Source organism: Lates calcarifer, linkage group LG23, assembly GCF_001640805.2.
Source record: "Lates calcarifer isolate ASB-BC8 linkage group LG23, TLL_Latcal_v3, whole genome shotgun sequence".
Lineage (NCBI taxonomy): Eukaryota > Metazoa > Chordata > Actinopteri > Centropomidae > Lates > Lates calcarifer.
The window spans coordinates 10,665,402-10,804,923 of NC_066855.1; the positions used below are offsets into that span (position 1 = coordinate 10,665,402).

Genomic DNA, 139,522 nt, shown 5'->3' on the forward strand with positions numbered 1-139,522 from the left:
TTTTGAGCAATTTTCATTCCTTACTACACTATGACATTTTTTGATGATTTTTGACGCCATACTATACTATGACATTTTTCGATGATTTTGAAGCCACACTGTACTATGACATTTTTTGATGATTTTTGAGCCTTATTATACTATGACATTTTTTGCCATTTTCATTCCTTACTATACTAAGACATTTTTTGAACAATTTGGAAGCCTTACTATAGTATGACATTTTTTGACCATTGTTGACGCCATACTTTACTACAAACATTTTTTGATGATTTTTGAAGCCATACTATACTATGACATTTTTTGATGATTCTTGAAGCCATAGTATACTATGACATTTTTTGAGCAATTTACATGCCTTACTATACTGTAACATTTTTTGAGCAATTTTGAAGCCTTACTATACTATGACATTTTTTGACGATTTTTGACGCCTTACTAAACAGTGCTCTGTGTTGGACAGTTGATGTAAAGCCGTTTGTGAATTACCTGGAGGTCTCTGTCTTGGTCTGAAAGAACTTCTTCACTGTATGAAGACTCTCTGTGATTGTGGACGATGTCTCTGAGATCATAGACGGTGTCTCTGTGGTCATCAACAATGTCTCTGATCACGGACAACGTCTCCCTCATCCTCAACAATGTCTCTCCGATCATGGACCATGTCTCTGCGATTGTGGACGATGTCATGGACAAAGTGGTGACACCTGGAAAAAAACATACAAAGGAAAATGGTCAATACACAACTACCTGTTCCTCATCAACCGTTTAACTATGAAAACACAGGCAAATATTCAACATTACAGCTGGACCAGAACATTTAACAAACATTAGAGGGCTGTCATACTATACTATGACATTTTTACATTTTTTGACGCCATACTGTACTATGACATTGTTTGATGGTTTTTGACAACATATTATGACAAACGATGACCTGCCAGCAGTCGCCGATATCAAAAATGGTGATGTCAACTTTTTCAAAGAATTCACTCAAAACCTGTCCAAATCCACTTCAAATGTAATAAAACATGCTCCTGAGTCATTTTCACATGTCCCTGAGTCATTTTTAGCTGAAAAATCTGGACCTGAAATTTTGACATTTTTCACTCCAAACGATGACCCGCCGCCTGTCGCCGATATCAAAAATGGTGATGTCAACTTTTTCAAAGAATTCACTCAAAACCTGTCCAAATCCACTTCAAATGTCATAAAACATGCCCCTGAGTCATTTTTAGCTGAAAAATCTGGACCTGAAATTTTGACATTTTTCACTCCAAACGATGACCCGCCGCCTGTCGCCGATATCAAAAATGGTGATGTCAACTTTTTCAAAGAATTCACTCAAAACCTGTCCAAATCCACTTCAAATGTAATAAAACATGCTCCTGAGTCATTTTTAGCTGAAAAATCTGGACCTGAAATTTTGACATTTTTCACTCCAAACGATGACCCGCCGCCTGTCGCCGATATCAAAAATGGTGATGTCAACTTTTTCAAAGAATTCACTCAAAACCTGTCCAAATCCACTTCAAATGTAATAAAACATGTCCCTGAGTCATTTTTAGCTGAAAAATCTGGACCTGAAATTTTTTCAGGCCTTAGTATAGTGTGACTTTTTTTGACCAGTTTTGAAGCCATACTAGAGTATGACTTTTTTTTTTACTGTTTTTGACGCCTTACTATGACATTTTTTGACCATTTATCATGCCTTCCTATACATTTTTTGACCAGTTTTGAAGCCATACTGTACTATAACTTTTTTGACCAATTTTCATGCCTTAGTATACCAGGACTTTTTTGACTGTTTTAGAAGCCTTACTATGACTTTTTTTTGACCAGTTTCCATTTTCATAAAGTAACAGATTACTTTAACTATTACATTTGATATTTCTAATTACTTATGTCTATTAATACTAATTATTTCTACATTATCTTTATACTACAGATTACTTCTACTATTACACTTTTCTGATACACTGAATACTGAACATAAACAGTTTAATGTCAGTGCTCTGTGTTGGACAATTTATGTAAAATTGTTTGTGAATTACCTGGAGGCCTCTGTCCTGGTCTCAAAGAACTTCTTCATTGTACAAAGACTCTCTGTGATCATGGACTACGTCTCTGTGATCGCGGACAATGTCTCTGAGATTATGGACAAAGTCTCTGTGATCATGGCCAATGTCTTTGCGATCATGGACGATGTCTCTGAGATCATAGACGCCGTCTCTGTGAGCTTCAACAATGTCTCCATGATCGCGGGCAATGCCGTCAAATCGGTGACCCCCGTCTCCGCCGATTCTATCGCAAGGTCTCTATGAAGCATGGGACAATGTCTCCGATCACAGACAACATCTCTCTCATCTTTGACAAGGTCTCTGTGATCGTGGACAATGTCTCTGATCGAGGACGATGTCTCCCTCATCCTCAACAATGTCTCTCCGATCATGGACCATGTCTCTGCGATCGTGGACGAAGTCGTGGACGAAGTCGTGACACCTGGAGGAAATCACAGAGAAATATTCAAAGGAAAATGATCAATACACTACTACCTATTCCTCATCAACAGTTTAACCATGAAAACGCTAATAAATATTCAACACTACAGCTGAACCACAACATTTAACAAACATTTAGAGGGCTGTGTCAGAAAATGAACAGTTGACTATCATCACCTCCTGAAGAACCAAAAGTTAAAATGACTCGTGAACAACTATACTTGATACAAAACATAAACAATTTAATGTCAGTGCACTGTGTTGGACAATTTATGTAAAATTGTTTGTGAATTACCTGGAGGCCTCTGTCCTGGTCTCAAAGAACTTCTTCATTGTACAAAGACTCTCTGTGATCATGGACTACGTCTCTGTGATCGCGGACAATGTCTCTGAGATTATGGACAAAGTCTCTGTGATCATGGCCAATGTCTTTGCGATCATGGACGATGTCTCTGAGATCATAGACGCCGTCTCTGTGAGCTTCAACAATGTCTCCATGATCGCGGGCAATGCCGTCAAATCGGTGACCCCCGTCTCCGCCGATTCTATCGCAAGGTCTCTACGAAGCATGGGACAATGTCTCCGATCACAGACAACATCTCTCTCATCTTTGACAAGGTCTCTGTGATCGTGGACAATGTCTCTGATCGAGGACGATGTCTCCCTCATCCTCAACAATGTCTCTCCGATCATGGACCATGTCTCTGCGATCGTGGACGAAGTCGTGGACGAAGTCGTGACACCTGGAGGAAATCACAGAGAAATATTCAAAGGAAAATGATCAATACACTACTACCTATTCCTCATCAACAGTTTAACCATGAAAACGCTAATAAATATTCAACACTACAGCTGAACCACAACATTTAACAAACATTTAGAGGGCTGTGTCAGAAAATGAACAGTTGACTATCATCACCTCCTGAAGAACCAAAAGTTAAAATGACTCGTGAACAACTATACTTGATACAAAACATAAACAATTTAATGTCAGTGCACTGTGTTGGACAATTTATGTAAAATTGTTTGTGAATTACCTGGAGGCCTCTGTCCTGGTCTCAAAGAACTTCTTCATTGTACAAAGACTCTCTGTGATCATGGACTACGTCTCTGTGATCGCGGACAATGTCTCTGAGATTATGGACAAAGTCTCTGTGATCATGGCCAATGTCTTTGCGATCATGGACGATGTCTCTGAGATCATAGACGCCGTCTCTGTGAGCTTCAACAATGTCTCCATGATCGCGGGCAATGCCGTCAAATCGGTGACCCCCGTCTCCGCCGATTCTATCGCAAGGTCTCTACGAAGCATGGGACAATGTCTCCGATCACAGACAACATCTCTCTCATCTTTGACAAGGTCTCTGTGATCGTGGACAATGTCTCTGATCGAGGACGATGTCTCCCTCATCCTCAACAATGTCTCTCCGATCATGGACCATGTCTCTGCGATCGTGGACGAAGTCGTGGACGAAGTCGTGACACCTGGAGGAAATCACAGAGAAATATTCAAAGGAAAATGATCAATACACTACTACCTATTCCTCATCAACAGTTTAACCATGAAAACACTAATAAATATTCAACACTACAGCTGAACCACAACATTTAACAAACATTTAGAGGGCTGTGTCAGAAAATGAACAGTTGACTATCATCACCTCCTGAAGAACCAAAAGTTAAAATGACTCGTGAACAACTATACTTGATACAAAACATAAACAATTTAATGTCAGTGCACTGTGTTGGACAATTTATGTAAAATTGTTTGTGAATTACCTGGAGGCCTCTGTCCTGGTCTCAAAGAACTTCTTCATTGTACAAAGACTCTCTGTGATCATGGACTACGTCTCTGTGATCGCGGACAATGTCTCTGAGATTATGGACAAAGTCTCTGTGATCATGGCCAATGTCTTTGCGATCATGGACGATGTCTCTGAGATCATAGACGCCGTCTCTGTGAGCTTCAACAATGTCTCCATGATCGCGGGCAATGCCGTCAAATCGGTGACCCCCGTCTCCGCCGATTCTATCGCAAGGTCTCTACGAAGCATGGGACAATGTCTCTGATCACAGACAACATCTCTCTCATCTTTGACAAGGTCTCTGTGATCGTGGACAATGTCTCTGATCGAGGACGATGTCTCCCTCATCCTCAACAATGTCTCTCCGATCATGGACCATGTCTCTGCGATCGTGGACGAAGTCGTGGACGAAGTCGTGACACCTGGAGGAAATCACAGAGAAATATTCAAAGGAAAATGATCAATACACTACTACCTATTCCTCATCAACAGTTTAACCATGAAAACACTAATAAATATTCAACACTACAGCTGAACCACAACATTTAACAAACATTTAGAGGGCTGTGTCAGAAAATGAACAGTTGACTATCATCACCTCCTGAAGAACCAACAACAATATTTAGGAACAAGTTAAATGATTAGTAATTGCGTGTCTATCAACTAATCACTGAAGCATGCATATGTTACTGTGAACTGCACAACAATAACAAACACTATCAGTTAAGCCAATTTCTGAATATAGGATTTTAACTTGTGATGTTTATTATACTTCAGTAAATAGTCCGAGTATTTCTTCCACCACAGACGGACACATACAGAATCATTATTTCATATTTCAATCTTCTTATTAACACATATCTAAAATGTCTTTGTTTTATGTTGTTTTTGTTTAATGAACCAACCAAACTTACATAGGTCTTAACAGCAGCTTATGTGAAAATTTTTAAATAAATAAGTGTAGAACTGGTTGCTACACACTGTAAAGGTATTTCTGAAATCATCCTGTGACCAACAGTTAAAATGACTCGTGAACAACTATACTTGATACAGAACATAAACAATTTAATGTCAGTGCACTGTGTTGGACAATTTATGTAAAATTGTTTGTGAATTACTTGGAGGCCTCTGTCCTGGTCTCAAAGAATTTCTTCATTGTACGAAGACTCTCTGTGATCATGGACAATGTCTCTGTGATGGTGGACAATCTCTGTGATCACTGACAATATCTGAGATTATGGAAAAAGTCTCTGTGATCATCGACAGTGTCTCTCTGATCGTGGACAAAGCCTTCAAATCGGGGAACTCCGTTACTGTGATTTTTGCACACGTCTTTGCAAGTCATGGACAATGTCTCTACGATCATGGACCACATCTCTGCGATCGTGGACGACAACTAAGCGATGGTGGACAATGCCGTGAACGAAGTGGTGACACCTGGAAGGAAAATGATCAATACACTACTACCTATTCCTCATCAACCGTTGAACATGAAAACACAGAAAAACTTTCACCATTACAACTGAAACAGAACATTTGACAAAACATTTTTGTGCCTAACTGTAGTATGGCATTTTTTTTACATTTTTATGCCTTACTAGACTATGACATTTTTGACATTTTAGACCACAAACTATACTGTAACATTTTTGATGTCTTACAATAAAGTGACATTTTTGACACACTTTTATTTTGGATTACTATTACTTCTGCAATGCTTTTATATTACGGCTTACTTTTACTTACTGTTATCTCTAATATAAGATTACTTTTACCATTACATATCACTTTTGTTATTAGGGTCCGAGCATAGAAGCAGCCCTTTTGGAATTATTATTATCAGCCAAAATGAATCGCCTTTTTGTAGGCCTACAATTGCTCAGGAACTCTCGCAACTTTGCAAATGCGTCAGGCCTTCTCAAGCATGGGTAGTGCAAAATGGCTTTACAAAGTGATCCCCCATTGGGCTTACTTTATTGTAGGTGGACGAAATCCGGACCACATACACCAAGCCATAACATTAAAGCCATTGACAACTGAAATGAATAACATCATCATCTTGTTACAATATTACAATTCAATGTTCTGTTGAGGAACCACGGGTTCTTCATTCATCTGGATGTCACTTTGACACATACCACCCACCTAAACATTGTTTTAGACCAAGCAACCCCCCCAACGCTAGCCGCTAACGCTAGCCGCTAGCTAGTTAGCTCCTTAGCCTTACCTTTGCGTCGCAGGTGTGTTCAGCATGTCTCACTCGTGTTCGACAAAAAAGCAGCTTCAAAGCTTGTTTTACCATCCAGGCTTCTTTAGTCATTAACTTTTCTCACAGTACTGACAAACCGAGGTAACGGCTCAAATGTTTGTTTTAATCTGACTTTCTGACTGGTTTCTCCCCCTCTCTGAGCTCCTCCTACAAGGTCATGACTGATGACGACTCACGCAAGCCAACAGCGGCAGAAAAACGCCAATATGGCTTTCTGATTCTGTTCCGCTTAGCAACCGCCTCTGATTGCTTTTATAACACATCCACGGGGAGAGTATGGATAATCTATTAAAATGTGTTTTCTTAATTTCTATTTTTTTTTTTTTTCACTTCACTTCACTTTGGGGGGGGGGGGGGGGGGGGTTGTTTTGTTTTTTTGACGGGGGGGCCTGTGCCCCTGTGTAAAGCCCCACTCTACAGGTTCCTGTAGTTGTAAGAAAAGAGTGAGGTCATTCTTGCCTAAACTTCACGGCATTAATGAAAAAGCTGAGACTCTTAAGGCTCTCGGGCCACTTTACGGCTCTGAGAGTCTGATTCAGAGAGGCGGACCTCTATGTTCCCTGCAGCTGTGCACAGCGGTGCTGAGGGGTCAAGTCGCGCTGAGCAGCAGGCGAGGCTTCTTTTCAAAATAAAAGTGCAACGTAGACGATTTTGAAAGACGGAGGTACTTGGTCATATGAATCAAACTCAAAACCCATAGGCCTATATCTTAGACACATTGTGGGGTAGAGGTAACAAGTAATGAGTTCAGCCCCAAAACAAGACTGTTTTGAATGCGTGTTGTATTATACAAACAATAAGGACCCGTTTTAATTTTCTTCCTTTTTCCTCCTCCACCTTTGCAACATGTTGAAACTGAATTAATAACGTGTTTGTTCATTGTGATCATTTTAAACGGAAGTAGTGCTCATTTCTTATTGTGGTGACTTTGAAAGAGGCGCTTCCCATTCTCTAGTTCAGACATTCCTCCCCTCTGGTAAAACTTCTACACAGCAACCTGGAGATTGTCCACGTTTACAGCCTTCAGACGTCCGCTGCTCTGCTCCACATCTACAGCCTCGGCCTCCCCACATTTATTGGTTTTATCACTATTGTCTTGTTTTTGATCCTTCTTAGTTATTTAGCGTGACTCTGTAAAGATGTTTTCCTGCTGCGTTGTCCTTTTTCTCCTCACTACGTGGTCTTCCGCGGGGTGTAATCCCAGTCCGGTGTTAGGAGATGTAGTCGTGGACAGATACTTCATCCCAAAAGTCTGTGCCAGAGAAGCGAAAGAGGGAGATTATGTTCGCTATCACTACAACGCCACGTTTATCGACGGGAAAACATTCGATTCGAGGTAAGTTCATTCCCTTTACATGTAAAATTCTTAATGCATTTATTTTAGTTTTGTTTCATCTGCTCGCAAAGTTGATAATTGCACCGCACAGGCCTTAAGACCAGATTTAAAGTCCGGCTGCAGCAGCAGTGTCGTTTAGAGATATGTAGATGCTGAGGTGATGATCTACACTTTAAAACAAGTTTGCAGTTAACCACTTGGAAATGCATGCCCTGCAGATGTAGTTTTGTTTCCTCCAGACGAAGTTGTCCCACCTCTGACATTCTCTTTGTCTTTGACATCCTCTTGTGTTTTTTCACAGCCATCAGAGAGGAGCCGCAAAGGTCGGTCTGTTGGGTGAGGGTCGACTCATCGCCGGCATTGACAAAGGTCTGCAGGGCATGTGTGTGAACGAGCGCAGGACAATCACCATCCCGCCTCACCTGGCCTATGGAAGCACCGGTGCAGGTAAGGAAAAAAAATTATTTTGAACTACTCTTCAGGATTTGGAAGGTCTGTAGTAACAACAGGTTTCAAAGGCCCATTTCAAAAAGTTTAGATGGTATTATAGATAAGATTTTCTATTGTGATCAACAGCTCATATTCGAGAGTATGAGCTGGATTACTTACCAGGGAAATGTGGGCAACTCTCTGAGGCTCCAGAATGTTGTGTGTACTTTGAGGAAGTCAACGTTTTAATGCCTACCTGCAAAGGAATAATTTCACATTTGGGGGAAAGTGCTGATTTGTTTTCTGGCAGAGAATTAGACAAAAAAAAAATTAAACTATTCCTCCAACTCTAAAGTGTACAGAATCACATTAGAGGTGAAATATGGGTTGGGTTAAGTATGTTAGGGGCTCATTCGGGGCCCACAGCTCATTTCTGCCCTGGGGCCACCTAGTGGGTTTACTCAGCCCTGCTTTTCAGAATTTATTTTGCTGTTTGGGTGACCATTGATAGCATTTTCAAGTTTTAGTGCTACATGGAATGGAAAATAACTGCTAAAAATTACCAGAATATTGATGTTATATCTGCTTGTACACATATATTAATGTGTAATAAATTAACTTGCTGGAAAAAAAAAATGTGCATCTTAAGTGGTAAAACAGGAAGTAAAAGTAAAATTAAGGTATAGAGCACTTTTATAGACCACATCACAAAACCAACTTGATCTGTTTTCAGGTGAAGTGGTTCCTCCAGACACCACCCTGGTGTTCGACATCCATCTGTTGGATCTGTGGAACAAAGCCGACCTGGTCATCACCAAAACCATCACCACTCCCAAAGACTGCAAACGCTCCGTGATGCGCACTGACTTCGTGCGTTACCATTTCAACGGCACCCTGCTCGATGGCACCCTCTTCGAATCCAGGTGAATTCTGGCTTGGCTAATTGTTGGTGTTTGGTGGAGAGGTCGGCCAGCCAAAATGAGATGTTTACTGAATGATCAAACATAATGCTGACTGGACTGACTGTGCTTCAGGCTCTGAAACAAATCCCTGTCCGAATGACAGCTCTTGTGTGTTCTGTACTGTGTCATCCAGGTATGTTTTCTGTGTGAAGTTGTGTGTTTGACTTTGCGCTTGTATGAGCCCTACGCAGCTACACCAGGAAGCAGACCCAAAACTCCTTAGTGGGTGAGGGTTGGCTGGTCAAGGGCATGGATGAGGGCCTGTTGGGCATGTGCGTGGGAGAGATCAGAAATATTGTCATCCCACCATTTAAGGCCTACGGAGAGAAGGGATCAGGTGAGTACAAAAGACAGAACATGAGAAAGAAAACAACTTGGCTATTAACACAAGAATAGAGTCAACAAGTACATGATAGCGTGATATAAAACTGTAATTGTTAGTAGGTGTAAAGTTATAAATTCTCCATGTTGTACTCACCAGGTAAAGAGATTCCCCCTCAGGCGACCCTGGTGTATGACGTCCTGTTGGTGGACATTCATAACCCGAAGGATAACGTCACCATTGAAGACCAGGTGGTGTCAGAGTCGTGTACTCGCAGGTCTGTTGCCGGGGATTACATTCGGTACCACTACAACGGCACCTTCCTGAACGGAGTCACATTTGACACCAGGTGAGCTCAGGTCACACTGACCATCAAACGTGGGCAGATTTATCATGTTTTGACAAAAAAAGGATATGAAATGTAAATGTAAATTTTGATACATGAATTTCTAATAAAACCAACCCATTTTGACATATATCTGTCCCTGTCTGTGACTGCCTATAGCTACCAGAGGAACAGCACATACAACACCTACATCGGGATGGGGTATGTGATTTCAGGCATGGACCAGGCCCTGCTGGGAGTCTGCACTGGGGAGAGGAGGAGGGTCATCATCCCTCCACACCTGGCGTATGGAGAGCAAGGAGCAGGTGAGTTGCTGTATCTTTTCCTGCAGCTTGAAACAAACTCTCATGAGGAGAACTACCCCAAATTGACTTTTAATAGATTACTGTTCATTTGACACATCTGCATTCACACAAACCTGGTAAAATCTTGGATTTAATAATTTTCTGTGTTTTTTCCAGGTGACATCATCCCCCCTTCAGCTGTGCTCGTCTTCGACCTCCACATCATCGACTTCCACAACCCCAGTGACACAGTGGACATCCAGATCACCTACAGGCCTGAAGTGTGTAATGACACCACCGCTGTGAACGACCTCGTCCGCTATCACTACAACTGCACCCTGGTGGACGGCACACTGCTCTTTTCCTCGTGAGTCACCCAGATACATACACACTCATCCCATCTCATTGTAATTCTAGATCAACCTAAACTTAAATACGTACTCAACATTGTCCACAGACATGACTACGAGAACCTGCAGGACGCAGTGCTGGGGGCAGACAAAGTGATCGACGGGCTGGACGAGGGTTTGCGGGGCATGTGTGTGGGAGAGAAGAGGCTGGTGACAGTGCCTCCTCATTTGGGCCACGGAGAAAAAGGAGGTAAGACTTCTGTTAGCACTTATAACCACCATTTATCAAAGTCCAATCATCCAAAACATCTGAAGCAGTTGTTTGTTTGTTGAAGGTCTTTCATTTCATAGTTTCATATTAAGATTTTAATGTCTAAGAGTCTAAATGTGCTAGCACAAATAATGATTTGATAGCAACATCAGTATTTTCTATGGACAGCAACATCAGTATTTTCTATGGACTCTATGTTGAACAAACTTAAAGAGTGTCTTTCTTGCTTTCTGTCCATCAGCCACTGGTGTGCCGAGCAGCGCTGTGTTGGTCTTTGACATTGAGCTGGTGAGCTTTGAGAAGGGAGTACCCCCTGGTTACCTGTTTGTGTGGCTCATGGACACTCCTGAAAACCTGTTTGAAGCCCTGGACATCAACAAAAACCAAGAGGTTTCACAGGAGGAGGTAGGTTGCTGCTGACCACCTTCATCATCAACAAAGAGCTTTGTAACATTCAGCTGAATTTTGTGAAATCTCTATTCACTCTTGTCCCCCTGTTATTCAAACAGTTAGTTGACAATTTTACATGTTTTTAGGCACTGTCACTGAGACAGCTGCTGTTACTTTACACCACTGGTTACCAAAGAGCACAATAGTCATAAAACTCCAACATCAATTGGTGATTAAATCCCCTAGGATTTATAAATGTCTTACTCTGGCACCATCTGGTGGTGCAAACAACAATCTACAAGCTTCTGCAATTTTTGAAGCTGCTTTTTCTCACTAAATTGATGAAGAACTCTGACCGCATTACACTGTTATTAATCAGTAATATTCTTCTTTGACCTTTTGTAGTTTGGGGAGTTCATCAAGCTGCAGGTGGCAGAGGGCAAAGGTCGCATAAAGCCCGGCCTGACTATGGAGCAGGTTGTTACAGACATGTTCCAAAACCAGGACCGAAATAAAGACGGAGTGATTACAGCCAATGAGCTCAAACTGAAGGTGGATGAGGACAAGGAGAGGGAACAACTGAGGCACGAGGAGTTGTGATGAGGACAAATGTTTTCATTCTCTCTCAGGGATAAACCCCCAACATCTTAAAAACAAGCAACGAGAGACTTTTCCCATACAGTGTCATTTTTAATAATGGACAGTTTTTAAATGACAAGAAAATAGTGCAAAGGATCTTTTTGTGGAGTTTTGTGTTGTTTGAGTGTTTGAGTTTGATAGTTGTGTTTCAGAAAACCAAACAAGCACCTTTATTTGTCCCTGAAAGTCACATTAATTAAAATGTTTCTAAGAAAATGAACATAGTTTCAGTTTTTCTACAACTTGTATCACATAGGATGAGGTGCATAGGAAATCATCTGACATCTGCAATGACTACATATGACAAAAACAGAGATGCACCTATGACTAGGTAAAGTGTTGGTAGCTGCTGACATTAAGGTTTTTTTAAGCTGCACATAAAAAAATACACCCAACACTGATATCTGAAATAACTAAAATAAATAAACTGTTGGTAGAAGCTAATACTATCTTATATGGCATATTCAGGATTTTCCCCAGTGAAGGTGATCACAAAGACAGATGTCTACCAATGGTGTGACTTTAAGAAATGTTGCAAGTCTGCATCCTGGAGATCAGAAGCAGCATTTTAAATGATGCATATCTCTGTAATTGTGTCCTAACAGTATTCAGTTTAAGATTCAATTAGTAACAGACCAAAAGCATTATTTTGAAAGTATTAATATTGATGCATTTCTAATAAAAGAATTAAAAAATAATAACATGATTCATGGCCATTAACGTAATGACCATGTCATGGACATAAGACTGCAACGCAGAAATATTAGTGACATCAAGAGATAATTTAAAGGCATAGTTCACTTTTTTTTTCCAACTTCTGTGGAATTAATGTTAAAGATCATTATTAATAGCACTAAAGGAATTCAGGGGGCAGTCATTATTAAAACTTTGCTCTTTTTTCCTGGTACAAAAACACCAACTTAAAATAAATAAAATGGCTTTTTAAAAAAAAATAAAATAAAAAATTGTGAACTCTACCTTTCGCTGGGAAGATCACACTTTCAGACTAACCCATATTCATGTTTTCTTCTACACAAGTATTAGACCTATAGTGAAGTGCAACTAGCCCAATGTTAAGTCTGTCTATATAGCAGCCACAGTGTCTCAGACTACACTTGTTAAGAACACACACATCCCAGATTGTATATTCTCCTGCTGGACTTTAGCTTTCTGATTGATGCTGATATTACTATGTTTACCTTTACTGTCTAGGTTAGAAAAACTTACCTACTGCCTGTATATTAATTCCCTATATGTACAGTACAGTATATGTAGTCTGGAGCATTAAGTACACAGAGGTAATACACAAAACACACCAGAGCAGCAATGTCAATATGAAGCAGAGGACTTGGCAGATAAAGAGACAGCTACAAAATGTTACACCTTTGCTTGTATGTGAGCACACTGTAAATCCTCATACAGTTAAACATCAAAGTAAAAATTAGAAAGTATTTTGTGCTACAGAAAATTAGAAATACACTGCATAGTTTCAAGAGGTTGCTGATTTGTTTTCAAAAGGAGGGCTACTAGTAAACACTATGTATTTGAAACAATACAATATAAGTTCTTCTTTCACTGAGTTATGTTAAGGTGGCATGTTGCATTCTGGTGCTACTGTTTCTACCCTGACAGTCAGGAAAATGATTACCTTGTAGCCAACACAACAATAAAAATCTACTTGGCTGACATAAATCACAAATTTTACAAAACTTAAGTTGCAAATAAATGACCTAATTTAGATCTTTTAAACCTCTGGACAAGTCAAAACACTGTAAGTGTAAAAATAAAAAAGAGTTCCAAGGACAGATTGTGAGAGATTTGCACCATTAACCCGCTTCAGTGGACACAGGTTAAAAAAGTTTCAAAATCTGGTCTGAGGTAAGTGATGATGTGCGATTGTCCAGTATGCAACACTGTATGGCGTGAACAAGTCCACTTGTGTGTCTTACTCGTCTCTTGAAGAGGTGATGTATCTGAGGATAGCATTCGGTACGTCCAGCGTCTCGTCTTTCACCAGCACGACATCAAAGGAGTTGATGTACGATTCCTTCCTCTCTTCCACCTGAGAGACACAAAACACAGACAATAAGAATCCACTGTGATGATACCAGAAATTCCAGCACCTAAACACCAGACATTTCTCCACTCAACGAGCGTGTCCCTCACTGCGGTCCGACCTGGTCATTCAGGAAGCCGATGGTCAGGACATTCTGAGGCTCCGACACCCCATCAGCCATGGTCAGATCTCCCAGAGAGTCTCCCATTAGCACCACGTTGGGTCGACCCTGCAGCTCCCTGAGGCCAGCTGCATGTGACAGAGCACCTTCCCTCTTATTGAAAGTGTGGATCAGTTGACCTTTGAAGGCTTGCAGGACCCCCTTATCAACGAGACAACGTTCAACAGAGATCAAACAGAGACTTCCTGATGAAAGATAATATTGTGACGGGAAATTTTGAAGGATGTTCATGTCAGAAAAGAGATTTTTAGTTCAGCAGACCCCTTGAATGTCAGATTTGTTGTCTGTACTCTCTGTTGTTCAATGAACTATTTTTTATATACCAGTAAAGTTGGTTGAATATCTCTTGCCCTTTAAGAGCTTGCAGGTCATTTTATATAATTTTGAATATGATAATGTGTGCATGTAAAGGTGGCTGTGGTCCAACTCACAGTTTGGTCAAAGTCCATGTAGTTGGAGATGATGTGGATGTTGGGATGGAAGACGTGGTTCTGTCGGATCACTTCCTCCAGGACGTCTCCAACACCAGCCGAGAAGATCAACAGAGGAACCTGGTGCTCAGCGAGACATTCAAAAAACACTTTGTAGCCGTCCCTAAAGAAATACACACACCTCTCATTAGATTGGACACATGAACCAAAGACAATGTGAGCCAAGAGATTTGCAGTAATTGTGACTGTTGCATTAATGTCTAAAGTCAAAAAAAATAATGGATGTTATCCCCCACTCTTTTTATTGTAGGTCTTACTGGCTAACTATTTTTTCTCTATAGAGCCAGAGAATTGGTTACTATGGCATTTAAGCTGTGTGTACCTGAGCATAGCACTGGATTCCTTGACAGCATGGGCGAGCATGTCCCTTCTGATCTTCTGCTCAATTAGCAGCTCATGAACTTTGGTCCACCTGTAGAAAGCACCACAAGACAATGTAAGGATGTAAACCATTCTCAACTACAATTCCCTTTTCTTTAATGCATAGGAAATTGAGTTTTTCCAAAATTCCAAACAGCCTACTTAGTCTTTTAGAAAAGTTAGATGTGTTCACCTTAGGCAACTTGATGAGTTTTAAAAGTCCAACACAAAGTCAAAAACATACAAATTATGTCTTTATTGTATCTGGCCCAGCGGCTCAAGTAAAGAGTGAGCACTGTCCAGATTTAACAGAAACAGAAATGCTATTATTTTGACAAATCTGTTTCTTACCACTCCACCATGAGAGGCAGCTTCTCCTCAGCACTCCGGCTTGCATCAATCTCTATGGGATAGTAGGTGTTCAACAGCTCCCTCATCTACAGTGGACCAACACAAAATTCTGAACAATAGATTACAATTTAATCGAAGAAAGACGCACATGCACCAGCACAGCACAAGTGTAAATGCTCACAATGGTATAGGCCACTTTCATAGGCTACAGCATAGGTTTTGTGTTGATCCTATGCAGACGTATAAACCATCAACCACACTAATTAACGTCCTTATGACAGTGGCACATTTACCTTTCTAGTGCAGTCTTCATTAATCAACAACCGGTTATCCAGGATGTCTAAAAAAGAAAACAGGGTTATAACATTTTCAGAAAGGCACAAGAAACCTGGACAAACGAGTCAACACAGGTGCAGCACAAAGTCAAAGTAAAGCATGCACAAATACAAACTGAGAGAATTAATAAATCCTTCAGATCAAACTGTACCATATCATAAGGGCATTATATGGCCATTATGCAGATGATCTTTGTGGCCTGTGTGCTTACTGTGGGTGGTGGGCACTCTCTTGCCATTGTGAGCGAATCTGGTCAGCGTCATGTCAAAGTCTGAGATTACCTGAGAAAACATGGCTGCTTAGAAAAATATGCTACTCAACAAGCAACCAAATTTGTAATTCAGTCAAACATACAGTACCATTTCCTTGAGTTCAAACCATGCAGGCAAAGTCTACATTTGCATATTTGTATTTATTCATAAAGGCTAAAATAATATTGAGCTGAGGTTATGTTATTTTTGATCAGTCTGATTAAGAGTCTTTACCATAAAGTACTGTCTCTGGTCTTCACATAAGGGGCATGGAGTTAACCTAAGCTTTCCCAGCATGAGTACCTGAGAATTTTTTGAGTCAATATTCATCGCTTTATAGCCGTTTAGGAATAATTTGCTGTATTTGACTCAGAGGACATTCCCATTCCTAATGAAATGTATGGCAGTACTCTTGAAAGAGCGCTGACTCACATTTCCAGGTCAGTCAAACTCCTTAAAAGGACATCTCCAAACATGCATGATTAGACTGTGGCCTCCACTCAGTGCTCTCACCTGCAGACTACCTGCACCTGCTCGCTGCATGGCGTGGATCGTCTCCTCCACTCTGCTGCGCTCCCTCATCAGTACAGAGCACTTGGCCAGCTCTGGCATCTGCATAGGAAAAACGTGTCCCCATGGAAAGAGAGAGAGAGAAGAGAACAAGGTGAGGGATAAGAGCAAAAGAAGACTTTATACTGGGATATGTTACATACTTTTGTTAATATCAAGTTCAGACACACTCAAAACAGAAATATGTTTTCTTAGCTATGTAAAAATTCTGAAATGAAACTTCCATTATCTTTGTTCAGTGGAGCTTCCTTACCTCGGTCTTGGTCAGCTGGTGCCAGATGGCCAGGACAGTCCGCACTGGTGTGTAGATCCAGGGAATATGGTATACCTTCAAGTCCAACAAGGAAATTCCCAAATTAGCTCCAGTTCCCATATATGTTTCACAATTTTTCCAACATAACCCCTTTTATTAGGCCTAATATAAAAGCACCTTACTGTTCAGTTTAATAAGGTTACAGTTAGTGTATGTTTTACCCGCTATACAAAACTACCCTATATTTACCTGAAAGCATTTTACTATTCCTCATTTTACCATCAAAAATCTTAAATATTTTAAAGTTTACTAACATGTTTGACTACGGCTGCAGTGATTACATAACAGGCTGACCGTTACAACTTACCATTTTCAAATGGAGAAATGACGAGTCAGCCGCAAGGTGTCAACCGCCGTCAACCGTTAAAAATACATTACATACATAAACGACAAGTTGTTTGTATCTAAAAGCATTTAGTAAATGATGAAATAATGTATCATTTCACAGTCGACTGTAGGTTTGAGTGATTTGTTTACATTCTCAGTGCGTGTCACACCCGCAGCGTTCCCACTCATCTGCGTATTAAACTTACATGGTTCCGCCGCATATTGGTTCCTACCTCCTCAGGGTAGTAAGAACAAATATGTGTAAAATAATAACGGAAAACAACAACACTTCGGAACAGAGGTGTTTTTTACCTGACATATTTTGACTGCCAAGCCTGCAGTCTTCATCAGAGGTGTTCCTGAAGCTTCGTCAGTTGATTAACGTGGTCGTCCTTCCTGTTACCACAGAAATTAAATGAATTAGATATGAGCTGGGGTGAAAAACACAAATTGAAAAAATCAGCTAAGCTTCTAAAGTTCTCACATGGCTTAATAAATAATAATAATAATAATGATCAAAAACAAAAAATCAAGGATTAGAGAAAAATATCCACAAACTGGAAACAGATTTTTGAATCAGAGCTTAGTTTTTTCTTCTGTCCTTTCTCATTAATCATTTCACAACCCTTCAGATTTATCTGGTGAAATTGAAAATGCACTAAACTCCAATAAAATAAGGTGTATGTTAATCATTTTTACTTTAATACCTAAACCACATTTTGCTGCTTATATTAATGTACTTTTACTGAAGTAGGATTTTTCATGCAAGACTCTTAATGATTTTTACATTGCTGCATTGGAACTTGTAGTGATCTGAATCCCTCATCCACCAGTGTAAGCCTAATTCAGAGTTGACATACATTATTTGTTGTCAGAATCACATCTTCCTTATCCAGCTGTGAAATACTGGATACCCCAAGATATAATTAAACACTTAATACAGTTCATTTACCGTGTTGATTGTGAAACATCTCAGTGATGTCTTCTGGCTCTGGGTTTTCTGCTGACTCAGTGAGATCCAGTGAGGCCTCTGCACTATCTGTGTGTCTTTGCTGATTAGGAATCACAATGAATCAGTTTGATAGTAAAGAAATCATAAAAACCTCATGATTTTCAGGCAAGCTGTGAAGTGTTCCAGATTCTGTCCCAGTACATTTTCTCATAATAAGAAAGTCTCTGCTTTTTGCCTTCAGTAACATCAAACTGTCAATATACTGGAAAAGCTGCTCTGAATTCTGAATTAAAAGTGTGTTTCATCACCAGGACAGCATGATGTTTGAACAGCAGCTACAACAAATTAATAATAATGATTAATTCTGATTTCCTGAGGTGTACTATGACCTATAGTAGAACTGTTACTGTTTTCTCTCATGATTAAAAAAAATCTAAACAAGATATATAGATGGGTGATTGGATTAACGTGCACCTTTTTTCAGAGATGACAAACTGCAGTTCAGTGCATTAACTTTTATTGCAGTGTCTGTACACTACTCTGTACATCTGAGTGTGTAGCACTGGCAAATCACATTTTATCCAAAACCAACTCTTTTATCAAACTGGCACAAAAATCAGAGCTTGAAATCCAGCCACAAGCATTACAGTGATGCACTACTGCAAATGGTTAACATCTAGATATGTCTTTATCTGCTCGGTTGCATTCAGCAGTGGTCCTGGTAACTGGCTTAAAACGCATTTTTGAAAAATCAAAACCTCCACAAACACAACTGAATGCAATCATTCATCAATCAGCATTGTTCACTTTATGTACAGTTTGTTTGGCTGACCAAACCTAATTAGATCATGTTTATAGACAGCTTGGCTGGAGATACCGTCAACACTAGCAAATTCAATAGTAATAGAGAAAGATACTGAATTCAGCAAAAGGTCCACTCAACACTAAGTGTGTCACAGGATTGGAGTAAAAAAACAAACAAACAAACAAAACAAAAAACCAAAAAACAACAACAACCAACAAACAAATTCAGTGGTGTCTGGAAATACAGTTAATTTAACAGTATTAATACATTTCAATATATTTCAGTGCAGTGTCCATGTGTGAACATGGGGTTTTACTCAATCAGAGTAAGATGCAGAGTAAATTCTGCACAAAGCACGAAGGCAGATTAAACCATTAAATGGGAAACCAGAATTTAAATTTATATAAGAAACAGAGGTCTTAATCCACCATTATTATGGTGGTATTTGGTCCTGGGAAATAATATAAAGCAATTTTTGGCCGGTTGAAAGATTTAATATGTAAATCATACACACCCATTGGAATGACAAAACAGTATTTTGAAATCAGTAAAAATAGCTTTAGTGCACATATTTTAGTGCAAAAATGTATTACACTGGCTTATTTTTAATGAGGGGAAACATGTTACCACAAAACACCCTCTTCCCCAATATGTGCTTTGCTCAAGACTTGCTATTTCTTGCTATAAAAAAAGACACACAAAACATGCTTAATACAATCAACTAGATATCTGAACCATTACAGTGCAAAAAGGTCAAACCATGGTGTAAACTAGAGGTAGAAATTAGATGAAGGTAGCAAGAGCAGTAAAAAGTTGAAGGGTTTCTTTTCTCAGCTGGTTCTTACGGTATTTTCATCACTACCACACCAAAAATAAAAGTGCCATTCAATACTAACCTAAATCACAATAAATGTAGACATCATTTAATTTGTCAAGTTGACTTCTCAACACTGAACCAAATTTCACAGAGAAGCGTCACTGATAACTGTCAGTTTTGGTTTAACTTTCATGACAAGGAAAGCTGACATCATTTACTCTTAGGTGTTAAAACAGAGCACATATAAAAAGCAAAGCTGAGTTGTTTAGCAGTGAAATCAACTACGTTCTCATAAAATGTCACAGCAATCACAGTGTCAATTGCTAGCAGAGTAAAAGTAAGGCGTAAGCTAATGATGTAAGGCCAGAATGATTATGCAAGATTGATAACTTAGCAGCCTGTCCAGCTAATTTCTTTTTTTTCCTGCAATATGAACAGTGTATTGTTACGCCCTAGGTAAATCCATGCAGAAATTTCACTTCAATAAAGGCAAAAAACAAGACATAAGTCTTGGAATAACAAAAAAGGCATTTATCAGCAGATGAAGTGCTAACCAGACAAGGCAGAATATCAGATTCAAACTCAACATTCGATCTGAGACTGCAGCTGTCTCCGCAGAGTGAGGGTGCGTCGATGGAGCTGCTGCATCTGCTGCATTCGGTCTCGCTGGCGAACCAGGTTCTGGGGCACGGGGTAACGCTGGCAGCCGTAAAGATACTGGTACGGGATGCGAATGTGGCAGGCCGCGGCCCGGCAGCGAGGCTGAGGTAAGGGCGGCAGCAGCATCCAACGCTTCCTCTCGGCACAGTAACGGTAGACCTCCTTGCGGTACTGCTTGTCCAGATTGTTGCTGTTCCTCCACCCGCCGATGATGAATACATCCTCACCCAGATAGCAGATGGCAGCGCCTTCCATGCCGAGGACCTCTGCAGGGAGACTGTCGAGGATGTCTTCCGGGATGTCCCTGCTAATTTTCTGTTGAGCGGCCTCAAACGTTACCTTGTAGTTCTTTGGGCAACAGGAAGCTGTGTGGTAGAAGTTGGTGGATCCAACAGCCATTTGAAAACTACAGTAGTTATCAATCAGCGGTAATGAGTCCACTTCCTGCCACTTGTGACTCTCTGTATCATAGCAAATAGTCACAGTGTTCAGTCCATCATCGCTGTCCATGTCTACAGGGGTCCTGGCCATCACATACACATACCGGTCCTCCACACTCACCGTTTTTACATCTCGTAGTATTTTTGGGGCCGGCTCGAGATTGTGCCACTCGTCCTGCTCAGGCTCGTAGACAGTAATGTCCTTAAAGCCTGGACTGAAGTTGCCGTGACCACCGATGCTGTAGAGTATGTCTTTGACACAAGTGAGGCCAAAGGAGTGCTTGCGGGAGGTCAGGCCACTGACCTGCTCCCAGCTGTTGAGGTTGGGGTTGTAGCGCTCCACCATTTTGGCAAAGCCCGGCTCCATGGAGCCTGCCACGTAAACATGGCTGTCGGTGACTGCGATGGCATGTCCATCGAGGTGGTTGTGAATGTGCGGCAGGTTGACCCAACGGTCCTCAGCAACAAAAGTAGCCTACGCACCCACTCAGATACTCTCCACCTTCTGTAACACACCACCCACTACCATGATTACATCCATGTTCTGGCCAAAACGTGGCTGAACTGCTGCCACGTAGGAGGTGCAGAGCTCTAAATCAGCTGACTTGAGGCTCTCAGAGCGAACAGCGTGGACCTCAAGGGTGTCAGACACTAGCTTCTGACAAGATGCATTGTTCACCACCAAGGGCTCCTTTCTCACCACCCGTGTCAGGATGGTAGGAGCAATCTGTGGCAGCCTTAAAAGCCTGAAAAGCTCCTCAAAATACTTCTCTCGCTCCTCTGTGTTTTGGTTCACCCATTTTACAATGGTCTCAAACAACTCCTGTTCAGAATCCACTGTGATTTCAGAGTCTGAAAGCCAGTCTCGCACCAGGTGAAACGGCAGTGTGTAGAACTCCTCGTTGCGGATGACTTTGTGGAAGTTTTTTCTGATCATGTCTGCAGCTCCCAGGACCAGCTGGTCCAGGGTGTACATGTGGGCGAGGCTGTGCACGGCCACGCAGTTGGACAAGCTCAACTTCTTCATCAGAAACTCTCCACAGAAGTTTTTAAGTTGTGCCAACAGGAACCTAACAGCATGAATAAGTCAGAATTATCAGACCACTCACATGTAGATGTGGAACTTACAGTGATACCTGTGAGACAAGTAAAACGTGTCATGGACTACAAACAGGTTTTATTTCTAACTAAAGATTCCAGCAAGTGATTTCTACAATCAGTGAAAATGGATAGAATAAAAACTAGCATATACTACACTAAAACATTAGATATCCACTGACATCTAACTAAAACTCATGATCTGTCGAAGTCTATCTCTACTTCTAAAACAATATTTTGGGTATTTAATGGTTTTAGTTTTGACTGACCAGACCTCTGCCTGGGCTGAAGCTGAAAGTAGCAACGATAATAATTACACGAGGTCACTAATGTCCATGTACTAACAAAAATGGCAAAGATGTCAACTTCAACTGTCCTGCCCTAACAGGTGCAGCAGCACAGGAGGATAAGGGAGCTGTCAGTTCAGCACATTGTTTACACCCTAAACAACAACTGAAAATAGCTCTAGTCAGGTAAAAAATGAAAATAACTGTGCTGGTATACACATAATACAATACTTAATGCACAAGGTGCAAATATGAACATCATCTATTTCATTGTAGAGCTGAAACAAGCAGATGATTTGTCAATTAATGTTAAAGTTGTGTCGGTTGCTTTTAACAATTTTTTGACATTTCAGAAATTCTGCATTTAATCAATCAAAAAAAATAACTAATATAACCAAAAATAACTGACATTCATTTGTTAGTTACAGCTCTAGAATAATTGCATGAATGGGTAACTGAATGGGCCTAAGGGTTCAGAGGACCCCTGGTCTTCACTTACAAAATATTCCAGAGAGGCACAAAAAGACAAAAAATGGGATGCAAAAATGACCACAAAGAGACGCTAAACAACAACAAGCAAAAGAACAACAAAAGACACAAAACATTTACAAATTCATGCAAAATGTCCTAGAAGAGATGGAAAAGATCTGCAAAACGACACAAACAACATCAAACAGATGCAAAGGAAATGGAAAGAGATGCAAAAAGACTGAAAACAGATGCAAAACGTCCACAATGAGACACAAAACAACTACAAAGAGAAGAAAAATGTTCAGAGACACAAGACAATGCAAAGCCACCTCTAAAAGATGCAGAACGCCTTTAAAGAGTTGTAAAATGACCACAAGGAGACACAAAATGACAGATATGACCTGGCTGCAATTTGTGGTCATTTTGTGTCTGAGTGTGGGTAGCTTGGTCCTGTGTTGGAGGTGTGGTGGAATTTTTACATGTCTGTGACCAGGGAGCCTGTTGTGTCAGAATCTGTCCATGATTAATTGATAATGAAAAATATTGTCATTTGCAGCACTAGTTCATACAGGTTATTGGTAAAGACTTGCATCTTACCAAATATGGCGGTAATCGACCATATCTTGCACATGCACTTTGAAGAAGTACTGTTCTTATAATCAAAGCCTGAGAACTTTATGCAATGAGAGTACCAGGTTCCACAGGTGTGCTCACTGCTATCTGAGTCACACCTGCTGTTACAATGAGGGCTCAGCATTTAACACGAGAAACAAAGGCCTGTAGCAGCTGTCCCACACTTCCGTGTATAAGAAAGTGGAAAATTCTTATTCTCGTTTAGATTAAATTGATGGTTGAAAAAAATCACCTGTCAGCAAGTTCCAGCACTTCAGTGCACATTTGCAGTGGTTACTCTGATTTCTCCAGTGTACATGAACTGAATGACGCTCCTCACGGTCTCTGGGTCTGGTCCGGTTTCCGAGCTCCACTCTTTGAGCTCCACTCGCCCCGACAGAGACTCTGAGAACTGTCCGCCCAGCAGCAGCGTGAAGTACTGCGACGCCGCGGACAAAACCGAGCGGTGGGCGGACATGGTTTGGACCTTTTCCCCGGACACCCCTCCGGAGATGAAGACCAGCGTCACATCGCAGAACAGCCCCGCCTTCCTCTGCTCGTTCTGCCGCCGGGAGAGCTCCGAGCAGTAGGCCGGGCAGGTGAACTCCTCGGCCTCCTCAGGTTCCCCGTCACCTGTTAGCGCTCCCTGCGCTTCCGCTGCCGCCGCCGCTCCGGCTGCCGTCCTCCGGCCCTTCTACCGCCGCTGCCATACCGCAGGAGGAGGCTAGTCTCTGAGGCAAATGAAAGCTCGGACTAATCTTCGGGAATAACTCGTACGCATATATAACACACGTAAATAAACACTCAAACACTGACATGCATGCGAAGCGTCCAGAGCCTTGATTGGAAAACTGAGGCGCTCACTTCCGTCTTCAAGAATATTCCTGTTTTTTTTTTTTTTTGCAGGAGTGTCAGCGGTAGGCTCTGATATCTCTGTTCACAGGAGAGACCTGCACACCTGACGCAAATACAGAGTCCCAGATGTTATCGATTTTTTGATGCAGTTATGACGCACTAACACGTCTTTATTTGAGCGAAATCTAACTTTGTTTGAGGGATGCGCCGTTTTCGCGCATGCGTGTTGTGAATTATCTAACCGCTGGTGAGTTGTTGCATCCTACCATTTAGTGTCTATTATTAATTAGGGCCCGAGCAACGAGTTGCGTGGGCCCAACGGGGTTGCAACAAGTGTGAGGAAATTAATTGGTATCATTTTCTGATTAGCCATCATTTATAAAGGGAAATAAGCCCTGAGATGAGAACAACTTTTGGGTTGCCAGGTTGTTGAATAGATTAATAAACAACCGTTTATTAATGCTTTATTAAAATTTGTAGTTAGCTGACTAATTTTTGCTGATGGCTGATAAGAAACTGAAAAACCCATGACCCTGTATTAACAACATTCATAACAAACATGACTAATTCGAAAGTATAAAATCCTACCTGGGTATTAACACTTTACAATCATCTATAACTACATCATTACTGAATAGAAACACACAGCTTAGAGAGTCTATTTAAACAACAGAAAGGGAACTTCAGATTTGCCTTTTGTTGGAGTAGTTTCAATGTTCATTAGCAATTATTTTCCCTATAACATTTCCCACCAAAGATCTATGAAATCAGTGTTTTGATTATTAAGTATCAAGCACTATAGATACCCGTTACAGAATTTGTTTCAGACTTTTCTTCACCTACAACAGATTTTAATATGAACACTTCAGTCAAACTGAAAAGTAAAATAATAAGTTCTTTATTATTATACTACTATATGACAGCATATTACAAAAACAAAGCATTTTTTCACAGTTAAATAAAAACAGCGAAACAAAGATCAAACACAGCAGGCCGAACAGTGGGCAGTTACAAAGCATTTTGAGTTGGTGTCAAGTCTTTCATGAACTATTTGACATCCATATTATGTGCAGTCATTTCCCCAAATAAAGCAAACTGCTTTCATGGTCCCTCGCCAAAGGATGCTTTCAAGACTCACTGGGCTCATTCATGAAGCATTTTGTTTGTCTCCCCTTTCAATGCTTCCATACTTTTCCTGACACAGTTTTTCAGAATATCAACACAGGTAGTTCAATTTTGTATTTGGTGTTAAAGACTTAAAACACCTCAAAACTGCACCTAATTTACAGTAGCTGATGAATCGCAACCACTTGTCTACAACCAGGGCTGTAAACAAGGGTTGCTGTAGTAAAGGCAATGATGGAGTAACAGTTAAATCATCACGTTTGTTTAGTTCCTTTATGCCTTCACGATGCCCCTTCCCAAAACATTAAGATCTAGATAAGCTCTGTAATAGTCTACCACCGGACCCTGTTTTTTTCCTTTTGACAAAGACAACAGATTCCCAGAAATAACTTTGGTTTATTTTGTGATGACAAAGACTTTATAAGTGGGAGTGAAACTTTAAGAGGAATTTAAAAACTGAAATCAGATCTAGATTTTCTAGTTGTTTAAACTAAGGTGCAATACTTAGAAAACCACAGAGCATGCCTAAGCACACTTTCCTGTGGCATTAAACAGGCAAAGGCTGATTAAAATAAATATGGTTAATTTTTTTAAGTAGTATAAAAAAGACATTACTGTATTGCTGAGCTTGAACAAATTTCACATCAGCAGCTCTTACTGCGGTTTAACCAGTCAGACTCCACACAGGATTGAATAGCACTCTGAATCCTGCCTTTGAACCAACCATTGTTAAGCTAATGTTAAGGTTTCTTAACATTTATTTTTACGTACCAATTGGTTTTGTGCTCCTGCAACTTCTGTTGTTTGCATTGGTTTCGCTCTTTGTTCAAAACTGAATAAGTTGCATCTCAGACTTTTTAAATAATTTGTCAAAAACTAAATCTAAAAATATACTTCCCCTTTTTCTCCGTAAAAACTAGATCGAAAACTTCTACCCAGATCCCTCAGCCAGACAGTATTTTTTTTCCAGAGTCATCCTGCCCTTTTTTCCCCAAAGGCAGCTGTTGTCAAAACCGGAGTGTACATACGTATACGTTAAGTGAGAAGGATCGCATCAAGAACTGTGTCCCACTCAGTGATGTGGGGGGATTACATGGACATATGTTCAGGAAGCACATAGGAGATGTCGTCCCAGGGGTGCCGGTACAGACCCTGTTTCAGCCTCTTCTGGTCCAGGTAATGGCCTAATGTGAAACAGACATAAGTCAGACATCTTGCATTTAATACATGGACAGTTGGTGTCATGGCTCAGTGTGAATTGGACTCACCAATAAAGCCCATACTCCGGCCGAGGACAAAGATCCCATTTAGTGCTCCGATCTCCACAAACTCATCCGCCTCATCTCTGGAACCAGTTCAACATTCATGTGAGAGACAATACTGGGCAGTGTGCTATCAGTGCCGAGAACAACTATACAGACAATGCACTTTTGAAATCTGAAATATTTCCACAAAGTACTTATGAATAATCTATTTTGTTAACACTTTAATACAGGGTTTATAATATAAAAACATTAAAATGCAGTCATAACCAGATAAATCCTTATTAATGTACTGTCAACAACTACACGACAGATAATGAATGGAAACGTGGTAAAATTGTTGTGATAATATAAAAATGTCTTTATAGGAGAAGAAAAATATTGTACATTTATAAAGATTTTAAAATGTCCTCATGTTTGCTTGTAGCTACATTTATTGAATGTGTATGTAGTGCTTATAAATGCTAAATTGAGTCGGTGGTGAAGTTAAAGCACCTACATCTTTTGTGCATCACATCAGAATCTGACTTAAAAAGCAATGGCATACCCTCTGCATATTATCTACAGAAAACTGTCTTTAAAAATATATACAATAAAGTGAGTGGCTAATAGCTTAACAAATTTGCATTGGTGACTAAATGCATCCCTTTGAAGCACTTGTAGAGCAAATCTACCAGAAACCCATGTTGCTTGATTTACAGGCCTCACTAGTCTCACCGTGGCATAGCAGATTGATATTCTTACCGTGTGAAGCCACCACATGTCCTGAGCAGGTCCACAAAGGAAACACCAATAAAACCGTCTACATTGAGGATCAGGTTGGGTTTCTGAAAACAGGTATGAGAAATGAATTTATCTACATTTCAGAAGAATATCAGTGAGCTGGTCAACCGGTGCTCAACTTAACATAAAAAGAAGGAAAGGTTCTGCACACTGTCCAAAGGTATCGAGACTGAAATGTTGTGTTTGCCATAAAAATGTTCCAGTTCTGAGATTTGATATGTAGTATTTGCTCTGATGGTAATTTTCTGACACACCTGTCCTTCAGGACCATTTGACTGTAGCAGTGTTTTTGCTTCTTGAAAATGATCACATGCCTCTCCTCCCTCCTGCTAATTAAACCGACAAATACCTTTGAGGTGGTGATCTTCTCTACGTCAAGGGCGTAGTCAAGTAGCTGGGTGGAGGGGAAATGCTGCTTAACAAAGTCCTTCAAAATCTGCACCCGCATGTCTGGGTTGTTGATCTGAAAACAAAGACGAGCTATGTTTTAACTCAAAAGAACTGTAACTTTTTAATCTGAAACTGTGAGAAGTTGAGTGCTGTTTACCGATTTGACCCTGTGGCCAATGCCCATGATCAGCTTCCCATCCTTCTTCATCTTGTTGACAAACTCCATGGGGAGCATGCCGCTGTCAAATGCCTTGCTGAACTGCTTCGCAGCTGCATCCAGAGCGCCTCCAAAACGGTCTCCCTGGAATAAACAAATAAACCATATTTTAGTACAGAAACATGGTGGTCAGTTTTAACCATTTTTAAAATCAAAATGTGGCCCTAGTGGCTTCTAAAAGATCAATAGATTGATCAATAACTGCCTTGGACCAGTCTCACATTATATACTGCTTCCAGTGTGTTTAAGCCAAATAAAACTGATGTGAGAAGCAACACACTCTTCATCAGACCTCAGGTGGTAAACAGATTCTTCTGACAAGTATCTGGGATTTTTGTGTTTTCATTGCTGTTATTTTTGATGGTGGTGCAGTGTTATTGTGTAAGTGTTCGTGTTGTCATCACTACTGACGATGGTGAGCAGGCCAGAGGTGAGGCTGGAGATGAAGGTCTTTGCCAGCACGAGCACAGACAATGGTGTTGTGTGCACCAGAGACAGCAGGCCCGTGGTCCGCAGTCACCATCAGGCACATTTCAATGAACTGGCAGGCGTAGCGCGGCAACCTAAACAAAAAGGACAACAGAGATAATTCCACTGAAAATATACTTGTGAAAAAGTAAATGAGCAAACACTTTTTATCTCATTAAGTGATGAACGTCAGCATCTCTAGTTGTCACACCTACCTGCGTTGGAACCAGAGCAAGCCCAGCACTCCTCCTAAACCCATCTCCTCTTTAAAGACCTCAGTGATTGGCATGCCAGCGTAGATGAGCTCCTGGCCTCGCTCGTCGCAGATGCTCGTCATGAATGAGGCTGGCTTTCGGATCAGTCCCAGCTCCTGGAGGAAATCCAGTAGAGAGTAAAACAATCATAAGAGGGGTTCAAACACAGTGTGAAAATGTTTGTTTAGTGTGATGCAAAGACCAGTAGCAGTGATATATATCAGCTGGCAAGTAACGAGAAATTGCAGTGAAGAGATGCCACCAGCATCAGTGGTGTTATTATATATTTTGTCCATTAGAGAGCACCAACAACTTTATATTTCAACAGTAAAATGTCCCTCTCACAGCATACCAAGGTCACAAATTTTAAATAAAAAAACTGGAGGTATCCTTATTATAGATGTTTACGTTAAGTGTCTATATAAAACAAAGAATACTGGTCAATCTAGATCGTTACCAGCCTAAAGAATATCCATCATCCCCTAGTTTTTAATACTCAAAACAAGCCACTAATATCACACATTTTAAAAAGTAAAAATGGAAAATAAACACTAAATGGTTATTTCATGTGATCACCAAGGTTCTTACCCTAGCCCAAGAGTAATCCATTGGTACTGTTGGGGGAGGAACCTCCTGGGCAGGAATGATGGTACCACTGGCCACCAGTTCATCATAAACAGTCCTGTTTCAAATATATACACAATATTAAAACCCTAAACCCTAAAAACAAATCAGTGGTAAACTGAATCATGTGATAAACCTCTCACCTGATGACATCCCCCAGCTCATCAAAGCTCTTGGGTACATAAGCTCCAGCGTATCTCAGAGCCTGGTTCTTGGCTACCGCTGTTTCTGAGGCCTGGTTGGCGCAGGCCCCTGCGTGGCCAAACTGAACCTGAAGGCGATGGCATGACAAGCTCAGCTCAAAAACTCTGAATCCTCAACCGTACAACAAAATCCAAAGCTAATTCTTTCCAACAGACCTCTGAAGCAAACATGGTGGCACAGGTCCCAATACACCAGCACACCACAGGCTTGGTTATCCTGCCCTCTCTGATGCCTTGACAGATCTTGTACTCCTCTGTGCCTCCAATCTGGGTTGATGAAAGAGTGAGTGAAAGGGGAGAAATGAGAAATGGCTTTGTCCACAGATTATTTTCATTAAATACGTATAAATTCAAATGGAACACAACATCTGAAGCTATGAACATTCGCAGAACTACTCCCACCTCTCCCAGCACCACTATCATCTTGATCCCTGGAGTGTCCTGGTAGCGAAGCACGTGGTCCATGAAGGTGGAGCCTGGATATCTGGGCAAAGAGGAACAAAATATAATGACTAACAGCTTCAGATTCAGTAACAGTTTCAAAACAAGCTTTGACAGGACAACTGCCTCTCACTACTAAGCAAATAATGTGCAAATATGTTCTTGTACCTGTCTCCTCCAATGGCCACACCCTCATAGACTCCGTCTGTGGTGCGGGAGATGATGTTATTCAGCTCGTTGGACATGCCCCCAGAGCGTGACACATACGCCACGCTGCCAGGACGGTAGAGTTTGGAAGCCAGAATGTTGTCCAGCATACCGCCTGTGTTGCCAATCTTAAAACAGCCGGGCTTGATGCCACCAACCTGGGAGGCAGAGAATAATAGATATCAAATGAACTTGTGTTGCCACTTAAAAGGTTTAATTTTCTGCTAACATGCACTGATGACTGAAACACACCATACACTCATAAACAGAGACAATGGCTAACAACATTCACAGTCGATTGTAGCACTTGAAAGAGATCCTCTTTTAATAGTCCTCCATAGGTGTGATATGACTGCATACCGTGGCAGGGCCGATGATTGTGACACCTTTCTCATCAGCCATCTTGATCATCTTCCTCGTCTGTGCTTCAGGGATACCCTCGGCTATGATGGCGATCGTGTGAATCTGGAAACACAATGAGATGAAATAGCTGATTTTCTCGTCAGAGTGAAACTCACATGTTTATGCTGTGAAACAATGTAGATCTGACAGAATATCTTTCTACCTGTGGGTACTGCATGGCCTCTACTGTGCTGTCAAAGGCTGAGCGCAGTGAAGCAAAGCTGATCAAGACGTCCACCTCCGGGTGTTTCTTTGTGGCGTCGGCCATGTTTTTATAGACTGGCAGCAGGATTTCTTTGTGACCCCAATAGAACTTCTGCTTGTGATCCCCACTGGGCAACACAGGAGCATAAAGAGGACGTAAATGAATAAAGCAAAATCTAATTACAGAAAAACATCATAGGAGCATTTTACCTCAAATCTACCAACCTGGATATCCCTATTATTCCAGTTTTCCCCTCTAGAAATCTATAGCAACTGTAAAATTATTACTTTACAAAGATGTGAGCAGGATAGCTTTTCCATGAAAAACATTGCCTTCAGATCTTTTAGCGATTGGTTTTCGACTAAAAGTAAGACATCTGAGCTGAGTTTATCATTTGTCAGAATACATATACTCAAAGATGAACACATTTTATCAAGATGAAATATGACTTGATAAAAGATGTGGCTTAATATCTTAAAAGCAGGAAATAGGGATAAAAAATATCACAACTACAAGTTAAAAAATGCTGATAACATCTGGAACTGCCAAAGTCATTTCATGTTGGTTACATCACCCTGCTTTGTTTGTGAAAAACATGTTTCCTCATCTCAGTACAGTCTTAAAATTATTTAAACCCTGACAGAGGAAAACCATGTGATTTCTGCAGTAAACCCTATTCAGAACAATTTGTTCTAACAACGTGGAAATTTCCTTAAATGGGTAGCGTATCAACCCTTGTAGTTTCACTGAGGCAATCATTAGATTTTGGGGAACCTACGTGAAAGGATAGACCATGGCTGCCACAGAGGGTTCCTCCCGGGAGCACACGTAGTCAAAGTCCAGCATGCCTTGCACGGCACGTGTCTGCATGCCCCAGACAATGGCTTTGGTTTGTTTTCTGAAGAGTGTGGTGGCTTTGGCTGATGAAACGAGAAGGCAGAGAAAGAGAGAGAGAGAGAGAGAGAGAGAGAGAGAGAGAGAGAGAGAGAAGGGGGGAGAGAGATTTAAGTCAGAGCTGGATGGAGAAATAAAAATAATACAGAAGAGAAGGCGGTCTGGCTCAGGAAAACAGCAGGAATGGGAATGGTAACGAGCAGAGTACAGAGAGAACTCATTCTCATGACAGAGATACAGGAGGTAGAGAAAATAACTATGATTAAAGACTTTGTTGTGACAGAATCACCACTGCAAACACAATAGCTCATGATTTTTCACACAATTCCCTCATGACGTACTATCAGGTTTTTTTTCCATATATCGTTTTTTGTTGACAAATGTGGCTAATTCAATCATCATTCAATCTAATATACTTCACACTTGTTAGTACAATCAGGATACTCAGTCCATTATTTTGTCCACCCCCTCTGAGTCACACTGTTAAAATGATTAATTTGGGGCCCCACAATGTTAAAATTAGAACTTGGACAGGGGACACTTTGAGCCACACTGTCTGATGTCAGATTAAAAACATTTTCACATGCTAATAACAACTCTCAGTCCTGCACACGGCCTGTGCAGTTGCATTGTCTGAGAATAGACCGCTTCCATCTTTATTTCCTTGGCCTTTTCACTAGAGGCCTTTTCTACTGTACGTTTTTAAAAGATACTGTGTGCTCTCAGAGATGTTATCCCACCTCCCCGTCACCAAGCTTGAATACCATGTAAGTTTGTCTGAGAGACATAACCCTTGAGTGCTGACACAGCTGTCTACTGGTAATTGAATTACTACATTTCAAGGTTCAGATACCGCAGCCACCCAGCAGTAATTCAAGCCCATATGTTCAGTGTAAAAAATACCCCTGAAAACCTCAAAGTTGTTAATGTCTGTGGCCAGACTGAGCTGAGGTACAGTAAGAAGGATCCTACTGTGCAGCAGATCTTAAGACAATGTTGTGTTTTGAAAGTGTCAGTGTACAGTCTGGCTTGAAGCATTTGTTGTTTAGTTCATCACCATGTTTTCACACATTTCTTCCAGTCTTCCCAAGTCTCCCCTCCTCTCTGCCCAGGCTCACTGCCTTCTGCTGTTGCATCTGATCTACACTCATTTGTGCACACAGCTATCAAGTGTCCAGCACCATCACTGGACCTTTAACACAAACCTGAGTGAGGAGTAATGCTTTAGGATGAAGCTAGTCTTATAGAAACTACACACCTCTGAGCAATTTCTACCAACCATGATTGCTCTTGGTTTTGTCTTTAGGTACTGCTACAACTTAATTCTGATCATGTTAAAAATATTGCCATGGTTACATTTTACAGCACTTCTGGGGCCAGCCAGACGAATTCACAATGACTCAACAATCTGGAAAAGAATGCCCGCTCAATCAGTTTTAGCTCAGTGATATAAAACAGCACCCCTGGAGAAGAGTAAGCCACCATAAGAATGCGAAAAAGAGGGAGAGGCTGCTGAGGAACATCAGAGATCAGACAGAACTGGGAAGGCAGAGGAAAGTGGACAAAGGACGGAGAGGGCAGGAAGACAGGTTTTTCACACCCTTCCATACCTCCGCTGCAGCCTGAAGAGGCTTGTGCTTCTGTGACCCCCCACGGGACGGAAACACAAAATATGACAAAATGAGCACAGAAACAAAGAGAAAAGAATGAGTTCATCTTTACTGTATCTTATTCATTGAACAGACTTAAGTGCATTGTGGCAACTGTGCATCATCTCTGAAAACACTCCATGAAAAGCACAGCAGAGGAAAGAGCATGCAAAGCTCAGCTGCTACAGAGCATGCCTTTACTGTGCTCCTGTTAAAAGCAATCTAGAAAGTATAGTCAAACCACAATTAAAATCTAATTTCCATATAGCCTGTGATATTCTTCTGATTTCTAACAGTACAATTAAAATTAATCCCACACAACAACACACAAATCTATTCAAAATGCTCTTATCATTGAATCCCAGTTTTAGAAAACTGATGATATTCTTCTTTCTTATTTGTGGATTACCTACAAACATCTTAATGCTGAAGAATATGTTTTATCTGTAAAACTACTGTGGTACTGAAATGATGCAAACATGTACGTGTCACACACAGACACACTCCTTTCTACCAATATTAGGAGGGTGATGGGTAAAAGGGAAGAAGGGGCGAACCAGTGCAGAGTGCTTGGGCAGCCAAACGCAGGGTGAGCATGGCACACCTACCACTTACCTTTCCAATCACCTGTGACCACATTCTTCAGAGGCCACAGTATAGAATGAAGAGAGTCTTAGAAACACAAGCATGAAAAATATGAGGGTGAGTGGACAGTTTGTGCAGCAAGACGAGAAGAAGAGAAGGAAGAGGAGGGAGAAACAGAGAGCAAATTAAATTACAGAATAGCAGTGACGGCATTTGGGGTGGAGGGATGGAGAAATACAGGAAAGAAGGGTAAGAGAGATGAAAAAGCACAAGTGTATGAGTACACGTGGCGTCTTGCTGATAAGAAGCAGTGGAGAGGTGAGTGTCGAGGTGTAAGTTACCTGCCGGAAGACCTGCTTTAGACTTTTTCGCCGGGGTGGCGTCATTAGACGTCCTGGTTTCAGAGAATGAAGCTGTCCTTGTGGCAGCTGGAGTCTGGAGCAGAGAAGAGAGAAATAATATTTTCCAGTGAGAAGTGGTGACATGGTACTAACCATGTCCCTAATTCAGTGAGAGAAATAATATATGTAATATCTTAATTAATACTGCCTAGACCAGCATGCATCTAGTGAAGAAAATAGTACTTAAATTATATGCTAATTAACTGTCTCTTTCTTTCGCAAGTTTGGTTCCAAGATAAAGAAAGAGGAAAAAAGGCTAACCACCAATGGTGATTGCAAATAAGCTAGGAGTGGCTTTTCATTAGCCCAAGTTCAAAACAAGTTTGCACTTTATTGCTTTAGATTTTCAAAGAAACCTTGAATGATGTCTAGCTAACAGGCAGGACCACAGCTAACAAGCAGAGAGGCTAAAGAGCACACAGACTATATGAAAAGAAAATCCTATAACACTTTACAGCTGCTCAACAAGTTCCAAAGTCCATGTCTGTCAAAACTTCAACACTGTTTAAACATGCATGACTGAACTGTATCATTGTTTAAGTAAGTGACGTCACTTAACATGCAAGTAGTGTGAACAGAACCTGCATCTATGGCATGCATCTTAAGATGGTTAATAACTCTTAGAACCAGTAGTAGTGATGTGGATTTACATTAAGGCCAATTAACTATTTAACATTTCATTAACTCAGTGGACAGTACATGAAATAACCATGCATTTCTCAAACAATGCGACATCTATACTCTGCTGTGAGAAAGTGCAACAAATGACTTGTAGAAAATCATTTTTTTCCCAGCAAGTTACTGAATGAAAATACCATTGCGCTGTTGCTGGCATTGAGGAGGAAGTTGGCGGTGTGTGCGTCCATCGGGGGCTGATTAGGGATTGGTCGGTGGCCCAGAGCCATTCCAACAATGGCTGTCATATGGGTTTCAGTACCAAACACATGGATAGGAATACCTGTGGTCTTCCCTGCAGAAGAAAAACACACAGTTAAACTCGACTCAAAAAACAAACAAACAAACAAACCAAAAAAACCCTCCTGCTAATTCTCCTCATGACCCCCCACTTCATCTCACTCACCTACTTCCCCCATCACCCTCAGCCCCTCCTGGTAGTTGGGTCCACCACGTCGAACAAAGATAGTGACCTCATGCTCCTTGAGAGGACCTTGGTAGTCTTTGATGGCCCTGACAATGCCCTGCAGGGGAGAGGCAGGAAGATCAGCATATGTGGATCACACGCCGTAGATTCTTCTAAATATCTATAGCGATTTATCAGCCAGTTAGACTGGGTCAGAGACACAGGAAGAGAGTTTTAATTAACATTATTTAATTTGTCCATCCCAGACAGCAAATATCAACTTCATGTGCCTCAAGGGAATTTTGTTTGTGTTTTCCTATGGACACGCTTTTAAGATATGGACACTACTAGCACTGAAGGTACAAAGGAAGGACCTAAAGTATTACTGCTACAATTAACACAGTAAGATAAATCAGCCACTATCACAGGAGAAGACTACCCTGCTAATCTAATAACATACTAGCAACACAGACTCTAGCAGTACTTTCTTCAATAGCTATGGAAAGAACAAAATACTATATTGAAGTTTGTTTTCTCTTTGAAAAAATAAATACAAATTTAACTGACTTAATCACACTATGTGCCAACGTGATAACATTTAGAGGTGCTGTAATTTACTTTGCACAGTGTTTCAGATAAATATATCAGTGTTTCACCTTGAATGTGGCTGCTACATTGGTAAAGTTGGCAATACTTCCTCCAATGATCAGCACTTTCCCTGTAGGATACCGAGAGAGAGGAGGTGACATGTTAAGAATACGTCCATGAGTGAAATGTGACACCCCAGTGAGTTATAGCCAAGTCACAGTCATGAAGTCTATTGCTGGCAACTACAAACACATAGTGAACAGTGGCCTTGTGACCCACTAAAGGAAAACAAGCAGGTCACATTGCAGAAGAATGATCAAACACTGATTTACACACTAACAGAAGATAAACCTGCAGCTATAAGAAATGTCCAAGTTATCTGAAGCAGTCAAGACTTTTTTCCAGAAATGTGTCTCGTAACTTCATTCTCCCAGTCATTCACCTTTAGCCTACTTTTTCTGACTTTGTTTGGGGAAGCATGCCCTAATGAGGTGGTGGGTGAACTCACCTTGAGGATGTTTTTCACGTGTCATGAGAGAGAGGATGGTTTTTGCGTAGTCATAGGTCTGCTGTTCACTGGGAGCACCAGAGTATTCGCCATAGTTTGCGAGCTCATCCACTCCGCCAAGGTCACAGATGGTGTCACTAAAGAAGAGAGAAAGTAGATTCTGAAAATTTGCTGACACTGCACACAGAAATATACCTACTTTGCACCAGTGACTGCCATGTGACTCAAAATATAAAATAAATTCAAACTTCATGCAATGGAGCAACACAAGTGGCACAGAATATTACACATATGGTAAAGCTTTCATCAACCAAAAGTAACTGTTGACTAAAAAGTCTCACACACACCCTGCAAATCAATGAACTACCTATAGACAACTGAAGCCCCTCCTCCAGCCACCATGGTCCAGATCCTGCCACGAGGGTTCAGCAAGGTCAGCTTTAGACTGGCACCACTCTTTGCATCCAGATCTGCTATGTAGGCCTCCTGCAAGTGACAAATTATACAGTGGTTATACATTCTGGTGAATGAGTGCACAAAGCCTGGGAGGCATAAACTGGACTTAAAGCTACTCGTACATTTAAGTCCTGACTAATATATCAGTGTCAGTAAAGTTAAGTGAGGATGCAAGGGATGTAACAAAAGTTCATTTCTTCCCTAAATAACAATATTTTTTTAATATTTGAATGTGAAATTACTTATTATAAATTATTAGGTATGCAGTAACAGGTATGCAAAAATTCATCAGTGAAGTCAAAAACATATTCCTCCAAGGCATTCAACTTTTACATCTTGTATGAATTACCAGCAAGAAACCAAACTGGAGGATTATAACCTAATAAATCTTAATAGACACTAAGATGAAGAGCCTGATTTATTATCCTTCAGATCTCACCTCTGGATAGGCCTCTCTGCCGAAAGGCGGTGGAAACTCCACATCACCCCATTTAGCCTTACAGATGTAATCTGCTGTGGCATCAATCTTGGCGGCCATGTCAAGGATGTACACTCCATCAACGGTGACAACTGGTCAACAAGAGACAAAGTCAAGTTATTTGATGTTTTCATGTTTGCTGCATAAACGTGTTACACAGCCTTGTGGTTATCAGGGGTAAACATGATCCTTTGCACTTGACATGTTAAGTGCAAAAATTAGCGACTTGTTCCCTCACATAAATAATTCATCCATGTTAAGTACTTAATTTTTGCTCTTGAATAAATAATGGGTATGTACAAATGGTGTTGCTCAATTTTAGAGGATGGGAATGTGTTTTATTATTGTAACAATAACATTGAATCTTGCCTCAAAAATTGTAAAAAAAAAAAAAAAAAAAAAAAAAAAAATGGGGGAAAAAAAAAAACCTTACCGAGGGGGTTGATCTCAAGGTAGGTGAAGTAGAGGTCCTCATATAAGTTGAAGAGACCCACAATAAAACTGGCCAGGACACTTTAAGAGGAAAAACATACAAAGAGCATACGGTTAAGAACAAAGACTACAGCAAAATAAAATGAATATGTCAAAACTAAACTTCACAATGGTTCATACTTAGTTTTTAAGGGCAGAGCTTGTGAGAATCTAGTCCCACACAGTTAAGTTATACTGCATAAAAGAAAGATCAGCATGTTCTCTCCTGGCATTTGGAAAAGGGTGGGGGGACTTAAAACATGCAGCTCAAGGTCACACAACAGAAAACAACACAAGAACTACACTAAAGACAGACAGCCTCTTGAGTTCACGGGCAGAAAAATATAGGTACAAACAATAAAAAAAATAACATCCACCACAACCAGGTGTCTACTGACAGCTATGGCAATAAGTGGTTAAGAACAAGACTAACAAAAGTCTCTCTGAAGTGAAGCTGAATCAGCAGGGTGTTTTGTAGCACCCGCTGGATACAGACTGAAATGATCAACTCAGCTGTTTTAAACAAAATTGCAATATATATCAAAACCCGCATTACATAATCACTGAAGCATCACACCATAAGCTGCCCTCCAACTCCCACTCCCTACCGAACACATACAAGATAACTTCCTAGTTGAGTTTGATAGACAAAACGCATATGAGACTGATATACTGTCTATCTCTTACACTGCATTTCAATATTCAGATCGTCTTATTTTCAAAGAACTAAGTCCATGTTACTGCAGTAGATCTTTCTGCGTAAATAAACAAATATAAAACGATGCATCCATACTCTTTCTTATCATCAGGGACGTGTGTGAGGAGCTGCTCTGTGACTTGATCCTCACTCAGCTTGTCATCCACAGCGACCATCAGCCTCTGGGCCTTGGCATCCACGTCACCCACCTCCACTCCTCCCTCATGGTGGAAGAGCACATGGTCGCCCTCTCGTGTGGCATAGATACACACATAAAACTCCTCCTCCTTGGTGGGCCGGTAGAAATTCAGGACAAACACAAGAACGCACAAAGACAGTTTCTTTAGATTTTTTTGTGTGTGCATTCTGACCGATTTGAACATTAGACTTCAGCAACATCCAGTTCTTTCTTTAACCAAACTGACCCTCACACAGGATGAGACTGTTTTCACACATTCACATTTACACCTTCACTGTGATAGCAAAATTCACACACATACTGCTGCACCATTAATTCTCAGTTTGTATACTTGACAAAAATATGAAGACATTTACCAACTAATTACATGCCCACTGATCTAAATATAAAACACACAAAAAAATGGTTGTATGCTGACCCAGGAGGTCAGTATACATTGTCCTGCTGAGGGGACTGACAGTTTTGGTTGCTATGGGGTCTATGGTTATACAAATATATTTGACTTGGCTTTCAAACATAACAAAACAGGATGTGTAATGACGTAACACAGGAAGGTATAACACGTTACCTGTGCATGTGGAACAAATGGCTCAATGAGGAAGTTCTTCAGCACGCCCTTTGCCTTCCCCACCTATTCAGGACAAACACAACCACAAGCATGTTAGTCTAACTTAATTATATAATGTAGAAAGGAAAACTACTGTGTCCATGAGACTCTACAGAATATGGTTTGATTGCCCCAGAATGGAAAAAATAACATATTTTTCTAATGGAAAAGGCTGGTATAAAAGACAGTGAGCTTTTTTTGCATAAAAAAGCAACAACCAATGGCATGGGAGCGTTAATTCCCTTTCTTATGTAGTCTATGGCCACTGCCTGTTCAAAAAGCAGGATAGCATGTTTTTATGTATGGTGGACCAGAATAGACTGCCCTCCTCCAATGACATTACATAACCTCTGACCTGACAGATCTAAACATAAGCCCATGGCCTCTGGCATGGGACACAACATACTTGTACACATAACAGGTCCATATGCTGGATCAAATGGGCAAGGAACTGTAGCTTACATTCTCTTCATATACTGTGAGAAACAAAATGTGGCACCCATGATTTACTACAAGGGTAAGACTCTTCAGGCACATTGTTGTCGTCATTTACAACATAATTAGAGAGTGAAGCACAGGGTTCGTGTGCTTATCTACGTAATTATTTAAAATCCATTTCTTTGTGGTTCTTATAAAACCCACATATACTATCAATACTGAGTCTGCTTATGTCCCAAAATAACACCATGGTGGATAATAAAGTTGCATTTCAAACAGATGTCAGAGCTAAAGAAACAAATAAAGAATATGTTTAAAAGTCCACAAGGGCAAATTAACTCCAAAGAAAATTAAGAAATGCATGACTTAGTACTTTGAGTAAGCATTGGATATTTATCTGAGCACATTCCAAGTAAATCACGTTATCCTGAATGGGTATACAGACACAGAGTTGCCAGTGGTTCAGAAAAGACTGGCTGTTCTTTGTCTGGATGAAAAGACAGCTAAGTGACCAGAAAAGTCACGTTCACACTAACATTAGACCTGCTGTGAAAAAAACGCAGCAAAGTCATTTAAATGGGATCACTGAAATAGAGGTAGAATACTTCCTATAGTATTAGAAACCACTCTGAAGTGTGTTGTTGGCTGAGAACTTTCAAACTCTTGGATTTCTTACTCTAGCTGGACTTCTTGGATCAGATTTCTTTATCTCAAAAGTAACGCTGGATTGTTTTGCTCACTAAGACAGGCAGAGAGACTACAGTAAGCTCACCATGGTCTCTTTCATGAGCCGGGCTTTGAGCCACTCCTGGACGCCCTGCAGGTCCAGGTTGATGCCCACCAGCCCGAGCTTCCCACGCCGCTTGATCAGCTGATCTGGCTTCACCACTAGCCGCTACAGGGAAGGCGAGAGGAGGACAGATGAACTGCATATTAAACAAAAAGCAATCTGCATGAATTCTGGTTTAACAAGTCAAACTGATATCAAGAGATATAAAACTTCCATGTCTGGGTATTACTTTCTAGTAAATCTTAATAAGGGCATACACAAACACAGCTCAAAGAAGGGAGAAATCTAGAAAAACCGAGCTTTTTAACCTAAACCTAATCATCTTGCTAAATCAATCATGCCCACTTTCATTGTCCCAAGTCGTAAGAAAACATAAATGTAACTCCTCCAGCATTACAAGTTGAATACTTAAAACTTGCTAGTCCTAGTGCTAATTTCTAATAGCATTCAATGCATCTAAACACAGTCACATGCTGCTGAAACAGTAATGATATCATGTCTTTCAAATTATAAACTCAGAGTTTCATTGACATACAGGATGTAATGAGCCTTGTGGTTTCAATAATCATTTGCCCGTTGAGGAAGCACAACAAACAAGACAGACTTGTATGGTATAAGGGTCTTGAGCTTGTACTGGCCCTACCACAGCAGCCTTACCTCTGTCAGCAGCCATGGGTGCTCCTGTGTGAGATGGTCCCAGTCGGTCTCCGTGGTTACACTGGCATAGCGGAAGCGGTTCTGCACAGCCGCCGAAGGTGCAGATATACTTATACAAGAACTCTTTTCCTGTCTGCTCTGAGATGGCTTTCGCCGACATGGCAGCACTGGATAGCACAGGACCTTTGGAAGAGGGAGGCCAACGGTTAACTTCACAGTTAACCGTGTGAGAGTGAGGACATCATAATATAGCATAATAATATACTGAAGGACAAAACAAACAAACATAACTACGCATAAGTGCTGTTTTGAGCCACTATAAACTAAAGGCCAAACCACTTCTGACTTAAACGAAGATGGAGACTAATCTAATGTCAAGGCTGGATGAAAATGTATAATATGACGCAATTTAATGTACTTAAGCAAACTTACTTGGTAAAACGCTGATTGACTGATTAAATGTGCTATAGTTTAATTTAGTAAATAGTTTACAGTCATGCAGTAAAGTTTTAGAAAGTCAGACTGCCTGCCATTAATCTGATGAGTTACATGATTTACTGAATTCCATCTAAGTGCCCTTCCACAGCTTTCTGATGCCTTGCCAGCAACACTTATCTGTGACAAATCCCTTGCTGCAAACTGTGCTCTAACTGAGATAAACTCTAAAAGCATTTGCTATCAGCTGCATGGCCACATATTTATCCAAAACACTTGACTATGCCAAAATATGAATAAATAATAAATTGGGTTGATGGCAGTGCTATGCTACTTTCACGTTTTCATAGTGTTTTTCTGCTTATTTTGTCAGTGGTGTGCATAAATGTCCTCATTCATCTAAAAGAATAATTTCTCTGTTTTGGCTAACTAAGATAGCCACTGGAAAACGTACAGATTAAACCATGAGAACGCTGAGTGTTAAGGTTCTTGTATGTGGCTGATGACAGCTCAGTTACTCTTTGTCCCAAACCCAGAAACCTGAGATCCTCACTGAAAATAAATCCTTTTGTATCTCCTCAGCACTGTTACAGTCATGTTTACCAATTGAGCTGTAGACTGCTGTCATCTCATCAATGATGTGTTAAACTTTCGTGACATACTTTAATAGAGGAGAGAGTAGTGAACCCTTAAAGTGATTTGTTCCTCTTTTAACCATTTTTGAGTTTAAATGGGAAATGCAATAATACTTAACACCCAGTCAATCACAGAGCCCCACATCAAATCACTTTATAGTGTGTGCACAGTTGACTTTAGTCCACCTCCTTCAATCAACAAACCAGCCTTTGTCCAACAAGTGGGTATAACAGAAAAGAAGAAAACAGAAAACGACAAAATCCCATGTTAATGTTCAGAAAAAGCTGCAGATAAAGCTAAAGAGTAAAAAGTAAAATATTCAAGTCATTTTCTTAAGATTTTTTTGGTAAAGGTTTGCTGCTTCTCCGTTATTATATACTGAGTATTGAGTATGCACTATAAAGGGTATCTGTGAACATTTTCGGACATTTCCCAGGAAAAAGCATGATTGATTACATGAGGAAATAACTGGCAGATTAGTCAACAATAGAAAATAATTGTTGGTTTCAGCCTCCACAGAGCAAATGAAAGATAAACACTAACTACATTGGTTTTGATACAATACTATAAAAACCTTACGCTGACAAAAACAAGATATGATACATTAACACAGACAAGACACTCCCATAATACTGCATAGCAACAGGTTGAACCTATGGCCCACAGATTCCTGTTTTAAACATCATAGCATGTTGTCAGACCTGCTCAGCCAACCCAACACTGCCAGTGCTGCCTCATTCATTCAATTATAGGTCATGTTTATTTTGGCCTAGTGCCTAAAGGTTTACAGCTGTAATTTAAGGAGATGCAAGAAATCCTTAAGGCTGGAGAGTTATATGGGGAACAGCCCATACAGGTGAGGGAAGTACCTTTACCACCTTCAACACAATCTAAACAGTGATAAGAAGCGAGTCCTGATAGAATGAATCTTATCTCCACTGCCTCTGTGCAACTGATAACATTTTATTTCAGCTTCTGGAATACAAGCTGTGGAGGTTTTTAGTATCTGCAGCACTTCCACGCAAATTGTCAAGTATGTAAGAGGTTTGTGATATCTAACCTGGGGAGTTTGGCTTAGCAGGCCATCTTTTCGTGCTAACAGAGGCAGATGTCCTTGTATTTATCCTGCCATAATCCATGGGGTCCAGTCCATTGTTTAAAGCTATCTAGCCGTGAAATGTGTGTCACTGTACGGGGCTCCTGAGATGCAGGAAGCTGGATTTGGAGGTAGCAGCCGCAGCAGCTGCAGCAGTACAGGGGCCAGCAAAGGGGGTGACTGCTTCAGACACAGCGGCCGTTTGATGAAGTCAGCATGCAACATCATGTGCGTCAGGCCAGCATTAAGTCAATGAGGCTCCTGTCCCACCCACCACACCCACTACTACCAGACCATAGCCTGAACTAGCTTGTCAGGCAATAACTTCAGCTTTGCTCGCTGTGAGTATTTAGGAACAACTTCCTGGACAGGAGAAACAGTGTGCAGATGTAGAGTTTGTAGCAAAACCTCTAGAGGAGGACATGAGGGAAGATAACAAGCTCGCGGGGCAAGGGTTGCCATTTGCGGATGAAATGTTAGGTTAGTTAGCTTGTGATAAAAAAGGGAGTCAGTTAATCGTTCAGTTTTGTGCATTAAGTCAATTTCAAACACTAGTAGCACAGGAAAAGCAATACAGGAAACAGCTGTTATCTTCTCTGTTTCTAACAGGGTGAAAGTATCTGCAGTTTTAGCAGTGAAACCTCGCAGCATCTCATATCCGCTAACCTGGAGACTGACTGACTCACTGACTGACTGGGTTGGCTAACCGCGATAGCTTAGCTTACTGGCAATGAGAAAGGCGGACTAATGCTGGCGTTTATAATATGCGCTTATAATAAGCGGTTACCTTGTCAATGAAAGTAGTACCTTCTCGACGTACAGGAATTGCGTCCTGGTCGGAAAATGACACAGTTTAGGAGTCACTTCTTCTCGTACCGGGATCTGCTGCTGTCAGTCGCCACCTCACTCTCCTCCTGTCGCACCATAATCTGGCGACCGATTACACGTCGGTGCTGGACTCTGATTGGCTGAAACGCGGTCACGTGTGTGATTCTAGTTACACCCCCACAGCTTTATAATAAGAAGCCAACTACAATGAATCACCATACAACTGTAATTTAAAGTAACTGCTGGACTCAAAATGACATTTGACAGAACAAATTGCTATTCCTGACTTTTATTCACAACCTTTCTATTAGGGGTTTCTGATTCTGATTCATTTGTGTTCGTTTAATAAAGTCAACAGCACCAATGAAAAACTGAAGAAAAGCTTGTGCGGATTTTTTTTCCCAGGTTAAACATTACTCCTCTTAACAGGTTATACATATGCCTTTATGTCTATATAGGAATCTATAGACAGCAGTGGAAGATACTCTGACCCTTAACATAAGTAACTCAGTTCAAAGATGAAGTCCTGCAAAATTGTACTTAACTTTTAAGTGCAGAGGCATCATCACAAAGATAAGTAACAAAATTAAAAGTACTACTCGTGAACTAAGTATTATAAATTTTTGGATTATTATATGGAATAGGTTTTGTATATAAAATGGCTGTCAAGCAAATGTAGTGGAGTAAAAAGTACAAGATCTTCCCCTGGGTATAAATTAGCATAAAATGGAAACAAGAAGTCTACTTAAGTACAGTTCTTGATTAAATACACTTAGTTACTTCTCATTACCGAAAGGGAAAAAAAGTGGATCAAACTACTGCATGAGTAAATTTAAGAGAAAAGTCCAGCATTACAGTAAAAGACGAGCCTTTATTTATGCAATAAGAAAAGCATGTCTTGTTAATACTGTGACAAGTTTTAAAAAATGATAAATCAGTGACAAAACAATTAACAACAGAAGCTTCCAACCTACTGTTAGCGCCCCTTTAAACAGGTGGAACAAGTAGAGGAAGGGCCATACTGACTGAACGTGCATGACAAGTGTAGCTGGATGACAGCTGGGTGTGAATGATGAGTTTCATGTTCAAAAGGATGAAGAATTTAGTTGCAAAATTCAATTTACTGGCCAGACAAGAAAAAGGTTTTCCACTGAGAGAGCACAAAAACAAGAAACATGCTATACAAGTTTAAACTGTTGTAATTTGCAAATAAGATGTGGCCTGCTCTACAGCTTTTGATGTGTGGTTCACTGTGGGGAGGTTTATTGATCTGCTCATTCTGGTAAGGCACCACTTGAATTTGAATGGGACAGTAGGACAGATGTATGATTGGTGCTTTGAACAGACGTAAATCTGTAGGTGTATGAGCGCTGATTTTGGCCTGTTTGAGATAAAACACAACTTGCAGAATCTGAGAGCAAAGGCGATGCTGTGAAAAACATTTACGAATGAGGAAGACGATGAGGACGATGGCGTTCTGCTGCATACAGTTTGGAATACACAGTACAATAAATATAAATAGACCGAGGGAAGACTGAAGAAGAAAAAAAAAAATTATGGACACAAAACGCTTTACATTCGAGTCAAATATACAATGTAGCATGAAGAAGAGGAGAAACAAAAACCCAGCAAGTCGATTCTATATTTGGCAAATGAGCCAATAAAACCTGGACACACACTCGCATGAGACCAGTGTTGTCCTTAACAGGCTGTCCTGAGGTCAGTTTTGAACTTTTACAGTACATTGACTCTTGCTCAATAGAGACCTGCTGTCCCGGGAGAACCTTAAAAACATATACCACGTTATGTCTTCTAAAAAATAATCAACCATGATGCTTATATTTCCAAATCAGTCCTTTCTACTGATCATCTTTAGCAAGGTCGAGGCAGTTTTATAAGATTAGATTACATTGTTTTAATTTTGGCAATAGTGACATGCTCTGGATCAGCTGATCCAAACCTCTTTTTAAAAAAAAAAAAAAATCTTTCTTTATCTTCATTGTTAATTCATAACTAAAGCCTCTGAATTATTCTTCCCAATGTTCGTTAGCATCAATGTAAGGAAGAAATTTAGGAGTGAATGCAATAATTGGAAATTTCTTGAAAAAGAACAGTTGGGAGATTTAGCGAGACACTCAGAAGTATGAGCATCACGAGGTGACTGTGGGTCCGACTTAATTTTGTCCTCTGCAGAGCTGCTTTGTCCTACATGCTCCTCAGCTTTAGCCAAATTGGAAAAAGAAATTTCCAGGTCCAGAGTCTGGAAAAGAAGAAAAAAGAAGTTAATAGGATGCACCCTTTCAGACTGATTCTTCCCTGTTTCAATAAACTATAAAGATGTCTTAGCTGGAAGGAAAAACAAACACACCTGGACTGGAATCGAAACTAAATCCTCCACCATGGCCACCAAAGAAAGCCCTGAAGATGTTGTTTGCATCAAAATCTGAAGAGAGAGCAGACACAAATATTGTAGCATTATTGGTGATGATAGCCTTCAGGAGGAACAAGGTGAAAAAAGATGACAACTCGTTACAAAGAAAATACTGCTATCAAGTGCTGCACCTGTCCCAGTAAAACTGTTTGAAACTTTGATGCCCCCTAGAGGCAAAAGAGCTAATGATATTGTAAGGACTGTGAGTTATTATCTACATGTGCTTTTCCTACTTTGTGCAATGGCCCTCATCTTTTCACAGATGATGTAGGTCAAAGCAAACTTTATGATATGAAAAATGTAGAACAGGAAAAATGGAAAAGTGCATCAAAAATCAGCTTCTGTCCTGCTCAGTCCATAGTTTTCATGTGTGAAATATGATTGAACAGAGGCTGAACGGAACGGAAAAACTGACATGCTTTTGTCCAATATACACATGACCAAGCTAGTCCATTAGTTCGTACCATTAACCTCTATTCTCTTCCCTCTCCCACTTAAGTCCTCCAGGCTGACTGTAAATCCAGCCAAAGAAAAAAAACAACTAAAAGCATTTACCTCCACCATCAAAGCAGCCGTCATCATCCAGGTCGTGCCCGTTGTCATAGCGCACCTTTTTCTTTGGGTCGGAGAGCACGGTGAAGGCCTCGCCCACCTCCTTGAATTTCTTTTCCTCCTCCTTCTGCACCTCTGGAGTTGCTGCACTGTGGCGATCTGTAAGACAGTGGCACAACACAACAACCAACCTTAAGATATAATCATCAAATATAATCAAAATACTGCACGTGTGTAAAAAAAAAAAACAAAACAAAAACAAACAAACAATAGGGTTACCTGGGTGGTGCATGAGGGCTCGTTTGCGATAGGCTTTTTTGATTTCGTCCTCTGTGGCATTCTTGCCGACCCCGAGCACCTTGTAGTAATCTTTCCTCTTGCTCTTCTTCAGCTGCAGCTGTGCCGTCTTCAGCAGATGCTTATGATCTACAGTAGTAAAATGAAAACCAAACCATGTGAGTGTGTGTAAAAACAACCAGATAATGAATCAGTTTCCAGAAGTAAATATGAGACAACTGAGACAGCAGCTCACCTGATGTTTTTTCTGTCTGGTAAACTTTCTCATAGTCCCGTACAGCCTCTTCGTACTGCTCTGTGTCCATGTAACTGCAGGGTCACACAAACTCACTCAAAAACTGCACGTTGAACAACAAAACACACAAATTAGGGAGGATGTACTGATGTTGATTATGTAGCATACCACTGAGCTCTTCTTAAGTAGGCCTTGATGTAAGTGTCGTCGAGTTTGATTGCACTGGTGCAGTCTTCAATGGCTTGATCGAGTTTCTTCAGCTGTTGATGAGGAAGAATCAACGACAGTGAACTGATTGGAGGCAGAGTGCTACAACAAGCTCGAGTGCTGGGCAAGACTGTTTATTTTGAGCAAATAATCAGACAGTATTATTGATCAAGTGTGATCAGTGTGCCTGCCTCCTACATAATTGCTAGTTTCAATGACTTCTATTTTCACATTTAATTTCCTTGCTCTCGGAGATGTGAGGATGCTGTCAAAGCTTGTGTAGGTGTATAGCATGAAACTTGAGTTGACTTGTTTACCTTTGCTCCTGCTGTGGCTCTGTTGCAGTAGAGTTTAGCGTTGGTCTTGATATTGTTGGGGTCTATCATCAGGGCCTCACTATACAGCTGGTAGGCAGCTTCATAGTGGCTGTTCTTGAATGCCTGGTTGCCTTCCTCCTTCTTGGCTTTTAAAGCTTTGGCATTCTGATTATAGGAGGAGAACAAGTCCTTGCGTTACTTTTAAACATTTACTTATACTTGAAATTGAAATTCAAGCCAAATAAAACTTTAGTCAGCCATGCAAAATGACAATCTTACCCTGCAGGCTAGCCGGGCCTTTTCGTGGTCTGGTGCCATGCGCAGAGCTTGAACAAAGAACTGTACAGCTTTATCGATGCAGTCCTCATAGTAAAGACACAGACCTCGAACATACAGTGCATCTGCGTTCGTGGAATCCATTCGCAGGATATCACTGTAAAGGGCACATTTGTTTAAACATCTGCTGTGAAGAATCTGTAGATAAAATCCACCCCTCTTGTTGGAAAGCTACTAAAACAGACTCTGTATATATATTTTAAGTCTTATGAGAATCCAAAGAATTCTTACTATTAAATAATGACACCACCACCCTAACACCTGTTCCTTCATAATAAAAGCTCAACTATTCCTACCTTGCTACAGACTGAGCTTCTGGGTAGCGTCCCAGCAGAGCCAGACACTCAGCCTTGAGGATTTTGAAACGGTGGCAGGCAGAAGCCAAAGCCAAGGCCCGGTCCATACAGTACACCACCTGCATCAGGACAAGAGCCACACATTGACTGTATCTGTTACACTCTATCATTACAGTCAGACATGAGAGAAATGCAAATACTGGAGCTTTGTAAAACCAGTCAAACACACTGTTCTGAGTCTTTAATCAAAGGTTTCTCTAGATAGTCTGTTAACTACAAAAGAATCGCTAACAGACATAGGGTATCTTCAGCTGATCACGTAGATGAAGAAAGATGATATTTGTCCATGCTTAATTGTTGCAGTCTTGAAGTAGGAAATCCTAAAATCAGGCATCTATTATAAACCAAAAATTTGGCTTAAATTTTCCTGTCCGACTATGACAGGACATGAACTAAGATGAGGAAGTACCTTTTCTGAGTTGGTGGAAAAAGAGAATGGGTGTGAAGTACCTTTCTGAAATCCCGCTTTTCAAAGCCAAAATCTGCCATTCGCTCGTACTCCAGTAGAGTCGCTGCGTTCTTATTCTGAAATAGAACAAAGGCACATCAGTGCTGTTTTGTTGACATGAGTTTGAGGGTGCAGTCTTGCTTTTAGTCAAGCTCACAGACTGTGCTTAATAAATAACTTGAATGTTTGTTTTCTGCTGTGATTAAATAAAATGAGATGATCCCCACCTCCTGCTGGGCCTCTCTGTTGCTGGGCTCCAGCTCCAGAACCTTCTGAAAGCAGCGACTGGCTGCCATGGCATTTCCTAACGACAGGTGGCACTTACCCTCCCGTAGATGACCCTGTGGGACAAAAAGGACACAACTCCTATGAGTAAAAATTGTGCACAAAACTCTACACAGCCAACTCTATTCTGCAAATACAACATGGGCTTAAATACAAGTGTGCAAAGCAGAGAATGAGGAGGACGTTCTCAATTTGAGGGTCCGCTCAAACTGACCTTCATGAAACAGTCATCCAGCCGCACAGCCTGCTGGGAATCTTCAAGGGCCTCTCGAAAGCGGCACAGCATCATGAGGGTGGCTGCTCTATTGCCGTAATAACTTGCATTTTTGGGGCAAGTGTCTTGAGATAAAAGGGAAAAAGAAAAAAAAAAAGAAAAATGAGAAGTGAGTAGAAATTGCAGAGAATTAATAACAATAGTATCTGGGCCCAGTCACCAACAGTAGAGACATACTTGCAGTATGCTGCATATACGCTGATATCAATGGACATGTGTTGGAAAATGCACGAGGGTGGGGGGCAATGACTCAACTGCTAATAGAAATTTCACTTTCAATATCGGTTTTGGTGATTTGCCAAGAAAGCAGATCATCAGCAATTCTCAACAGAAGAGTGTGAACAAAGGCTGGTCATTGGGAGCCATGTACAACCACCCCAACCTGTGCAAAAACATCATTTCCAGCAACGAAGAGTAGTGAGTGGTAACCTCACCGATGGCCTTGGTATAGTAGTTGAAAGCCTCAGAGTAATCTTTCTTGCTGTAGAGTGCATTTCCTTGCTCTTTGAATCCTTCAGCTTGACTGGAAAGAGGAGAAACAGAAAACAATGTCAAGGTGGAGTAGGGACATTATAAAGACAAAACAAATTAACTAATAGTATATAAAAGAAACTATTCAGTGAGAAACCAGTCAATTTGTCCTTTCTAACCATCTGGGAATTTCCTGCAGATGGGGCAGAGTGTGAGTATGTCTGAAAGGACTCTACTGTGGTGCATAACACCTGGAACTGGGACAGCAGAGCAGGGAACACACAGTCCTGGTAGCTCCAGTACTAAACATAGCAGTGAAATTCACCTGCTGCAGTCCTGTTAGACATGTCAAATGCTAAAGGGTAAATCAAGGCTGATTCACATAAGGAAGAAGCTGCTGCTGCTGCGCTGCTCTCTGTAAGGTGAAGCAGTTCAATTCAGGCCACACCCCAAACAGAGATATACAAAACAGTTTCGATCTAAAAGCCAAGTGAGCAATTGCCATAGGCGTGCGGGAAAACTTGCCCAGGTAAGAATAAGTGCTTGAAAGAAAAACAGGCTATTTGCAGTAAGCGTTGTAGTGTCTAAGACTGTAACTGAGGCAAAAACCAAACTACACAAAACCACAACAACATTAATAAGGTTGATGCACAATATCTGTGATAAAGCACCAATAGCTAATAGAATGAAAGCATATATATAAAGATCATGTCCAGTGGTACAGAGATTTACTTTGTAAAAATGTAAAATAGTGAATACCAAGAATGTTCTCCATAAATTTGTAAACCTGTATGTAAAAACTAAGTAGTGTTTGAGACAATAAGCCCATCATAACAAACTGACTAGTCCTGATTCTGAATAGGATGCTGGCACAAAAACTAAAAGATAAGTAGCTTTATGTTAAGATCACTAGAATAATAGTTAAATATAATAGATATAATATTCTATAATCGTTATCGTTGTCGTTATTCTATAATAATAGAATATTTTAACAAGAATCGAGGTGGTGTTGTGTAAAAAGCTGTGGTGGTTCAAATCTCTGAATCAGCTTGACTGCTCAGCAAAACATATTTCTATTTCCTGTAAAAATTAAAAATGGATAAATAAACCCAAAGATGATGAACTGGAAAGCACCAAAGAAACAATCTGAGTTAGAGACCTGACTGATCATTATCATTTGGAAATATTATAGATCCCTCAACTACAGGATTCCCAAATTACCCAGATTTATGCAGGAGAGTTGATTAATGTTGACAGACCTTAAATGTCTCTGATAATTTAGTTACTAACGTGAATCACTGTTCCTGCCTCTGAGATCATTAAAAAGTTGATTTCTGGTTATCAAACTTTAGGATTAATACTCTTATGCCGGTACAGACAGACTGTATTCACACCTCATCCCTACAGCACGGTGAGACTTAACTGAAACACTGACAGTTCCCTCATTCATTTGATTATTTCAGTGTCAAAGCAACTAGACAAAGTTCTTAAAGCAAGAATGTGTCACATCTTTTATTTAAAGTTTCACGCATAGTGTATTCTGAGCCCAGTCATTGGTATTGTTTGTAGATCCAGTAAATAGAAACTTAACTTGTGTTTCCTCACATTTGTTGTGAAAGACCAAGTGTACTGTCATCGTTGACCTGCCCACGGGACTGACTCATAATATTAGGAGGCTATATCCTCCGCACTCATACTTTTTACACTTAAATTAATAAAAACTTCGCTGTCTTATCAGAACATCTTCTTTTTAAATTACAGAGCCTGTTTGAAATGTTTCTGAGATTCTGGAGAGTTATATAATCACTGTAACTTTACCCGAGAGTTGAGTACCAAGACTAGCTCAAGGCTACACCTGGTAGTCTAGTATGGAAGTTTCTCGAAAGAGGAAAGCTTGCAGCTTACTGTACTGATGCTTTACTTCCTGTGCTTAAATTTAATAATGTGTTCGCACAAACAGATTGATTAACCAGTAGTTTCCTCCGTGAGTATCAAAATATAACATTTCTTGAATGTCTATAGTTGAGCATGTGTCAGGACACGCTGGTTCATTTGACCCATTTCTTTTGAGAAACACAAGCCAGTAACTGTTCTCTCGGTTAATTTACTGTGCCCACAATTTATTGCATAATTAACAACATCGAAACTACGACAAAGCCAACGCCTGCCATTAACAAAAACCCCAACACAAAAAAGATTTAACCGAGGTGAAACACGTTGCTGCCGTTTCAGCCCCGGCAAGCTAGCCCCGTTAGCTTGTCTCCGGGGCTAACCGCGCTGTGGTTTCCGAGCCTTGTCAGCGAGTGAAAGGTTGGATTTAGTCCGATAATTTTAACTGTAAAAATGCAGCACAATAACACACACCGGCCTTTTAAGTGCTTACCGTTCCAGGTCATCCTGGTTACAGATTTGTGGCTCTGTTTCCACCGGTACGTCGATGTCAACAGCTGCCATTTTTTCTGGAAAGGACGAACAGGAGCGGACGTCACTTCCGGGGGCTTTCTTGCCTATTTATTTATTTATTTATTAAATTGTTATAGGTCATGAAAAACTAGGCCACAGCAAAAAAGTATGATATGAGTCATTTCTTAAATCTACAATATTTTACTTGTATTTATTAATGTGAATTAGAGGCTACATGAATATTTAAAACTAACTTCTTAAAATAATGTTTCAAAAATGTATAAAATACGTGACCAGCTTCTCACCTGAAATTCACTTGCTCTGTCTCTTAGCATTAAGCCACCCTGTATTTATTTTTCAGTCTTACATCCACCCATTTCACTATGAGATCAGGGCTCCATCTGCTCCTGTGGTTTTCTGTCGGGTTGCTGTCCCCAGGATTTTCCAGATAAAATGAGTCAAAAATAAACAGTTGAACCTGCTATGGCTAATTTAATAATAATTTCCTATAACTAAATATGATTTTAAGCAGGGTTAGTGCATCATTAATGTAGAGATTTAGATTGCTTTTCTATTTTTCATATTATGGAAAGCCAGTCATAACTTGTTTATTGTTAAACTGCTGTAAATGACAAACATGCAGTAAGAAGCACTCTCTACCTCTCTAACCTGTTGGGATGGTATGAAGACCATGAAGATCATCACAGGTTACAAGCAGAGGTATGTCAGTAAAACAGATGATAATGTGGAGAGAGTGAACCTCTGTCTAACCTCTGCCCTTGGTTTATATCTTGGGTATTATATTTTGCTCTTGTTGGCAGAATACCAGTAGAGGGCACTAGAGCATCATGAAGTATATATACTCCTGTGTGAGGGACACACCAATAATGTGTTATTTTTTCCTCCTAACTCAAACATCATATTATTGTTTTGACTCTGGCTGAGGAATTGACATTGTCACTTCCCTTTTGTTTGTGTGGGTGGTTATCAGTACACCAGAGGCTTCACATCCTCAGGAGTTCAGGGGTTCACATACAAGAACAATTCATATTCCTGATGCTTGTGACTTGCTTGTTACATGTTCATCATAGATAATGATATTCTGATATTCACTGACCTTCTCTGAAATGAGAACAGTATCATACTACTGATGTAAGTTATTACGGAGTGCCTGGATCATAGACCTTTAAGTATTCTTGTCCAAAACTCAATGAAGAACTGCATTCGCATCATGAAAAAACATCCACAACTGTGTAAAAACAGTACTATTTATAAGTTCATATAGAATACAGTATTGACATTTTAGCACATAATAATTTACATTATTGCAATTGATGCACAGTTACACTAGTCATTAATTTTACCATGTGACACTTCAAAAATACATATTGCTTAGGATGATTCAGCACAATCAGGTGGGAGAGAGATTTCTAAAATGAAAAAACAGTTGTTAATACAACTTTATAAAAAAGAAACATATTTAATATTGTGAAAGACACATTTGAAAATGCGATCACGTTTTTTTAGATTTTGGACAACAGCACACATCAGCCTGTCTCTTTATATTGCACAAACAGCATCAAGCTGTTGCAAAATAACTAACTTATCTATCTAACCATCACCTGAAGAGCTTTTTATAATGGCTCATGTTGAACAAATACAGTTTTTAAACTTTATAACTTTAAATTAAACCATCTCATTGTATACATTACATGTGATTTGTCCCCATAAAGGAGAGTATTCTTGGCATTATCATCATGGTGGTGGTTGATTGTCACCACGTAAGAGAGCAAGAGAGAAAAGTTAATGTATGTATTTATCTAAAATTAATTATAACAAAAAGGCGTCCACATCAGCCTGTGGCAATAAAGACGTAAATTTGTTGAGATGCAAATACATCAGCAAGCCAAAGTTATGGATCTCCTTTCACAGGTGGAGGGGGTTATATATAAGGAGTGAGTTTCACAGGAGATTAACACAATCTGGATTTTTTCCATTTAGATTTGGAAACGAAAGCAGGGATGAAGCATTACTTGTACTTGATCTCCCAGAGTACAACTACGAAAGAAAGCTCTCAAAATGAAAGACTTTTGGCAACAAACACTTAGTAACATTTACACATCCTAGTGTATTGGTCTATTATAGTCTTATAAATAAAACTAAAAGTTGCTTGTCGTTATGGCTTCCAGAGGGGTCCTGACCCCGGGGGAACATGCACTCAACAGTTGGTTGAGAGGAAACAGCTGAGTGATGGTCCTTCCATTTTTAAGGGGGCGAGACACTGGTCAGTCAGTGCTGATATCTCAATCCGCACCAGGGGATTGCGCATACTGTTCTCATGACTTGAACCTGCCAAACTTGACGTGCTGATATACGCAGCCACTGCATAGTGTCCTGTTGTCACTTAGGGGATCCCCCTGCTTTGTCCAGTGTTTGGCCGGGGTTATGTCCACTCTGCTTGTAGGTCCTCCAGCCTAGGTTGGCAGCTCATTGCTAGTAAGGAGAGAAGATAATGGGCGCATGTGTGGCCCTCAAAGGTCCTGGGGCGGGCCTGAAAAGCGTGGGGCTGATCAGCGGACCCTGGATGATGGCTGTGGGACCTGGCGGCAGCCGCAGTGCCAGGGGCCCGGATGCCATGGTGCACAAGGCAGCTGGATTGAGGGGGTTGGTCAGGAAACCTGCCGGCAGGGCCTTGGACAGCTGCTTCTGTAGGGCCAGTTTAGTCTGACACACAAGACAAAAGACCTATTTAAATTCCAGAAAAATATATCAAAAAACTACAAGATGTAGCATTTCACAATTTATTTAATTTGTGTCCTGATACATACTTACTATTCTATCACTTTTGGATAGAGGGTAACAGATTATTAGATAAACTTCAGTGGCGTCTTCTAATTTTGACTTAAACAAGGCACTTATTTTAGGCACTTAGTAATTATTTGCGTTAACCACTTGTCAACTATCAGACTTGCAAATATGTTGACAGGTGCCAGACACACCTTACCATTTGCATCTACTGAATATGTATATATACTGTTTGTATGTGTTCTTTAATGACTATGTACATTGTGGGCAAAAATAAAAGTGGTCAGATGTGTGTGTGCGTGTGTGACAGATTCTTACTGCTAAGACAGCGCTGGGCTGTAGTTTATTATAGGGAGTGAACTTTGCCTTGACAGGCTTCCCAGCCAGACGCTCTTTGTGTCTCCTGCTGTTCATGTGCTAAAAGGGGACAGGGATATGCAGAACAGTGATTCAGTCAGGACAGCTCTGACTAACAAACAAAAGAGCCAACAATTTGTTTACATTGTAGAATACAAAGATTAGGCTTCCTGTCTTTTTAGCCCCCAGTGGTCAGTGGTTTGTATTGTAGTAAAATTATTCACATTCTTTATAATCGAATGAATCACATGCCTGCTTCAGCTGTGTCTCTGAGTTGACGGACACCTGGCACAGTTCACATTGAAAGGGCTGGCTGGAAACACCGACAACCGCTCTGGTCTTGCTGCCCAGTCGCTGCTTAATTCGGCTGGTGGGTCTGGGTGATGATGTCATCTTGACCCTGCGCTGTGACTGGCTGCTGTTGTGACCGTCCAGCATCTGTTTGTGCTTAGAGCCTGATTCAGCCAATCAGAGAGGAGGGAGAGAATGTCATAATGACAATCATTGTTAGATTAAAAAATGATTCTATATCATTTTCCCAATGACAAGTGTGGTACGTACCACTACAATGGGCCTCCAACTGGGAGCTGGAATTGGCCGTAACTTTGCACATAAGACAGTGGAGATGTTTTTTGTTGCTCTTGGCCTCCTTAGCCTCATCCAATCCCACCACCTCCTCCTCACCTCCGGCGGAGCTTCCCTGAGGGTCTGAGCGCGGGGCTGTGCCGGTGGCTGGGCTGCATCCTTCCACAGGTGGACTGTCTGAGGCTAGATCAGAAAGCTGAGAGCCAGGGGAGACTTGTGGGGACAGCTGAGGAGAGTGGAGCGAGGAGGAGTCCGTGGATGAAGGCAGTGAGGATGGAGTGGCTGCCAGTGAACTCCCCTGGGTGCTTTCAGTTTGCTGCTGTGCAGGCTGAGAGGAGGAGCTTGGGCCTGAGGACATATAGATAAACACTATGACCCCATTTATACATGATATTGCAACATGATGTATATCATGAAATCTTATCTGAATAGGGACAAATAGCTGTTAATGTAAAGTATAGGTTATTTTGGAAAAGACTACTTGTGCTCTCAGTAAGCATTTACAGACAAAAACTGAGCCATTAGTCATTTATAACTTATTTATAACTGCATTACAGTGTAATATATATACTTTGTATGTTATATGTTATTAAGTATTTATACATGCCTAACAAAGGCTAAGTAGGAGGACATAAATGAAACATTAGGATTCTTTTAAAACTGAATTTTAGATATTTATGCATATCAATCAAAACAGCATTTGATTTTAAAATTTTGGTCAAACAAAAGAAGATGTCTCCCTGCATACACAGGTATAAATAAAGCTGAGTTGAAATGTAAGAATTTTTCTGGAAAGTTTAGCTACTAGTAATGAATGTGCTATGCAATACAGTAAATATAATTTTATAATATCATGACAATATATTAATTCTACGCAATCAAGGTATAAATACAGTATCGTTAGTCCTTTTGTTCAACCAACCTGTCATTTTATCTTTGTTCTATCTCTCTCACCTTGTTATTTTATCTTTTCTCATCATCATCATCTACCTATTTTTATTCTTTTCTGCTCTATCATCTCTCTTTAATTTTCATATCTGTTTCCTCTTTTTTCCTCCATCTCAATCATTCCTCCTTCGCCCCTCTCTGTCATTTGTTTGCTCCCTCTGCAAAAGCTCCCTCTGTCACCATCAATCAACAACCATGGCAACTGCTGGATGTAACAAGCTTATCATTATGTGGTTAGAGGGAAATTGATAGGTGCTGGGAGAAAATGGGAGGGGGAAATCAATAATGAAAAGGAAAGCTAGACAAAGTACAGAAAAGGAAGATGGTGATTTTTTTTAGTCAGGCTGAATGAGAAGCAGAGTGACAAATGGCTGCAAGAGAGTAAAAGAGACCAATAACTTCTTACAGCAGGTTTTTCACAGGTGAGGTTGCTGAAGAACCAATAGTCATGACAATAAGAATATAGAGAGGATCCAGGGCTGTAGCCAACATTAAAGAACTCATTTTGGAATCTGTGGATTTTAAGAAGCTTATGTGCAGTTTACATGGACAATAGAAAGTTAAACATGGTGGGTTTTTTGACACAATTACAAAAACAAAGCCAGGTAATGTCGACGAGGTCAGTGAGGACATATCCTCACACGTTTTTCTGCATATAACTGCAGTGCACTTGAGGATCTCTTATGATGACCTGTTCAGGGTATACTAAATGAATAATCATTCATTGTGATAGACATTAAGGACAGCTCTGTTGCTGTGTCTGTAAGACACCTATTATTCCATAAGCATTTCTAAGTTTTAAAAATACAGACCAACTAAAATCTTAACCATCTGCATCTGTGATTCATAATTAAACTATTATTAAACTACTGAGCACCTGTCGCTGGCTCATCTCCACCTTCCCAAACCCCCAGGGCTCAGAGGAGAGGGTAGGGCCCTATAATTTTCACACCCAGTCCTGGTCAGTCGTGGGGCTCACCACAGCATGGCTGAAATGCCAAGGATGACGCCAGGATGCATCAAATGGCAGATTCTAGAAGTCTAGGTCGCCTTTCCTCAACTTTTACCCTAAATATACTTCTTTCTTTTCATGTCAGCCACATTAACAGATAAAACAATCATCAAATCGCATCAAATTTATTTATAGAACTGGAGAACTGAACTGAAAACTAGTCTTTGCTACATTAGCCACTGTGGCTACATAGTGTATAGTAATATGGGCTGGTCATACATACTTCAACCTCTTCTCTCTTTTAATCTAATGCTGTTTAGTCTGATTTTGAAACGCCTCCACCCCTTTCCAATAATCTCCCACACCCTCTGGCATGTCCTTTCGCAAAGTGACAACATATTTCATACTTTTCATAAAAGGAACAAGGAACTACAAGTGGCTGCTGTTGATTTACAACCAAAATCAAAAAGAGAGCAACCGCACTACATCCCTCGTCAGATTGCTTCTCTTTTTAAGTGCTTTAAGGCTTCTCATCTTGCAGAATGTCTTCGCTTGATGGGAGTAATTACCTATCTGACAGAGCCAATGATAGCAGGACAGGTAATAGCTGGTAATTAGCCAGCTGAGTGACAGCAACCAAGCCTTGGTGCTTATGTCTCTCCAATTACAGCTAATTACTCAGCGGATCAAGAGCGGGTGCTTTAAAAAAAAAAAAAAGAGAGAAAGATTTATACCTTTTTTGTCTTTTAGAAGTGAGTCTGTTGGCACCGCCCCTCCCATCATCCCCCTCTCTCTGTCTCTGTCTTTTCCTGTTGTGGATGTGTTGTGTCCGTTCTTCTGCCGGTTCCTCTGGGTCTCCAAGGCCTTTAGCTTGCGAGCATGTTTGTGACCTTTGTAGTGGGCCTCCGCCTGGGTCTAACCATCACACACACACACACACACACACACACACACACACACACAAATGCACATGCAAGCAGAGCAAGCAGAGGGGAAAGTAAATGTACAGTATATGCACTGAATCACTGATGAAATTAATGAAGGACAGCATGAAATCAGTAAACTGTAATTTTTCCATCTGTTCCATCTCTTTGGCTTCACATGCTTCTATGGAGTTGGGGGAAAAAAAAATATGCGTTTGAACATCTGACTCGGAGGAAGAGTCACATCACCATTTCGATCGTCATCACGGTCATGGCTGTGCACAAATGAGCATCAGTTGGACTCATGGCATCTCATGACCGTCCTCTAAGCTCACTGGCTCATCCTTTCCGCTGATTCGTTCTGACACAAAATGGCCCGTGTCCGTTATGCTGCGACACAAAATGACCTCTGTGCCTTCCTCAGTGAGAGAAAACACATTTGTGGCAGCGTGACAACAGATGCATGCAGATTTGGGATCTCAAAATGGCTCTGGATGGCTGTAGATAAGGCATGGCGTGCTCTGAAGAGGAAGATCGGCTTCCAGCAAACAGAAGCGCACTGACAGCGAAACAAAACGGCTGAAGCAAAACCCTTTTATCTGGTAATACATTCTTGCATTATTATTTCCATAAAACATCAAATCTAAACATTTTGTATCCACCACTTTCTATTTCTACAACACACAATATATGTTGACACACACAGTACATTTTATATTTTTCATGTTAAACACAATCTGATATTTTTTATGACAACTGAGCCATAACAACTAAGAAAATAGACCTTAGTCACAGCAGACATTTTGATCTGTCCTGGTAGGAAAAGCTCAGGTGTTACTAACAGCATTATGAATGTCTCTGCTCATTCAAGTGTCCCAGTAAGTCATGACAGTGAGCTAACATGAACAATACCAGGGCCATTAAACTGAAGAAGCTACATGAAATTCACCCATCCCTAATTTTATCATTTACACTTGTTCTGTTCCTACTATGCCATGTCAAAGTGTCCCCTGTGAAAAAGGCCTCTAACCATCTTTCAAAAAGTTCATTATAGCTTCAGCAACTTGATATAAGGCTGGTTTTTTGTCTATATTTTTGTTACTGTCAGCAAGTTCTGCGAAAAGACCAAAAAAATGATCCAAGTCAAGTCATATTTTATTTATATAGCGCCAAATCACAACAGAAGTTATCTCAGTTTTGCATGTGTAGCCAAGGCCTGAATAATCTTATTTCACTGCGCTGTAGACCTTGAATATTGTTCAAAGATACATAAATGACCCACTGTAGTTTGGAAACTGTAGTATGTATTAAATCCATCCCACATACACCATGCTGATGCTGTGAATACTCCCTGGAGTGCCAAATGTAGATTAATCCGCAACTGAAAATAGACCCTACCAGCTAAATATGATTAGGTTCATGAAGTAATTTAGTTCTTTTTAAAAAAAAATGAAATGAACACATTTTTAAATATTTACAGGCAAGGTAGGAAGGTTGGGTGAGCTAACACATTGTTGGTTCTGTTCTTTTCATGGGATTTGCTGATAATAAGAAAAATGTAATAGCATAACCAGCCTTATTCTATCAGAGCACACATTTTTTGCCTTTCTCTACATGGAAGACACAAGTATGCTCCCTAAATCAACACAAAATCACAGTGTGGAGCAGCGTAACAAGACTACAAGAATCTGGCTTCACACGAGGCTGTCAGATAATTTGTCATTGCTCAAATTATCCATCCAGTTTCCAGGCACACACTATAATACAGCCCCTGCTAATGCACATTCAAACTCACTCACTGATCTTTTAGTGACAGTGTGCACAGAGTGGAGGGGGCTACAAGTCTCCCCATGAACATTTTGCATAAAGCTTGGCCTGCTTCACAAACAGAAAGAGCACCATCGTGGGTCAAAGTGTGTGGTGGGGAATACAGGGCTGAACAAAGGGTGTACGACCCCTTTGGCTACGTTGAATGTCAGTGCATACTAACCATTCAGCGTGATTTTCAGCTGAGTCAGAGGGATGAAGCTGCTCTCATCTGCATACTACCAAACTATCTGGCATGCTAGTGTAGTATGAGTTTACTATGTTCCACCATAGTAACTTAAAAAAAACAAACAGAAGAAGTATGCCAGGACAGCAAAACAAAGATCTTCAGTTAGAGGCACCTGAAGGAGACTGTCATGACTACTTGGGCTCTGCTGACCTCGAATCAAGCAGTTTTCTGCATTCTCACACCACTGATGCCCAAAGTCCTCATACACAGTGAGCAACAACTGTCCTCCACAAAAGGGTGGCAAAATTAGAATATTATGTTTGATCCTTCAGGGTTGAAATGTTCATGCTTTTTCAGTGAGTTTACAGCCTTAAAGGAATAATTTGGAATTTTTCTAGTCTATTTATTTTTTATACACTTTTCATATAATGGTATATAGGTTTCAGTTGACCTGCATATCAACATATAATATTGTAGTCATCAAGTTTCGTCTTTATACTGAACAAATAGCTTCACCTTTCCATTAGGGTCAAATCTACATCCTTATTCAGTGTAATGAAGCAGTCTCTCTACTTAACTACCTCAGCAACAGCTAACAGGATTGTACAGCTGTATGTCTTTGGCAGTTTTAGTGTAGGGGGGCAGTGCAACAAGCTTTAAAAACAACACTGATATATTATAACAATATAAAGTTCTTACTTCTAATGTGTTAGCAAACTGCCCAATATTCACTTTTTGCCTTGTTCTGGTCTCCAACAACTCCCAAGAAAGATATTTGGCTCTTTAGCTGCTAATTGCTCCACTATGTTCACAAGTTAATTGTGCACTATGCCGTTTCATGCTGGGCAAGTAGTGTACGGTGTTTTTTTTACAGCCTTCCCATAAAACCAGCTGCTTGCTTCTGAATTGGCTCTATGAGAGCTCTGAGGGTGAAACAAAACAGTAAAGTTCTGGGCAGTAAAACCAAAACATCGAGCTAAGAGATGCTAAAACACACATGGTAATTTCATCCATTGTTAACAGAACAATATTGATTAGAGCAGCTTTATAAAGGCACATTTGTATGTTCAAATTTAATTTCCTTGCCATCATAAATCACATTAGCTTCTGATGACCTATGAAGGATGGCAAGCTGAAGCTGTATGTTCAATATGAAAAATAAGGATGGACTGGAAGACTGTGACTGTGAGGACTACCATCCCTTTGTACCAAACAAACGGTGCATACAAAACACAAATAGACTTCAAACATTCAGAACTATTCCTTTAATCAATTTTCTTTGTGGGGTGCAAATTCCTGCTGCTAAGTGCTGCCCCCTGTTGGGACCTGGTACCTGCCTGCAACCTGGCATCCACCTCCTGGGTCAACCAGCACTCTCAGCTCAGCTGCAGGTAACACAAAGGGGAGGAGGAGGAGAAAGCCTGTTAGCTAAAAAAAAAAAAACTACCAGACTCCTGGCAGCGTCACTGAATGTCCAGAAGTAAAGAGCAGAAAAAGAGACAGAGACAGATGAGGAAGTGAGGGTAGTATAATGGTCTTGCGCCAGTGTCCTGCTTCCTTCAAGTCATTGTCATTCTGCCAGGTTCCTCCTGACAATATAAATGCAAATATGTATAAATGAACTCCATAGGAATAGGAGCCAAATGAATATGAAGAGGGAGGTGTGATAAGGAGAAAAAAGCCACAGAATTAGACAGGTTTCCTTTTAAAAACCCAGTGGTTGATTGAAAAAATGGAAATATACTGATTTGACTGATGAGAAGAATAGCCTGCTCCAAGATTGTATTTAGACCAGTGGGATGTAAAAATATTAAATGCAGTGCAAATATGAAGGTCTGTCTTTGAGCTTCTGTCCAATCCAGTTTAAAAGCTGGAAGCTCAAAGAAACCAAAACAGTTTCTTCTGTGACATCAGCAAAAAAGATCGAATCAGTGTCCGACTTACAGTGGAGTTGAAGCGCAGGTGACAGATGTTACAGGAGATGATGGGTTTCTTCTTGGGTGGGGCCACTCCAAAGGTGTGGTTGATCACTGCCTTCTGCACCGGGTCCATCTACACAAACACACATACACATACAGGAGAATGTGAGTTATTGTTTTTCATGTTGGCCTTAGAGTATAACAAGACTTAAGTTTGTGATATGTTCCTGTTTCATAGAGTAGCACATGTCATCCCTCATCTCAACTACTATTTCAATACTGCCCTATTTTTCTATCATTTCTCCTGTGTTTTTGCCAAACAAAGGCAAAAATACAGGAAAAAATCTAAAAACATAAGTAGTTTTGACTCTAATTCTACAAATATTTCCTATACCATCAATGAAAAGACCAAAGTACAAATACTGTTGTTCCAAAACACATACAACAATCATTCTAAAAGCAGATTGCTTCCTGTTAACCAGAGTGTTCTTATTAATTGAATAAAGTGCATTTCAATTTGTTGTGTTTTGTTATGTTAGCTAGTGGAGTAGAATAGACTTTTATGTTTATTTTATCTTTCAGTTGATGCATTGGCCCTAAATGAGATAAACAAAATAATTACCCAGACTACTACCACATTTGTCAGTGTTTTTATTTTTATTTTTTTGATTAAATAAGATAAGAAATTTACCTTCAAGCCACCCTGTGAATAAATGGATTGTGGCACACTCTGATGTTAAACCCGTCTGTGGTGAAGGGAGATTAGTTTGATTTTAGCATCTAGTCTGCTGGGCATAGTTTTCAGATTAAAAGGTGACAAAATTCCAGTTCAATTCACACTTTTTTAAATAACCTTTTTTTCCAATCAATTCTATTCATGTTTTTAATCCCCACAACGCAGCAGTGTGTGTTGGGTCATATTTTTAGCTTTAGGTGTCAGACTGGATTCTTTTCCTAGCCTCCCACATGCCTGATACATTTAGCACTTTGCTCTGATTTGTCTCATTAAGCTAAATGTGGACTAGGAGTGTCTGCCACCATGTAGAGCCAGATCAAACATGTATGTGGATATGCATGACAGAAATGTTATATTTGGGATGTCGTGATCATATGTTAACCACCGACTGAAGCTAAGTAATATTGAGAACCTGTGAATGCATTTTTCTATGCCTCCTGCATGATGTGTGTATATGAGAAATGTGACTTTGTAACTCACCGTGTTGAAGTTGGGAAAGAGGCTGAGCGGTGAGGTGCCGTTGACCCTGAGCGGCAGGAAGTGCTCCAGCTGGGCGTGAGTCTGCGGCTGCAGGGGTCGACCCTGCAGAGGCAGGGATCCCAGGAGTGGGTGGACTTGACTCTGGGACAGTGCACCTACAGCGAGGACAATCACATTTACATCAGCCGTTTTCTCAAAACTCCTCTGTCATCTTCTCTCTCTTTCACACTTTTTCATTTCAGGCCACCAAAGCTGTGTATCCTTATACAGAGGCAAGGATTAAGACAGACTTTAGCACATGGCATATGAGATCAAGACCTGTTCCCACACTGAGTGATTCACTCAGTAAAGCGTTAATGACTTCCTAATAGCAGGGGATAAATGATGAGAGCCGTTGTGTGGCCTTTTCCTGCTCTACAAGTCCATAGTTTATCTTGACAAATGTCTCTGGCCTTTAAACGCAACACTAGTGTGTGTAATTGTGTGGTTTTGTTCTTCCTCGGATCCTGCAAACGGGTAATTCAAGATAAAAAGTAAAGGTTTAGGTGAGCGGCATTACATATTTATTCGGTCTTTTTTTGCTCACCTACTTTCTATCCTCTTGCATACATTGCTTCACCTCTGACATGTTTATTTAGATGAATGCCACAGCAATTTCAGCCATCTTATTTTGCCTTGAAATCGCCTTCCACATGACCTCTCATCTCATCACCATTATTTCAGTTGATCTAAATGCTCCCAGGCTGCTCATGCTTTAAAGAGCAGCCATGTCACTGACCTTTGTCTAAACCCCCAAAATAAATATTAGTGCGCTCACATTAAAATTCACAGTCTTACATAAGCATGGTGATTACAGAATGTTTGTAAGGCTTGTATGCTGAAAAGTCCTGAGGTCGATGAGTATAGAAGGTCATTTGGAAGTGTTAGAATACAAGAATAAAATAAGTACAAATAAGAAATGGGTCTGGATCCAGTTGTGTGTGCATTTTATCTTAAGTTCAGTGTCTATATTCTATCTTCGTTACAAAATGTCAACAGCACTTACAATGACCCAATTGTTAATACTTACAAGAGTTATAGTTTTCTTCATTTCCCTGAACAATATTATGCCTGTACAGCTAGAGAATATACATGTCTCTTGAATGTGTAAATTATGAGCAGCAGACTCCAAAGAACACTTAAGTTAAGTATTTTCCTGCCTTTTGCTGCTGAAACTCAATTTTTTCTGTGCTTGAAATATCTCATGGTAAAATAATAACAAACTGAGGGATGAAAAACTGGGGATGTCACATTAAAAGCAGTCACTTTTTAAAACCATACAATATCAAGTGTTTCTCTCCCATTTGAAAGACAGGGCTTGACTTGGTAGGGATTAAAATTTAGTGGTTAGTGACTGTGGAGGGGAGGTTTGGCATTAGTGAGATGGAAAATGTCAAGAGGAGGTTGATGAGACGGCTGAAGGAAGCATTGGCTGGTAGGTGGATACTTCTGAACAGAAAAACAAAATTGACTGATGATGGAGGATGAAGGAAGATGACTCATGAAATTGTGCAATTAATAAAAATACATGTTTACCCTTACTGAAAAATCTATTTCCTTTTACATATCATAGCATAAAGCATAAAAGATTGCTGAAACACACAGTCCCAAACCATGGAATATCATGACATGTATTGAGTCTAATTATATTATTTCATAGTAGTCAAAAGCACATCAACAAGAGAAAATACCAGCTTCTGTACCTCTGGATTTCATGTTTTATTTCTGGGGAAGAGGCAGGTTTGAAAGTCCTTGAGCATTAGCATGTTTTTACTAATCTGGCCTCATGTTCAAAATGATAAGCCTGAGCAGAGCAGAGGGACAGACCAGAGGAAGGGGAGGGGAAAAGGACAAAAAGAGGTTAGAGAGAGATCAGAGATGTTGAATTGTACCATGCAGGTGACTAAATGTGTACTACAGGCAACATCTAAGAGAGCAGCAACAGTGTAACGCGCCATAGCACATCTTGTTTTATCATTGCCTGCAGCTACAAATGCCTCAGGGTGCTGGCAGTGAACATAGCAAAATATAAAACGCTTGCCATAATTTGTTTTGAGTCTGATTCAGTGCAATCCACACAGATGCCTTATAAAGAAGTGAAATGTATTTTGGAATATTAAACAACAGCGTACAACTGTGCTAGTAGTTCTATACTGGCTGAGCATTGCTTTGAGCTACTGCTAACATTAGCATGCTAACATGCTCACATGACAATGCTGGCATAGTATGCTAAAAGCTAAGACTAATGGGTTGACATTAGTTTAATAGGAACTGAGTTTTACTCATTTGGACGATGCTTTATCAAGGCATTTACAAGTGAGGGACAACACAAAAGTTTCAATATAGTAGGAGACCAGGCATGGGCCAGTTACTATTTCAAGGTATACTGTGGTTTAAAAAGTCAAGTTTTCAAAACAATTGATATTTTCCATCATACCGTTCCTATGGTATAAGCAGGTTATCATACAGTCAGAATCTCATACTCACCCATGCCTCATTTTGATCAAATATACATTTGATTATTTGTTGTTTTTTCTTATTTTAGCAAAATTTATTCTGTTTATTCAGAGATTTACAGCCACTCCAGTGTACTTTGCACATATCTAGATTAGAATTTGAAATGAGAAGAGCGATAGTAATTATTACTGTTCATTTGATCCTGCATGTGTAATGTTCAACAGAGATCCCCCTGGAAAACACACACGAACACAAAAACACACACAAGTAACGCATGTTTACTGATTGAATTTATTTTTGATGAATTCCATTTCCATCTAAATGCTCCACCAGGACTGTTCATGTACCGCTGATGCCAATAAAGTGTATTGAATTGCGTTACACTGAATCAAAAGCAAATGACAGAGTAGCGAGAAATGAGAGAAAGTGGGAGAGAGACACTGAAAGACAACCACAGGCTGATGAAATGAGTTTTTTTTTTTTTTTTTCCCTCTGCTAGGCCGATGTGCTTAATCTGCCTGTCAGTATGACTTTTGGGGACACTGATTCCCTCTCCTACACAAATCTGAAATTGATCTCATTAATCTCCTACACATATATTCACAAAACACAGCAGGGCGAGACGTTTAATTAACTGCATTTTGTGCTGAACAAACTAGAGACTGCCATCATCTGCAAGAATTTGTACGACATTGGATGACAAAGAGGAACATGCCTCTGACAGGACTGTCTCTCTTGTCTCAAGTTCATCTGCTCTGCATCTGCAAACTTAGCAAAGGCTTCATTCCAGTGAATTTGACATGATGGACTAAAGCTCTGGTTATATTAGTTTCATCCAATCACACTTGGAATGTGTTAACCAGCGGGCCTTGATTAGTTTTTATAAATAGTCATCACTTTAGAACTTCACAAGCCCAAAGTCATGAACTCAATTACAGCACCCATAACCTAAAATAAAAAGGTCCAGCAGAGGGATTTAGTTAACCACCTGAGTTAACTTCACATACAAGGAAAAACAAACACAAAACTGACCATTTGTTATTAAGGGAGCTGGATACAACCACTCAGCCTTGCTGCCAAGTTGTCCCGGTGGTCACTTGTGGTTTTGCAGCCAAATAAATAAATAAATAAATAACCCCACAAAGGCCCTCAAGGCATTTTCATAACCATAACTGTATAAGATATATAGTGACGTTTTTTTACCATCCCAGTGTAAAGTCAATGGGCACCGAGCAGGAGCGTGCAGATGGGGCGAACTGAGGGAAACAAACCCAGAAGTTAGAGAATCTTTTTTGACAGGTGAATCCTACAAAATGATTAGATGATCAGAATGTGATCTGTTTAGTCCTATAACATTGTACTTATGAATAAATTATTTTATGTGGTTCATTTGTATGGGAAGCCAACAGTAAGACAGTGGTGTGATGTTCATCAAACACTATTCTGCACCCAATGAGCAACTTCCTTAGGGGTGCCATCTTTCCACGCTGTACCCAGTTCTTCATTTTATACATACACACCTATGCATTTGATGGCTACATATGCTAAAGGATAAATGCCAACAAAAATTAGCATCCTCAGTGGCAGGTTAATGTCACCTCTAACTCCTCAGACTGGTAATTTAATGATGTACTGCTTGGCCCGGGGAGCTTGGTTTCTACTGTGCAAGCATAGCTAGCTGGACATGATAACGACAGCAGGTTAGAGCAGACAAAGAGTTTAATCCATTAGATTTTTGCACTCAGCAGGGGTTTAGTGAACAGTCAATTGAGGAGGGAGCTGCACTTGTGTCACTTATTTCCCCCTCCTTTATGTGTGTAATTCCACACATTAAAATGAGCCAGTTCCTGCTCACTAATCTGTATTCGCTTTCTTTTGCTATGCAGGAAGACAGCTTTTTTCATGGAGGCTTGGAGTGTCAGGTCACAGCAACCAACCTTCCCATACTGAGAAGGGATAAAAGATTATGAGCTGGAGAAATTATAGCACCTTGGAAAAAAAAAGAAGAAGAAAAAACTGGGGGAAAAGCTTAATCTCTATTATTTCCAGGATTAGTCTCTGGGTGACTCAACATCACAGCAATCACAGGGGGAGAGAAATGGCATCTTTTCATGAAGCGCGGAAAAAAGGGGGAGATGAGAAGCTTTCATAGCTGCGAATCAGAGCGAAAGCATCAGAGGAAAGGCTGCTTTGGCTCTTTTCACGGTGAATGCATTTCCTAGGATCATCTGTCTGAGCCAGGCTCTCTGTCTTCAGTCGGAAACATCATGGCGGTGTGGAGGCACGCTCTCATTTCTGACACCTACCAACATCCCCTGATGAGCCTCCTCTGTGTGGTGTTAACGCTTTGTGTCATTAACATCTCAATGAGGACCGTTTCCTCACTTCATTGAATTTAATGTGAATCCTCATCCGAAATGTTTTGCTACAAAAAACATTAATAAACTGTGTAACGCTGGAGATCGATTGAAGGGTGGGAGCAGATTTAGTCTGAGTGACAATGGCCAGAGCTGGTGTGGTGAAGATGAATGTATAGCAAGACAAAATGCAGATGGGAACTGGAGGAAAGTGCAGATTATTTTTGTCCTGGGAGAATATTTCTCACATTATTATAGGCTTTATGTAATAGAGCTTAGAATCTCTTAACCCCACAGGTTTGGAGAGTTTGGTCTTTAATTTCACTTGATAACCTCAAGCTCCAACTGAGACAGTAGTCATTATATTCATTATATTCATCATATTTGTCCCTCTGAGACAAATGCATTCAACAATGTAGTGTTTAGCTGTTGCTGCTAACCTGCATCTTCAAAACTTTTCACAAGCTAAGAGAGTCATGGTCCCAGCTTTGTCAGATAAGTGAGTTTGCTTTTAAGTGTTTTATTTAGTTAAAGAGGTAGGAGGAGAATTTTCACCTCAGCTCGATCCTTCAGTTTCCCTGCTGTTCACCTGTTTTTCACTGGACAGGCTTTCTAGTAATTTAGGACTACTTGTTTTTTTCTGTAAAAATAAATAAACAAATAAATAAAATAACTGCTGATATATCATCAATGCATCAAGGTGTGTATGTATGTATAAATGTACAAATATTTTTTCCCAGTTTCCTTCATGCTGAATGTTACTATATTGTGTTGTTGATACTGCTTCTGTGTTATAGAACCTATAGTCAACAATATAGAAGGCTACAATGTAAAAGTAAAAAGGTGAGTGTCACAATAACAAATGTTATTTTTATAAATAGTCACAGTTACAGTGGAATTTAGCATTCTTTTGTTTGGTTTCCAGCTCATGGTCTAGAGTCATGTTGAGTTAAAACTGAATTCACATCAGATTCGATATGATCTGTGTTTTTAGGATTGATAAGAACTGTTATTTAAATGTTCCCTCATTCTGGTAAACCACAAATATGGAAATGTATTTATATAATATCTGGTGTTGACATCTGGGCCTTTACACATCATAAATCTGAATCTAAGCCTGTAGTGTTATTTTAATGGTCTGCTGAGCTGGTTGACACTAGCACTGAATGAAGAGCTTGTAATCAAATTATATTGCATTTTACAACTCACTCATGTTAATGATGCAAACATAAATGAAAAAAACATTTATTAAATGAGACAGAGTGAGTATTTTGGGCCACTGGTATGTTGGGTTACTAAGGCTAATTGCATATAATATTTAGTATCATTACAATCACAGCATCTGCAAACAAATTACTGCTATGATGACCACGTTTATATCACACAATATGCTTTTTTCTCACCAAAATGTCCTCCACTGATACATGACCTGAAGTCATCGTGAGTCACTGCTGCACAGTGTGCTCAGTCTATATGGTGCAGATCAGAAAATCCAATTCACTCCATCTTTAACGAACACTAATATTTCTATTTGCAGAATAGCACTCAGTCATAACAAACAGTTTAATCAAATCGGAAGGATTAGGCACTGAGGAAACATGGAATTTAAATGCAAAAAAATGCAGTCTCTTTTGACAGTTCTTTTTTTTTTTTTTTTTTTTTGTTAAGCCTGCAAAACACATTGTCAAGTAATGAAAATTGAATGGTATGTTTTCCACTCCACAATAGCATGAAGCACACAGCTTTTCTGAGTCATAAAACAGAAGTGGTTAGTGCACTGCTGCTTTTGCAGTAATGATGATGCCATTCATTGCTTACACAACAGGCAGAGAGCTAGGCATTTATGATGAGCTCTGGTGGATGAATTAGCATCCATTAAAACTGCCATTGACAGCTCTGCTAAGCTCTCTCCACTGGAAAAAAAAAAAGGTGGAGAGTGAAGGCCTAATTTCCATGATGGCTTAAAATGCTGCCCCCGCCTTGCACTGTGTGGTCTTTAAATAAATCATCTTTATTGTGACAAAGTACATTTAGGCCATGACTGGCAGCCAACAGGCAAATTCTCCTGCTGGCTGTCACTGTCTATTTAAACTTGTACAGCCGCAGCTGGCAGAGCCAGCGGCTTCTTGAGAATTTCTACCTGCAGGGCACCATCCAGCCCAGATCAGGCTCCCCACGGTAATCTGTCCTACTTTCAACTGGAGCGTTGTGGGCCCCATTTTCACCCCAGGGTCCATAAACTTCTATTGAATTTGTTCAAGGTGAAATCTAGGACCAGTGTCCTCTGGTCAAAGAAAAATCACAGGGGACTGTGATTGCTCTGCAAAGGACACAAACAACAGCAGGTTTTAATGTCCGCACAGGACCATTAAACTAAAAACAATCAGGAAATTCAAAATTCATCATGTTTCCACTGTGTTTCCTTCAACACTGCTGGCACAAAACAACAGATCAGCTAGCAAATGTGATGTAATGCTATCATTCATTTCCATATGTTGTTTATGTCAAGATTTTGTCTTTTGAAAGCAGGTAAACAGCAAATCAAATTTAATGCACATGGTGTATTCAGCATTAACACTTCTGAATCTTTTACACTGTGGCCATAAAAGGATAAACAAACACTGAAAGATAAAGCTGATCTGCAGGGAAATGAGCATAAATACGCTATCAGTGCTGCTCAGACAGAGCAGTGTTTGTTGTGTTGTGTTTTGTTTCCTTCACCAACCCTCTGCCCTTGCGCAGCTTTCTGCATGTCTGTATCACGCACACTTAAAATAAACTGCCACCATCTGCTTGAATTGAGATAAGCGTGAGTCCAATCAGACCTGCTGAACGGCAGTCAGCAGATGTGCAGCACATACTTATTGATATTTAAAGTCTGTGTGCAGCTTTATCCGCCTCATGAACTTAGTAATTAGCAGCTTTCTGTCTGAATGCTCCTCTCTGGGCTGCAGTGAAGCTGGCTGGCTGCCTGGTGAGGTGAGTTTGAAGGATCGTACATTAGCGGACTCAGAGATGAGGATCACAGGATATCTGCTTACTGGTGCGCTAAGAGAAAGATGTTTATCAGGGTGGCTTCATTAAAGAAGGGAAGCTAGCTTCCATAGATTCATCACAGAGGTCAGGAAGAGCACTTTTAAGAGCTCTCTTAGTTTAGTCTGTCTGTTGAAGAAAAGCAAAGCAATAAAAAGTTTGCCAATTCACAGTTCACTAAAGCAGCACAGCAATTGTCCAATCATAGATTAGCAAACAATGGGCCTGTCAAACTTTAGCTCTTCTCCATATGGCAAAGTGGGCTCCAGTAAAGGTCATAGCAAGCATTTTGTTTGCAAGTTTAGAAGGTGGTGTCTTTTCCTTGCAAAACAAAACAAAACAAAACAAACAAAAAACAATAACAAAAAAACAAAAAACAAAAAAACAGTCATGTCAGTAGCGTCTTTATCTGCTCTTGTGCAAGCTGCAATTGTTAGCATGTTAGCATGTCAGCCTGACTTATTTACTACCAAGTAAGCAGCCTAATCACAACCAAAGTTGTGTTAGCTCATTGGTTGTGGGGAAACAGGTAATGTTAGGAAAAAAAAAAAAAAAGCACAAGCAAACAAATAAAAAAACAAACAAAACCCCAAACCCCAAATATAAGCTATAAATAGCCATACATTAATGAAAGTACTATAATGCTGATTATCATACTTACAATATTAGAACAAACTACCTTCACACTGCAATGCAAGAACTATGTTGTCCTTTTTTACCAGCCTAGTATGCTATCATGTAGCCTGGCATGCTATCACGTAGTCATCAGTTGCATATGTGTTATATCACACCCATTTCACAGGGTTGAAAACCTTTTTAATACTATACTCAACATACAGTCACTAACATTAAGTGATCTATGAAACATGTTTTCCTATTGACATCAACTTCCATTGACTATATGAAAAGCTAGCAAGGAACAATTTGGTCATGCTAATAACGTCATGTTGCTTCTAACACCCATCTTAAGGAAAAAGCTGAAGCCTGCATGGTTGAAAGAAACATCATTACTCAACTTAAATCTTATATACTTCACTGCAGCTAATGTAATCTCTCACTAATGTAGTCTCTAATGGAGAGCACTTGAATTTGCAGTCAACTTTTTTTTGGGGGGGGGAGCAATGTCACGTCTCCTGGCAGCTGCATATTTCTGCAGGTTTAGCTTTTTCTGCTTGATTTTCAAGGCACGTTGTCGGAATTGGAGGCACAATATTTTCATTCATGTCAGCATTTCAGCAAAATACCAAAACGTGAATGCATTTTGCTGACAGAATGTGTAGTTTTAGCGTGTGTGTGTGCCTGCAACTGTGTGTGTATGTCCCAGTGTGTGTGTGTTCATGTGCATTTCTTAAATTGAAGCATGAGCAACATCTGAGCCATTTAAGAGTTACTGTAACAACTGACTTCAATCGTTTGCCACTGCTACAAAGTGAGATTAAATTTAAAAAACACGGAAAATATCCTCAGTCAGCAGCTGGTCATGTACAGTAGCTAGCAGGAAGTAGGAATACTGAAAAGCCAACTTCATGCACGTTAAAGCTTAGAAATAGTCCTGGCTGCTCCACATCTGAGGAGAGAGCAGTTTCTGAGTAACTATTGCACCTTTCCTCCCAGTTTATGTAGACAGCAGGGTTCAGACAGAGGTAGAGCCACAGGCTAACAACTCCAGTTTGGAGGACATGGAAGGTCTATCAGTGCTAGTGTCCTCAAGAGTCCATTCCCCGGTGGTAGTGACACAGGCAAAAAAAAAAACAAAAAAAAAACCCTGCTTCAACAGAGCACATTGTCACTTTGCCACAGAGTTTGTTGTTGAAGTGGTTATCCTTTTCTCATATAACAGAGCTCTGTCCCAGGAGGACACTGGATTTTATCAGTTAAGTGCAAATGAAAGCCAAACAGAAATGTGATACTGGAGCACTCTTTAACCGTCTAAAAAATTGTACGGACCCACTTCTCATGATGGTCTTCTTGGAACTTGAGTGTGGAGTAAAGCTCATGCCAATGTGTCCATTAGATACAGTGATTCCTTGTGTACAAATTTAAGCCTCTGTGGACCATGAATATCCACAGCAAATTTCGAGAACATTTCCAAGATTTGTTGTCATGGAGTGTGTTTTGGGAAAAATTTTGAGGGTAAGGATGTAACTTAAAATTCAAGACATAGTGCCAATCCAGAATTTCATGATAATCTGGCTGGCAGCTGTAGAAAATATCCTCCCCTGGACCAAAGCCGACATAAGGAAGTAACATTAACTCTGTGTGCTCTAAACAGAGTCAGATGCAGTACAATATGTGCCAGCTCATACACTGAGAATTTAACATATACAGGACAGAAACTATGCAAGTAAATAACTAAATTAGACATGTAAGCAACAGGGCTTGCACCTTGAGAGGATGGGAATGATTGTTAACAGTTCAGATTATCCGCCTTTGTGTTTCTGACTCTATGCTGTGCAGGCTCATTTTTTTTAACCAGTTAATTTAGCTCTCCAGCTCTCCAGCACACCACCTCCACCACAAAGCATAGCACACAGGCCACAAATCTTAGAGTGCATTAAGCAGTTTGTTTCATGTACTGAAAGCCCTTACCACGTGTTCAGAAGAAGCGGCACAATTACATACAAAGTCAATAGAAAGATGCAAGTGGACACGATTTTTGAAATTTCCACGAATCCCAGGGCTGTGAATCTGCCCTGTAAACATATAAATACTGCAGGAAAATGGAGAGAGACTGGAGGGAAATAACAGTGAGGAGCAGAGTTTATGGTTTGGTCAGAGGCTGAGCTAAAAATGCTTCAGTAACCAATCGATCAAGTTGATGTTGGTGAAAAAGGTCCCTTGGATTATGCAAGAACAAAATACAGTCATCTCTCTCTCTGATGTTACTTCTAAACTGTCAAAACTTCCCCAAGTATTTGTAAGGCTGCACCATTTTTGCACTTAATGGTGACACATGTTAATGGTTCCCTGCTCTGTTGGAAACCCATTACGAGACATTATGGGCCATATGACCGACCTCTGGAGTGACAGAAAGATTGAGAGTGAGGGAGGGCACGTAAAAAAGTGTCTGGGCGATAGAGGAAGCAAGCCTCCCCCTGTCAGGATCAAAGAACTGTCACAAATTCAAATCCAATCAATACCAATTTTAATTATTTTGCCCTGTCTGAATTTTTCCCCAGACTGTCCCCTTTAAGTTCCCACGTGGCCTCTACAGACCCCTGACATCACCCTCTCGCAGTCCTGGTGCCAACAGTCTGATGCCGGGCTGCAGCACATCCCCTGGTCACCAGATACCTTGAAGCTACATGAGCTCTTGGCAAATCCAGATTGTACCAGAAATCCATGGCTTGTGTCTAAACCATTAAATGACTTAATGTACTAGGTCTTGGCATGTAGCTCCATTCCCAAGATACATTTGGAAAAATTTTGCCCTCATTTTGATGCAGGATGTGAGTCACTCTAAGCTTTGACATGTCCAGCTAGAAGTTTGATATGATATTTTGAAGAGAAAAACCATTGCATTAATGCTCATCTTTTGATGTTTTGAAACTTAATTATGTGTTGGATGTACACCACATCCTATTAACTGTGTGGACCCCAGTCTGAAAAAAAGAGCAAATATATATTTTTTAAAGATTCTAATTTTCACCATCATGAAAAATCACATTTTACTGATGTGATGAATTAGTATGTATGTAAGGAGAGCTTCAATTTAAGAACAATCTTCAAACTTATGGCATGTCAACTGTCACAGCTTGACCCCGTGCTGTAAGATTGTAGTCAGATTGTAGGCCAGACTGTTTGAAAATAATGGCACTGAACTGTGCATCACATTTAAGTGTTTAGTGTACAAACGAGGTGACCAGCATGACATTAACAGTCAAACTGTGGGGACTCCTCATTCCATGTGGGGACAGGTGAGGCTCCTACAAAACCTAGTGTTACTTTATAGGGCTTAAAACTTTAGATTAAGGGTTGGGGTTCAGCCTATACTGTATGAGTTGGATAGGGATTAGCATTCAGAAAATGACTGTAATACTGTGCATGTCCTCTTAAGCAACAGAAACAAATACGTGAGAGTGTGTGTGTATGTGTGTGTTTGTGTTAACTCCCACAGTCATTACCAGTCAGGCTAATCAAACTCACACTGTCAACACTCTACAATGACTGATTGGGGCTGTCACTCTGTGTTAGCAGGGCTGAGGTAAAGGAGGGCACACAGACTCCTGCACCAGCCAGAGACTTGGAATAACACACACACAAAATTAAACAGCCTGCCACATTTTTCTATTCAGACTGTATCAAAATGAGCTCTTGACAACCAAAAAGATTGGTGAAATGAGCATGATGTGTTGAAATGTAAATACATACTATAGACAAGTGCAAGAAAATGTGTCACGCCCACTAAACTATTATGTAAGAGACACAACTACACAAGATTTCTTAGCAAGGATGAAAAGCTAAAGTGTGATGGCTGGGTGGTTGATACATACAGCTCTAATTCAGCTCACAGTTTATGCAAATATGTTGTCTTCTTATTAATCATTGACCCAAATTTAAACCTGAAATTAGCCATTAGTCATTTTAGTAGCTTTAAAGTTTCTGCTTGGTAGTTTTATTTCCACGTGGCGGCAGGAGAATATTGGTGTATAGAATTTGTTATTGTCACATATGGAATCTGTAACAGTAAGACACAAATTTATAATTCATATTCATTTAAATTTATACTTGAAACAAATTACATTTATCAAACACTCTCTCAGGAAAACCTGCACACCAGCTTATTGATGCAACTATCAATCAGCCGATCATGTTGCAGCTGTGTAATACATACATCATGCAGTTAACGGTGATAAATGTGATTTCAGTGACTTCGACTGTAGCACTGATTGAAGCCATCTTGTCATAATGCATCTGCACTGAAGTTACAAACTTGTTTCTGCACTGATGTCGAATGTTTTCGTGCACTGCTGTGGCACAAATAAATTAAAACGCTCTAACCGACACAAGACACTGAGTCAAAGAACAGCAGACTAATTAAATTTGTTCTCTGAGATAATCTGCACTATCAGTATTGCAATTAAAGCCATACTGCGCCATATTCATTACCCTTCGATTAGAATAATGAGTCATTAACGCTGCTGGAGAGTGAATATGAGCCCCAACAGGAAAATTAATGGTCCCATCTAAACTGACTCATGAACTTCTGGCTCTTGAAACATTTTGAAAAACTTTTCCATAACATAACAAGAAAACACAATCTCTCTCCACCCCCACAGAATTAATATCTCACAGCTAATATTCCTCATAAATGATTTAGAATAAAAAATAAAGTGACTTCAGTTGTGCAAAGAAAGGTGTTATTTTTTGACAACTACCCTGTTTTGCTCTGTACCTTGTCACACAGACTGGTTGTGTTACTTGGTGTACTTTAAGGTAAAACTGCATAATATAATCAATCATTTAAAGCTCCAACTAGTTCAAATTTAGCCAAATATATAACAAACATGGCTCCGCAGGGAGAAGATTTGTAATTTAAGTCAGACAAATGGCAAAATACTGGACAAAAAATGTCCACCTGGCAGCTACAGGTTTTCTAAGAGGACTGAGAAAAGGTAAAATAAGATTTTGGTAAAGACCAGGAGACAAACAAAGCAAAACCAAAACACAATGGCTCTTCATAATAACAAGCAATCACTGAAGTAATTTGTAACCTGCAGTAGGTGATTTCAGGCTGATCAGACGACTATCATTTGTTGCAATTTAAAGCAATTCCCTGGTGTTTTTAACCTCTGATATATCATAAATAATTTCTGTGTGTGCGTGTGGGTGGTAAATTGTGTGTCAGGATTTTATTTTTATGACAATGCAGAGTGCAGCTTTGTGTCTGCTGCAGACATTTGTTTCACACTGCTTTGAAAGGGAATGAAAACAGGTTGGGTTGTCACAACTCAAGCCAGCCGGTGTCAAACTGAGTGTTAATATATGAATTCTGGTCACAACCCATTTTTAAATGGATATTTTACCATTTGTTAGCTGACAGTAGAGAGCAAGAGAAAGCATGGAGGAGGGGGAACAAGGGCCTGATAACTAAACTAAAGGAGACAATGTGCCCCAAAGCTTTGGAATAAATTATTTTGCAGGTGTCAGAATGAATCTTGTTTAAAGACTCCTATCCTAGTTTTATGCTTTTATCGCCCTGTGTTTTATGACCTGGTTAGCTTTATCATATTAGTTTTATTCATCTGGAATCTCCTGTTTTTAAAAAGAGCGACACAAATATTTTTACAAAGATCCCCGGCCAGCAAAAATGTAGCAATCACATCTTAGCCGTCTTATGCCACTGAACGCAGTTCATTTCCAACCGAGGTGCAATTGTGCCGTGCACCTCTGATCCCGTAATTACCAAAACCAGTCACTGCATCGTACTGTAGGTGACAGCTATTTGCGTGACTGGCTGTGCTGCTTATTAAGGTGAAGAGACCACACTTGTAACTCCTTCTGCCTCTGCCTCTTATTTCCTACTTACAAACAAACATCAGAGAGAAAGACATCAACAGCTAGTAACACGTTCTTTATTCTAGGATTTTGTCACGGTGTCAAATCTCCTGCACATATTACTGAGCGGAGAATGAGATTCATATACATAGTGTGTCACTGCAGCTTCATAACAGAGCTCTTGAAGAGGGGTGGAGGGGTGGAGGGGTGGGGACAGCTGCAGCATGGCCACCAGGCAAAACTCTACAGTTATCTCCTCTCCAACTGTTTCCCTTTGATCTCCCTAATCTGCCATTTAAAGAAGAAAGCATCCAGAGCTGCCACACAGACACTTCTTGGTATTTCTATCCAGGCACACAAACTGCACTGTGTGTGTGTGTCCATAAGCTAGTCAAGTATATCACAAAATGCATGTGTCTACCACATGCTTTAAACCTGTGATTTATGAGATGAGAAATGACAAACATTTCTCAAGCATATCATAGAAATCCTACAAGAATTTCTCCCTCAGCGTTCATCCAACAGAAAAAACACAAATAAATCCAGGGCTGCAACTAAGGATTGTTTTAATTTTTGATTATTCTGCTTAATATTTTCTTGATTGATCGTTTTAATCATCAGAAAATAAAAAAAATACTGCCCATTGCAACCACCAAGAGGCCAGAGAGAGGTGTTTAAATTCCTCCCTTTATAAAACAGAGGATATAAATAATAGATATGAAACAGAGAAAATAAACTCTAAGAACCTGTCGAATAATCAACAAATCATTCCCACTCCATATTTAACTTTTGTTTACTCTTTCATTTACATCCATTTATCTAGAGGTCAATATCAAATAACCTGAGACTGGTAAATGAATGTGTGCTAGTAAAATGAAATGAGTTCAACTTGGCAAAACTAAGGTGGTTTAAATTCAGAATCCCTTGATGCAACCAGCATTTTGTTCCCTTGGCTTAAAAAAAACCCAACAACCCCCCCCCCCCCCCAGAAACACAAATGACTAAAAATCACCATACTGCCTTTATCTTTAACAGGCTCCAATTATGCGAGCTAATCTGGGCATATTTCCCCGGGGAAGCAAAGACATAATTGCCAGCAATCTACACAGTGATATCAGTGGCGTTCTTATGTGTGGCTTAAAAATGACTTGACACATCTGGGAAACGACAGTGTTATGTTGAATCTGAACTCCACTCTTGGCTCCATCAAAAGGGGTCAATTAGAAAAACAAACAGGCCGGGGACTCATTTTGGATGCGGAGGAACTGAGAGAGGGCAGATGGCAGGCGGGAGACCGAGCCTGCCCTTGAGCAATGATGTTGGAAGTCGTTGTTGTACATCACACGTCGATTGGGGGGGGGGACTCACAAGTATTTAGGCAGATTGATACAAAAAAAAAAAAAAATCATCTCTCAAGACAAATAAAATCTCTGATACTTGTGAAGCTTTGTTGCTTTTTCATAAATAAGAGGCAGGTATAGACATGTATGACAAAGTACTATAAGAGTAAACAACAGTCTTACCTAGCAGCATCTCCACGTGTTTTGTGATCCCCCTGCTTGCCGCTTTCTTCAGTTTGACTTAGGCTGCTCCTGCCAGCTTATCTCCCATCAGAGAAGTTGGACAAAAACCAACAAAGTGCCGCCTCACAGATAACCCTCCCTGTCTCTCTCCACTGTGTCTATCTTTCCTCCACTTTGATCCTCTAACTAAAAAGGTGAAACGGCAGTCCTTCCTCGGTCAGTGACACATCCTGGCTGCGATCCAATCCACCGTGGCCGAGGAACGACACATACGTGCCTCAATTAAAAGCCTCATGCTCTGCTGATCACGCTGCCCTTTATGAGACGAAGAAGAGGGGAGGGAGGGAGGAAGGGGTGGGGGTGGGGTGGGGGCAGTGAGAAGCGGACTGGAAAGGGTGGAGAGGGAAGAGAGGCTGAGAGCGTCTGAAGAGCAAGTGTGTGTTCTTCTGTGTGCATGTGAGTGAGGGCGAAAGAGAAAGAGAGTGAGTGAGGAAGAGGGTGAAGAGAGAGGGGGAGAGAGAGAGAGAGCTGGCAGAGGACTGGCTATATCCAACATGAACACCCCCCCCACACACACACCTTCTTCTTCTACTTCTTCTACGCCCGGCACCGTTTTCTATTCAGGGTTCACACCTGCATGTCTCCCTTAAGGACACTCAAATGTAATTTCCTTCCTGGCATAACTTGACAACAATAGATGTTATTCATCAATCTGCTTCTATTCTGACTACACTTCTGCTTGGAATGCAACCATGCTATGTTGTTCTCACACAAGGGTAAAAGCATTTAAAAGCTTTCATCCTAATGATCCACTTCATATATGTTCAAGTTATGTGCTGTTGTGATTAACTGTGCAGTTCTGTGTTGCAAGGTCCAGCTTGATAAGAACCAATTACTTCTACCTTCATGTCTATATTTCCAATAGGCTGAGTGTGCAGTGTGTTCACTCAAAATACCTGAGTCACTCATGCAGCACAAAGTCATTATGTTTCTTTTTTTCCACCACCACTTCAGTGTGACTGATGTAATCGCTATCATAATCAAACAGCAGCGGTTTAGCGCTCTGCCCAAGTAAACCTGAGTAATATTCAAATGAGCTGTTTGTACAACAAACAAGGAGCTGAGCCACAATGCCAGAAAAAGGGAGAGATAAATGTGGATATTTAAAGTGGCTATCTGACTTCTTCTGCACAACGAGCACTGTGGTCACCAATGATCATTACAGTTTCACTGTAGAGAGAAAACCCTGTTTTCTAGAAAGTAAGTTTATATACAGCAAATCTGCAACAGCAAATAGGTTCATAGACAGACACACTGTGTTTATTTACTTTTATCCAGATGCCAAAGTGCTTTTTTTAGTGGTATATGAATGGAGACACATACACACACACACACACACACACACACACACAACTTAAGGAAGAGTCAGCAAACAGCTGGCAGTTACAAAGCAATAGCAATAGTCGTAATATGCAACTGGTAATACAAGACCAATGGAAGACTGTAGCCTGCTCATTATTAAAACACTTATGTTATAAAAGAAATATGTGTCATTTCTTTGTTTAAGTGGTTACATAGTCTCACTTTGACTCTCTCAGGAAGCATAATCGATGATTTAGAGGTGTCTTTTAGATTTATAGTTAGGCCTGACCTGTGATTTTCCATTTGTTGTCCACAAGTTCGGTTAGACTATTTGTTAGGACAATACCACACAGGTACATCTTGGTCACGGTTTATGAGGGCAGTGACAGTGAGGGAGAATATATCCAACATCTTCTACTAAGATTGATCTATATTTGCTATTCATGATAGTAAGAACATAATAACATGTGGCCATGCAAATATATTGGTTTTTTTTTAAACATTACCAGAGGTAATGCAAGTCTTCCATATTTAACAACATTAACACAGTAATTTACAAAAATCTAAATCACTGAATATTAGCATATTGATAGTGCACCTCTTTCCCCACTCAGTGCTGATTTCAACTATTTGAGATTAAACAGCCAAAAGCATGGAGCTCTAACAGAGTATTTATTCTAATGAGCAGGTGGGAGAGATTATTGTTCACCTAATAGTTTGTTCATTTTCCTGACTAATTTTTCCATGATTACTCTGTTGATGCTGCAGAGCAGAGTTGGATTCTGGGTTCTGTGTTGCGCTGTCATGCTCCACCACAATTCAAATAGGCCATTTTATAGATGAATAAAGCATTTTACTGCTCTGTTGAATGGCTCATTGAGTTGCAATGTAAAATGCACAGCAGTGGTTTTGGCATTATCACTGGGAAATGATCGGATGTGAATACTTCATCCAAAATTCATTCTAGCTGATCAGCTTTGGTTTTCAAGATAAAGTTTTTACTTGCACAGGAGCAGTGATGTGTAAGGGTTGTGTTTTTTATTCATATGTGGCCGCAGACAGGGAGATGCCTGCCTTTGTAGCAGTTGGCTAACAACAGCTAGCTTTGGCCGCTTAGGCTAAGGATAATTTCTTTTCAGCGATGAAAATGGATACATTCATTGTGTTTGTTGGGCCGTAAGAATACACATGATGCATTTTGGTGAGTAACACTGAATATAAACGCAACACTTGCTTGTTTACAAAAAAAACTGCACAGGGTACCTTTAATAGTCACTCAGGTGATTAAGATTGAATTTTCATTATTCACATTACACATTTACTTCAGGACTGACTGCTCTGTGCTTTTAATTGTTGAAGATGAAGATTTGCAGTGTATCTGACAACTCCACTCATTCCAGAAGCATTACCGGATATTTGTAGAGCCAACACATAGGCTTGTATGCACCACTGGGGAGGGCAGACCTTCAGTGCATTGTTATTCATTCCACAGTCACTATAATCACTTCAAATAAACACAATTATTCTCACAGTTTCAGCCATGAAAGCCTGGCCTCAAATGTCATACAAGTGTTGCCAAGATACTCTCTCTCACACTCTCTCACACACACACACACACACACACACACACACACAGCTTGTGTCTGCCCTGTGTGCTCCTTGCTGGCTCCTTGTCCACTTGAATAAGTGTGGTGTAGAAGCACAACACTGACAAATCCTGACAGTTTTACACTTGATTTCAGGCTGCTGCATTCAAATGAAAGAGCAGGGGAATGGCCGTGAGCAGCCCTTTCATCTGGCCGAGGACCTACTAAACATTTGCCGTGCATACCTCAATTTACCTACATGGACTCTGTATGTGTTTGGTGACATGCCATGTTGTGTCTGTAAGTCACAGACGGGGCAGGACAGGGAGAAAGGAACACAGAGGGAAATGATTTACAAAGCCTCTTTGCCCTCAACTCAAAATTCTGCATTTTACCAGTATAAAAGCCCACTGCACACACGGGAATGGTTTCTATAATAACTATACTTCCTAAATAAATGTAACTATATACTGATACATCCTTATATCATCTTCCAATGTCAAAAAGTGACACCACCAAGATAAATCCAGGATAAATCCAGCATCATTGTTGTTGTTTGTTTTCAAGTATATATCCACTGAATCTTTGGGCCACTCTGCTTCACATGCAGGATAATGATTCATGTTCGCACAAATACAACACCAATGCACTGCCACTGAGAAGGAACTATTTTACTTGTTTTATTTAAATCTAAAATCCAGGTACAGCTCCCTAGGTAATTTGTGACCTGTTTAGATGACACAGCCGTTGGGAATACTGGAAAACTGCTGTCGTGCTTTGATGCTCTCTGTCCATGGGGGTTTTGGTGCCACGTCTGCCAGAGTCAAAAAATTGGGAAATCACCATCACCCCCCCTGATTTTTTTTCTGTCTCTGTATCCCTCTCCTGCCTCTCCTTCCTGCAGGCCTTCAGACTGTGCAGAAGTATCGCTGATGACAGATCAAGTGACATCTTAAAAATTGCTGCTTTTGCTCAGCAGCCTCTGCTATATGAAATGAGGCCAAGCAGCCCAAAACTCCAGCTGATAAATGTCCTATTTCGCAGCTCATGCAATATATTTCAGCATGCATGTGCTTTTATGGTTAATTTTGTGGCGTACATATGTGTAGCACACTGTATGTTGGCAAACAGGAGAAGAAGCAACAACTCAACCTTCAGAAAGGTATTAGCAGAGTCATTCTGCAGTAAAGCTCCATTTGAGAAATTTTGCCATACTGAGGGGAAGCTTTGTTCGAGGAAGAAAAAAGGCTTAATTTTCCCTTTCAGTGGGAAAATTATAAACCTGCACAGGAAACGTTGTAGGTCACCTCTCTGACGACATTATTTTTCAGGTTTAATTTAGGATGTTTGAACAGTCTTACTTTGAAAAATCAAAATCAAAGAAGATTGGAAATCCAAGCACAGTCACATTAGGTTACCCTGAAACTTCCAATTCTTTTTTTACTGGAGGTGTGCTGGGATATGATGATATCACAGTATATGGTGTAGAGCCACCTCTGGGCACCTACCTAAAAATAGCCAAAGATACATATCAGTGCACATCTCGCAGAGTGAGCTTGCAGGCAATCATGTTCCAGTCTTTCGTGTAATCTGTGGTAATAACTGTGCACAAGAGAATTTTGTTCCTTGACTTTATCCTTTCAGACAATACCTCCTCTCGGGGAGCATAAGTATCCCCAAAAAACTGCACCAAGCTCAGGAAGAAGAGCTGTCTTAAGGACAAATTAGGGCAACAAATGTCGTCAATGTTCCAAACCAGGCACACACAAATACAAATATAAAATGAACACAAGAAGGCGAATTGTTAATCTTTGTCAAGAAGAAAAAAGTGACAACACTGACGACAGTTACGAACTAAGAAGAAGCAGCTTCTCTAGAAGGAAACTGTACAACAACATGGTGTGCTTTGGTCTGTGACAAAGGAAGCATTCAAATTGTAAAAGTAACAACACAGCAATAAAAGTCATGCATTGAAAATATCTGTAAAATGTTCTTAAAAGGATCAAAAGTAAAAGTAGGCTGCTCATAATTTAGAACTAAAATTACTATCTTGTGGTTGTATACCTCTGCCAACCACTCAAGTTGCATTTAATTAGCATGTGAATTCTTAAGACCTTAAGGCCGAAAACATGTTTTATGAGGTGACAATGACCTTTGACTTTTGACCACCAGAATCGAATTAGTTCATCCTAAAGTCCAACTGAACATTCATACAAAATGTGAAGAAATGTCCCAGAGGTGGACAGACAATCCGGACAATAACTTTGCCATGGCCAGTGGTCGCTGGAGGCATACAAAGTGGACGCTGTGTATTCATCTATCATGTCACCACTACACCAGTGTTTCTAGCTATAATTGGCTAATATTTGTTTATTTGTTTATTTTATTTTTGCAAGATATTTGTAGAAGATGATGATAACTTCTATTCAGGAAATCACAGCAAAATCTGCTGCCTTAATAAAAACCCCACATGACAGAGAACCTTCAAAGACATCAGATTGCTGTTATTATTATATTAAGGTATCACTAAGATGTGAGCAGCCTCCAAGATATATATCTTGGAGATACAATATATATGGGATGATAACTGAGAGGTAGAATAAAAAATAAAATGTTTCTGTGTTCTTACAGCATTATTCCCTCCTCTCCTCTCTGAATCCTTCTGGAGATAAATGGAGGGTACACGAAGCCCGTCGATTAAATTGGTTGAAAAGCTTAAATAAGAGCAGCAGGAGCATTTCAGCTTCTTGTAAGGTCACATCGCAGTGCCACAGTTGTCCAGTGCTGAATGAGGGACCGCACGTCAACAGCCGAAGCGAGCCACCACAAAACTCTTTGAAAGTTGTGTGTGAAAAACATACAGCAGTAACACAGTGTACGTCAGGGGGAGAGAGGCAGTGAAACGCTCGCCTGCCGCTTCTCGCAACGAACACAAATATAGTCACAAGCAATTTCTGCCTCTCCTGTCCCTCTACTTGTGATTGGGCCGGTGTGTGAGGTATCCACACAGAAGTGTCACTTCATATAAATCCATACGCATGACACAAACACACATTCATGCCAAAAATTAGAGGAGCATCACCCCTGATCTGAAACAACTCTACGCTGGTCCAGACGCTTTGTGTGAAGTGTAGGAAGCGGAAAGTGCTTTTCTCCGTTCTCTTTTCAAAAGGCCCCCAGTGAGAGCCACCCTATTAAAATCTCTTTTCATTTGAGCAATCACTTCATGAAGCTAAATAAAGGGAATGCTAGTTCAGCTGTGAGAAGGGAATGAGTATTATTAGGCCGGTTTCATCGCAGCACAGACTGTGTTATACTAACAGTCACCTTAATTGACTTGGCTCGCCCTCCTTTTCTCCTCTTTGCTGTGAAATAGGCAACAGGGAGAATTGGCTTCCTGAGAAAACTGTTGGTGAGATGTTGTATAACACATGGCATTTCCATGTAGGAGTTTTCCTTCCTGTTTGTTTACATGGTTTTTAACTGATAGATCAGTTTGGCTGCTGTTATCTGCCTGTTGAATCCAGTAATGAGTCATGTTGTTTTTACAGAATGATCTTGTGTATCAGCAACCACATTGAGGGATGCCGCATCCTCTGAATGGGAAAAAAAACATTCTCATATCTCACACTACAGTTTACTTGACTGCTACTGACAAAAATAAAACTCTTCATGATCAACAATATGCAGTTATTTAGATTTAATAAAATGTTTATTGAACAGCATTTCAATCTCATCAAGTATATTTCTGATATCTAGTTTAATGTGAATGATTAATTATACATGTGAGTTTTTAGGCTGTAGTATTAATACCACACTACAAATATTCAAGACACAAATGTAAATAACTAGTGCTGCAAAGATTATTAATATTACTCTGCAACTATTCTGATAATTGATTATTTCTTTATTTTTCAAGCAAAAACTATTAATAATAATTAATATATAATAGAATATATAATATTCTCAGGTTCTAAGTTTCTTTAATATTAGGATTTTTCACTTCTGTGAAGGTAAACTGACTCTCACAAAGTTTTTGGAGTGTTGGTCAAAAAACAAGACAACTGAAGATATCATTCTGGATTTCCAGGTGGTTTTCATAGCTATTTTTCATTAGTTGGAGCATCTTATAGATCAAATTATATTATTTATTCAAGAAAGAAAATTGCAGCCCTGAGTAGGACAGAGGAGTACAGATAGTCAGCATCTTCAAAAGTACAATTTACAGGCTATTATCCTGTCTGTGATCTAGTTGCACTTTGTCTCCAAATAAACCACTTCATGGCTAATTTTAGGACTTGGTGGTTGTTTGCTGTGCTGCTTGATTTGGCTGTGATACTGACAATTTCACAACCACCCAAACAAAAGGGGTCAAAATCCTGTAGGGTTCATTAAACCAGTTCAAACATGGCAGGTGTGAAATCACTCTGTGCCCTGTGTGTGTGTGGTGGTGGTGGTGATGGGGGGAGACGAGAGGCTCTTCACCCTGAGGGACTGACACAAGCTGCCCGTGAGTGAGTCCCATCTTAACTATCAATTAGTGGATGAGATGGCTCTGACAGTGCAGCCTGTAGGAGTGTTTAAACCGTGAGTGCTCATGTTGTTATCAGGAAGTGTATATTATGCGAAGCTTGTAATCATGTACCATAAACAGCTAAAACAGTTGAAGTGCAGTTAATAACTGGTGTCCCCTTTGTGTAGCTCTGTAGACATCATCGATTATGGTACAGTATGGAACTATTTCCTACACAATTTAACCCCTATTTTGGAGAAATGTGTCAGTAAGGGCAGCATTTCATCTGAGAGGACAAATTGCTCCCTACTGTCTTGCTAGCGAACTGGATCAAAATGGAGGTCACATTTAAAAAAAAACCCATACACATATCACTCTACAGATAATAAAAATCCTTAGTCAAACGCTCACACAGTGTAAATAATCTACTGCTGCTATCCACAGTCAGACATAAGCTGTGTCATAAATCTAAGTGGGTTTTGAGGATGTACTGTGCACAGTAGAGGAAAATGGCAAAATAAAATACACTTATAACAGACAGTTTGCATTTGAAAAATGGATAATGGATGTTGGTAAAACAGCTTCAAAAAGACTTTAGAAAACCAAATATAGGTGGATGGATGGATGAATATTGTTTTGATCAACTGGTTAACTGTAAAATCAATAAAATGATAGAAACTAGTGTTTTTAAAAAAGGCCACTACAGTTCAACAGTCGTAAACACAAAAATATTAGATTTACAGTGATTAACAAAAAAAACAAAAACAAAAAAAAACTGAAAAGAGTAGAAAGGTGGTAAATTCTGACTCTGTTCTATGTGACAGCAGCATGCACAATATCAGGACCCTGAAACTGAAGCTGCTAAATGGGAACCTGCCCTTATTAATCTCATTATTTACACCTATATTGCTTTTAAAACTCACATGCGCATGCAACAGTGAGTTGTGTTTATTGTGTTAAGGCTGCAGAAATCCAGTCCAGTGATCAGATGTGTTTGGTCAAAGCAGAGTAGTTAGAAGTGCAACAGGGGAGCTCAAAGGATCCTATTTGTCAGTGCGACCAAAGCATTACTCCACTGTCAACCTTATCACCATGTCTTCAGCAGTGTGAGCAACAATCAATAAATTATGTCAAGTCTGTGAGCACACTCACAGAGAAGGCCACTGCAGAGCACTGCAGGTATTCTGAGTGGTAATATCACGTGGATATCAAAATCCAGATATTTGTTAGTTTTTCTCTCAGTTGTCTCGCAGCTTATTTCTCTCAAACTGCACTGTTTGCAAAATCAACCTGTATTAAGTATGGAGTGCACCATGTTTACTGTCTGCCATTTTATTTATTGCTCCAATATCTGAGAATTTGTACATGATGAAAGTGCTACAAAACTTTAAAATATGTTATAGGGAGTAATGGATGAGCAGATGAAGGGGTGATTTTCACCTGTAGAAAGGGTGTAACACTCACACAGGTGTCTGTCTCCGCACTTCAAAGCTAGACAGTTGGCCAGTGACCCAGATTTCCATAAAAGTACATTAAAAAAATGGGGACCACTCACACACATACACCAAATCTTTTGTTCTGGATCAGTCTAACACTTTTAAGTATGACTGATGATCTGCAAAGGCTATTATCTGACAGAGAAAAAGTCAATAACATTTTGATGATGACAAAATGAGGTTGAAATAAAGGAGAAATTAAACAATGGATATGGTATTAATTCAATTTCATGCACTGTGTTAGATTGAAACAGCTAAATATGTGCGGTAGCCCTGCAAAGACAGACAGCCTCATAAATCAACATTAAAAAGTGTCATCTTATTGGCCAGTTGTTGATTAGAGGTTGTTTTTTTCCTGAGTGCTGACTGATAAAGCTGGTCAGTGTGGCAGAGTGACACAGGTGGCGGTGAGTGAGGGTGATTAATGGCTCCTCGTCGAAACAGGTGTACAGAAAATGCCTGGAAATGGTGTGGGGGGGGTGGAGGGGGCCTCCTCTGGAATAGCAATACACTGTGTATGCTGAATGCATAACCTCCTCATGGTTTGCAGATGTGAACATTTACAAGATCATGATTGTGGGAAAGCACTACAAGTCAAAACGAATAAATGCCTGACTAAACAAGGTGTGTTAGGAGATCTGCTGAATGAAAACTGAGGCTATTTCTCCACCGTTTTCTTTTTTGCCAAAAACAGCAAAACTTCTCCTCCTGCTGCAAAGCCTGTATTTGCTGAACTTGCAGAATAAATGCGAAGGAAAAAAAAGTAGTTTTTCTGACAGGCAGTGGCATCTGCAAACCTTATATTCTTTCCTTTACGTGGCATTAGGTCGTGAAATCTTCTGATGATGCAAAAATCACTCGTAGTCGTGTAAAAGCCAGAACTAGTCCCTGCACCGTGACAAGAAGCATGAGAGACAGTATCTATTTCTACCACTTGTACACAGATCCTCTATGAAGGAAAAATTGATTAAATACTGTGGATGAGAAAATAACAGAAGCACTGACCATACAGCAGCCCGTCAGTAAATATCAATTTGAAGAAGTTCATAATGTTCTGTTCAGAGTTGTTGATGATTAAATTGTGGTCATTTTTAGGCAGTTTGCAGTGCAGCCAAGCAAATATTAAGTTATGAGTTATTTCAGTCAGTGTTGGAGAGGTGTCTACATGTTGTTCCTCTCTGGTAATAAGTGTTACATTGTCAGGATTTGAGAGAAACACACCAACAATACACAGAAGACATTTAGCTTGTCATCAGATGAGTAGAACAGGTGTAATTAATATATAACATAGACGGTGGCTCCGTCTCTCTAGCGTGGATCACTCAGATTACTTTATATGCTGTGTCTGCCTGACCTCATTGTATCACCAGTTTATTGTCTTAGCCTGCCTTAAAGGGATCGTCCTCTGAAGCTTACATATATTCTTACTTGGTTACAGCGTCTCGAGATAACTTCTGTTGAATGCTCTATAAATAAATTGACTTGACTTGACTTGACTTTTCATCTTAACATGAATCGCTTTTGTAGCACAGGACTGAACAATACAACAAACCAGAGCCTCAAAAACTACCATAGTGAAGGATGACAGTTCATAAAATAACAGTGAGAGAAAGACCTTGAGTTGGGATTGTCAGAGTTGAAAAATCAGACATTTTCACCAAACCTGAACATTAGGAGTTTTACAAACATTTATCTCCTCTTCTTATGAACAGCCTATAAATCATAATTTCACTAATAGTCATGCATGTAACTGAACTTTTAGGGGCACTAATCTTGTAGCGACCAGCAGTAGGTGCTTGTTGGCCTGTCTCTCCTCATATGTTCAGACACTGATGTTCAGTTTTATGCTTGTTTCAGGGTTCAACATGTTGTTATATGTTTTATGTATTTATTATGATTTATGCTGAAGTCTGTGTCCTGTGTTTTAGGAGGCTGCGACACAGATTTCCCATTGGGGACAATAAAGTTGAAACTGAATTTCATTTTATGCAAAAGTAAAATCAAATAAGTCCCTACCTGCGCTCACAGCCTTCGCAAGTCGCCGCAGCCTCCTCTGGTGCGTCTTCCCTCTGTAGTGGATCTGGGCCTGGGCGCTGGAGTTGAGCTGTATGTTGCACACCTGGCACATGGTGGCGCTGCCGCTGCTCTGACGTCGCTCCCGTTTGGCCCTGTGTCCTCCCCCCGCCTTCCTCTCCTCATCTTCATCCTCCTCTTCTTCTTCTTCCTCCTCCTGCCCCTCCTGACTCTTGCTGTCCAGCCAGTCAGGGCTCTTGGGACGTTTCATATCTGGAGGAAAGAGAAAAAAAGATGACGGAGGTCATTAACAAGGAGATTAATTAGAGATTATCTGATTGAATAAAGGTTATATAATAAGAAGTGTTAAAAATGCGTGTGAACAGAAGTAATACGGCCCCCTTATGAGACATTTCATAGAGTGAATAGTATGCATGTTGTTGAAGCCTCCACAGGGGGGCAACAGAGCAGCATAACTCCACTCAGAGAGGAGAGGTGTTGGTATTTTTCTCTAGTGTGATTCAAACTGCAATTTTATGTGCACTGCCATTATACAGCCTATTTTTTTTCTTAGCCACACAAAAGGATGCTTATCACTAAGACTTATCTGCATTTTTTGACCAGTGTGTTCACTACCAGCATGTACACATTTCAAACGTCCAAATGCATGTGTTAGAAATTTTTGACATTGCATTAAAGGGCTTGAATTAGACATCCATTAGCTGAGAAGAATGACCTATCTCTGGCACACATCACAGCATTACAACAGTCTGTAGATAAGTATCTTGTTCCAGCGTCTCTCTATTTATCAGATAATAAAGGACGATTCCCGGGGTACACAAACTGACATGTTTCTTTGTGAGAGCACACAGCTTTAATACCTGTGATGGCTGAGCGGTTATGGAAGACTGACAGCATAAATCAAGCTGCAGCTACATGGAAATGTCACCCAAAGTCTAACTAAATTCTTTGTTTTGGTGCCGTTCGTATGATAATGGCGTCAATTAAGTCCTCATTGTGTTGTACATTTTATCCTCCGCCTTTGCTGAATGTAACCACCCCACCGTCGCCGCCACCACCACTACCACTGCCAAACAGAAACCATCATTTGTTCAGTCTTTACCATTATAAAAAATTCAATTTGGTTGGTGGAAAGATGAAAGTGGAATGGAAAAATGTTCACTGGAATCCATCAGCCCTCCCAACTCATCCACCCCCCTGACCAGCAGCATGGACTTCAAAGCTGTAGCCCATCCCCACAATTATTTGAATGAAAGTCTGGCAGAGGATGAACAACTGCTGGTGAAGCCGGTGATGGAATAAGGAGGGTTTCTGCACAACCAAGCATTCTTCCCAACCATAACCCACACAACAAACACACGTCTGAGATGTACAAAGCATCAGAAAATGGTGAAAAAGGCCCATCGCAATTTCCAAAACCCAGTCTGAGTTTGACCCGGAGCCAAAGACAGCTCACAAATACTACACCATCCCTGGCAGGGTTGTTACCAATTGAATATACATTTGCATTTAGAAAAATCACATTGTTGTGATTTATGCCTGATAAATGCCTTAAACGATTAGTTGAGCACTACTTGAATTGGCCCAGAACTTTTATATTTTTGCCAACCTGTTTACTGTTACTTATACCTGTGTATCACCGACGAATGCTGGTGCACACATTCCTTTTTTTTCCAGGTATAATGATACATTGATTGTTTTCCTGCCCAAACAAGCTCCAGGGTCGAGGCAGAAATATGCCGCTGCTCTCCGACTGACTGAGACACAACATGTGTCTCAGTTCTGTCAGACAGCTGCTGGATAAGAGCTCAGAGTTTTGCTCTCGCCTCCAAAGTCTTTTGTCAGTAAATGGTCTGCCGTCACAGAGCAGTATATTGATGTCGAGACAGCAGACAGGGTCAGTCGGAGGGAGGTGTGGGCCGTCTAACTCACTTTAACGTGGTTTGCATCAACAAGGTCCTCTATTCAGGGATGAAATGGATGGGGGAAACCAACAGAACTCAGTTTACTCGTCTTTTGAAACTAAACATTTCTGTCTGTCTTGTAGTTGTCGGGCCTATGGGTACAAATGATCTAAGCTTTAATCAGCAGATTTACAATAGCGTCTACATTATCAAAAATGGTTGCACTGTCACCTCTGAACAAACAACAAAATTCATGCCATATTTCTGTAGTTTTATTCTCTTGAAGTTTGAACATGTTCTAGGCAAAAAAAAAAACAAACAAACAAACAAAAAAAACATAAGGATTCAGTTTCTGGTATTATTTCTGTATTTAGACAATCACAAACAAACTCTGGACTTAGTGTAGTGAGTTTTATAAATTAAAAGAAATTTAACCAGGTAATAAAATGAGCAAATGAAACATAAACATGATTTAAAAAAAACAAACAAAAAAACTCATATAATGAGTTTATATAATGATATAAGCCATATAATAGCCTATCAGCACATAATTTTATCCATGAATACATTACGTTATATTATGAAACAGACTTATGTTATATCCTATGGTATATATGGTCTTAGGATATGGGTATGTGGTCAAAAGAAATTGTCCCAGATGCCATATCTGACAATATAAATTATACTTGATTGGGTTTTAATGTGCCTAGCTTCTCTTGTGTGGCCTTTTTTCCCTTTGATCATCTTAAAATAAACAGCCCCCTAGACGGACATATTTCTGAACGAGCACACTCTTCAGGCTGCTGGTTTTAAGTGTTGGCACCGTTTTTAGTCCAGGTCGAGCACTGTTCATATTCTGCTGGCTTATGTCTAATACTGTACACTGAAGCCGCTGGTCTGTAAAACCTCCATCACACTAGAAACTCCCAAGCTGCTCCACTCACTCATCTTTATGTGGTCAGCTGGAGTTGGCACCTGACAGCCCCATTACAAAACACCTTTTAACAGGTTGCCGGCCGGCCGTCCAGCAGCTGCTGGTTCCTGTTGGCACTCTGCGCCACAGCCTGGGCAGCTCTGCCTGTTTGGCACCTGAGCGGGCAGCTGGGAGCAGCCCAGTCCTATGCTATGGACCAAATGGCTAAAGTGACTAGTGCTGCACAGAGTGAGCTGAGGCACCTGCAGTCTGAAGCTAAAACCCATCACAATGGTTATGGCAGCCCTGCAGGGTGTAATGCAAAGTATTTAGCTTAACAAAACATCCTTTAGGAAAACTGAATGAAGAAAAACAAATTACAAAAGGATAAATCACTGCACTGTCCAAAGCAGAGGATGCACAAAAATCTACATCAGTGGTCATATCACTCAAAACAAGAATTTGTTTTGCTGCATCTGAATCATAATGGCTTGCAGATAGAACTCCAGGACCTCCTGTGCAGATTTTTTGACATCCAGTAAAGCAGAATGAGTTACTTGCTGGTAGTATTATCCATACAGAAAACATTAGCTCAGTCTAATGGCAGGATTTTTATGTATCATGGAACAATTTTGTTTGCTGAACATCTTCATGATACAGAGAGCTCTCAGAGACTCGGTACCTTTATCTGGAGGCACAGTATCTTATTGTGCTGTCCTCTTAGTAATGACGCTATCTGGCTCCTAGAATACCAGCACATATCAGCCTGTCTGGTTGTTGGTCTAGGACGAGGAAAGACTACAACGCAGCCAAGAATGTGAAGCACAAGTTGTACTCTCTCCAAATGGATGATGATGTTGCTAACTACTGGATGAATAAATAATCAGCTGTTTGCCATATGAACTTTAAAAAGTGATGTTTCTCTGTTTCAAAGTGGCCAAAAAATCAGCTATTACCAGTGTAAAGCTTCATGAAATCACCAAATAAGTTTTGAGGATTTAATATTCCTAACACACAACTTTTGTACAAAAATAAAAAAGCAGATAAAGGAGAAATATTAGCACTAATTGTACAGTAAATGCAAATCTTTTCATGTAATTGTAAAACATGTACAAAAACCTGACCTCCTGACGTCTTCTTTCATCTGCCATTGACCCTGTTTCTCCACCTGAGCACTTAACATTACAGTTATTTACTGTTAGTGTGACAACGTTGCAGAGTGGAAACGATCCAAAATATTCAATACCATGACATCCTGCATCTCGTAAAAGGGATTCCAGCTAAAGATTCTTGTCAGCAGCCAAACAATCAAGACAGCAGATTAAAAAAAAAAAAGAAATAGTTCACCTGCCTGTAAGTCTCACATCTTTGTTTAACATTCCACTAACTTTATCAGCCAACAGCATGCTCAACATCTTTTCTTTATGACCTAAGACAGCTGTATGATAATGACCTGTCACCTTCATAAACTACTCTGTCAAGGGACTCATTTGTAGCCACAGTGTAATGTTCTCCACATGGGTGGATACATAAATGAAGAATCATTCACGTTGCCCTTTGACATGTATATGGTCTGAATTTTAGTCTGAAAGAGAAACAGGAAGTTAGACCAACCCAGTATTGGCCTAAAAGTACAGTAATTTGTAACTTCTTATGTCACCTTTGGTGTTACATCTTTATCAAAGCTTCCATGAAGGTCTTCTTGATGCTAATCTGACCCTGAGAGATGGTGAACAGAGGCTAACAGCTAGCTGCAGCAGCAGCGAACACATCCAGTCCAGCTGAGTGGATACTGAGCTGACAGGCAACTATAAAACTGGCAACCTGTTCAGCCTGTTTCCCCCAAGCTGCTCTGCCCATCTGTATGATGTGCTGCCTGCCTTGATGTGCTGCTGTTTCATGCTGGGGGGCGAACTTGTTTATCATGAGCTTTGACAAATGAGGGGCTGCTGCTAGAAAAGCTTTAGCACTGCGAGGTCTAAAAGAGTTATTTGAAATAACACAGTATCAAAGAGGTGCTTTCTGGGAACATGCAAATTTCAAAACTGCTGCAAAAAGAGCAGGTGTTCTGCAGCTGAAAGAGCTTCTCATTTTCACGTATGTTCAATTTTATGAAAACATCTTGTTCCATTTTTAAGTCACATTAATTAATTGTGAGCCTGTGGATCATTGTCCTATATTTTCTCAAGGGGACACAGTACAGCATGGCACCTCTCTATATATAGCTGCACTTAATTCCCTGCAACACTATATCTATTACACTATAAAGGCTACGTGGCTATGTAATGTTTTTTTTTGCTCTTTTAACTGTACACTCCACCATCTGTCTCTATACAATCAAAGCCTGCTGAATTATTATTAATCACACACGACTACAAGGCAGCCTAAGAATATGTTTCAGAGAACCAAGTCCTCTGTTTAGACTGGCCTTTAAGTATTAAGACAGAGTGCCCTCCATGGTATTAATCCACCTGAACCTGTGAACTTTTGCAGCTCATTCTGCTGTGTGATCTAGGAAACTTCCTGGAATGAGCAGGTCTAATCCAGATGTGTTAAAAGGTGGGCCAAGGCCTATAGTGCCTATATGCAGGGCAGCTGTTAATGGGAAGTTTTGGCTTTAAGCACATGCTCTTTCAAAAATGGCTTTGCTCCAGACACTGAGGCCAAGATGAGTTCCCTTGCTGCCACACCTGTCATCACTGTTCCATTACGTGGACAACAGACGACAGCAGATTACACGTTTGGCCCGACATGGAAAAACTGGACAGTGGGGGAATATGATTAATAATCTTGTTGATTGTAATGGGATATATTTACTGAGTGACGAGTGAGTGTAAAAAAATTCTAAATCCTGATTATTTACAAACACTACATGCCCTGAACAGAAATCCAGCTCCTATACGGTTCCTTTTAGTCTTCAAGTCAATTACAGCTGTGTCGCTAGGCAACCATGCACTTCCCGTGTGAAGATGAATTTGAACCTTTTTCCACACAAATTGCAGCTCAATTATGCCGTAATTTGTGCAGAAAAGGGGAAGAAATGGACACATTTTACAGACTGCTGGATGAAGACATTTAAAGTCTGCAGAGAGCTGGACCTGAGTCTGATAATATAGAGCAGGATGTATTGATCTCTCCTTCGTAACATGGACGAACCAGATTACAGAATAATCCTCCCATAGTTGTACTACATGGTGCAATTTTCACATTTGCTCATCATTTTCAGCCAGTTTTCCACTGACTCCCGTAAAAATTATTCATGGCTATGGTTGTCCCAACAGTCAGGGTGTGTGTCTGTCCTCCAAAGGTGGAAAGGAAAAAATATGTTGCATTTTGCTTGCTCTTGTTGCTCTGGATACTGAATCTAGGTATCAGGGATAATGGGGATTCTTGGTCTGATGGCGATTTTGGTCGTGCTCCTACATGCTGACAATCGTGGCATTTCTAGTAAGTGTAATGTGGATGCAAGAGCAAAATTCAACAACAAACCCTGTCCCATTTATATACTATCAATTTGTTTCCCCAGTTATGTTTTATGGGGGAATGTTGGAAATGTTACTACTCTAGTTTCCTGCTTCAAGTCACATTTAATTATTTAATATTTAACCAATATCACAACTTTTCCTTAACCTTGACTAAGTGCTGTGACAGACAGGGATGCAACAGCAGGGATAAACAACAGGCAAGCAGTCAGTCAGTGGAGTCCAAAAAATACAAAAAGGGATCAGGCAGGCAAAAAAAAAAAAAAAAGAGAGGCAAGAATCATAATTTAGTAGAATGACAAACCAGAAACAAAGCAAGGTTCTACAGCTTTGGCAGCACAACATGATTCAGCAGAGGACTACTGTTTGTGGTCAAATAGTACAGTACATGTTTGAGTGATAATAGTTGATTAACGATAGAAAATGAATCCACAAATATTTTAATAATTGATTAATCATTTCAGTCAGCAAAACTGCCAATGTGAGGATTTTCTTCTTTTTTTGTGCTATGTGATAGTAAACTGAAAATCTTTGGGTTTGGGAGTGTTGGTTGGACAAAATAAATAATCTGAAGACAACAAATATCAAACTGTAAATCTTATAAGCCTTATTTTTCATTATTTTCTGACACTGTATGGACAAAGCTATTAACTGAGAAAATAATCAGCAGAATATACTGAGTGGATACTGTGTCTTGATGTTGTGCTAGAATTGTTAAAATTAATCAATAGCTTTTTTTTATTTTAGACATATCTTGTTAGACTGTTTTTTAATGTTTCTTTAGGTGTGTGGATGATTCTCTGTTGTGCTTATAAAATGAGGATGACAATGATGTCTTTATTAAGAAAGGAGCCCAAAGTGAAGCATGACTCAGTGGAGCACAAATGCACACAAAGACACACAGATGTATTAAAAACATTAAGATTCAAAAACACACACCTTGGCCCTCAAAACAATGTAGACACATACACACTGTTTAAATGTATACCATGTGGACACAACTGTGTTAGCAAACATAATCCCCACAGCATGAGTGGACCTTTGTGTGTCAGATCTCCATGACAAGGTCATTTGCAAATGTTCCACTCATATAATGCAGTGATTCACTCTGTTAGGTAAGTGAGTGGGAGCTGTGAAGAGGGAAGAGGGAGAATATTTTTAGTCTCTACATTTCCCTTGGACTCAGCTGATACTGGGAACATGGGGCAACGACACTGTTTATGTACGTGTAGTTGTACGTAGGATGAAAGCAGTGACATATACTTTTATAGACCCCAGAATCTATTCTGTTTTTTATTAAGTTGATGAAGCCACAAAATAATAAAACCAGATCATGTCTGCAGTAAAATGACCAAAATAAGGCAATAAATGCGATTATATGATGCAAAAAGGTAATTAAAGGGTTTATATGGTGAAGAAGACATTTGTGAAGAAGAATTAGAATTTAGTTCAAAATTTTGTTTTTGAGTACTTCCCCAAAAGTCATTCAGCTTTGAACTTCAGTAACCAAACACAAAATCTGTGTTCAAATTTAACTGCTGCTCAATCTGGTGTTTGACGTGCATCTATTACTTTTTTTTTTTTTTGGGGAAAAAACATTCAGTGGTGATACTGAGAGTTTATTACCGATGTTTTCCTGTATTACAGAGCATGTTTCAGTGCACCACATGTGATACCCACTCAGACTTGAAGCCAGATTATTTAGTGAAACATATAAATATCCATTAAAATAATGGCAACACAAGATGCTGTTGAGCCCTGGTAGCACCAGTTATTCATGTGAAAAGGCACAATCATGTGTACACACACACAAACACATACTCCTCTAAGGCAGCCTGGCTGGGTTCCCAACAAATGTCTGTACTGGTTTGGCATCCATCTTGTAGACACCTCACAGCATTCGCCAGATAAAACACACACACAAACACACACTCAAACCTCACCAACAACAGACTGTCACTCTAGCCAAACACTGATTTTATTGTTACTGTGAAAAATTAAAATAGACATACAATTTTTAAGCCATCTTCATAATGTAATGTTTCATAATGTATGGTATATTATATGTTAAATCTAGAGTGACCAATGCAGTAGTGGCTACTTTAGAGCCAGTGTTTTATTATATGCTGCAATTATGTTTGAACAATTTTTAAAACTTTGTTGTAACTTCACGTCTTACTAAGATCGCAGCTATTCGTGGTTTTCCATCCCTTAAACCGCTGCTTTGGGTGCCGTCCAAAGGAAAAGTGGAAAGGAATTTGAGCAATTCACAAAGTTTTGAGGTTGTGGGTTTGATCCTGTGGCAACTTGTACCGTGAAGTCCAGGACTCAGAGGAAAGACTGAAAGGCTACAAGAAATCCAGGAGGTGTCGATGTAGAGCTCAGCTCTGGGAGTTAGAGATGGTTTGGTAGTTTTAGGGTTGTGGGTTTGATACCTCTGAGGTGCATTAAATTTTGAAGTGCAAAGGAAAGAGTCAAAATCTCTGAAAGATCAAGTTCCCCTTGCCAAGTGTGTCGGGGAGTTGGAGGATTACTCTGCAGGTTTGATCAAGTCCAACACCAGAAGATAAACACAAAGGCTGCAGGAAATCAGAGTCAGGTGTTTGAGCTCAGCACTGGCTCTGCAGTGTGCGTCCACACACCACCGCTGCGTGGACCTCCAAAATGTCCCCTGATATCTCACAGGTCCACTGATTGTGAGTGATGTAACGATGGCAAGGACCACTGTTGGATGGGTACGCAAGCAGAGACACAGACAGACAGACACAGACACAGACACACACACACACACACACACACACACACACACACACACACCACTCTGTGTAGCAGGAGATTAGGTCCAATGTTAAACAAAGAGGCAGCGCAGGTTTGTGACATGCCAGCTCTTTAATTAGACCACCGGTATCTGAGGACACAGATACCACTACACACACACACGCACACACACACACACACACAGTGAAGCTGTCACGAGAGCAATAGAGCATCAATAAGTGTCTAAACTGTATCACACATGCTCATTTTGAACACCACCTCCCCACCCCCCCGCGCATGCCGCCGCACACACACACACACACACACACACACACACACACACACACACTTCTAAACCTGCTCCAGATAAGTGTTTGTAATCCAGGTTGTTTGTCTGTCTATTGTTTGTCATAAGAGGCGATAAGAGATGGAGCAGCCAATCAGCTGTCACCTTCTCTGATGCATTGTGAGGCTCCACAGGACCAGACAGACCTGCATGCCATCTCTTTGAATAAGTGTTATAAAGTATTTGCCATCAAAGGCTCCATCATCTCCTATTAATAATTTCAGTAAAATCAAGACATTTTCTTTCTGCTGTCTGCTCCTTCTACTCATTTCTGTTTAATCTCTTCATTCCTCTATTCAATCTCTACTCTAAAAATGTTACTGGTAATATATAGCACATGATAATCACAATCAAACAACAACAATGAATTAAAGCTGCAATGATTATTCAATTAATCAATTAGATGATTGACAGGAAATTAATCAGCAGCTCTTCTTTATGGTCAATTCATTGGTTTAGTCATTTCTCAAGCAAAAGTGTCAAATCATTTCCCTGGTTTCGGCTTCTCAGATGTGAGGATTTGCCAGTAGACTATAAATGTCAGCTTGGTCTGATCATTTTTCAATAGTCAATTGAAAAACTAATTGGCAGTTTAATCCATAATGACACTATAACAACAATTAATAAATCCACACCATTATGATAAAATAATAGTATACAAAATGGCATCTTCTCAGTTGTTCTAATGTTATCAGTGTTTCTTAAATGTCATTACTTTGTTGGAGGAAACATAAACAATCAAAATATATTAAACAGTCAAATTTTGGCACAAACAGAGAATCATAATCAGAGAAATCCAGTCGTGCAGTTTTAAAATGAATCCCAGTCCCTGCACTTAATCCCTTCTCAGCAAAAACCTTGAAACATTCACATAAAGATAGTTTTGTGCTCTGCATAAACACTGCTGAGGTTTGCCACTGTCAGGACTGACAAAATGTAATCTCCTTCACCCAGGTGGAGTTTATGAAACTGAAGTGTCATGTAGCACGTGGCTGGATGACTGAATTTCCTTTTGTGTGGAGACAGAAGAAACCCCACACAGAGCAGTTTGCTCTGGAGTACGTTAGTTTTACCAGAGCTGCTATGTTTTATCATGTTGTTACTTTTTAAGGACCACACCATATTAATGCATGTCTGAGCTCATTTATTATTAAACGTTATACATTGTACATTTTATATGGCCTGTCTTCCATGTCTGTTTATGTTTTTGTCAAAGCTTCATCATCATTGACTGGTAATGTCGTAGGCACAGTTATATTTATAACATCTGGACCGCTAATGACACAACAGCAGGAGGAGACATCATGTTCTCTGTGCTTTAAGCATCTGCAAGTTTATTTTGATACCATTAAATGATGGTATAAAATTTAATAGGAATAAGGAAAAACATCTCTTGAAACATCTTTAACAGGAAGCACCCTGGTGGCTCAGGGGTTTAAAGGCAATGACCATGAACTGTTATTGGATGTCCCTAGTTTTACTTGTGCTGGAGGCCTTTATTTCATGTCCCCTTATGTTTCTCTCCCATCATTTCCTGTCTCCTCTCTGCTGTTGAGAGTGGTATGGCTATTTACTGAAAAACCAAATTCTTTCTTCATATGAATTATTCCTTTGTATTTCAAATTCACTGAGTCACTGCCATGTTTTGTACCCAGTGACGGGACATTGAGGATATAAGAGTGGGCACGTCATTGTGGCTAAAACAGTTGGTAAGCATTCAGCTCTGTGATAAAAAAAAAGAAGCAGAGGACATGGGATCAAGCCAAGGACGAAGAATGGTGCAGTAGGAGAGGAGAGGAGAGGAGAAGAGAGGAGAGGATGTTGGGAAAACCTAAATGGGACAGAGGAGCTCAATCAAACTGAGCTATTTTTATATGCAAAGTAAATGCAGAAGGTAGGATGATGGAAAGTAAATTATGAGCAAAAATCAGGGTAGAACAAATGGGAAAACTGGGACATTGGGGGGAAATTGGGAAGGACAAGTTTTTCTATTTCTCTCTCTCTTTTTTTTTTTTTATCTGGAGGGGGGAACTGCACTCCAACCAAGGGCAACAGCAATTGTGGGCATCTGTCATCGGCCATCTGGGAGAACCCTAAGGCTGCTGTGGGGACCAAAGCAAATGTGACCTGTGAATGAACGACAGTAGTGTACTGGAACACTAACAGTGCTTATACTCACATGCAAACAGAGGAGAAAATAACATACCATACAGCTTTCAAACCAAGACTTTGTATTTAATACACCTTGGGAATGAAACAATTCATTAGGTTTTTTCTTCAAAATATGATTTAACGTAACTGCCTGGTTGTTGAAGGAATAAAGTTTTACATTTTGGGAAATATTTGCTTTTTTAGATGAGACATTCAAGATCAGTCTCATGTCTGTTTGGTAAATATGAAGCTACAGGCCACAGCCATTTAGCTTAGCACAAAGACTGGAAACGGGGAAGAAACTAGCTTTTCCAAATGTAATGAAATTTGCCTTCAAGCACTTCATCCATCTATTCATTATCTATTCTGATTATCCATTAAAGGTCACAGGGACTGGAGCTTACCCCAGCTGACACTGGACGAGAGGCAGGGTACACCCTAGACGGATATTGGAACCTGCTAACCACTGCACCACCGTGTCGCCTGGCTTCAAGCACATCTAAAGCTCCATTATAAACACATTATATCTCAGTTATTTAACCAGTGCAAAAATGACTGTTTAATATATGGTTATGTGTTGGACTGGCACCTGGCCCGGGAAGGCTAGCTATTTTTATGCTAAGCTAGGCGACTGCTGGCTCCAGCTAAATATTGTAAATACAGACTAAGCATAGTGTTGATTTTTCTCATTTAATTCTTGGCAAGATAGCAAATACACAAAAAATGTATTCCAAACAGTCCTCAAACCATCTAACATACTATATGTCAGCAAATACTTTAAATGGTCTAAATATGGCTGGTTTCAAAGATCTTGCAGGCAGGTTGAGGAACATACAAATATGACGTGGGAGTGCTGATCACAGTGAGATGGATTAGCTGGGACAACTGTGTCGTTCTCATTTTCTGACAAGGAGATGTGGGCTGCTGAGGGGATCGGCCTACAGTCAGCTGTAATCCTCCTCTTCCTTTCCTTCCGCGCTCTAAACAAGGCCTGACCTAAATTCTCTTTAATAGTTTTCGATACATTTAACAAATGGGAGCTTATTGCACGAACTAGCATGGCTAAGTGATGCCAAAAAATGTGTGAATTCATACTGTATGTGGCGTATGTTGGTGAGAATCACCAGCTATTGTGTTTCCCACTCTATTCCTCCTGCTAACGACACAGTGATGAACACACTAGCTGTTTGGAGAATTAATCTGGTTTCTCTGATTTTTGTACATTCCTTCTATGCTATAAAATAATTTAAGCTATAGGTCCTCTGTGTACATATTCAAATATATAAACATTAAAGCACATGCTATAGTATTATAACTCTTATAAGAATAGAGTGACTCTCCATTGTAAAAACATGCATGCACAAGGATGAGAATTGTAGCTAACTCACTCAACAAGTTAGTCCCAAATCTCAAACTAGGAAACTGAGACACAGAGCTACTTTTGCTGGGGTCAGTCCTGCCTTCTGTGTGAGAGTTATTTAATTTGCTCAGGGCCTAATGTCTCTGGCCAGCTCAGTTAGTTTTCTGTGCCTATTCCATCTTTTGTCTTTGATTCCTGCAAAGAGCTAAATAAAGTTTGTCTAGTCTGAAATTAAGACTGTGGTGACTTCTCTGCTCTTGGATATTGTTAGGCAACATTAAAGCTAGATGTAAAATTGTGAGGGACAGAAAAAAAGGAAAAGAGAGGCAGGCAGCACACTGCACATTGCAAGCTCACCAAAACTCAGTTCGGCAACATTTCGAACATCAAGGCATGTGAGATGAAAAGCAGGCTGTTTATAGAAACAAAAATGTCAGCTGCACCTACAATTAAAAAGGTCATGTGACAACAAATAAGCCATCATCCCAAAACAGTCTGCTCTGTACATGAGAATGTGTTTCTAAAAACACCATAAATAAAATATATTTCCCTTCTTCTTCATATAATCTCCTGATTGTAGGTAGAGCTCAGCTGTGTGTATGGTCTGTTTTCCTTCACACAGATGCTGACCTGACACAGCCCTTGAAGATCAAGGTTGTACTGTTCTTTTCTTTTGTTTGCTACGTTTGTCTTGGACCTGTACCCAACCAAACCAGGGTTAAATGTGGAGCTGAAACAGTTGTTGATTAACAGATTATTCAACAAACAAGAAACTGGAAGACATGAATCGAACAATCAAGAAAGTAATCAGCAGATTAATCAATGATGTAAGTGATTGTTAGTTGCAGCCCTGGTTCATGTGCACACTATCCATCTTCTTTTCTATCGCCACTGTTCTTGTGGAGCTTTTCCTCACATCTCACTGACTTTTAATTGTGAGGAAGTATCTCCTGCCACCGCGTGAAAACAGTTTCAAGTGATATTTATGGAGAAAAAAATCATTATCACGGGCTCCATGTGCTCTCTGGCTTAACAACTCAATCTCCTACAAGTATGTCTTGTACATAAATAGGTGCTCCACCTTTTACTCCGACTTCCAACTTAGAGCTACTCCAAATGCCAGCTTGCCAAATGCATATATTGAGCTGTCAGTGTAGTGAGTTGTTGGGTCCATTATTGCTCATGATAGATGTTCTGAAAATAACCTTAGATGCAAATTCGGCATTGAAAACAACCCTGGCAGCTATTTGAGAAATATCAACGAAAGACTACTAAACTCTGCTGGCGCTGACACACAGGCGTGAACACGTGTTTACATTTGGAAAGGACCTCAGGGTGGAGCAGGGTTAAGCCACTTTCTGTCTGTTGTCCCTCTGGACTTCATGCTCCTGACAGCTCTCAGATCAGTAACTGGATGACACTGATGATACAGACTGAAGCGAGGACTCATGACATCTCAATCAAGCACCTTATCTCACTCTCTCTCTTTTTTTTTTTTAGCCCTGGCCCCAAGTTATATTCCCACTGTTTCTATAGAACTTCAGCAAAGTGCTAAATATGTTTATGCTAAACGATGGCATGTCGAGCAGAAAATCCTTCCATTTGGAGGGGAAACGTATGCTTTCCATGTGGAGTGATAGCAGGAGGTGGGAGGAGAGAAGTATGGAGGCAGGGATGACTAATGTGGATGACTAAGAGATGTGATCAGGGTGCTTTTCTGTGTCATTTGTCTAGGCTACGTCTAGCCCATCAGCTGATAAATATACATTGTGCCAAGCTGATGGCAAGACCCCCATGTACAACATATTTTTCATTTCCTTTTTCTCCCATTTTTCATATAGATGGCATATTGAGTGAGCAAAGCATGAACAAAAGGAGATGGTTGAAATATACGATTATTCACAAACTAGCAGCTGAATGTTTTCTTTTTTTTCCCCCAACAATGCTCCAAAATACATGAATATAAAGCCTAACAGCTATTTTCATTACAGACTTATCTACTATTTCATAAATTAATTGATTAAAAAAAACAGTGGAAAATTGCACATTACAGTTTTTTTTAAATCCAGAGCGATGTCCTCAAATGGTTTGGTTTGTCCAACAAACAGACATTAAATTTAAAATGGTATAAAACAGAGAAAAGCAGCAAGGCCTCAAACTGGAAATGCTGGATCTAAGGAACGTTTGAAATTTTTCCTTAATAACTGACATGAACGATTAATCGATTATCAAAATAGTAGCCATTTCATTTTCTGTCACACATGTGCAGTTCAACTCTGAGTGATTAGAAAGAAAGTTTGAAGTTAATAGGTTTTGCAGTATTTTTGTATCTGGCAAATGAAAATCACAAGTCACCACTGTCTGAGAAAATGAACAATTCTGGCCTTTGTGCAGCCATCTGCCAAAAGTGTATTTGATTTTTGTCACCTGTTCTATTCACCTGATTTGGCACGCTCAGACTGCCACCTCAAAGTCAAACCGCAGTGGTAGACAAGATAATACAGTACTGCTACCAATGTGTGAGGTTGGTTATACTAGAAAAGTTTGATGTGTTACTATGATGATTCTTGGCTACATACATTAGTAATCATCCAAACAAACTAAAGATTAAATTACTTTTCGCTGCTGTGAGAATCGCTGAGGTAACTAATCACACGGTGAAGAAATTCAATGGTGTTTTATTTCTGGAGCAAATCACCCCAACGTTGACAGATGACTGCAGATAAGATCGCTGCTCTTTCCCGCTCCAATTCCCCTAATCATCCATCCTCCATGTTCTTATCTGTGCTGACTCCTATTGGAAACCTGACAGGCTAAATTGGATTGACTTTTAATTAGGTGCACTCCCCTGGTAAAATGGCTTTAATTGCCTGAATTATCTCACTGGCTCCTTATGGTGGCAGGGTGAGAACAAGCACCTGGATACCTTTTCCAACAAATAAACCAGTCAGTTAAATCACTTTGAATCAAAATCTTATCAGCCTCTCACTGAGAGGACTTTCAGGTCATTAATGCTGTCGATTGTATCCAAACAATACAAACATTACATAATGTCATTTGTGGCCTCAGTAGCTTTAGTGTTTGATGTTTAATAGTAGATGAAGTAAGTCATTTAGAATACAAAGTAATTGTGGGATCAACTGGCTAAAACTGCCACTGATTAAAAAAAATATATCAAGTAGTTAACATTAACTATCATTATAACTCAGTAGCATAGATTCACACTTACTTGAGTAACGTGGTCATGAGCTCATGTCTCAATAAAAAGAAAAGGTATTGTTGACCCATCCATTCACCCCAACATCCTCCTGATGCTGACGTTCTTGCTCTTTATACTCTTTATACATCATAACTACCACACCCGATGTCACTCAACCAGAAGTAGAAGTAGGAAGAAAATGTCAACCATAATAAGCTGCTGCACAGCCAACCTATGGACTCATTTTTTTACAGCAGGACAGTCTGTATGTCTTCATATATATTTATATTCTATTTTCTTCATCAGCTTGTTGTTAACTTTATCTGTCTGCCATTTGCATCTGGAAACAACAGTAATGAGAACCAAAACACCAAAGCTGCAAGTTGTACAATGAAAACAAGGGGCTGAAAGACGCTCCAGCACTCAGTAAAACTGGATGAAACGGAGGTGGATAATAATTCTTCCCTGTGGCCTCATCACTACAAGTAACCTTTACCACAAGTGGTCCTGATCTGTTGTTGATTAAAAAAAAAAAATAAAATAAAATAAAAAATAGAGGACATTGAATTTGCCTGTTTTTTCTGTTTCACTCATCCCTCTTGCACATGCCCAAGTTATAAAATAACTTTATAAAAACATTATAAAACATTATGAAAAACAACCAAGGCTTTTATTTGCTCATTACAAAAGAGACACTGTATAGATATGACATAATTCTTTAAACTGGCTTGCAGTGATATAGATACATAAAATGATCAAATGTTAAAAAAAAAAAAAAAAAAAAGATAGAAAGAGAGAAAAGTCCAGACATTCATGGGACAGCTCCCTAATCTCTGCTCACTTCTGTGCAAACACATAACATTCGACTGCTATATTCTAGTTGTATTATTGTATTAAATGGACAAGCTACAGTAGCAGCTGAGCGCTCTGTGTGAAATGCTCCATAAGAAACTGCACAGTAGCAGTAACACATTTAAGTTAGGCTAATTCTTATGATACACAAAGCACTTCTTCTAAAATGCAGAGAAAATGGAAAATGATTAAAAATTCTGTAAGTCATTTTAGTCGGACGACCACTGACCATAAGTTGTTAGTGGACAGTCCAATCCAGTGGCTTCACCATCAGCACCCTGTGATTCAGTTGTGACTCAAACAGACAGCTCTCTACAAGCAGCAGAGCCCCTTCAATTAACGACCATTTAATTTGGTCTGCTTGACTGGTCTTTGTACTCAGCACTAATGGCCATTAGAGAATGTAACACACCATTTAATGGAGGAACAAAGAGCAAAATTATTGCAGAATAAGAGACTGCATGACAAATCAGGTGCAAAGCAAAGTTATTTGATCCAAAGAAAAACAGGGAGGAAGGAAATAGCTTCAAAATGGTTTCAAAATGGCAGAGCTGCTTCTTTTCTAGGCAAAATCTGACTTCCAGTTTTGTCAGTCGCACTCTGTGACTGAATCTAGTTTAACTGTAGGGCATAAGGACTATTTTCTCACCATGTCTGAAAGAAATTAGAGACATTTTCTCATTAACACAATTATCCAAAGCCTGCAGTATGTCAGGCTATATATAGATAAATGAGCTTGTCCTGTTATGCATGTCAGTAGAAAGGAGAAGACTAACAACTGTATCAAAACTTCAGCATAATTAGTTATTCCTAAAACAAACAGCCACAACAATGCTGTTTTGTAAGATGGTGTTTATCAGTTCTATTAGTAATTATCCCACTTGATACTGCAGGAACACACACACACACACACACACACATAAAGATTGTTCCTTCTGGACATGATGCTACATGGAATTTCAGTAGGAGCTGGAGAAAAACTCATTTGCAGCAACACGCCATCAAGATGTTCCCTCCCAACTTCCAAAGCAGGTTAATTTCCTTTAACTGGTAACTGTGGTTGTACCACAAGAACCATAGAAACCAACACTGGTGTAGCAGGCCACATCACTGAAAAGGAACAAAAGCTAAAGGGGGTGGGGCAAAAATCAATTCAGAGACGAACTGCAGCACCCAGACAATGTATGCCTTGCACACACTATATTTCTTTCATACACCACTTATGTTGTAGTTCATCTTCAGTGAGGCAAGGTGGGGTGCATTTTAGATTAAAGAATTTTATGAGCAGCTTTGCAAGATGAGGGCAAAGTATTTTGTGGATACTTTGTGTCTGTGCCACAAGCCACAAACGAACTTTTACTTTTGCAACGTGTGTCGACTAAGACATTTCCATTCAGGTTGAAGGCAATGATTCGGTCCACAGTCTGTTTTCATTTTAAAGTCCCTGTGTCCACACATGTTGAGTTTCACTGGGACTAACATCATATCATAGCTCACATTTGGTTATGTTTCGTTTTGAATTTCTGCAGAGTATGAGCATGAAAATAGTGTCTCCCTGTCTCTTCACTGAATTAAAATTTGGTTTTAAATTGAGAAACTCACGTTTGACTTGGACCGTGACACCAAGAATCAGAACTGAATAGATCTCCTCACCTAAACAGCTAAGGATTTGGTTCTCTGAAAGCAAAACATTAATGTTAAATGTTAAATCTGAAAGTAATATTAGTAGTAAGAATTTAAATCTACATTTTGTTCAGATGTACAGTTTCATTGTGAAACGTTAAGTTTCCACTGGTCCTCCACAGGAAGCTGTTTAGCACAGATGGTAAGATACCCTGATCTTGATGCAAATGAATTATCAATAAAATGGAATGAAATCATGTAAGAGTACTGTTTCTGATTAATTCTGCTCATGTCCATTATAAAAAACATTTTCTTTGTGATCATATCCCATGCATCCTCACAGCTGCACACATGGGTGTATGTACATGCACAGTCAACACACACACAAGAGAGTACACACCTATATGCACCACACACATACATACACACGTGCGCGCGAGACATTTTCACATTGCTGCCTGCTGTGCTGAATCTGTACCTGCAATCCTGCCACTGGGGAATGGACAGGTAATGGACCGTATGAAAATTCAACTTCCCCACACAGCCCCACAAGGTGTCTGTCCATCCCTCCGTCCATATGAGCTGCTGTCCATTAGTGCTGCTGCGTTACATACAACATGCTCTTTTAGCTTGCTTTCTTCAGAGCAGTGTAAATGTATGTTTGTGTTCATAAATGCAGCTAAAATGTGACACACACTGCTTAATTCACCACTCAGCAATATTTTGGAAATACTGTGGCATTTGAGAGGCAACTTCAGGTTTGCTTGAGGAGACCAAGAAATCAAGGGAGTCTCTGTGCTGCATGTACATACTAACATATCCTTTAGCACCTTAAGTGTTGATATTACATGACATGATGACAGGATGCCCTTTTTTTCAATACACAAGAGCTTGTTTGTGTGAGGGAAGAGGAAAGAGGGTGTTTTTTTGTGTTAAGTTTGTACTTTGCATGGATCACTGTATTTCACTATGTTTCCTTACAGCCAGTATTTACACTGTTTTATCTCCAGGAAGATTCTGATTCCTTCACACGAACCTGGCACCTTTCAAAAACACTTTAATGTTTTTCCCCATCAGGGAAGCAGATGATCCAGCCTCAGGGAAGATGATTCATACAGTCAGTGTAATGATATACGAGCTGTGAAAACTACTCACTGTAGGTGTAACCAAACATTTGACTGTGTCTTATAGACAGAGAGCCTGTCTCTCTTCAGTTTGCAGATTATTACAGCCAAGTATTGACCAGCTAGTGTTTTGTCATTTCATGTCATCTATTGATCTTTTTTGTGGGCATTTTGACATTTTCATGACACCTTGAAAGATTGTGTTTCCACCCTGGGCTCCAGCTGACAGCGGTGTGTTCAGATGGGGAGGGGGTCAGGGTGTGGGGTGTGGGGTGGGGGGCCAGGAGAAAGTCAAGGAGGTGGCTTCGCCCTGTCCTCACCTCTAAGCAGCCAAATAAAGATCACAGTTATCAGTCCAGAGGCAGGTTTAAGCTGCCACTGTGTGAAGGAGACTGTCATCTGACTTGTAATGACAGAGCCTGAGAGCCATTACATCTTTGATGGGAGACTTAAGCAGAAATCCATTTCAGTATGTCTGTGGGGGGAGGGGGTTTGGGAAGAGCAATCTGTTGTGAGTCTGTTGTGATAAGGTGCATGCTGCACATGCAATTTACCGGTGGAAGCTTCCAATGAGGAGGATAACCGTGGTTCGTAATTTCACCCACAGTCCATTTCAAATTATTACTAATGACAGATGCACAAAGAGAAGACAGTACTGTTTTATCTAAACAATCGTCGTCTTTATCCTCACTTTTCCCCCGCTACTGTCGAACATCGCAGAGGAAATGCCTGTCTACAACACAGGCAGGCAGACGGTGCAACGATAAAATCTCGGGCAGAAAATGGCTGTTATGGTACTGTGGTGAATGCCTGACTTCAGTCTTTCTCTTGTCTGTATTTTATATCGCTCTCCTTTGTATATATCCAATGAAATAAAAAGGTCTGTGCAATAGAGCTGAAACAATTAATCGACTGACAAAATTAATCTGCTGCTATTTGGGTAATTGATGAAAATGCCAAACATTTTATGGTTCTGACTTCTCAAAAGTGAGGATTTTCTGCTTTTCTGGATTGTCCATTATTTGAAATTGAATATCTTTGTATTTTAGTCTGTTGGTCCAAAAAAAAAAAAAAAAAAAAGCAATTTGAAGACATCATCCTGGGCCAAACTGCAATAGGAATTTTCACAATTTTCTACCACCGTATAGATCAAATGTTAATTTAACTGATTTATGATATGAGAAAATGAAAAAAAAAAAGTTGCATCCATACTGTTCAAAAGCAAAGCCATAATGCCAGTCCAACACTGCATATTTTAGCTAAAACGTGAAGGATATGGTGCCTTTAAAGATACTCAGTTAATCTGAGGACCATGTGAATTTTGGCTTTAACAAGGTGTCATAAGTCTTAACTTATAATATCCATATATCCTTCATTTTAAGTTATAAGCACAACGTCGAACATCAGATTTCCAACTGAAAATGACATTACATTAAATGATTTTAATGGAGGTGTTAAGCGGCATTAAAAAAATGAAACCTGTAATAGAGAGGAGCTTAGCAGGCTGATGCTATTGGTAGACCACCTCAACTGATTTAAGACCTGTGGTCCTAGACGCCACAGAGCAGGTGGTAAACTCCATCTGCACCTTTAAGAGGCTGGAAAATAACCCTGCTATCAGCAACACGTGTAGAAAAGCAATTTACTGCAAAAGAGGTAAATACCTCAAATATGATGAAGTATTTCTGATGCCTGCCCCAAATATAGCCCATCCTCTGGGAAAGCCAACAGTCACACAGCTACCACTGAAAAACACCCTCATAAAGTATCTTAAGTAAGACTGAGTGTGTTAATGTTACGTATCTTTTCTTAAAGAGAACAGCAGCTGCAAACTCACAGAATTAGAAAAAGTGGAGGAATATCAGCAAGCAATTACAAAATGATTCAACTTTTTTAAGCCTTATGAACAAACATTTATATTACAGTATTACACAAATATTGCAGTATTAGTTGCTGAAGTGTAATTGAGGACACTATTTTAATTCAATCACGTCAATTCAGCTTTGTTCAGATCAAGCAGGTGTCAGGTTAAATCAGGGTAAAGAGACGAACAAAAGATGAGTTCATTACCATCTAAAAAATAAAAACATGAGTTCTACACTGTCATTTACATGATTTCATCTCTGAAGTGGCCTCCTTGGTTGCTTTTGTTCTGTATTCTGAAGGCCCACACCTTGATTTTATTCAGTGCTAATGACCCGTGACCTTCATGTAGTCTGCTCTCTGTAATTTTCATTTTTCATCATTCGGGATGTACAGCAAAGGTTATTACAGACACAAAATAAAGATGCCATGTTTTATAAATAAACTTGACAGTCCATTCATTCAGTTTGATTCAGACAATATTACTATTATCAGATTTATAAAACTTAAACAGTTTTAATTCTTAGCATTCAGTTTAAGCCATGTATAACCTATCCCTACAGTATTATCTATAAAAGGGACCGCAAGGATGTTTCTCTGTGACTAAGTGCAGACAAGACAATGGAATTATCACACTTTATCATGTTCTTCACATATATTACACCTAAGATAATATATCTCTGTTGTAGCTACTCAACATTGAGGTTTTTGGTATTTTTCTCATGTGGTTTCAATACAATATTAGTGTTGGGACCGTTTGATTTTTATGGTGGTATATTCTCCAGGTTTAATTGCATTTCATCTTGCCAACTGTCCAGAGGCTCTTCAAATAAAGACAGAGAGATCTGTGAGCAAGTTGACTGTCTTAGCCATTAGTCAGTCCTGAATACTCATACTCAAAAAACACATTAGGAATGCCACACCCTGTGGCAGCTGCAGAGTATTTGGGAGTACTGATGGGATATCTCATCTGGGACTGTTTAAAACAAATAGAGCAGACACAGCTCTGGATAATTATTACTCTGAGAGACTGTCCGCCTGTGAAAAACACAGGGCCATGGGTCAGCTTTGCAAGCAGCCATAGTAATTATGACGGGAGCGAAGGAGGAAGTCAGGTGTGTTGTATAAAGAGCGATGAACAGCTTCAGGATGAGGAGGAGGGGTCTGGAAAACACAGTAGCTTCATAAAGAAGGCTATTGTTCATTTCCTGTGTGAAATGCGTTTATCCTTACACAACCTCAATTGTGTGTTTATTGTTGTAACCATGACGATGAGGGTCTGGTACCCCTGTCGTTGGTACGCTCATCCGGGTCGCGAGGAAAGGGACTGGCATCTGGCATCTGGCATCTGTGTGGTCGTGTAAGTTGGAGGGCACCTAGCACCCTGATACAAAAGCACTAAGGAGTCTTGAAGAAAAATCTTCACCAGGTCATGCCGATGACAAAAAGCAATATTCCTCACATGTCAGCAACAACAACAAAAAAAATGTTTTGTGGGTGATTGTTCAACCCTTGGTGGACTTTATCAGCAGGAGCCACGAGTCCATTGACAGAGAAAGGCTGGAGCTCAAGCTGCTCCCATCCCAATCTCGTTCCACATGATTATTCTCAATTTCACAGCTGATGGTTTTTACTGAGACAGACGGCAGCAGCCAAATGCTGAAGTACAGAGGAGAGCGCTCTGAGGTGGGAGAGAAACTTAGAGAGGGAGGGGGGAAAAAGATAGGCTGGTCACTCAGCTTCATCACCAATGTTTGGGATAGAAGTAATCTGTGAATGTGACCTATTGCCAGGAGCAGGATGGCGAAGGGACGTAGGGCGCTGCTAGATCTCGGGTCTGACAATACAAGCCTGGCCATAATGTGAATCTGAAGAACTGATGGAAAGCTGGTGAGGAGCCGGCCCTGCAGGCAGATATGAAAGAAATGAAAGGGAAGACACACATTCACAACCCTGATGCAATCTTAATTTTAATTCTACAGATCAACACTCCCATTTATCATCTGAACTCAAACCACCTTCATTACAATGAACTTGGCACAGAGTCAGTCCCACATATACAGTCCTCTGGCTGTCTCTCTAAATCTGCAGCTATTTACTTCTGTTTTAGTAATGTTTGTGACAAACTACTGTGCCCAGTTGTTCAAGGAAATTATCTAGCCTTTCTTTAAAATTGTATTATGTATCTGTGACCTGTTTTTTAAGATTTCCTTCTTCAGTAGGAATGAAGGGGTGAGCGCCACAGACAAGCTGTGTAAGTCAGAGAGTACACCAAAGACAGGTTGCCAGTCTATCACAGGGCCGACATACAGAGAAACAACCATTTGCTAGTTAACCTGCATGTCTTTGGACTGTGAGAGGAAGTCGGGGTACCTGGAGGAAACCCACACAGGCAGAGGAAGAACATGCAAACCACCCACCTAAATCATGTTTCTCAAAACTTTCTGACCCCGGACCCAACACCAGCCCGAGGAGGGAAGTGAGTGTATTCGCTCAACTAAAACCTGTTTCCCCAAATTTACAACGTGCAAACAGCAACATGAGGTGATTTCTCTCATTTCAACATGGTTCACTTAACAGCACAAACTGCATACCTGCGAACAATGCATGAGCACACAAGAGCCCTGTTGGACTGGCAAATTTATCTACAATTTGTGAGCGTCAATCATTTGTGAAATTTTAACACCTTTTGTGAACAGCATGTGAGCTTTTGTGAAACAGGCCACTGAACCCTCACAGTAAATATTAAGCTCTAGGGAGGGGACAAGGTAAGAAAGACAAAATGGAAACTTATTTCTATGACTCCTTTATCCTTCTGTATGACCTACAAATGCCTTTAAGACTATTTTTTGTCCACAAAGCACTGAGTAGTCATGCACCACTGTTTGTACTACCTTCTTAAAAGTTATGGACTAACCAAACCTCTCAGGTCATACAGCACAGGTCTGATTTAACTTCTGCTCCTGGTCATTGAAATTGCCTTTTTGAAAAATGTTCGGACTGTCACTTCTTTCGAAAAGTGGCCTCAAAGCAATTACCTTGTGTCTTTTAATTTTCCTCTAAGTAAATGTGATGTTGTATACATGTTGTGAGCAAGTCTAGTTCTTCATTTTTAATGTAACAGTCAGTATCCTGTGTGAAATATAAATAGTCAGCTTTGCCTTTCTTTAGTAAGCTACTTTTGTGAATTTGAGTCATTATGCTGCCTGGAGAGTGAGAGTCTGGCCCAGCTGTGTACACACCTAAGAGCCCAACAGAATCACACGAGGTACTAAAAAAAAAAAAAAAAAATATCTACGAACTCTCCCAGCCTCACACTGGAGGAGTGCTAGTGAAAATTACAGCATCACTCTGGGGAGTGGGCAGTAGGAGGCGCAGGATTTGATGAATCAAGGACCTTTTGTTCACAGCGAAAATGACTGCTTGCATGCAGTTGGAGAGAACATCTCTTCGGCAGTGCGGCGGTGCTTGGCAGGCAGGCGGGCGGGCGGGCGTCATTTGGAGCCATTTAGGTTTGAAGCTGACGCAGAGGGGGACGGAGGAGAGCAAGGTCATTTAAAGAGGATGCAGAAGATGATGATGTGGCTGGCGCTGGGTGTTTAAGTGGGTTTGCTCTGCCTGGATTGAGGAGCAGCTGAGTATGCCATGGCAACACTCGCAATAATGACAGCGTTAGACACACACATCTAAAATATAGGTACATACACAGACTGAACTGAAATATGACAAGCTTTACTAAGACGTAAGATGTGTTTTTTTTAAACATACTGAATCATGTGGGTGAGCATGCATGTGTACAGTTGTACTGTCATACCACTTGAGCTCCACCCACCCTAGATATGTCTAGACCTTTAAGAAAAAAGTTAAGGACTAAGGAAAGATGACCCTGCCTCATAAGAAAAGGAATAAACACTGAAAACAGACTGGTGGCTGGAAAGAAAGGGAAATATTTGTCAATATGGACTCTTGAAAAACTCTGCTGCCTCTTATTTTCTCTGTCTGACCTCAAACTTCCAACGTCAGGTAACTGACACACACAAGCTTCGGCAGACGTGCACAAACACACACATTCAGGGCCAGAGTGTAAAAAATGTGCGTAGGAATACAAACAGGCAGTCACACCCTGACTTGGACTCTTGTGAGCAGAGCGATCAGATCCTTTAACTCTAAGGTTTAAATAATTAGTCCATTCATTAACCCAGTCAGCCAACTTAATATCTTTGACCTCCATTAACAGGACCACAGCTGTGAAGGAATGATTTCTTCAGGAATATAACGGGCAGCCAGTACAGCAAACAATGACAAACACAGCTGATGGTTGTGCATGTAAAACACTTTATAATACCGATTTTACTGCCCATAAAGATAATAATCATTAGTCTACCCATTAAAATACACCTGGGACATGGTGGCAGGACTTGGTCTGTACCGGACTCAATTGTCACACAATCTAGACACATTATACATAATTTGAAAGCTATAAGTCTTGTGATTCTGTGCAAAGCACTTTAGGATCCCTACACCACTGCAACAGCTAGTGACAGTGAATTGTTTCAGACCAGTGGCTGTGACACCGAAGTGTTTTCCACACAAAAGGTACAACTAAAGACCTTACATTCTGTTTATGCCAAAAATAAGAAATGAAAATGGGCAACGCAAAACAAAAATCTTACATTTCTACCATGTTGTGCCTCTGTAACTTTAGATACACTATTTCTTATACTCATTCTGACCTTTTGGTTGTCAAATATAAAGAGTTACTTCTCAAAAGAGACCAAAAGTATAACCTTTCTATCATGGGTACATTATTTTCGGGCTTGTGCACAAACGTGGATGTCTGTTAAGGGGTTAATGATTAAAAAAGGTTTGCACCCTGGCACCAAGATTCCTCACATATTCCTAACAAGTTCTCTCAAGAAATCTAACTACACATAACCACACATGTAACAAGTGTTTTGTTTTGTTTTTAAAGTAGCTACAGCTGTACCTTAACACTGTGTATTGAGGAAACGTTGATGTTTTTAAAAAAGTAAAACACCTGCAGTAAAACAGTCGCCCCTTACGAGACAAATGATGTGATTTCTTGTCTCTGTGTATTTGCTGGTTTGTGACAGCTTCAGCCAAAACAACTGCATTTTTACCTCATGAAAAGGAGACATACTGTAGAAACAGTTAGTCGACAGGCAACAGCAGCGCACTTGTACATAAAACAGCTTCGACGCGTAGAAATTTACAGCGTTTTCCTACCTGTGTAAGACGGTTTCGCGGCTCCTCCGTCGCTGCTGTCCATTTCCAGCTGTCACAGATTACAGCGCGAGCTCAGCTGCGGGCGTCTCGGTCCCGCGAGCGAGTCAAGAGAAGATAAACCACGCGGGTAATGCGCGCGCGCTGTGCCACTGCCGCCTGCGCGACAGAGATACCAATTCACTGCGCACGAGGGTGAGAGGGGGTGGGGGGGCACAAATGGAATCAGTCGGTGTTGGGAAGCGGAGATGAAACGGCACGGCACGGCACGAAAGTGTTAGTTGTTGTTAAGACAAACATCACTAACTTTTTAAAGCCACACAGGATGTAATGCAGAGGTTAATGCAACATCCCCAGTGGTGTTTAAGTACATTTCTGTCTCTTAAATGTGAATTTAGAGTTTTAGTTTCCTTAGCACAAAGCTAGGACATCAACCAGGAAGACAGGTCAACTGCTCATGGGCCCCCCAAAGCCACAGGTTCATCCATCTTCACTGATTTTGGCAGTTTCATTAGTTAGCCTACATGTATGGTGGTAAAATATCAACTGATGTAGATCCTGCAGTTCATTTTTGTGTAAATCGTCCTCATGTGAAGCATTTCCCTAAATAAAGTTAAAGACACATTAAGTCTAGTTTCAGCACAGGAGGTTTGGTTAAACTTAATGGGCCAGATACATGTCTAGAAGGCAGAAACTGATTCATCTGGCCGTTCCTTAACATGGCAACTCAGAAGCATTACAAAAGGAGACATGTAGTTGTAAACAGATGTAAGTGTGGCTGCCCATAAGTGGCTAGTGTATGAACAGATAATGAGGGACAATATCATAAAACACAGTTGTACTAATATAAAATATGTCCTCATAAGAGTAGTTATGATTACTGACACTTATAGCTGGGCACATATACATTATACAGTAGCAATGAGGGCAACACCAATACTGATATCAGATGTTAAAAAATGACAATGACATGTCCACTGTTTGTTTTTTAACATTAACATGTAGCGAGAATTCCTTAAATTTGTGACTATAGTATGTCCTGAATAGGACACTAACTGGTCATTGCTGTGACAATGAATAAACCACATGACAACATCTATTAGGAAGTTCTGTACTGCAGTTTTTTATTACTCAGTATTTGTCTTATCTCAAACAAGTTCTCAGTTTGGTATTTTACTTTCATAAAGATGAGGAACTTGCAATACAAGAAATAGTTTATATATAATAGTTTATTATAGTTTAAACTGCAAAAAATCACTGGATCCTACATTTCCCAGAATGCAGCTGCAGCCTCCCTTCCTGATTAAAGTCCACATCTTTCAAACTCCATACCTCCGGTTCGTAACGCAGGCTTTGTGTCATAAATTTATAGAGTGAGACAATCCTGATGATCAATAAGGTCATTTTCTAGGCTTTAGAAGGCTCCGTCCAGAGACATGGAGGCTGTAAACTGGATCCTACAGTGTAACCACAAGATCTAGCTGTTCTATTATTTGCTCGTTTTGTCCAGAGAAAGTATGTTTCTGCATGATCTCACTTTAAGTCTTTGTAAAACACCTACAGGAATTTTTACAACCTCAAAACAAAGCTAATGTATGTCCTGTAAACACTTCTATTAAAAACCCACTTCCACATAACAGCCACTCAGAGTTAAGATAAACTAGTTGAGGGGGTCAAAGGAAAATGCTGCACCACTTTGACATGTCAAATCCTCTCCACCTTTAGGTCCTGTTTGTGTGTGCTGTGGGGGCCTATCACCAGCCATCATTCCCCAATCCCACCCCCTACAGTCCCCCTCATTAACATTGTTGGGCTACGCTCAAAAGCAGATGCCCGCAGATGAATCTGGGAGTACAGTGACATGTGTATGTGCGGCGGGCCAACCTGGTGGTGTGCGTTTGGCTCAGCTGTCAGCCGCACGGTGATGGATGCACGGTGGAAACATACTTGGAGTTTGAGCTATGTCCTTCGCGTTGTAGTCCTTTGGCACCCTGCTTGACCCTGGCCACACAAGGCACCCACCCTAAAAATAAAGGTGCACATGGGCTTGTGTGCACACACAAGCAGAGACAAGGGTGTAAGATATCACAGCTCATCAAGTGCTCTTGACGTCTCTGCTCGTGTGTGTGTGTGTGGATACAAAAGACAACAACACATAGCTACACACATATGCACACACGCAAAGCTAGCTCAAACTGGATACTCCCACAATAGTAGAATCAGCCTCCTGTTGTTAAGGTTGCATTAGGATTATTATAAGGTATATTTGGTTGCTCCATTTCCATGAAGCTCGAGTCCAATCAACATGTTCCCAGCATCAAAGTTAATGCCAGCGCTCTGCTCTATCATCATCTCGAGTGCTTCCATTAAAGGGCATTTTTATTCCTCTGCACCCAGAATTACCTAGAACCTGCCTGCCACACACTTCAGTTTAACCTGGTCACTATGGCAACGTTTTTTTTTTCCTCTTTAAACTGTATTCACTCTGTCTTTTGACTTCAAAGTTTGATTGAGATGGTGCTTGAAGGATGCAAGGGGTTCATTTAAAAAGACAGAGTGAGGATGTGGAGGAGAAGAATAGCACTACTGTGAAGGCTAGAGCCAGATAATGACTGCGGTTCACAGCTTGGAACAGTGTAACAGTAAAGAGAATTTGATATATATCCAATATCCAACAATAGCCAATGGAGTAGGTCCAGTTATTAGTTCACTATAGCGGCTGCAGCATGAAGCATTTTGACTATAACATAAATAATGTCTTGTTTTTATTATGAGTTGCAAGTGACTCATGAGAGGTGGCATATTTGCAGGAAGCTAAAACAACAATTTGTCCATTATTGACATTTCTGAATAGCTATTATCTTTCTTTTTATCTGATATCTGAAAAAATTAAAGTGTTTTGGAATAAAAAGATGACTACAGCTAAAAAAAAGAAATGTAAGTTTACTTTGAACTGCAAGGCTTTTTAGTTTAACAATATCTGGCAACCTTGTTTCTCAAAACTTTCCAAAACTTTCCTTTTGTTTCATTTCACTTCATGGTGTAAAATTTTAGTGATTAATTGGCAAATGTATTCTTGTTAGTGGTCCAATTGGTCATTAATTGTTTGCCACTGGAGCAAAAACAATGATCCATTGATTAAATAATGTGACATTATTACAGATATTATATACATTTAAATTATACCACATCAGAAGAATTGTATCGATTCACTTTGAAAAACACAAAGGAGGACATGCAGCGTGTCCCTCATCAGCTGTGCTGTTCTGTGGATGTAAAATTTTGTGAGAAAGGTTCAGGAAAAAAAAGGGAAAAAAGAAATGCTAACATGGCACTTGGGAAAATTGTGAGGCTTGATGCTTCGTAATATCTGCTTTACTATGCCTTGGTGTTAAAGGCATAGTTTAACATCTTGGGAAATACTCATAAACAGATATGAATATAAATATGAACCTACATTCGGCAGCCACCTAGCTTAGCTTAGCATAAAAACAGGGGGAAACAGTTAGCCTGGCTCTGTCCAAAGATAATTAAATCCACTGACTTGCATCTCTTAACCTTCCAAATTAAAATGTTATATCTCTCTAGTTTAATCCATACAAACCACAAAGTGGAAATACAACAACTGTATGTTTTTGCGGGTTATATGAGAGCTGTTTCTTTGCTGTGTGCAGCTGTCATGTAAGAGACTCTACGAAGAGGTATACCAGCACATTGGTTTATAAGTGGATTTCAAAAACAAGACATAAAGTGTAAATTAGTGAGTTTTAGTGGTGCTGCTAGGTGGATTTTGGTAACTTTGTTACCAGGCTAGCTATTCCTCCCTTTCCAGTTTTTATGCTAAGCTAGGCTAACAAGCTCCAGTCTGCTGGAGTAAACAGTATGCAACTGAAAAAAGCCACTCGGTTTTCAACTGCTTGACTTGAAGTAATCAGTTATCAGTGAATGACACAGTGTGAATGTTTGGACAAATATAACGCAACATAATGTAAGATATTTTTTCACAATCCTTTCAGGAACTGCTTATGGTGCTTTAGTCTGGTTTCTTCCTCACTAGCATCCCATCCCATGGAAACACAGTTAGATGTTTCATTTTAGATAAGAGACAATTATTGTACCACATCACAAATAGTATCGCTATCAGCAGAAATCTCAAACTGCACCACAGAATGCAATCCGGATACCATGTCCCCATGCCCTTGGTATTTAATGACATTTCTTTCTGTCGAGGAAGATAGAGGGAATCCATCAGAGTTGACCTTCGGAAATATTTGACTGTTTTCTGTCTTTTTCAACCAGGCCTATGCTATTAAATTGGGCCGGTGGTTCCTCAGGCAAACACAAATTTACAGTTCTAAAGCTGATCTGAAAATCCTTGTTGTTATGACAACCACGCCTTTTTCAGGTTTTGGTCACATTACTGGTTTTATTTGGTGCGCGAAACGAAAGACAAACAAATATCAGTGGAACAAAATATGAGCGTGTAAAAGATTTGTGGCTGCATTTGTTTCCAGGGCACCATTTCCTTTATTCTGAAAATCTCCTTCCTCTAAACACAGTCAATTTAAGTCCAGCTCTCACACCATTATGATTCACAGAGGCCAAGTATGAAATGAGTTTCTTTTTTTGACAGAACATTTCTTGACTGACAGCTCAACAAATGAGAAATCATTTACTGTGAACAGAGAGGCCTCCTGCTTTTTGGCAGAGATGCTGCCTGTCTGTGAGGAGAGTGTGTGCCTGTGTGTGTGTGTGTCTGTGTGTTCAAATGGCTTTAAAAGTGGATTTAATGTAAGGTCTGAGGCAGTAAGACCTTAATAGCAGGTCTGTCAGCCTCAAAGTTTACACCATTTGTGAGGTAAAAATTTTTAACATATGTATGTATATATGAGCGTGTACTGTATGTGGAAATGATTCATATTCAGAGTGACACATAAGGACCTGCTTGTTATTCAATGGAAGAGTTTGTGAAGTGAGACTGTGTAACTTTTGCTGAGGAACAACCGCTGTCACCACATGTGACAATTACAAGATAATGGTAAATGTTAAAACACGGTGTAACAGTAGCACAAGAAGTGTTTGAGTCAGTCAACAGTTATTTCATTAAGATTAGCCAATATTACCTGCTAATTTTAGCAGCTATATCAGCAAAACTTCTTTGTGTGTTGAATCCAGGACGGCTGCATTTCATTGCTCATTGTTTCTGCTTCATTTAAAGGGAAGAATGAACTGTGTTATTTCTTCTCTCAAGAGTTACATAAAGAGCACTTCCATCTACCTGCATTTATGTGCATTTTTAAAACATTTTTCCGCCTGGCTGAGGTGAAGAAGTTGATGTATCAATAAAAGTAAGATGCAGCAAAGTGAGATGGAAACAGACTGAGGAAATACATCAAGCATGTGATTCAAGCATCTACTGACACTTCCATCACACCGGAGGGCAAAAAAATAGCAGCATGGTCCTATTAGGAGACTTTAACCTTCCCCGAATTAACACATGAAAAAAACATGAATGCCATAGTTCCATCACATTTTCCACGTGGTTTTTAATTATTTGAGGTTGAACTGGCGCCCTTTTAATTCCAACATTGTGTTGCACCCTCTTCCTCTGTGATGGCTTGTGACCTACAGGAAAGATTTATTTAATTTTTGCACTTGACTTTATCAGTTTTAGCTGAATGCACCTAATAAACTGTACTCTGCATTCTTAAATGCTCATACCACTGCTACAAATACATTTCCAGTATCTTTACAGACCCAGACCACGTCTCTTGCATGGATGCCATTTAATATATTATACAGTTTCTTCAGCTAATAGACTTAAAGCCTCAAAGAGCTTCAGGCACCTCTATTAAAAGGGCACTGTTCACCACAACAAAGTGAACTGCTGCATTAACCCTGAAGAACCCTGCTTTAAAATGAGCTGCAGAATAATCAGGTGAGTGCAAATGAAGCGCATCACTACCGCCCCCACCCCCTTGCTGGTAATGGCTTTTTGAATAGTGAGTCTACTTCATACTGTCCAGCTTCACACATGCACACAAATGAGTATGCATACAAATGCAAACACAGACTGTTAATTTCTTCAAGCCATTTAATTCTGGTTAGTTGGAGTTAGTCCTTTCCTTCTGTACTTACACACAGAATATAAGTGCAATCAATTATCAAAATATTTGTAGATTAATTAAATTTCAGTCAACTAATCACTAATAATAATCACTTACTTACTCTTATTAGGAGGTATTGATCACATATAAATTAATGGGCCCCACATTCAAACAAGAGACCACTTTGTGTTGTTCTGCTTCTGGATTCTAGTGTGATGCTGCCATCTAATGGTCGGAAATGTCTACTGATGCTGTTCCTGTAGTCTCATTTTTTCAGGTGCCCACGAATGAACATTTCAGACTATAATCATTTTTAAACTGTCCTTGTGTTGCAGAAGAATCACATTCAGACATTTGTTAGTGACTGAATTAAAGAAGCACTCCCAGAATTAACAAAGCTTTACAGATAACACCGCAGACAGAAATGTCTTTCTTTGTTCCAGAATTAAGATTTCGCCGAGCAAAAAAGACGCTGTAATTTGCAGCAGAGCCTATCTCTTTGTTGGAACAAGAATACTGGAGACCAGCCTTGAGCAGAGGGCATGGACACACCCTATCTCTGAGTCAGCTGCTGGACAAAAACATTATGCACGGGGAAATAAAGCATATTTAGCCAAGTTATTATCACTGTAGAGGCCAGATTCAGTCCCAGGGAGGCCATTTACGTGATTTATTGCACTATGTGGGAGCCATTTAATGTAGAGACAGTGTTTTTGTTTTCTTTTAAAAACATCTTCCTATCAGGGAACAACAGGGTGAAATGAAAATATGGGAGAGTTGAGATCTTCTCACCAAATACTCAAATACTATAAAGAATTTGTTCAGATCATACTGATCCAAATATGAGACAGTCCTGATTATAAGATGATCCTCGGACCCCCTTTCTGCAAGACCTGTTTAACCAGACTTTTTTGACAATTAGCATTCATCAACAAGCAGTAAATGAATGTGCTAACCACAACACAGCTCATGACTCTTTTAAGTCAGAAAAACACTGAACGCACAATGACATTTTAAAGACGTTCCTGTATTTTCACATGTAATTTCCAGGGAGGGAAAACAAAACCGTGTCTCATCTCTGGGCAGATATGGTATCCTCCCAACCTGCAGGCAACTGCCAGCCCTGCACACTGAATAAAACATGCAAATAATAACTGGAAATGTCCTTCAATGCCAAACCGTTCACTGCAAAACCACTCAAAATCAAAATCTCAGAATCTTTCATGTTATTTATTACTTTTTTAGATTTACAAGTTATTCTCACATTTTCATTTAAAAATAAGGCTAACAACTCTCTGGTGTTACAGGTATCAACATACAATGAATGCAAACTGCATTTGTTGCAAAGTTTAGAAACATCTTCAGATGTTGCAGCCTATTAAATCATGACCTGCTTCATTAAGTAAAGCCTTGAGCTTTCCTTATAACTGTGTCATGTCCAGGTCCCTAAAGAGAAGAATGAAATGCTGTGATCTACATTGCAATAAGACAGAAAGATTAATCACTCTGCCTCTTGCAATATCAGCATTAATGACAGTTGGGTTGTATCTTTCATAATGATGATGAATGCAGAGGGAAATGACAGAAGTAGAAAAGTAAACGACTGTCTATATGTATTGTATATGTATGTGTATCTGTGTATATATTATATACACAGATACACATGCAGAACATTAAAACACACTCAAACAGTTAGAGAAAATGGCAAACAACCTCAATATCACCCCTCAAAAAATATAATCTAAGACTGAATTCAATCAACTGAGACAGAGGATGAAGTGGAACAGGGAGGTAGACAAATACACGGGGCAAAGACCAAAGAGAAGTAGTGAGGGATCTTGGTAATTCCCTCTAGCTTATGATTCTTTTTTTTTTATTTTTTTTATGTTCCTTTAATCAAAGAGGATCCAGATAATCTCATCTGTAATCTCAGTTTAAGTGCAGGAGTGGCGAGTGGCTCTGCTCTCTCCTGCCTCTCTGGGTTTTAGCTACGTGCTGTCCTTAAACCAATGTTCAGGGCTCGCTGACTAAGTTCATTGTATTGTACTTGCTAATTGCCGCCGCAGCACTGGCCGCTGCGGCCCTGAGGGGCGGCTTCTTGTAGATCCACTCCTGTCCGGGTCCGTCCACCTTGTCCTGCTCCACCCTGAGCGTCGTTCTTCGGTAGCTTCTTTGCTACAGGGAGAGGAGACACAGGATCACAAATGTTCAGATATAAAAGTTTTCGGTTGCCTTGCAGTTAGCGATAAACAGCAGCTGTTTTTTTTAAGTGTGACTAAAACCATCTAACCACAACCTGTTTCATTCAGGTCAAGTAAGGGAGACTGTAACGCCTTTGCTTTTTGAAATATGTGTGTAATTTTACTTTGCTGCAGAAATAAGAGGGTGGTAAGTGCTGCCTAAAACACAGATATGTGGAAGCAGTTAGGAGGGACATTTGACTCATCACTCACCAATAGCCATGAAAATTTCGTTGACATTCATGGCAGTCTTAGCTGAGGTCTCCATGAAGAGTAGACTGTTGTCATCAGCATACACTTGCGCCTCCTGATAACATTATTATTAGTGCAGTTTAATTCAGAGGAAGGCTTTGAATGCCTAAAATAATTCTGCTATTAAACTGCTTTATATTTATGCATCTTCATACCTGAAGCTCCACGGCTCTCTTGTTTGCGATGTCTGCCTTGTTGCCTGCCAGAGCAATCACTATGTTGGGGCTGGCTTGTCTCTGCAGCTCCTTCACCCAGTTTTTTGCCCGTACAAATGTATCCTAATCAAGCAAGAAAACTCAGTTAATATTGCTTTCATCCAGTGTATTCACATGACAACAACTATATTTGACTTTGGCTGAACACTGTCACTGTTCAGCAAGTACATATCTTAACTGACCAGAACCTGACCTCAAAAAACTCACAGGTCTAATTTTAAACTACATTAAAAATAGAGTGTGTTTTGTATCTGTAAGTTAAAAAACCAGACACACTTCTGCATTTACCTCTGATCATCAATATATTTTGTCTAAAAAATATCTATATTTTACTGTCTCTTCAGGAGAAATAGTGTTACCAATAAATTTGAGAGTCAATCATAAAACTAAAATTAAAAGTCTTGGTGGTATTGACATTCTGCTGCCCCCCCCAATTGTTACCCTGTGGCCGAAACCTACTGTGTTGGTGATGTCGTAGACCACAATGGCTGCCTGCGCTCCTCTGTAGTACATTGGAGCCAAGCTGTGGTAGCGCTCTTGACCTGCTGTGTCCCAGATCTCAAACTTCACAGTTGTGTCGTCCAGACAGACGGTCTGAGTGAGGAAGGCAGCTGAGGAGAGCAGGACAGTTAAGATAAATGGAATGATAAAAATACAAGGACCATTCTCCTGGAAAGTAGTAAGAGGACCTTTAAATTGAGATTACTTTTTTCACACATGCTACTTTAATGCAAATTGTTTTTAATATATTATTATAGATTTTCAAAAACATATCATAATCTAATCTATCTAATATATGGTATTAGAATGAAAAAATTAGTACAGATACAGATACATTACACAGACACTGAGAGAAACCAAGCCCATTTTAAACAAAGTTTACTCTAGAAATATTTTTCTGTCTCTTACCTCCAATGGTGCTCTCCTGGAATTCATGGAACTGGCCTTTGACAAATCGCAGCACTAAGCTGGACTTACCCACTGCCGACTCCCCCAGCAGCACCAGTTTGAACTGGCAGATTTTGTTTGCTGCTGCGGCACCATTAGGCCTGGTTGATCCTCCACCGCGCCCAGCCATTGACAGATACAGAGACTGTTATGGAAGGAGATGGTCTGAGTTGGGCTGAAACTAAAGGCTACCTAACGGGGTGTAAGGACAGGAGCCGACCCTGAACACACAGGCACTGATGGTGAGCGAGGTCAGGGATCAATCTTCTGGTAGGAAGAGCCGGGTGTAGGAAGGTGGATTGACCCAGTTTAACCTGAAAAATAAAAACATGGAAAATCTGTTAATATACTTATGAAGGCACCTGTAACTGAGTTTTTCATGCAAAACTAGATTTTTTAAAATAAAGACCTAATTTGATTTGATCAAATATCTAAGAATTTTAACCATCCAATGTAATTGTTTTATCTATTAGAGCTGCAACAAAAGTTATTTACATTATCATTTAGTTTGTAGAATACTGTCAGATAATTGAATAATAAATGATCATCTCAAGTTCCCAGAACTCAAACTGAAATCTTCAAATGACAACTTATCTTAAAAAAACATTCATTGTCAACCTTTTAAATAATTGATTAATCACTTTAGTCAAACATTGTTCCAGCTGCTTAAACATGGTGGTTTGATGCTTTTCTGTATCATATTCTGCAAAGTTGGTGGTCTGGTTTTGGAGTGATGGTCAAAAAAGCACGGTAGTTGATAATGGAAACAGTGATCTGGTAAAGGCCTACTCACTTTTATTTCATAACAGACATTCATTTCAACAGTATGATTTCATTTCCTAACAGCATTTTTTCCAGTAACGCTTTAATTTAATGTCAGACGTTATTTCAGAAAATCGGCACTAGTCTAAATACCTAAAACTATTGATAAGAATCAGATCTAGAACAATGAATCTGCCACGTCAATATGTTGGTCAGTGCTAAAATAGCTTCTTGCACATATACATATTGGTATCAGAATATCACAAATATCAAGTAATTGCAGCACAGTGGGGCTGCAGCTGACAATTATTTACATTATTGATTAATCTGACAATTATTTTCTGATCAATCTGTTAATCATATGATCCAAGAACTGTTTAAAAGCTAGTGAGTAAATGGTATTCACAATTTCTGAGAGCCCACACTTAAGTCTACTTGCTTATCTAACCTTCAGGTCTTAAGACAATCAATATATATCACATATAGAGTGTTGCGTTTGAGAAGCTGGACCCAGAAAATATTTAGCATTTTAGCTTAAACAATGAATAAAACGATCAATCGATTATTTACATAATTGCTGATTCATATTATTCTACATAATCGACTAATTAATACAGCTCTACAGAAATAATGTTTGATATCCTCCAAAACACTGGTCTATTATAATAATTTTAAGATGCAGCTAAAATTTTAAAGAGTTTGATTAGCAACCTCTTGACAGTACAAAGTTGTTTGTGAGAGACCAGACACTTAAAAAATGTTTCAAAGTTTTAACACAAAGCTAAATGTTTCAAAGTTTTAACACAAAGCTATTAAATATCACTCTTTAAGAGTCAACAACTTATTCTAATAAACAAAGTTTGGTTTGGTGTTAACCTTAATCCAAAACACAGCAACAACAGCTGGCTCCAAACAACCTGATTAGAAAACCGTGTGAACCCGCAGATCGTAACTTTTGACCGTGTAACAGGACAAAAACAAAACCAACAGTAAGTTAGCTCCGAGGCTAAAGCTAACAGCCATGCTAACATCGGCTGACAAGAAAAAGAAAACACTCTAAAGGAAAACAAATAACACGCTGAGGTTCTTACCAGTAACGAAAAACAATCACCACTCCGCCCCGTGAACTGTGAGTTATAGCAGTGTCGGTCCTCTTTCGCAGTGTTTTCTTCTTTTCTGCCAAAACACTTTCAGGTTCAGTAGATTGTACGCTTCCGCCTTGTGTAACCAAAATACTTCCTGGATTCGTCTGTCATGTGACGCAATGTCACAACCAATCAAATCAGCGGAGAGTATGCCGTCACAAGAAGCCACCTCACTGCCACTGTAATGGGTTTTCTTGTGGGTGTGTGTGTATAATAATAGGATTTTTCATGTGAAATAAAACGTATAATATAAGGTTATGACAGCCTGATAGCTGTACTCATCACACCAGCTTTTCATCTTTGAGATTATTATTTTTAAAATTTCTATCTCATATATTTAAATTTTATTTATTCTGCTGCTTGGGGTTTTTAATTGTAGGCAAAAAACAAACAAACAAACAAACAAAAACAAAAGCTGTGAAAGCAATATAATCCTGTATAATCCTGTGTAATAGATATAGTGGAATTAACATTTTTGACACTCAGTATATAATCAACCACATGGTGGCGCAATGTGATAAAGAAAGAGAAAACTCAGCAGGACCTGCATGTCAAAAGTCAATTCTCTACCAATAATAAACTAAAGGAAGACTGTCTCTTCAAGAACAGGGGAAGTATGACTGATGGTGCTGAAGAAAAGAAAATACTGAAATACAAAACTGTTAAAATACACCTGTTATTTGCCAAATAGCCTTCAATATATTTTATTTGTCCTTTATTAAAACTTTATTATTATTTTTTTACCCACTAAAAGTATTTGTAGAGTGGGTTTTTTTTTTAAAATATGAAATGAAAATGAAAAAGCACCAACACTGCAACTAATTAATCTTTCTTATGACAATTATGCAGTAGCCTACACACTACACTGCAGTGTACTTTTCATTCATTGGAAGTTGAACTGCACAAAGTTCATTTATTCCTTGCACAAATCAGTCTTGCAGTACTTGGCACATACAAGAGAAAGCTGCACAATATCGCAGTTAGCCATGTTCATGTGGCCCTTAGATGACTCTGACTTGGTCCAGGAGATTTTTTTTTTTTTTTTTTTTTTTTTTTTTTTTTGATTTGCATTCAAATTAACCCTGCATTTTCATTGCCAGTAATGATTGTCATTTACCTCTACAATCTCTAAAAGCCCCACCCTAATATTAATTTACAGGTATATAAACTGTTTTTTTGGTGGACAGAAAGGGCAGGTTTACAGGTTTACTCACTCTGAATGACAACCAGCACAACTAAGAGCGAGAGAATCACAGGCTTCATGTTTTCACAATGTAACACCTAACACCAGTCTCTGTATGAAAAAAGAGTAAGATGACCAAACATTAAAAAAATAAAATAAAAAATAAATCCACATATTCAAAAACTTAAACATATCCTAGTAAATTGTCCTACTTGAGTGTTGGTGTGTGTTGTCAGTTTGGAGGCTTCCTCTTTATCTGGCTTTGCTGCAAAATTGATCCAAATCCAGTATATCATTAACTTTAAGAAAACACACCATAGCACTGATTTGCCAATGATAAGCCACATATATTTTTAATTCACTCACAATAAAAGTGCCTGGTGACTGCCATTAGCTATAACTGGTGGGTTGCAGCTGTGTGTTGGTGATTTCAACAATCATATGAAATATGCAGTTATTTTTGTAGGAACATTTTAAAATCAAATTTGGCAACAAAATCCCATTTCCTCTCCTCTTCCCTGTGCAGCACAGAGTCCTGGGAGCAGAACCTGATGTGATAAAGTGAGGTGACATAAAAAGTGAAAAACAACAAAATTCATAACATCCTTTAACTTTATTATGAGAACACCAGAATGCACAATACATGACAACTTAACAATAACATCAGAGGATGTTTTTACAGCCACAGTGATGACTTTCATTTATCAGTTGCACAGATCAGTCCTGCAGCAAGAGGCAGATCCAATACCAAGACGATTTATACTCTCACAGCCATGTCGTGGGTAACAACCCTTGAAGTGCCTGGGAGCTGTGATGACATGTTAAAAGACAGAATGGGTTATTAGACATCTTCTACAAGTTTTCAATGAAAGTAACAACTCTGACTTGGTCCAGGAAACGTTTTTCTCCTTTATTGAACAGTGCACTGAGGGAGAGGTCTGTACTTACCACCTGCAGGATTGTTCAAGAAAGCACTGATACAGACACTGTCTGAATCGAGGCAGGTCTCCACACGGCCTCCTGGACAGTTGCGAATGCCTCCACAGTTACACTTCAAGGCCTCACCTGGAAAATAAAATCACATCATGTTCAACCACTGTTAACAAAATAACACTTTTTACTTCCACAAACATTTACCTCTGAAACCTTAAAAGACGCAGACGTGAAACCAAATATTACTCAACATGTGTATAAATGTTTTTTTTTTTTTTGGTGGACAGATCTTGTTCACCATCTTAATCAAACTGACTCTGCAGTGTCAGTTAAATGTGGGTAAAACAGACTGCAGGTTTACAGGTTTACTCACTCTGGCTGACAACCAGCACCACCAAGAGGGAGAGAATCACAAGCTTCATGTTTTCACAGAGTCACGTCTCCTGACACCAGTCTGTGTAAGAAAAAAGAGTGAGAAGATCAAACTCTACATTTTAAAAAACTATTGTTAGGAGCTCTCTTATAATCCACATATTGAAAAACCTAAACACGTCCTACCTGGTAAATCGTCCTGCTCAAGTGTTGATACCTCAAATGTGTGCTGTCACTTTGCAGGTTTCCTTTTTATCCAATTTTGTTGTCACGCCTTCACCAGGAAAACAGCTCTTGTATATCTGAATTATGAGAAATGCTTTGGAAAGTAGTTTATCAGGTTTCCTTTTTATCTGGTTTTGTTGCGCAATTGATGAAAATCCAGTCTATCCTTAACTCTGGAAAACACACCATTACAGCACTGATTCACCTGTGATAACACACAAATATTTTTAATTCACCTGTTTGTGATAAACAAGTGACTCACTGCTGATGTCAGCTCTAACTGGTGGGTTAAACTGAGAATATCCGGAAAGCTCCATGTGCTCTGTTGCACTTAAACCTAGATTTAGTTTCCTGACAAGTGGAGTTTGCAACACTGTCATTTAGAGATCAGTGTACAATTTTGAAATAACATCAAACAATTGTGCAAAGTGGGACGTCATCCCAAGGGCTTTATTTTATTTGATGTCCCCTCATTTTATCACAATGACCCCAAAAAATTAGAATAAAATAAAAAGTCACACAAAAATGGAAAAAGTCTCAAGGTTTCATTATTGACCTTGGAAATTGTAGTCTGATGGCAAATTCTGAGCACAAAAACTACTAACTGAAAAATGTCCAGAGTGGCCAAAAGCTCAACACTTTCCAGATGATCAGATAAACAAAGCAAAATTATGATGGGGAAATGGGGAATGAAACAAAACATTATTAAAACCAACAGATTACTTAAAGAGATTACTTTTTAAAATTTTAAATTTACAGAGTCCCTCTGGTGACATTCAAAGATAAAATATATTGTGTGGCCACGACTTTCTTAATGTAAGGGAACAAGGTCAGTTTAATAAAGCGTGACTTTGATCTCATTCCCACACGTTACTGATCCAGGGTCATACAACTTTTTTCCCTCCAAATGTCACCAGGGGGACTCTGTATCAATTTAAGTTGAACGCTTGCTGGTCAAATCACTTACCTAGCAAGGTAGCAACTTAGCTGACTTGCTAGCAGACTGCAGATCAGCATGTTAGCATAGTAGCTAGCTTGCTAAGCAGGCCTAGCTAACAAACAAGTGAAGAGCGCAGACCAGCCAATTTACATGTGTATGTTTCAAATGAATAATCAGTTTCTAAGTATCTCAGATGGTGTTGGACTTTTAAACAATCACATGAAATATGTTATTTTTACAAACATTTTAAATTTTAATTTCGCAACAACATCCAATTTCCTGGATTGAAATGTGACAAAGTCAAATTGTACTTGTTCATGGTCTATTTTATGGGACTCATTACATCATATCCATTCCTGAACTTATGTAATTACATTTTTTAATACTGTCAAACTACCATAGTCCAGTTGGATTATGGTCTTTCTGTATTTTATATCATGATATATCTTTAGTACCATGTGTAAATGTACAATATATGACATAGACACACACAGACATGCACACAGTCTGTTTTTAATCCTCAGTATATTGTATCAATCATTTGTTTGGCTGTGTTTGCATGAAGTTAAAAGCCCCAATTAGTCACTTGGACACCCTATACACATTACATCTGTTGCATTACTGAGTTTTCTGTATTGTACATGTTACATAAGATAAATTAAATACTACCAACTTTGTGTTTGTGATATGACCCCTATAGAGTTTAAATGAACTTCTGCTGAGTAGATCTGTGTATGAAACTCAGTCACGTTGTTAAAAAGCCATGTTTCATTTTCTTACAAGAAACTTTTGTTAATCTTAAACAACATGGTCTACCCTGTGGTAGCTCAATTCTGATGAGAGAAAGTAAAATAAAATGATAAGGAGACATAAAAAGTGAAAACAACAAAATTCATAACATCCTTTAACTTTATTATGAGCACTGATTCATCAGAGGTTTTTACAGCCACAGTGATGACGTTCATTCATCAGTTGCACAGATCAGTCCTGCAGCAAGAGGCAGATCCAATGCCTGAACTATTTATAAGCTGGCAGTCACGTGAATTATAACAACCCTTGAAGTGCCTGGGAGCTGTGATGACATGTTAAAAGACAGAATGGGTTATTAGACATCTTTTAATGTTTTCAATGAAAGTAACAACTCTGACTTAGTCCAGGAAATGTTTTTTTCCTTTATTGAACAGTGCACTGAGGGAGAGGTCTGTACTTACCACCTGCAGGATTGTACAAGAAAGCACTGATACAGACGTTGGCTGAACCGTAGCAGGTCTCCACACGGCCTCCTGGACAGTCGCGAATGCCTCCACAGTTACACTTCAAGGCCTCACCTGGAAAATAAAATCACATCATGTTCAACCACTGTTAACAAAATAACACTTTTTACTTCCACAAACATTTACCTCTGAAACCTTAAAAGACGCAGACATGAAACCAAATATTACTCAACATGTGTATAAACAGTTGTTTTTTTGGTGGACAGATCTTGTTCACCATCTTAATCAAACTGACTCTGCAGTGTCAGTTAACTGTGGGTAAAACAGACTGCAGGTTTACAGGTTTACTCACTCTGGCTGACAACCAGCACCACCAAGAGGGAGAGAATCACAAGCTTCATGTTTTCACAGAGTCACGTCTCCTGACACCAGTCTGTGTAAGAAAAAAGAGTGAGAAGATCAAACTCTACATTTTAAAAAACTATTGTTAGGAGCTCTCTTATAATCCACATATTCAAAAACCTAAACACGTCCTACCTGGTAAATCGTCCTGCTCAAGTGTTGATACCTCAAATGTGTGCTGTCACTTTGCAGGCCTTCTTTTTTATCCAATTTTGTTGCGTTGTCACGCCTTCACCAGGAAAACAACCCTTATATGTCTGAATTATATGAAATCCACTGGAGAGTACAGTTTATCATTAAACCAACAGAAAGATACCATCAGGTCTTTTCTTAACTTGCAAGTGAAACAAACAAGACCAGCTCTCAGACCTATTTCTTGTATCATCAGATGTTGCAATAATCATCAAGAGAGAGAAATGTTTTTACTTTGGCCTGCTTTAGGAGCAGCTGTTGTTGACCTGTAAATTCACTGAAACACTGAATGAGATGTTTGACTTGACTTGTCTCTTCTCACTTCTGTACGTTGGCCCCTGATGGAGTCTAAATGAACTCCTGCTGAGTAGATCTGCGTATGAAACCGAGTCAGCTTGTTAAAAAAAAACAACAACAACAACAAAAACTTGTTTCCTTTTCTTAAAAATAAACTGTTATCAACTTTAGACAACAGCTCAATTTGACTATTTGGTTAATGCACTTTCCAAAAATATTTTTTTCATAATATTTGTGCAATTGATGAAAATCCAGTCTATCATTAACTCTGGAAAACACACCATCACAGCACTGATTCACCTGTGATAACACACAAATATTTTTAATTCATCTGTTTGTGATGAACAAGTGACTCACTGCTGATGTCAGCTCTAACTGGTGGGTTAAACTGGGAATATCTGGAAAGCTCTACATGCTCTGTTGCACTAGATTTAGTTTTTCAGCAAGTGAAGTTTGCGACACTGTCATTTAGAGATCAGTGTACAACTTTGAAACATAAATAATGAAATAATAAAGAGGCTGAGTTTAGACGTATTCTGTGAATCTGACTTCACAGTATTGGAAAAGAAATGAAACCTCTTTCATGCATGCAGGTAAAACTTTACTTCTTGTCAATTTCTCTCCTTTGCAAACTAGCAGATATCATTATCACAAATAGCTCAGGAAGTTATTTCTCCAAACATTAGATATGGACATGTTCCAAGTGAATAAATGACAAAGTATCTAAAACTCAACTACTGCTGGCCATTTTAACAATCAGATGAATTATGTAGTTATTTGTAGGAACATTTTAAAATCAAATTTGGCAGTAATGCCTAATTTCCTCTCCCCTTCCCTGTGCAGCACAGAGTCCTGGGAGCAGAACCTGAAGTGATGTGATGAAGTGAGGAGACATAAAAAGTAAAAAACTGCTAAATTCATAACATCCTTTAACTTTATTATGAGAACACCAGAATGCACAATAGATGACAACTTAACATTGATTCATCAGAGGATGTTTTTACAACCACAGTGATGACATTCATTTATCTGTTGCACATATCAGTCCTGCAGCAAGAGGCAGATCCAATACCCATATTGTTTATAACCTGGCAGTCACGGGACCTATAGCAACCCCTGAAGTGTGAAGGAGGATTGAATAAGATGGCTCTGATGCAGACGTCGCCTCCAGCAGCGCAATTCTCCACGGAGCCTCCTGGACAGCTGCGATCACCTCCACAGTGACACTTCAAAGCTTCACCTGGAAAATAAAAACACATCATGTTCAACAACTGTATGCAAATTAACACTGAATTTTCACTTTAACAAACATTTACCTCTGAAACCTTAAAAGACGCACTCGTGAAACCAGATATTACTTTACATGTGTATAAACAGTTGTTTTTTTGGTGGACAGATCTTGTTCACCATCTTAATCAAACTGACTCTGCAGTGTCAGTTAACTGTGGGTAAAACAGACTGCAGGTTTACAGGTTTACTCACTCTGGCTGACAACCAGCACCACCAAGAGGGAGAGAATCACAAGCTTCATGTTTTCACAGAGTCACGTCTCCCGACACCAGTCTGTGTAAGAAAAAAGAGTGAGAAGATCAAACTCTACATTTTAAAAAACTATTGTTAGGAGCTCTCTTATAATCCACATATTCAAAAACCTAAACACGTCCTACCTGCTGAATTGTCCTGCTCGAGAGTTGATACCTCAAATGTGTGCTGTCAGTTTGCAGGTTTCCTTTTTATCTGGTTTTGTTGCATAAGTTGTCACGCCTTCACCAGGAAAACAACCCTTATATGTCTGAATTATATGAAATCCACTGGAGAGTACAGTTTATCATTAAACCAACAGAAAGATACCATCAGGTCTTTTCTTAACTTGCAAGTGAAACAAACAAGACCAGCTCTCAGACCTATTTCATGTATCATCAGATGTTGCAATAATCATCAAGAGAGAGAAATGTTTTTACTTTGGCCTGCTTTAGGAGCAGCTGTTGTTGACCTGTAAATTCACTGAAACACTGAATGAGATGTTTGACTTGACTTGTCTCTTCTCACTTCTGTACGTTGGCCCCTGATGGAGTCTAAATGAACTCCTGCTGAGTAGATCTGCGTATGAAACTGTGTCAGCTTGTTAAAAAAACAACAACAACAATAACTTGTTTCCTTTTCTTAAAATAAACTGTTATCAACTTTAGACAACAGCTCAATTTGACTATTTGGTTAATGCACTTTCCAAAAACATTCAGTCATGTTGCAAAAGTGGAATACAGCCATTTTAACATTTAATAAGAGTTATTGATAATGACACACAGGTACATACAGGACATGAAGGAGAAAATGAGAGAAAATCGAATAAAAATAATAAGGAGGTATAAAAAGTCAAAAACAGCAAAATTGAAAACACCATTGCTCTTAATTATGAGAACACCAGAATGCACAATATATGACAGGTGAACACCAATTTATCAGAGGACGTGTTGACTGTCACTTAACTGTTGCACAGATCAGTCTCACAACACAAGGCAGTTGCCATACCAGAACGATTCAAAATCATGCACTCATTTGATTTTATGCAACCCTTGAACTCCCTGGGAGCTGTGGAAACATGGAAAAAAGATGACCGATTGTTTATTATTGTTTATATATATATATTTTTTGTATCATTATTGTTGAATGGCTGTTCATTATATAGTGGTCATTGCATGTTATTGCTACTGAGGCACTTACGGGATTCAGCGTAAATGATGATGCTGGCACAGACATTACTCCGACCGCGGCAGGTCTCCACAGGGCTTGGACAGCTTCTCTTGCCTCCACAGTTACATCTCAAGGCTTCAACTGGTGAAAGAAAAAAAAAAAAAAAATCTTGTTCACCATCTTAATCAAACTGACTCTGCAGTGTCAGTTAACTGTGGGTAAAACAGACTGCAGGTTTACAGGTTTACTCACTCTGGCTGACAACCAGCACCACCAAGAGGGAGAGAATCACAAGCTTCATGTTTTCACAGAGTCACGTCTCCTGACACCAGTCTGTGTAAGAAAAAAGAGTGAGAAGATCAAACTCTACATTTTAAAAAACTATTGTTAGGAGCTCTCTTATAATCCACATATTCAAAAACCTAAACACGTCCTACCTGGTAAATCGTCCTGCTCGAGTGTTGATACCTCAAATGTGTGCTGTCACTTTGCAGGTTTCCTTTTTATCGGGTTTTATTGCGCAATTGATGAAAATCCAGTCTATCATTAACTCTGGAAAACACACCATTACAGCTTTGAGGATCAGATAAACAAAGTAAAATTATGATGAGGAAATTGTGAATGAAGCAAAGCAATAGAAAAAAGAAGAATACTACACAATACACAACATGAATAACTTCATTGAGTTACAGTTGAAATTTAAATGGATGGTGAAATTCAAGATCAACAGATCATGTAAATGAATGACTTATTAAAAGTCTACAGGACCGGAAGTCATGTGACTTTAAATTGTACTTGTTCATGGTCTATTTTATGGGACTCATTCATCATATCCATTCCTGAATTTATGTAATTACATTTTCAATACTGTCAAACTACCATAGTCCAGTTGGATTATGGCCTTGCTGTATTTTATATCATTATATGTCTTTAGTACCATGTGTAAATGTACAATATGTGACATATGTGACACACACAGACATGCACACAGTCTGTTTCTAATCCTCAGTATATTGTATCAATCATTTGTTAGGTTGTTTTCACATGGATGTAAAAGCCTAATTGGTCACTTGGACACCTTATACACATTACATCTGTTGCATTACTGAGTTTTCTGTATTGTACATGTTACATAAGATAAATTAAATACTACCAACTTTGTGTTT

General features: G+C 39.8%; 8 protein-coding genes and 1 long non-coding RNA gene across 19 annotated transcripts in view; 1 reads left to right on the forward strand and 8 right to left on the reverse strand.

Annotated features, from left to right (window-relative positions):
* Nucleotides 1–2,325: 2,325 nt before the first annotated feature.
* Nucleotides 2,326–4,733, reverse strand: LOC127139183 (uncharacterized). Its single transcript, XR_007809181.1, has 4 exons — nucleotides 4,278–4,733; nucleotides 3,536–3,983; nucleotides 2,794–3,241; nucleotides 2,326–2,499 (listed from the first exon to the last, which is right to left on the reverse strand). It is a non-coding gene; the product is annotated as an uncharacterized LOC127139183 (long non-coding RNA).
* A 2,777-nt stretch (nucleotides 4,734–7,510) lies between these two features.
* On the forward strand, nucleotides 7,511–12,121 carry fkbp10b (FKBP prolyl isomerase 10b). Its single transcript, XM_018682207.2, has 10 exons — nucleotides 7,511–7,908; nucleotides 8,210–8,355; nucleotides 9,071–9,260; nucleotides 9,491–9,636; nucleotides 9,781–9,970; nucleotides 10,127–10,272; nucleotides 10,429–10,618; nucleotides 10,709–10,851; nucleotides 11,114–11,277; nucleotides 11,668–12,121. Exons 1-10 carry the CDS (start codon nucleotides 7,712–7,714, stop codon nucleotides 11,860–11,862), a joined length of 1,707 nt encoding a protein of 568 aa, XP_018537723.1. The 5' UTR covers nucleotides 7,511–7,711; the 3' UTR covers nucleotides 11,863–12,121.
* Nucleotides 12,122–13,123: 1,002 nt separating this feature from the next.
* Nucleotides 13,124–17,315, reverse strand: LOC108901729 (7-methylguanosine phosphate-specific 5'-nucleotidase). Its single transcript, XM_018703341.2, has 10 exons — nucleotides 17,118–17,315; nucleotides 16,751–16,825; nucleotides 16,441–16,539; nucleotides 15,888–15,957; nucleotides 15,634–15,680; nucleotides 15,341–15,426; nucleotides 14,952–15,041; nucleotides 14,570–14,732; nucleotides 14,079–14,279; nucleotides 13,124–13,963 (listed from the first exon to the last, which is right to left on the reverse strand). The coding sequence occupies exons 1-10, from the start codon at nucleotides 17,118–17,120 to the stop codon at nucleotides 13,847–13,849; spliced, it is 951 nt and encodes a 316-aa protein (XP_018558857.1). The 5' UTR covers nucleotides 17,121–17,315; the 3' UTR covers nucleotides 13,124–13,846.
* Nucleotides 17,316–18,575: 1,260 nt separating this feature from the next.
* On the reverse strand, nucleotides 18,576–24,558 carry klhl11 (kelch-like family member 11). Its single transcript, XM_051066227.1, is given in 6 exon segments — nucleotides 18,576–21,280; nucleotides 21,282–21,323; nucleotides 21,326–21,881; nucleotides 23,533–23,555; nucleotides 23,557–23,931; nucleotides 23,933–24,558. Coding segments are annotated over 6 exon segments (2,148 nt in total). The 5' UTR covers nucleotides 24,098–24,558; the 3' UTR covers nucleotides 18,576–20,293.
* Nucleotides 24,559–25,016: 458 nt separating this feature from the next.
* Nucleotides 25,017–41,394, reverse strand: aclyb (ATP citrate lyase b). Its single transcript, XM_051066210.1, is given in 31 exon segments — nucleotides 25,017–26,443; nucleotides 26,528–26,604; nucleotides 27,266–27,348; nucleotides 27,654–27,767; nucleotides 27,852–27,995; nucleotides 28,323–28,355; nucleotides 28,357–28,474; nucleotides 28,595–28,749; nucleotides 29,222–29,315; nucleotides 29,401–29,528; nucleotides 29,617–29,727; nucleotides 29,863–29,944; nucleotides 30,070–30,266; nucleotides 30,469–30,573; nucleotides 30,674–30,842; nucleotides 31,494–31,635; nucleotides 33,220–33,249; nucleotides 33,874–33,930; nucleotides 34,185–34,278; nucleotides 35,060–35,214; nucleotides 35,326–35,443; nucleotides 35,982–36,043; nucleotides 36,422–36,558; nucleotides 36,789–36,907; nucleotides 37,317–37,447; nucleotides 37,789–37,868; nucleotides 38,620–38,810; nucleotides 39,291–39,353; nucleotides 40,540–40,662; nucleotides 41,215–41,310; nucleotides 41,312–41,394. Coding segments are annotated over 31 exon segments (3,366 nt in total). The 5' UTR covers nucleotides 41,375–41,394; the 3' UTR covers nucleotides 25,017–26,348.
* Nucleotides 41,395–45,060: 3,666 nt separating this feature from the next.
* On the reverse strand, nucleotides 45,061–52,907 carry LOC108901725 (dnaJ homolog subfamily C member 7). The gene is made up of 14 exons (XM_018703337.2): nucleotides 52,802–52,907; nucleotides 50,382–50,470; nucleotides 49,888–50,012; nucleotides 49,616–49,729; nucleotides 49,391–49,465; nucleotides 48,881–48,999; nucleotides 48,528–48,681; nucleotides 48,249–48,413; nucleotides 47,893–47,984; nucleotides 47,725–47,798; nucleotides 47,472–47,618; nucleotides 47,196–47,351; nucleotides 46,578–46,652; nucleotides 45,061–46,469 (listed from the first exon to the last, which is right to left on the reverse strand). The coding sequence occupies exons 1-14, from the start codon at nucleotides 52,870–52,872 to the stop codon at nucleotides 46,432–46,434; spliced, it is 1,494 nt and encodes a 497-aa protein (XP_018558853.1). The 5' UTR covers nucleotides 52,873–52,907; the 3' UTR covers nucleotides 45,061–46,431.
* Nucleotides 52,908–54,075: 1,168 nt separating this feature from the next.
* LOC108901707 (zinc finger protein 385C) lies at nucleotides 54,076–118,374 on the reverse strand. 2 transcript variants are annotated; one of them, XM_018703315.2, is made up of 9 exons: nucleotides 118,242–118,374; nucleotides 91,403–91,672; nucleotides 64,523–64,677; nucleotides 63,332–63,439; nucleotides 59,203–59,383; nucleotides 56,545–56,916; nucleotides 56,236–56,438; nucleotides 55,945–56,043; nucleotides 54,076–55,545 (listed from the first exon to the last, which is right to left on the reverse strand). In XM_018703315.2, exons 1-9 carry the CDS (start codon nucleotides 118,282–118,284, stop codon nucleotides 55,315–55,317), a joined length of 1,662 nt encoding a protein of 553 aa, XP_018558831.1. In that variant the 5' UTR covers nucleotides 118,285–118,374; the 3' UTR covers nucleotides 54,076–55,314. The 2 variants fall into 2 exon arrangements, with proteins under 2 accessions (XP_018558831.1, XP_018558832.1); XM_018703316.2 differs by lacking the exons at nucleotides 91,403–91,672; nucleotides 118,242–118,374 and adding an exon at nucleotides 80,430–80,776.
* Nucleotides 118,375–125,556: 7,182 nt separating this feature from the next.
* LOC108901708 (ras-related protein Rab-5C) lies at nucleotides 125,557–130,020 on the reverse strand. Its single transcript, XM_018703317.2, has 6 exons — nucleotides 129,854–130,020; nucleotides 127,962–128,314; nucleotides 127,512–127,663; nucleotides 126,993–127,115; nucleotides 126,799–126,892; nucleotides 125,557–126,520 (listed from the first exon to the last, which is right to left on the reverse strand). The coding sequence occupies exons 2-6, from the start codon at nucleotides 128,128–128,130 to the stop codon at nucleotides 126,396–126,398; spliced, it is 663 nt and encodes a 220-aa protein (XP_018558833.1). The 5' UTR covers nucleotides 128,131–128,314; nucleotides 129,854–130,020; the 3' UTR covers nucleotides 125,557–126,395.
* Nucleotides 130,021–131,684: 1,664 nt separating this feature from the next.
* The window catches only part of LOC108901709 (weak neurotoxin 6), a 9,175-nt gene continuing 1,337 nt past the window's right edge, over nucleotides 131,685–139,522 (reverse strand). Inside the window, exons 1-4 of one of the 10 annotated variants that reach the window (XM_051066157.1) lie at nucleotides 138,794–138,851; nucleotides 132,397–132,477; nucleotides 132,039–132,155; nucleotides 131,685–131,898 (exon numbers count right to left, since the gene is read on the reverse strand). In XM_051066157.1, the coding sequence (XP_050922114.1) occupies nucleotides 131,795–131,898; nucleotides 132,039–132,155; nucleotides 132,397–132,445 (270 nt within the window). In that variant the 5' untranslated portion in view covers nucleotides 132,446–132,477; nucleotides 138,794–138,851 and the 3' untranslated portion in view covers nucleotides 131,685–131,794. Of the gene's footprint in view, nucleotides 131,899–132,038; nucleotides 132,156–132,396; nucleotides 132,478–132,581; nucleotides 132,668–134,451; nucleotides 134,633–134,771; nucleotides 134,889–135,126; nucleotides 135,208–135,311; nucleotides 135,400–137,147; nucleotides 137,229–138,608; nucleotides 138,690–138,793; nucleotides 138,852–139,522 lie in introns of those variants that run through there. The other 9 variants (XM_018703318.2, XM_051066155.1, XM_051066154.1 and 6 more) reach the window with 9 other exon arrangements.

Coding starts and splice junctions, on each gene's coding strand:
- LOC108901729 (XM_018703341.2), bottom strand. Junction 15,681..15,887: donor GAGAGTGCCCACCACCCACA/GTAAGCACACAG, acceptor TTTCTTTTTTAG/ACATCCTGGATAACCGGTTG. Junction 15,427..15,633: donor ATGAAGACTGCACTAGAAAG/GTAAATGTGCCA, acceptor GGTCCACTGTAG/ATGAGGGAGCTGTTGAACAC.
- fkbp10b (XM_018682207.2), top strand. CDS start 7,712: ATGTTTTCCTGCTGCGTTGTCCTTTTTCTCCTCACTACGTGGTCTTCC. Junction 8,356..9,070: donor CTATGGAAGCACCGGTGCAG/GTAAGGAAAAAA, acceptor ATCTGTTTTCAG/GTGAAGTGGTTCCTCCAGAC. Junction 10,273..10,428: donor GTATGGAGAGCAAGGAGCAG/GTGAGTTGCTGT, acceptor TGTTTTTTCCAG/GTGACATCATCCCCCCTTCA.
- LOC108901708 (XM_018703317.2), bottom strand. CDS start 128,130: ATGGCTGGGCGCGGTGGAGGATCAACCAGGCCTAATGGTGCCGCAGCA. Junction 126,893..126,992: donor AGAGAGCCGTGGAGCTTCAG/GTATGAAGATGC, acceptor TAATGTTATCAG/GAGGCGCAAGTGTATGCTGA. Junction 126,521..126,798: donor CGAAATTTTCATGGCTATTG/GTGAGTGATGAG, acceptor CTCTCCCTGTAG/CAAAGAAGCTACCGAAGAAC.
- LOC108901725 (XM_018703337.2), bottom strand. CDS start 52,872: ATGGCAGCTGTTGACATCGACGTACCGGTGGAAACAGAGCCACAAATC. Junction 50,013..50,381: donor CTACTATACCAAGGCCATCG/GTGAGGTTACCA, acceptor TTTTATCTCAAG/ACACTTGCCCCAAAAATGCA. Junction 47,619..47,724: donor CCAGACAGAAAAAACATCAG/GTGAGCTGCTGT, acceptor TTACTACTGTAG/ATCATAAGCATCTGCTGAAG.
- LOC108901707 (XM_018703315.2), bottom strand. CDS start 118,284: ATGGACAGCAGCGACGGAGGAGCCGCGAAACCGTCTTACACAG. Junction 56,439..56,544: donor GTTGGAGGCCCATTGTAGTG/GTACGTACCACA, acceptor TGGCTGAATCAG/GCTCTAAGCACAAACAGATG. Junction 56,044..56,235: donor CAGAGACACAGCTGAAGCAG/GCATGTGATTCA, acceptor GTCCCCTTTTAG/CACATGAACAGCAGGAGACA.